At 36.0% G+C, this 144179-nt stretch overlaps 2 protein-coding genes across 2 annotated transcripts; one reads left to right on the forward strand and one right to left on the reverse strand.

Annotated features, from left to right (window-relative positions):
* The first annotated feature begins 24413 nt into the window (after positions 1–24413).
* Positions 24414–90145, forward strand: klf12b (Kruppel like factor 12b). The gene is made up of 6 exons (XM_056465447.1): positions 24414–24678; positions 60572–60654; positions 67744–68245; positions 75697–75832; positions 86942–87099; positions 89532–90145. The coding sequence occupies exons 2-6, from the start codon at positions 60589–60591 to the stop codon at positions 89711–89713; spliced, it is 1044 nt and encodes a 347-aa protein (XP_056321422.1). The 5' UTR covers positions 24414–24678; positions 60572–60588; the 3' UTR covers positions 89714–90145.
* A 15494-nt stretch (positions 90146–105639) lies between these two features.
* On the reverse strand, positions 105640–114768 carry klf5b (Kruppel like factor 5b). Its single transcript, XM_056465449.1, has 4 exons — positions 114543–114768; positions 112574–113381; positions 111307–111366; positions 105640–108282 (listed from the first exon to the last, which is right to left on the reverse strand). The coding sequence occupies exons 2-4, from the start codon at positions 113367–113369 to the stop codon at positions 108104–108106; spliced, it is 1035 nt and encodes a 344-aa protein (XP_056321424.1). The 5' UTR covers positions 113370–113381; positions 114543–114768; the 3' UTR covers positions 105640–108103.
* Between the last annotated feature and the right edge of the window lie 29411 nt (positions 114769–144179).

The following is a 144179-nucleotide window of genomic DNA, read 5'->3' on the forward strand; positions in this document are numbered from 1 at the left end:
ATGCTTTAATAGGAGATTAACTCTCTATTTATGTATAATTAACTGTCGATCTGGGACCTTCAGCCAGGACAGACTACTGTGTATAGTTTTAGGTACATGACACATTTTTTTTTAAATGTAAATTGTTTTTTAAGAACATTTTTGTTGAATAAAACTACTAGCCACAGTGGCTGGTGATCAACAAAGTTAATGTCAAGCCCTGGTTATATACTTGTGACCATCTCTGATGACTTATGGTTGATTTTGGATTTTTCGGTTTGCTATATTTTTTCAAACCGAAAAAAAATTTTGTCTAAAATTTTATCTAAAAATCTAAAAAGTTACAGTTCTAGCAACAGAAATCTAAAAATCTACAGAACAAATAATAATAATAATAATTCCTTTCATTTTATATATCGCTTTTCTGGACACTCAAAGCGCTTTACACATTTTTTTGGGGGAGGGGGAATCTCCTCATCCACCTGGATGACGCGACGGCAGCCATATTGCACCAGACCGCACACCACACACCAGCTGATTGGTGGAAAGGAGACAGAGTGAAGAAGCCAATTATGACATGGGGATGGTTAAGAGGCCATGATGGTTAGTTGGCCAGGATGCCTGGGTTAAACCCCTACTATTTTTTTTTTTTAAGGACATCCTGGAATTTTTACGACCACAGAGAGTCAGGACCTCGGTTTAACATCTCATCCGAAAGACGGCACTCACTGAGCAGTAAAGAGTGCCCATCAATATACTAGGGTGCTAGGACCCACACAGACTGCAGGTGGAGAGCTCCCTGCTGGTCTCACTAACACCACTTCTGGCAGCAACCTCGGTTTTCCATGTGGTCTCCCATACAGGTACTGACCGGACGCAGCCCTGCTTAGCTTCTGCTTAGAGATCTAGCATCCGGCAAATTTTTCCTTTATTGTTTTATAGCAAAATCTGTGAATTTCATTTTTTAAAGAACGCTACAGGGCGGTATGACTCTGTTCCTTTTCGCGCTTACCAGCTGACCGCTTACCTCTGGCTGTTACCTGTTCTCACCATGTACGTCGGTGGAGGTTGGTTGCAGAGGAGATGACCATGACATCTGGTGAAGAACGATTCCAGACAGTGGGTAAGACAAAAACAGAATCCAAAAAATAAAATAAACAAGTAAATAACAGGGTGTGAATGAGGTAAAACATGGTAAAAATCAGACGAGGGCCTTTTTTCTTCTGAATTGCTTTTTAAGTTTGTTGGTTGGGTTTAGGGAAGTGGGTGGGCGGGTCAGTTTATGCTTTTAAAAATAGTATAAGTTGGGGTTTGGGAAGGGGAAGGGTGGGTCAGTCGATCACTCAGTCAGCCAGTTGACAGCGTCCTCTGGTGGATTTACGAGGGAACAGCAGGTACGAATGGCACTCGCGAGAGAAATATAAAATCTAAAAAAGCATAAACAGCGGCCTTTCAGGCATTCGCAAAAACAAAAACTGCAAAAAAGAAAAAAAAGCTATTGGGTCGTATTTGACGGCCTCCAGAAATGTATATTGTATAATGTATATTGCGTTTTCAGAATGAGCCTGGGTTGATTATAGCATGTCATTCTCAGACAATCTATGACAAGTACTGATTCAGTATGCTCAGCTGATGAAATCAAGCATCAACACACAACAAACAACAATAAAGGAAAAACATTTATCTGAATGGAGATGTTGGCAATGAAATTGCAGGCAGGGCAACTGAAAATCAAAACTACTTACCATGGCAATCAAACGTATATATAAAATAATTGAGGTCTTTTCACAGATATTAAAGGTCTTAACACTGGCGATGAAAAATGTGTTCAGGGCTGATACCGACTACTGCTGTGCAGTTTTTTTCCTACTCCACCTGGTTGCCTGCAGTCCTATATCTCACCGATCTCTCAGCGGACCGCCAGGGCCCCAGGCACAATCATTACACTTCCAAGATGCATCGGTGCCCCTTTGCCAGGATGCCCCCCCACCCCCTCTGATGATAGTATTTACTTCCGAGGACATTACGCGTTCCTATTCAAGGACAATAGAGAGCGCTGAGGATGTTTTAGCTTACATTAATGCATGTAGCAATACAGTACCCTCCCAATCATACTAACATTAGCATGTAAATGGATCCATTAATTGCCCTAAAAATGTTATTCAGGGAGCTAGGTGGCATTTTTAATGAAGGAGTCTTTTATATCAAAGTTTGTGCATGCTTTTAAAATGGCCTCAGCATTTGGAGAGTTCAGATGTTAGATGAAAAAGCGATGCACGATGTTTGACTAGGAAAGTAGCTCTTCAGGGGAACTTTTAATGTGAATGAATGAATCACGGCAAAATAGCACATTAGGAAAGAGCGGCATTACTAGACACAATGGACTGTGCTTGAGAGCGCAGTGTGACTCAACCTCTAGACTGCGTCCTTGTCTGCATCTATGGTTCCAGTGTGTGCTAATCTAACACACACTATGCAATCACACTCTCTGAAAGTTCATTACTACAAACCCATTAGGTTCAATATCTAGACCCTCATTCCCTATATCCCTCTGAAAGGGATTGTGCATGCTGGACTGCACAGAGCATCAGGCACAAGGCGTAGACCACATGCAGAAGACTGGAACTCAAAGGTAATGAACCTTTTGACTGCCCCAGCGCTATAGTTGCAGGCAAACTAATTGGCAGAGAGCAGCAGGGCATTCATTTTGAACACACTGCTGGGTAAATGTAGTGCAATCGGCTGTGAAGGGTAAATCAATGCCCTACAACGACAGAACCCATGCAAGGTCTAACAAGGACCTTATATTGATTACGAGAGCCACACCTTGAGTGTTTGGAACAAATGGTCTACCTACAGTGTGAGAGCAACACATACAGAACAGTAGAGGGAATCTGATGCATTGGTGCTCATGAGTTCGAAAATAGCTTGCAGAAACATGGTTTCTGTAATGCAGAAAACATTGACAGAATCACAGAATCCAGTCATGAAAATGGAATTAGCTGCAAAAAGGAGAATGACACACAACGTGACAAACTTTAGACAAGCAAATCAAAATAACCTTGACTGAAAATTAAATAAAAAAATCTTTAGTGGTAAATGAAGTCTGCACAATCATTTAACTCTAAATTAATATTTGTCGAAGCAAATAAATTCCATCATGTCAATTAATGGGTCATTTTTGAATTCTAATATTTATTTTAATATAAAATAAACTGATTTAATAACAGACTGACTAATTAATTACTCTCTGACTCATTTCAAATCATGTCGAGCTTTGTTGTCATTCCGCTACATGTGTGGACATACAGAAGAACAAAATGTCGTGTCTCACAGGACAACGATACTACATAAACAATCATATATACAAACACAACACTGGACATAAGAGCTATTTAAAAAAAAACTTTGCATAACTAACATACTAGACTATAAGACATGTTATACAAGTACTTTCTGTAATGTTAGCTTAATTGTTCACCAAATATTGTTTTTTTACCTGCTTTGTTTGTTGGATGGAGATGGATAATTCTCTTTAAAGAGATAGAGAATTTTTTTTTTTTTTCATTGTGATCATTGTGGGACTTGTGGAGCTGCACATCCATGGATTTTCTCTTCAGTGTTTGGACTTCAGGCAGGGAAAATTAAACCACACTGAACTGGACTGACACAGTTTAAATTTAGTAGAACTTCTATGTTAAGCATTGACACAATCTACATTGTAAAAGCACTATTTAAATAAACATGAATTGAATTGATAATAAGGGCAAATGGCTGATAAATTCTTGTCTAACTAGATAATTTTTCAGTAAACAGTGCTAATTATTTCTTCGCAACCAAGCCATTAATCGTAATTTCTGCCATTTGCTTAAAATAGAACTAGCAAAGCTTCATTCAAAAATAAACACTGAGTCGGTTCTTTTTAATGAATCGCGTATGGAATCAATTCAATCAATTGACTCAATTGGCGAATTGTTTTAAATGTCAAATACAGACGGCACGCCATTGTTTGAATGAATTCTCTGGGTAAAACGTTTTACACTCAAATAACGTTGCTAGAAATGTTGGAAAACTAGATATTTACTTAAAAACAGCTGAATCCAGACAATTTTCTATCGTTCGTAAACGAAAGCGAAGCTCTTTGTATTTTAAACACCTGCGCACGCGGTCTGTCGACGACTCCGTGATGATGGTAAATACATTTTTTAAAACACTTTCACAACAAAAAAGAAAATCGTGTTTTTGGTCGTGTTTTAAATCGTGAATTTGAGTAGGTTACAGTGTATTAATATAGAGCAATTCAGTGATATAATATCTCTACTTCGTCATACGTTTAGAGTTGATAAGAATTCATTCAGTTCGACAAAGCTTCTGTTCAAAAATGCAGTAAGTTATCTGTAATGTTGTAGTAAGATTACAATTTTTTATTACTTTCTTAATAAATGTACTTTAGAATTGTAATTTATTTCAAAATTACAGCATCAATATCCACAACATTACTATTAAAATTTTGTACCAATTTTGTGCATTTATGCAAATTTTCCCCCAGCAAATCAGCATATTAGAAATATTTCTCAACGAATCACACATCTTTGAATCTTCCTGGTGTTATAGATGTAGATTAGACCTTTTGGTGCTGAACAAATTTCTCTGATTATGCTAATTGCTGTACATATTTTATGTGTGGGTGTTTGTCTTGTCTAGGGTGCCAAGTGTGGCAGGACCACCCAGTGGTGCCCAGGAGGGATCTTACAGTTTATCATTCTTTCTTTCATTCCGTAAGTTCAAAGTATCCTTTTTCCTTTTATAAAATGCCCCAAAATTGTTGCAAAATGGTGAAAATGATTGGTGGTCGAGTTTTGAGAGTGTATGAATGAGCACTCGCTCTGTTTCTGCCATCTGCCTCTCAGTTCGTACTCCACCCGGTGTGTCCCCATGGGAGATGTGTGGTGAATAAGTTATTCAATTAAAGGTGCATTATTGGGTCGGCCACATCAGTGTGCCGACTTGATGATGTTGTGATTACCCCGGTCTGCATTCCTTTGCCCCACCACAGTGTGTGTGTGTGTTAAGAGAGGGAAGACACGGGCGAGAGAGAAAGTATGAGATAGAGGGAGAGTTAGTGAAGAAATAGGGGGAGGGAGAGAGAGACATGGATAGAGTGAAATGGAGGTCTATCAGAAATGCCTGACTGGTTTCAAATGAACCTCCTAACCACCTCGGTCCCTGGCCACATTCAGCCACTCAGATTGAAGGTGGGGGCCGGCAGCAGTTTGCTACCACTTTATCAGACAGTAATATTCCTGCCTTTCCCTATCCAAAACGCATTCAGTTTTGAGAGGTACTTTGGATCATTGTCGCCGAAGATTTCTTGACAGTTCTGAGTGTGACATGTCACTCCTGAAACGTTTTATTTTTTAGATTTGTCTGTGACATTTGTTTTTTTGCGCTGCCATTTGGATCAGCAGTGTCACATCTGAGTAACCCAGGGGAAAGTTTTATTGCTCCGAGGGGTTCCTCTTTAAGGGCTCGGGAGACTTAATCGGGCTCTTAACCGGGCTCGGTTTGTCAGTTTTGCCTCGGATGTTTCTGAGACTAAAATAGACACAAATGTATGTGTTTTTGTAGATATCACACCTCATATATGTTCATATTTTGTTTTTCAAAGGTTTTGATAACAAATGATCTTGTTACTTTGAATTCTGAGTGACATCTAGATGAAATATTCAGAGATTACTTTTTCAGAATAAGCAGCGCAAAAGCAGAAGACTTAATTCACACCCCATTTAATTTCCTTTCTCACTAGAGGAATCAATTACATTAAACAGATCTTATGTGAGTTATTTCCTGTGAGTTTGCAATGTCTGGTTAATTTAGTAGTGGAGAATTTGTGTTAAAGGGGCTATAAAGGAAGCATTTTCATGCATTAATTGCTTTTTGTTGCCAACGATTGAACAGATTGTAGCAAACATAACATAAACAAACATAAAAAAGACCCTTCATGACATTCTGTGTTGTCTATGAAAGCCTGTTGACTGGTTTTTATGTAAAGGATGTTTGTGATGAGAAAATCAAAAGAATGTGACGTTTACAAGTTTTTATTTTATTTGATGACACATGCAACAAATGCTTCCAGTGTATAATCTTCAGGATAAGGCAGAAAATGCATTATTCTTTAAGGGCATGCAAAGCAAGGGTGTATTCATACTAAACTCCCACATAACCAGATACTGTCTTATTAGCTGCGTCACAAATGGCTCACTATAGACTATGCACTTCTGCAGTATGTACTTCAACACTTACACATTCAACAGCATAGGATATGTATGTAGTGTCGTCCCAAATGGAACACTAATGTTTTTTTACTGAGCAGAAATTAAAACTGTTTTCCTGATGACATTTGACAATTGCCAAATTAGTGAAATAAATGACCAAACTACCAAATAATACCTGCCATGAGTATAACCACATTCACCAGCGGGAGGCGGTATAATCACTCTCGTAGGAGAATTGTGCTTTCACAATCCAAAATAAGTAAAGTAATCCAACATCAGTGCCCAAAAGCTCTACCCCTTCCGCTATGTGAGCAAAGCAGGGGCCGCTGAGTGCGTGAAGTGTCCAACATTACACACTTTATTTTAACGGTTGAAAAAGTGCATCATCCAAGTATTTAAAGTGCGCTTAGTCTTTTCTCAGTGTGAATGCACTACTTACACTATTTATACTACAAAATGCCGTAGAATAGTGCATAAGTATGCGATTTGGGACCCACCTACAGACTCATTTTCATTATGTCATCTGTTAAAATGAAGCTGTTGAATTGCAAAACCTATGAAAACATATCCATATAAGTATGCTCAGATGCTATCTTAACTGCTGCTTTTTTCACTGCTGTAATTTTTGTTATTAGAGTGGTTTTGTTGAAAGAAAAATGTGCATCATGTAATTATCTAAAAAATACCTCAGTCAAATATTTTGAATAAACTTTTTTACTGTAAATTTAATGGGTGATTTTGTCACATGCACAAGTTTAAAAACAAGTTTAAGGTTTGTCATCATTGTCACTCATAACATGTGTTTATGTAATTAGTTATTGAGAGATCTCAGTTTTATGTATGTTATATTAATGTTATATATTTCATTTTAGATGTCTTTTTAATGAAACTAAAACTGTCACAAATGAAACAATAGTTTACATACAGACTTAGTATTGTCACAATCACCAGCGATCTAGTCCATACAGATCGCTGGAGAACTACAAATCTGCCACCAAAAGAACTACAAATCTTGTCATGCACCACACACTCTCACCTGTTCCTGTTTCACTTTAATTACAAACACACACACGCACACACAGCCAGAGGATTGTTATGAACTGATCACATGGATTTTAAAAGCTGCACAGACCTACACACCAGTTGCTGAGTCTTGTTAACTGTTTTGTGACATCATGACGCATTTTTCTTTTCCTTTGCCTTGCCGTGTTTGACGCTTTGTTCTGTTTGTTTACATTGCTTGCTGCCTTTACTGACCGTTCGCCTGTTAATTGACCACGACTCTGGATTCCCTGTATCTATCTGTTTGACCGTTGCCTGCCAGACCATTCTCATAATAAAGCTGAATTTGAATCCTTAACTTCATTGTCAGCGCCTTCACATTACAAGTATAAAGCTGTGTAATTAATGTTAACACAATATGTCCTATTTGGCCCTTTAAAGGGTTATGAAAACATGTCCCATGCCTATGTAGAATAAGATCATACTGTATAAATAGTAATAAACAGCCAACATATTATTAGTAGCAGGTAATAAGCAAGTTGTTAATAGTGGGACTTGACACTGAAACTAAAGTACCGAAAACGTGTGTTATGTGTGTGTTAAACAGGCCCAGTTATCATAATATAGTAGTTTTATTGATCAGAGATCGTTCTGTCAGGGCTCAGGCAATCTCAATTATGCTAATATTAACTACTAGCAATTATTATTGTTAATATTATTAGTTTTAACTTTCATTTCTCAACTTCTCTTCTCATGATTCTCCAAACATTGCTTCAAAAGCAGAATGTTGTCACAAATGGGACAGTTTTTTATGTGATTATAGATAATTTTGAATCCTCAGATGTATAATTGTAGACTTGATTTTAGTTATTTTCTCTCTATTGATTCTCATTGCTAACTTAGAAATAATTTGGTCATTTAAAGAAATCCTATTTGACAGTTCTTTTTTTTCTTAAGGCATTGCAGAGTCAGACTTGAAGTTACAAGCATCTCATCTGTGTTAGAAATGATTCAGGAGGACATCAGAATCAGGGAAGTGACCACTAGTTTTTTTTCTGTTCAGAGGGGTGAGGATACAGTCAAAGCACCACATGCCCAGGTGACAGCGAGGACATGAGGCTGGACTTTCTCTGTTCGTATAAGCGTGTCAAGAAGCTTCAGAGGGTTACAGCATGCTCCTGCCAGGAAAGGCTGGCTCTGGTTCCCACCGCCAGTCCCCAGATGCCCACAGCGAAGAGGGCAGGGTGCCTCATCTGCTGTGCAGAGAATACAAATAGGTCAGTCAGTGTTGTAGAGGAGGGGCGGCCCTGGTCAGGAAACCCTGCCAGATGAATTCCTCCATCAGACTTGATGGTGAGGGCCATCTGCTGCAAATGTGGGGGAAGTCAAGCACGAGTTTGGGCGATGTCTCCTGTTAGCCTATCACACAGGAAAAGGAGGGGGCCGGGTGGGTGGTAGTGAGAAACAAGAGTAAAGGATCTTGTGTGTAAGGTGCACACAAGTCACTCAAAAAATTGCCAGAGCTCCTCCTATCACTAGAACTGCTAGGAAGACATGCTGAGATCTTACACACATGCAAACTAAATAATAGGCAATTTGGATCAAATGTTCACAGGCTTTTCAGAAATGTGTGAATAATTGAGGTATACACACTCCCAACCATGCTGAAATATAATATAACTTGGAGGTGGGTGAAATGGGGTAGAATGATGTCATGGCTTGCAAGTGATCAAGTGTTTTTAGGCTTGTGAAGCTAATTCGTATGTAACCTGATGAAACAAATTGCTTGTTTTTCATTTTACTAGTATGAATTTATTGTGAATTGTGTGAACTTGTGTGATTGCTTTTACTCCAACACGAGGTCTGCTGGCTTAAGATCAGTAGACAATGTAAAAAATGTGCACTTCCTCTGAGATGCCCAGGGGCGGACTGGCCGTCTGGCAATTCTGGCAAATGCCAGAAGGGCCGGAGCAGTTTTAAAATGTGGGCCGGTCAGGTTTTTTTTTTTTTTTTTTTTTTTTTTTTTTAATATGTATTGTTTTTGCATGCTGGCAGCTTTTATCTCTTGCAAGATGTGAATATAATGCTGCTGTTGATGACAACAATAATAATAATAATAATAATGATGATTGATAATTATAATAATGATACATGTTAAGCATTTGGACCAATCGGCGACGGCCGGCCGGTCTCGAGATGGGCCGACCCAATCAGAGGCTGTGGATTACGCTCATGTAATCAAAATCTGTCAAGATGGTCAAACAGTAAATGCAACACAACGCAAGCTAACGTTAATGTCAAAATATGGACCGTAAAAAAAGGCAAGGTCAGAGAGAGCAAGAAAAGGGCTCTAAAATCAGATGCTGCCAAATGCATAAAATTAACCGAAATATTCGCGAGAGGAGGTGTAAATGCATCGGAGGACAGTAGCGCGGTAGAGGAGGTAAGAAGGGAACAGAAAATAAAGCAGGTCACACATCGGATGCGCCGCAACACGGCGAGCACATGACAGTTGAAAGTATGGCACATCAGACGCGCATATTCACATGACAGCTGCCGACTTGTGTACCTTAGAAACTTTTGTTTAGAAATTAGAATTCTGAAATGCATAGCGTGGCGCGGCGCGACGCTGTGCGTCGCCGAGCAGCGCTTCTGGTGTGTGACTGACCCCCTTAATTATACTAAAATATAAATAATAATTAATTAATTTGAATGTCATTCACGCTACTTCTGACAGTTTTTGACAGTAACCTACACTGTGATTAACAGTTAACTCAGCGTGGAACTCCCATACATTTTAAAATATCATTATAAGCAGATAACGTGGAATTTAGGGTATACACAGAACAGCTATAGCTATAGTACTGTAGGAATTTGTTGTCAACTCTAAATACATAGCTAGTCTTTAAAGTAAAACATTAAATACATGCATATGTCACAGTATGTAGGTGGAACATAGACTTCTTTTACAGGCAATATTGTAGTATATCTATGCAATAGTCAGACATTGGCTGGCTTATGTTCTTCCTTTCCTGACTCCTGTGTTCATCTATTCAAACTAGAATGTTTCTGGACCCAGTGGCAGTGCAGATAGCCTGACTGCTGCAGCAGAGTCAAGTGTCATGGAGATAGGAATACAGCCGTAAGAGAAACACACCCTGACACAAATGCTGACAGTTTCTTAATACTGTGTACAGAAAACTGATATAGAAACCACAAACCAGTTAGGGGTTGTCAGTGGGGGCTAGTTCACCACAGATGTCTGGTCAGTCAGAGGCAACGAGCTGCAATCAATCCAGAATTCTTTATTCTTTTTCCACAAAGTTTCCAACAAGTACTGAGCATGCAAGTGCTAAACATCACTTCGGAGTATCCATGTAGGTTGGTGTGTGTGTGTGTGGTCCCGAAACAAATAAGAATAAACTGTCTGATTGCTAGAAACACTTCAAAATAAAAGCTCATGTAAGCCTTTTTAAGACTGTGGCTAATTAACGATAAATTAACCCCTATGATAGGAGTAGCCTGTGAATGTGTGTCACACACACACAAATGGAGATGCAGCACTAGCAACACTTCAGCATACTTTATATCAAAAAAAGCTATATATCATTAAGGATTAAAAATGTACAAATCTGCTAGTACACACAAATATTTCTGCTTTTTTGTTATATATTGTATTGCCTTTTGTGCTACTGTTATTACTTAAGTGTAATAAAGTTTTTTACAGATGCTAGGACACATTTCTCTATATAGGACACTTTTGCAAAACTCTTGACACAGTGAGCACAACAGAAGTCTATGTGGGCTGAACTAGGGATCAATTCTCATTGTTTTGGCACAAAATGCATTTAATGATTACATCTCTCAAATTTCATCAATTCTTTTCTCACTCAGACACAACAACTGACAAAATTCTTTGGACATACAGGACATTTTGCACATGCTGCGTGCTGCGTGTCCATTTGTGTGTAAAGCTCTGTGTGTGTGTGTGTGTGTGTGTGTGTGTGTGTGTGTGTGTGTGCGTGAGACACATTCAAAGGTTACTTCTATCATATAATAGCAGACAAACATTTTTTTATTAAGTTTTTACTGTATGTATACATTTTTTATAAAGAGGTTGTTTTTGTTCCAGTCACATACATTTAAATGTTTTAATATCTATTACATTTGGCACTGCGTATATTATTTCACCATCTGTACACTAATATAATGTGTGGATGTGCGTGTCCATGGGTGGGGCTGTGTCGGTGTGGTAATGTGGGCTGGTGTGGCTACAGTGCCAGGGCTGAATTTTTGTCCCAGTCCGCCCCTGGAGATGCCATACTTTTTGTAGCAGATTCGTCACTTGTTATTGGGTTTTGCCATGTCTGGTTACATTCCAAAGCAGAAATTAAATATTGTCAGAAAGTTAAAATGAATATTTTTGAGAGTTTGGGTAACTTTCAGACCTTTTGCTTTGTTCTAAAACTTGGAGTTACAGACTATTTAACCTAAAGCTATACATTGTTGCAAAAAAATCTACTTTAAAAAATATAAGCCAAGTTTTTATCAATTTTCTTATTGTATTTATGTTGGTTTCTTATTTTCATTATGGGTCACAGTTAATTTAAAGGTCCTAATTACAGAGGTCCTATTCTTCTCAATCATCAGCAATTATACACTCTAGGACAGTAATAAATGCATTGGCTTCGACAGATTAATTTGAGCCGAAGTCTGATGATAAAAAAAATTCAGCTGAACCTCCATCACAATCGTGACTTGAGCTGGGCATTTCTCGGTGTAACTTTAGATAATAATAGGCAATTACACACCCTTCTGTTGAGCTTATACATGACATGGCCATCTAGCACATACAATATACTGCAAGTAAGTGATTGCAGTTTCAGTGATTATGAGATTTTGTGACGGTGCATAATTTACACTTGAATATTTCTTTGTCTCAGAAAAGCAGTATTCAGCAGTTTTGTCTCAGAAAAGCATGCTTCTTCTCCAACTGAAATGTTTGATGACAGGTCAAACTAGTTGTTGTTTGCAGACTGCCAATTAAGAACATAATGCAGATTTGTTATGGAGCTACCCAGTGTGCAAATTATACATTGATTAGGGCCTCAACGGTTTTGGTAGTAGTTTGATAATACATGCTTCAGTGAATCAAATTTATTAATGTGGTTAAATTACATCTAATTTATTATTAAAATGTATATGTTTTCAGTGTTTTGAGAGATATTTAGTGACTGTTTTAGAGGTTAATGTAGGTCAAACTATACAATGTGTGTATTTTTTCTTTTTTTTAAGGCTATATGCAGATATAGACACTTATTTTACAAGAAGCGTGTTTTGTGAATAATTAAGATGTCTATCAGTGCTCTAGAACTGCCAGTGTCAGACTGTTGAATGAAATTTTTCCTAGCATTGATTGGCGCATTATGCATTCACAATAGTATAAACCGTTATAAGGGGGATCAAATGTATATTCAAATTATACATTTTTAATTATTAGTATTTAAGGGCTGACTCCCCCATACATCTTGTTTTGATGTCCTATAAGGGGATCAAGCGTTAATAAGGGGGGTCAATTCCCCCCAAAACCCCCTGTAATTCGCACCCTGGATCTACCTAGATTAGATATGGAAGTAAAACTTATATTGCTTACAAAAGGTGGCAGCAATTTAGAATTCATACTTTCAAAACATCGTCCCTGCATTTTTTTTCGACCTGTTCCATTTACAAAAAAGCTTACACACTCTTACGTTACACACTCTGTGCATAATTGGGGCACTTTCTTGTTTTTTTATTTATTGAAAAAGTGACCATTACGTCAATAACCCCAAATAACCTTGTATGTCAGATAAACTGAACACTTTTGCTAAGAAATGGTTCTTAAAGTGTACTATAACATAAACTAACTGTTCTTGCGTGAAGAGGAAGTCTTACGTCCAGTTTTGGAGCTCACCTCTGGAAATTCCTGATATGACAAATTGTGTTTAATCAGATGTAAAAATAGAAATGGTTTGGTTGTGATGTAATCTAATTGTTATATATATTTCCAGCAATTCACCCCTCTCTTGGCTGCATGCACCTCTTTTGAGTGTTTGATTTACATTGGCAGTAAATCAAATCCCACTCCTGATTAAGTTCAGAAAAATCCAACTAAAAATAAGCAGCTTTGAGTGACTTACCCTGGTCAGTATCATAAAGTCAAAACAGCCTTCACCAATTTGAGACATTCCAGAGTTTTACAGTGATATCGGTTTTCCTGTTTTACACCAGCGCTGAGTTAAAGACACAAAAAGCTGATGAAAATACAGGAAATAGACTCAGTCAGAGTTGAGGGTTTTGTGGTTTGTGGAATTGTAACCTTTGCCAAAATGTAAATATACATGATCTGGATTATAAGGTTTGGCTCATTCAGTATACAAGACATTTTCTAAAAATCAGAAATGCTGCAAGTGTGCATTCAGAGCAGTCAATCTACCCTGATTGTAAACATGTAGTGTTTGAGTAAATAGCACTCTTGTTTATTGATTTGAGGTGTTTGCTGAAAGATTGCCTGCACTTCCTGATAAAGTTAGATGTTTGCATTCCCAAACAACTCTTTTCTGAAAAGATTGCCATTCCCTCATGCTAATGCAGAATGCTTTTGCACATAATTGTCCTGAACTCTTCTGACAAATGCATTTCTTGTAATTTCTCTTCCAATTTCCCACTTGCAACATAAATTAATCATATTACAATTGAACGAGCTGTCTATTTAATATGCTCGTTTTTTTCCCTCCATTTCACCGTTGCTTTGCAACACATCCGTCTCTATGATTATTTCAACTGGTGCCAGCAAATGACTGTGACCTCTTTAATTTGGCCTGTGATGAGGGCCCCTCCAATTCTCCACAGTCCCCTTTTAAAGCACAAAAAAAGTAGAGAGTGAAAGCAATGTTGTTGCCATGGCTACCTGCTGGCAGCCTCCTCCGTGTACCGAAAGCCCCCACAATGAACAGCACTGGCTGTTCCCAACCCTGAGCCTGGGTGGGAGGGGTGGAGCTGCTTGGAAACAAGGGGAGGTCTCTCTTCTACTAAACCAAGGCTGCTGGCTGGGGTAAGAGCAACAAAAGGTTCAACACAAACCCAGTGCTCTCCCTTGTGTCCGTGTGGTTGGGTGATGGGCGCGCTCTGGATACAGTATTTGGCTGTTCAGATGATGCCAGGGGTCGTTATTGGACTTTATGATAGTTTGATTAGCACTGCATTTATACTCAACTCTGCTTAAACTGCCCAATGAAACTAATTATTTAGTTCGCGAACAGAAGAGACAGTCCAGACCGTTCACACCGTCAATGCGTTCACACACATACATACACAGCATCCAGGCGGATGCGTGCGTGCTCGCTCGCTCAGGAACGATATTGTTTGACTGTCCGCTCCCGTTCAAATGACACCAAAGTTACCGACCGCTACCGTGCTTTATTCGAAAATTTATTCCCGCGCCACAAGAAATCTGGTCGGGAATGCAGGCCTCTAATATAGAAACCCCATCAATATACTGGGGCGTTAGGACCCTCACAGACTGCATGTTGAGCGCCCCCTGCTGATCTCTCTAACACCATTTACAGCAGCAACCTTGCTTTCCCATGTGATCTCCCATCCAAGTCCATGTCGCACAGACAGCACTTCACATAGGAGATTACAGTGCTCAGCATATATAAGTACACCCCTCACAAATCTCTCTTTTAAATTCATATTTTTTTAATAGGAAGCTATACAATATTATATTTGTGCATATACATTACAAATCTTATCTAACAAAGCTTATCTAACAAAATAACTTGCAAAAAGGGTCCAAAAACTAGTACACCCAAATGTATATGTTATAGAAAAATATTAAATTTAAATTAAAAAAAGAGGAAAAATCAAGAGAAGCAAAAAATTAAAAAACTTTGTTGAAATTTTGTAGGTTGTAATTTTTTTTGCAATATTTTGCTTGAATTTAATTGTATTATCTTTCAGTTTCTACATATGTTTGATGACTAAAATATTATTTTAATAGATATATCTGTTTAATAAATCTGTTTTGTTTAAAGGCCACATTTCTTAATTTTTTTAAACATTATTTTAATTAATTAAATTTTCTTCCAAAACCTAATCAATAGCCATGCTATCCACTGCATTTATAAACAGCTGTCTTCTAAGGCAGCATCTTAACTGCCACGTGACTAATTTGGCATGCTGTGTGGCAACCATACAGTACTTGTCGCACAGACAGAACTTCACACAGGTGACAAATATCAAAGTTGATTTTAATAGTTTCAGGTTTTATAGTTATCTCAGCTTATATTTTGATACTCTAAAAATACATAACATGCCTAAATTAGGTAAAAAAAAAAATAAACTACATTTGGTCAAATGGATCCACTGTATTGACTAATGACCTTATTAGCTTGCAAAATTTTGCCCGTGTTACCTCACATTTAGTGTTGACTGTAATAAAACTATATTTTTGCCACATTTTTCTCATTCTTGGAATATTTTTTTTAATGAGTCATTTGGTGAGCATTACTTGTGAGGCATAATTCCACTACCTACCTTCAGCAAAAAGTTCTTGCATTGGAAGACTTACAGTAATACCTTTTAAAAGTTCTTCGGTAGACTATTCCACCAAGTTTGGGACTTTATCTCAAACCGTATCTCAAAATTAACCACCATATGTTTCATGTGCAGTTCCCTAAAAGCACAGAGAAATAACTGTATATTATTAATTAATGAAGTTGCGAAGTTGTACCAAGCCCACTGCAATGCTCAGGTGGCTAGCGGTTTGCTGGGGGTTAAATGTCAGCCCCGCCTATGCTAAGTCAGACCCTGTGAAGGAAAACGATCCAGGTAATAGATCTGAGCACAGATCACATAATACCCAGCCTGCTCTCGCTTTTCACAACTGTCTTTTACAAAGCTCCATTTCTCCAGTAGTGTTTTTGTACCCATGTTGGCAGTTTAGTAGATGCAGATGCAGTTGCTATTGGACACGGAGGAGGTCGTGGTGGTGTTTCGGCAGCCGCCCCCGCTCCTGCCTCTGCCTCTGCTACTGCCCCGAAGTGTTGCACTGACCTTGGCCACAGCACATAGATGCAAACCCAATTCAGACCCTGCAGCCACACCAGCCAGAGCCCCTTCTAAACAGCCAGGGTCTGTGCAGGTGGAAGCACACACATAAAAACACACACTGCCTACTGAAGAGCCCTGGCCCCCGAGGATGAACATGTCATGTGCTTCTGAACTCCACACTGAAGAACATTTACTGGAATAATACACTTGTTAGGCAGGAAAAGACTGCTTGGTTCAGCACAGACTTCACACAGATTATTTTTGTGTTTTTGCACTAGTTAGGAAATAAAACCATTGACCTTAAGTCCATGATCCCATTTTTATGGTCCATATGATACTTTTTGGTGGGATTTTTGTGAACTGGTGCATTTTTCAAAACAAAACCGTTTAAAAAAGTAGACAAAGTCTGTGGTATTTGATGCTAGAGTGGTTGCCAGGTCATTGCTTTGCATTTGCTATAGTGTTTCAGTGGTTGCTAAGGTGTTTTTAGTGGTTGCTAACTATATAAAGTGAGAACAAGACATACCTGTCTTTACATATCTGTAATTTTTTTTTGTCCCTAGATTTTGTTTTGTTTATAGTGTCAGTAAACTGTACCGTAGTAAACATTTAAAGTGGCTCAAAAAAGTTGTTCAAAGTTCTCCTAAGACAAGAACATTTGAAACATAATGTAATGTGTGTATTTATATAGCACATTTATCGTGTATGGCCATACCATATGCCCAGAGCAATTCACAATCATGGGGGGTCTCTCCACACCACCACCAGTGTGCAACATCCACCTAGCTGATATGACGGCAGCCACAGGACAACAGGCCATGATGGTTAAGAGCCGAGAGAGTATTTGGCTAGGACACTGGGGTTACACCCCTACTCTTTACTGTTTTTAGTGCCATCATGGTTTAAAGAACATCATGGTTTAAAGGTCCCATCAAATTATAGTTATAGTTTTTATATGTTAGTATCAGTATGTTAGTTTTACGGACATATATGTGACAAAACAGTGACAATTTTAATTTACAAGATATAAACCAGATATAAGCATGTAAAGCTTGCAGTTTGTAACTTCTGCCTAATTGATCAACATGATCTTATATTCAAATTTCTCATCAAATATTGACCAATGAAATGCTCTTTAGTATTTGACAAGTAACGTTCCTTAAAAAATGCTCTTTTTTTTATTTGATGCACTTGAGCTCAACCCTCACACGCAGAGCTTTGATAAAATAAAACACTACTGGCTGTTTTATAAAGGGGAAAAGCTACTCTATTCCCCACCTTCTCTTCGTGTTTCAGTTGAGATTACATCAAACATCGAATAAAAAATGCACATTTCAAAGCACTTCACGCAACTTTTAATGTAATGGACTTTACATTGAAATGTAATCATTTGCACTATTCTTAAGCTACAGAATGCTGTTATAACAATGGTGCAAAAAGCATGACAATAGCAGTGGATTTGGAGTCTACGGCTTGGATGGTTTTAATATAATACAATGTATAATGACCTTTTCATCATAAGAATTTCTTTTTTTAAAATTAGCTTTTAGACTTGGGTGCTGAGCCTACCTCAGTGTAATCTGACTTCTTATCAAGGTGTAATCTTATTTCACTTTGAATCTTGGTTATTGATTTCAGAATATCTAGCCTTTCATTAAGTATGCCAAAACAAAATATGTTGTCATAGTGACAGTTTTCAAACACCTTCAAAGGATGCGCACGTAATGTCATTATGATATTAAAGTTTCAGACCAATTTGACAGCCAAATGGTGTGAAGTGGTTCCTTTTTTGTTTTCTGCCTAACACGCAGAGCAGGCTCACAGACAGCGGTAAGTTACCCAGCAGGGGTGCATTTATTGCACAGCGACCAGGTTGCTCCTGCAGCCAGGTAATCTGTGTGGATAATGCACCATCAACACATTTCCTAGTTTCTACTCTCTGCCTTAGACTAGACCAATATACTTAATACTTTGTTTATTAATAGCCTCACCGCTGCCTTTGTCAAAAACTAGTTCCTCACAGTAGAGCAAGGGGGTAATTGTTTTGTTTTAAGCTGGAGGGGAATAGCTTATTTATTTATTAATAATTTTATCATCTGAATGGTTTTAGCGTGGGGGAAAAGGCTAAATGTTTGATGTGAAAATGCTGCAATTAGTGTAAAGAATACCATTGCATTTCTAATATTTGTTTCTGGAAAACACACACACTCACACATACAAAATAATTTTATAGCAGTCGGCATTAAATAATTAGAGCATTGTAAATTGGTTGCATGTGTTCATCCAGTCAGTGACACTGTCGACAATACAGTGTGAAATGTTAGCAAATGATTAACCAATGTTAAATGTTAACCTTAGTTAAATTATGAGCAGTTTAAAGCAAGGTAATCCAGCATTGTTTAGTTTCGATTAAACTAAGGATATGTGACCCACACTTTGAAAACCCAGCTGAGTCTTTTTTTTTGTCATTCACAGTTTTTGACATAAATCATTCTGCATAATGTAAAGAATAATCTGTAAAATATAACATTTATATTTTTAATTTTGACTGGCTCAGTCCATGTCAAATATTTGATTCATTTCAGGCATAGAAAATCATCTTTTTGAGAAATACAAATTTAAGAAGAGCTTATATAAAAGCCCCTTTAAGGCAAGTCATTTCACTCGGCGGCCATCTTTGAAACGCCTCTTGGGCAGTTTGCTCAGGCATTCTGTCTGAATGGGAAAACATCAAATTCTCCAAAAATGCTTGCCAAGCTTATGATTGAATTTCATATTAGGAATCACCAATAAAATTCAACAACAACTGTCTCATTAGTTTCATTTTTAAACCTCCAAATCACACAAAATCTGCAGAAACTCACGTCTGGTCCGAGCCTCTCCCCCAGAGTATCGTCAGTCTATAGCAATCGATGATTGGCTCCTGGACTAGTAGCTGGGGCTTTATTCACCATATTGACAGTTACACTTTTCCCCATTTAAAAAGATACGAGTGACTTGTCTTGTGTATTCTATAGTCTTTGCTCATTTTTAAAACTACAATAAATCTGAACCATAATTATCCTGACAATGTGCCACATATCAAAAGCTGGGATTGTCCCTTTTTCAATGACATATGATGCCTTTATGGAAAAATTAAAGTTAAAGTTTTGTAAAACAGGTCTGATATTATGATGTGATGGTCCAAAAAGTGGCGACGCGGTGTTGTAGTGCGCATCGCTGTTGCCTAGCAGCAAGAAGGTGGCTGGTTCGAGCCTCGGCTGGGTCAGTTGGCATTTTTGTTTGGAGTTTACATGTTCTCCCCATGTTCGTGTGGGTTTCCACTGGGTACTCTGGTTTCCAGAGACCATGAGTCTTGCTCGTCATCCTCCAAAATATAATCAGCTGTTACGTCATAATTTAAACAGAGATTTAAATCACATTAGCTATTAAACAATCCGCTTTCTGTTCCTTATGTTTCATAACTGCTTACCTGTCAAACAGGGAATTTATCAATTCAGTATGCTATATGACCAAATTATTTTGTGATGTGTCAGCCATAAAATGAACTTAAAATGAGTGGGATACCTTGACACTTGTTGTTGTTTAAAACAAAATGAACTGTTCTTGACATTATGTCTTATCAAAACAATTAAACAAACAACCAACACTACAAGACGTAGTGTTGATAAATTATTAATTTCAACATTTATCATGTTATAAAAGTGAATAGTACTCTCAAAATCTTGATATTCTATCATTTACTGCAGCAAACAGAAATTATGTATTTTTTGTAATTTTTATGGCTTTAAAACTTTGACGTTTTTTTTTTTCTCGGAAAAAGATTGTGACTTTAGCTGTGGTTTCACAAAGGTGGTCACACACTGTATGTTTACAAGCAAGTTGTGTAGTAACAAGCAGTTTGGATAGTCTGTGAAACATCTCTTTCTGTGTTTCACACGAGAGAAGGTCATCTCTTTCAAATGAACATGTCTTTTTCAGTGGTGAAATATATTAGAATTGCTGGAGGGATGACAGTCACATCTATACTTTGGACAATGCTGGCGGAACCAAAATCTTTGTTAGCGTGTAATTTATGGTCGATGTGTAAATGTGTGTGGATGTTGGCCTACGTGGGCTTGGTTAATCTTATCACTTTACAGCAACTGTTTGCCTGCTGTGTAGTTAACCGTGGTAAACACGGACATTGGAGCCCACCTAATCGCCTTGGGTTTTCTCAGTGCCACAGCTGTAATCAAGGGTGTTCACTCTTTTTTTTCTGTCTTTCTTTCTGCCTCCTCTTTGCAGGGGAGCTAAGATGGGGCCATGTTCCCTGGCAGAAATCCATACACGGCTCACCCTCCCACTGGAACGCCTGATTCCAGTTCAGCCCTTTACAAGACATGCCAGGACCCTTTGTGTGCCAGGCTGGGCTGGGTGTGCGGGCAGAGCAGGACCGCTTCCTCGAGATGTCATTATTGTTGGGGAAATTGCTACTCTTGTCAGAGGCTGCAGCTGGGAGGTATAGCATTTCATAAAGATGCATCAGAGCTGCGTTTCAATGCCCATTTCATCAGACACAGTGATAAAAGTCTTTGTTTTCTCCTGAGTAATCCACCGGGATGATCAGATTTGATTGCATAATTATTTAGAAGTTTGTATGATGAAAATGGGATCTGTTTTGCAGAGATCAATCTTTCATAATTCATTCTAAGTATAAGAACTTCAAGCACATTTAGTTTATTTGATGTGCGGTACGTTTTTGTTAAAAATTAATTGGTTTAGGTAACGAAGTTAGGGATGCTCTCAAAAATCTTTGAAAGGATTATTTCAGTGGACTTTGTCTTCTGCTCAATATATGTTCACTCACGACCAAGTATAAATAGTGTAAACATTGTTTTTTGCTCAGTGTTCAAATGTGAATAATCATGTAATATCATGCATCATAATCATAATAAGTCTTTTCAGATGACTTGGATTAAATGGTTTGGTTTATGTGGGTTTATTTTTGATCTCTTTGCAACTGTTCTAAAGCATCATAGTTTCTGCTGAATAGACTTTCAGTGAATGAATAAAAATTCCTCAGATTTAATCAAAAGTATCCTCATTTGTGTTCCTTAGATGAACAAATTATTAGGAGCCAAGTTAATTGATGACAGAATGTTCATTTTTTGTCATTTAATTGTCCCAAATTCAAGTTTCCATTGCGTAAAATGAATTTCAAATACTCAGTGCTTGATTTTCTTGAAACATTACAAAACATATATAACAAAATTGCTTTATTAAAGAAAATTTTCAAAGGAAATTAGGTAAGGGCTAACATATTCTTCAAAGCCTAATCAACCCCATTAGCGTGTGTTTGTGTGCTTGGAACACAGTCTATCAGAGATGCAAATTAGCTCTGTTTCCTATACATTAATTAGGATTCCCGGAAGAGCGAATCTGCATCTTGAAACCATAGCTGCCTCTTCAACAGACCACTGTCAAGCCTTCGCAATTTGTTCCCATACGTGTGCTTAGATGAACGGAAATAAATAGCTTCTGCTGAATTTCAGTAGAGATGAGTCTTTAGTCTAAAGTATGTAAGTCTGGCGACTAAGTGAAATTAAGAGCTGTTTATATTATGTAACTTGTAACATAGACTTGAAATCACATCTTTCAAGAATTTAAAAAAATATACATTTTAATTGTCAAGTATCTTAAAACTGACTATTAGTCCTAAATTCTGAGGGGTTTTCAAAATTTGTTGATGAAGATGATAATGATCATAATCATAATACTTGTTGTTGCGATTTTTTAAATTATTATTATTATTATTATTATAACCTTTATTTTACCAGGACACATTAAGATTAAAAATCTCTTTTACAAGAGCATCCTGGCTAAGATTAGGCAGTATACAAGTCACATGGGTCTGAAAGACAACAAATGAACATGACAGTTAACATGAATCACACAAAAAAACAAACCATTCAAAACATCTACAAGCCTGTGTTTCAATTTCTCAATCAGTTCTACTCTTTTTAAAAGCATTTAGTGAAATCAATTCTTTAAACTGCAACTTTGTAGATTATTTCATGCAAAAGGTGCTGCGTATTTAAAAATGTTTTCCATCTCTGTCCGCACTTTAGGAACAGACGGTAAATAAATATCTTGTGACCGAAGACCATAGCTAAGGACAGGTGTTTTGCAAATGTAATTCAGGATATATGATGGGAGCAAACCCAATATAGATTTGTAAACAAAGATATGCCAGTGCTTGAGCCTACGAATGGACAAAGCAGACCAACCTATCTTAGTATACAACACACAATGATGAGTAAGGGATTTAGAATTAGTTATAAATCTTAGTGCACCATGGTAAACAGTATCCAATGTATGCAGACTCTGAGATGAAGCATGCATATAGATAACATTACCGTAGTCCAATATTGAGATGTTGCATCAACCAGCTTCTTTTTAGCATCACAGGAAACGCAGTTTTAAATTATAAAATAGAAGCCTAAAATCACTTCATTTTTTCACCAATTGCTGAATGGGAGAACTAAAAGAAAGTGTATCATCAATTAAAATTCCAAGATATTTGTAATGGGCCACCAATTCAATCTGCACCCTTTATTAATAACAAAAATAAAGGTAAGAAGTCTACAGGATCAAGTGTTGCTGTTGGAAATATTATTGTTATTAATAATATCAACAACAATAATAGCATAAACCCATTTTTTAGTCCTACACATACAAAATGTTTAAAAAATATTATTATTATTATTATTATTATTATTATTATTATTATTATTTATTTTTTTTTTTTAACTGACCATATTTTGACTATTTTAAATAATGAAAGTCATTTAAAGAATGACCACAAATAATGGTTTACACTACACAGCATTGTTGGTTTACATAATCCTGTTGTACTACTACATTTGATTTTGGTTTTATAAAAAAAAGACCATTTTTAAATTAGAATCTGAAATATATTATCGCATACTTTAAAAAAATAAAGATGATTTAGTATTCAAAAATGTTTTATTTTGATTCTTTTTTTTATTTTTATAAATTGGTCATACATATTTTCAGATTTTTCATAGTATATGTATTAATTCTGGTACTTTTACCATAAACCGTCATATCAACCATTTGGTAGAGGTTAATATTTTAGAAATAAAGGAATGTGTTAAATAAAAAAAAATGCATTGAGTGTGTTAACTAGCGACATTAGGAAATGCAATCCAAAATTTTTCTTTCTTGATACGGCAGTTAAAGGGTGATCATCGTCATCATCATCATCATCATCGGGCTGGGCAATTAATTGAAAAGTAATCGAAATTGTTCTATAATTGATTACATTTTTCCAGGTCAATTTTTTTATTACTTTTCCTACCGCGTATAGAGTCATGTGACCCCGCTCTGATAAGGCTGATTTATACTTCTGCATCGAATGAATACTCGAGTATGGTCCTGCACAGCCTTTGCGAGCTCGAATACCAACGCACCTGTCAAAAAATGTAACTACACATTGCACGTTTGCACTACATTGATGATGATTGTAAGCTGAGCCAGAGATGCCTTGAGGCGGCATATTTTCTACAATAAATAATCATAGATAGTACATGTTTCTTTCAATTATCTTTTTCAAATCTCTCACTTGTAATATGTGAACATTTTTACTGTACAAAACTTGTCAGTGAACTATAATCGAGGTGAAATTTTCAATTAATCGAGATTTTGATTTTAGACAAAATCACCCAGCGCTACATCATCATCATCATCATAATCATCATCAATTACATAATAAAATAATGAATACAAAATAATTTTTAATGATTTTATATAATATTTTAAGTTTAAGTGCTTTTAATTGTGTAACTAAATGTATATAAAGTAGGGCACTTTTTGTGAGGGAATCTCTCTCTGTCTTTCTCTCTCTCTCTTTCTCTCTTTTTCTCTCTCTCTCTCTCTCTCTCTCTCTCTCTCTCTCTTCCCCTTTAAACGGGGAGGTACTCTAGCTCTCTCCGCTGCCTGGGCTCAGAGACATGTCGGAAACCTCCCACGAGGGGCCCCGTGTAATTCGATGCATGCTGTTAAAGCTTAGAGTATATTGTCTTCTCTTGCTTATGAAGCCTCCACCCACCGGCCCACCCTACATTTAGCGGATCATGTGACCGTGGTAAGTCATTTGCAAGTACAACAGTTCTCTGTGAGCTCCCATTCATTTCCTGAGAACTGCCCTGAGCAGCTGAGAGGAGCAGAGAGGGGAGGGAGTCACAGAGAGAGAGAGAGAGAGAGAGACAGACAGAGAGGACTGTATAAGGAAGACAGTTTCTGTCGCTCTGCAGCTTCTGGTCAGGTCTGTGTATATTTTATTCCCCTTCGCTGTTCTTCTTTGAATGCTTCTGTCTCGCTTGTTTGTCTGTTCTCCGTACATCTTGTTCAGCTGTCACTGTTGTGTTATGCCAAATGACAAGTCTGATGCAGCCTTCAGAACAGTGCAGGTGACCAAAGATACAGTGTGATCTAACAATCATGATGTCATTTTTTTTTTCTTCTTCACATGTTGTCCTTTCAGTTTGAAACGTACTGTAAGTGCTACACACTCAGTAAAGTGGTCTGAAGTGAGTTCAAACTGTGCATAGGGTTTGATTAAGCTGTTTAGAGAAAAGAAAAAACATCCAGCTGGTTTTCTGGGTTAAATATTGACACACTGTCAGAAAAGTGTGTGCGAGGGAAAGGAGCAAGAGGAGGAGGAGGAGGTCTCTGAGTGGCCACTGTTCCGCTGTCGAAAAAGTTTGATCCTGTTGGTTCGTAGTGCATGCATGCATGAGCGTAAGTGAGTGAGAGAGTGTGTGTGTGTTTGAGTTTGCTGATGGCACGTGTATCTCCGATGCGATGACAGGCTTCCCGGTGAGTGGAGTTACTGTGGTGACAAACTGGGGTAGGAATCAGAGACTGGAGTGCTGGAGGACGGACAGCGAGGGGGCGGGAGGCGAGCGCTTGTATGTGCGCGCCGGGGTGTTGCATGGGTGGTGTCGTGGATGTCATCTGCTCCTCAAGGAACAGTCATTGGTATTGATGGCTGGCTGTCAGTGACGGGCTCCTGGCTTGGTGTGCTGCGTCTGTGGGCTGGCCCGTGGCTGTTCTTTTCAATTACGCCAGACCTGGACACAGCTGACAGCGAAGGCATTCGAGTGGTGTGGAGGTCGATGTGCATTTGTGTGTGTGTGTGTATGGGGGGATCAGTGGGTGGAGGTAGGATCCTATGTGTGCTTGAATGTGTGTGTTTGTGTACTTTGGTATGGTAACTGTGTCCTAATGTGTGTGTGATTCTACACAGTGCTAATGTTGGTCACTCATCCTTAAACTGTGAGGCAGCCACTGCTGCTCAAGGCTATTCTGCCAGAGAGATGAGGTTATTTAATGCTCTTGCTGCGGTTAAGACCCTTGCTACAGGACACATTAAGTATATGTGTGTGTCTCAGATAAAACACTAGTAAATGATACTATTGCTGCTGATGCTATAGGTCAGGCTAGCCACAAATGCTCTGTAAGCAACTCATTTTTATGGCGAAAGATTTGAATGATGCCTCAGATTGTGCGGCTTGTTGTGGAGAGTTGTGCTTAGTGATCAGATTTATAGTGTTTACCTGGCAGAGCAATAGAATGGGTGCAAAAGCTTTAGGTTAACAGTGATCGAGGGGTCCTTTGAAGGAGAGTGTTTTTTACTTGTGTGTCTTGGGTCAGTAAGTAACCACCTAGCAACCACCTATAACCTCTTAGCAACTGCATAGCAACATGCTACAAGCCACTCAGAACATCCTTAGCAACCGCAGCCAAAGCCCTGGCAACCACCCAGAACATCACAGCCTTGTGGCGGTGAGGTTTTTTATTCTTTGCACAGACAGGCAGCACTGAAGACAATCAGATTGACCAATTTTTTATTTTAACATGTCCAAAATTCACGTCTAACAAGTTGTTTTTGCAACTTTTTCATATTTAGGGCATCTATTTTAGATGTAATCAGTTTAATTGATGAAAAGGGTATTTTAAATGTGCTGTATGTAAGTTTTTGACTCTTCTAAGGCATAAAAATACCATAAAATGCTTGCAGATGTTTAAGAAACATGCCAAGTGAACACTCTTGTTTATCAGAAAAACAATGCTGAAGTCACATATTCTGCTTTGAAAATGTCTATCTTTGTTTTGGTTCTTTTAACCTGCCCAATGCCAGTTTAACCAATTATATTTCAGCACTCCGGGTTGCCTTGGTGGAAAACTGTGTATTTCATTCATTCATTTAGAAAGGCTCTCAAAGCATACGCCCATGAACTAAATGCGACCTCTGGTGGACAGCAGCAGACTCTGAAATGAGACACAGATTCAGAGTTCCACATGAGGTGGCTATTAATTAGCAAATGATATAAATATTATGAGCGTTAACATCAGGTGAGCAGGTTACATTGTAACCCCGTGTCCTAACAACACGCTACGTGTGGAGATTTGCAGTGAAAAGCAATTTTCACTGTTTGCACCAAACACAGCACAACATAAATTAAAATACAGCCATTCAGAAGCACAGAATATGCCCTCACAAAATGGTAAGGTTTATAATCATATTAAACCTCTTTACATTATTAAATGTACATGCTGAATCCCTCATATGTGTTGGCTTGCACTGAGTCACAGTTCTAAAGTTCAATTTCAAACGGTTTATTTTATTTTCAAGATCTGAGGTGAACTATCTGCTGCTGTTTTCAGTAGTATAGCAATAAATGTCATGTAAAATGGCAATCAAACTCACATTGATATTATTTAACATTGAATAAAGCAAATGAGGTGTACCTGACGTGGTCATTGTCAGTTTATCCTGTTGTTCAGCTGCAAGAAATTATGCGGTTAGAACAAAAACTTCTTTTAATATGTAAAATATTCCTCTATTGGATGTTGTTGCTTTAAATTAGAACATGATTTAAATCACCCTTAGGCTTGATCGTCAGACTCGCTCCTCAATATGGCAACCTGCACTTGCATTTGTTTCGATCCTGGAATGTAATACCTAGTTCAACCACTGGGTGTCAAACTTACATACTGCACTTTTAAAGTGATTGTTTTCACACAAATTCTGCTATCATTTACTCATCCTGTTTCTAACCTGTTAGAGTTTCTTTCTGTTGAACACAAATTAAGATATTTGGAAGAATGTTGGAAACTGATGATGATTTTTTTTTCCTACTATGGATATCGATTCCTACTGGTTTTTAGTATTCTTCAAAATGTGTTTATCAGAAAAAAGAAATTTGTAAAAACTTGAGAGAGTAAAAAGTAGAATTGATTATTGCAATACAAATCATTTGTATAGTGCTCAGCATATATAAGTACACCCCTCACAAATCTCTCTTTTAAATTCATATATTTTTACGAAGCTATGTAATATTATATTGGTGTATATACATTAGATTAGTCAGCTCCGAAGCCAAATCTGGAGTTTATCTAACAAAATAACTTACACTAATGGTCCAAAAACTGGTAAACCCAAATTTATGTTATAGAAAAATATTAAATACAACTTTAAAAAAGAGGAAAAATCGAGAGAAGTAAAAAAATGTTTAAATTTAGTTGGAATTTTGTAGGTTGTAATTTTTTTTGCAATATTTTGCTTGAATTTTTATTGTAGTATCTTTCAATTTCTAAATATGGCACCATTGCCTATATTCACTGAGAAATGGATAAAAATATTCATTTTTAAAATGGGGTGTACTCAATTATGCGGAGCACTGTATGTCTTACTTTTTCAGCAAATCAGCTTATTAGAATGATTTCTGAAGGATCATGCAACAGATTTTAACAATCAAATAAATCATTTGATCGGATATGAGTCATCCTCCTTACTGTATGTAGCCTACTGTACATATACTGTGTATCTCCATCCAAGCATGTTGGACACGCTCTGATAAAAACCCAGCCTTTAATTTGATTCATTGACTTTGTGAAGTATATTTGTTAGACTCTATGGCCCCTATCAGAAGAGCACTGGAGGATTTTATCCCTGGCACCGAGATAGCAATCAGCCAGATAGAGAGCTCAATAATAGGACCCAATAATCAGAGGACAGCGTATCTGCTTATCACCTCTGCTTTACGCTGTGCCAAAGAATTCCATTAAAACTCTCTCTCTCCGGCCACACGAGTGGACCCTGCTGGCCATTGCGGATCAGCGATTAAAGGTTAGCGCCCTTCTGCTCGGAGACGCTTCACACAGGTGGGCCAAAGATAGTGAATTATTGATGCATCTCGTCTGAGACTGGACACCTTGCTGAAGGGATTATCTGGGAAATCCTCACAAGATCTCCAGCGCAGGATGTGTACTGCGAATGAGTCCCAAACGGACCCCATCTGTCTCAGACTCGGCCCAGGGGGACTCAGGAATGCCCCTGTGGTCTGCATAGCTGTTGGGCCCCAGCTGATCAAATGTTCAGCTTTGCCCTCAATCTTTACTTTTAGAGATGAACTGATCAACCGGCCAGAAAATATATACACATATATATATGAAAAAAAAAACAATTTATTTATTTACTTATTTTTAATTCAGCTGATCTATGAGGTGGAAATGTATAAAAACTGCAATATTTTTATACTACGGAGTGTGTAAACAGTATTTACCACAGCATTTACAAAGGCCAGAGATATGCATTTACAGATGCACAGATATAGTGTACTGTACTGTCAGCTCAAGCACCACACAGAAATGGCTGAGAAAAACTTCTATACAAAAAATATATATTCTTCATTAACCTTAATATGTTTTATTTTTATACTGTATTTTCTGAGACTTTTTGACGGGGTTAGACTGTTTGGGCATTGTTTGGCCGGTTTTCATTAGAGCTCATTTGTCGGTGATCGCTCTGAGATTTATGTGTATTAAAAAGTTAGAAAAAATTCACAGGAGCATTAATTTTATTACATTTTACATTATTTATTTTAGCTGAATTCATATAATGTTCATTTAAACTGTGGACACCTCTATTTAAAGCTAGACTAAGAATGTATTCACTATACATGGGCTTTATTCAGTATACTTGTTCATCCCTTTATTTTATCTAATGCATGAATTATTGTTGTACTTAATTTGAAAACCCCACCTTAATATTGGAAATAATATCTGATATGCTAAATTGGTGGGTAGTATGTTTCATTAAAGTATCTACAAAGGTCGGTGAAGTCTAGATCGGATACGTGGTCGGCCGGAAGTGCGGTATTCACATCAATATCGCATTTTTTTATGACACTGTATAACAATAATTAATATTTTTACAGTACTGTGATGGTTGGGTTTAGGGTTGGGGTGGGGGTAGGCAATATAAAATACAATTTATTGGGAAATTTAATAGATAGCATAAATAATATTCTGTACAACTACGGTTTTTACATTACTAAGACGGTTGGGTTTAGGGATGGGTGCAGACGTTAATAAAATACATTCATTCATTTTCATTTCAGCTTAGTCCCTTTTATAATCTGTGGTCGCCACAGCAGAATGGACCGTCAACTTATCCAGCACGTTTTACGCAGCGGATGCCCTTCCAGCTGCAACCCATCACCAGGAAAAATCTATACACACTCACTCACACTACACTTAATTTTAGCATACCCAATTCACCTGTACCACATGTCTTTGGACTTGTGGGGGAAACCGGAGCACCCGGAGGAAACCCATTCCAACACGGGGAGAACATGCAAACTCCACACAGAAATACCAACTGACCCAGCTGAGGTTAGAACCAGTGACCTTCTTGCTGTGAGGCGAACATGCTACCCACTGTGCCACCGCGTCCCCCTTTAATAAAATATGTTAAATGGGAAATTTAAGAAATAATATTAATAATTCTCCTTAACTTCTGGCTGCAACCATATCTGATCTTGCAACAACCACAAAGGTCATCCATTGTCCAGATGGTATTTTTTCCTGCGTAATGCATAATAAATTCCCTGTGAAATCAAAACAACATTTTTCAGATTTAGTATGTCAGTCTTAAGGATATCTATTAACTAGTGCATGTGCTGACAAAATTCGCATTAGAGGAAATAAACGTCCAAAGATTGCAGTTTGTCACTTCGGCCTAAATGATTAACTGTTTTGTTGACCTCACCTCATACTTCAGTTTCTCATCAAACCTTCTGACCAATCAAACGCTGTCAAAATCTGACTTTATTTGTCCCGCCCCCTTTAATACGCTATTGCTACATGTGCTTGAGCTCAACTCTCACTGGCAGACCTGTGATAAAACCAAAACACTATTGGCTGGTCTTCTAAAAGGGGAAGAAGCTACTCTATTTTCCGCCCCATCTTCATGTTTCATTTTACACCATTGATGTTGTAATGTAATTAAAATATATTCAGTTAAATAGACTTCAGCATTCTTTTGATTGTTCAAGGGTAAAACAAGATGAAAAGCCGTTTACATGCACGCGCTCGTCAGGATTAGCAGGCTAGCGCAGAAATTCCATTGAATATACTGGGGTAAAATAAATGTTCATATTTTGAGGACATGGCGCGGAAAAATGTAATTTAATGCAATGCTTCTTCTGAGAACATTCTGAGAACTACTTTATATTGTATATCAATCAGGCAGTGGAGATCTTAGATTTAAAAAAAAAAAAGAAATCAGACCTTAAATGCTCCTTCCACATACTTCTGCATCTACCCTATTAGATCACACATCGAACAAAAATGCGCATTTCAAATCACATCATGGGAACTTTAGCACCACATTTGCTTTGTTTACCGCACCAAGCAGGTAAACAGTTATTCTTGCTGTTCATTAAGCAACTGAAATTTTCATTTTCATTCAGCCTGTGCACTGTTTGTACCATAAAACAATCTGTGTTAAAATTTGGCCAATTTAATTGTAAAAAAATGTGCATTTCAAATCTGAATTTGTAATGAAAAGCAAGGTCGGCGCATCACTACTTGCTCTAGTGACAAACAGCTAAAGAGCAAAGCGCATTCAGTGTAGACATGTTGAGTTAATGTTGGGTCTGTCGCTGGGCCTGTCCGATGACACGGAGAGCATGGCGTTTTAATGATACCCTTCACTGCACCGATGGGTCCAGGTGTGTTTTCTGCTGGATCTAAACTGTAGAATTCTTGTTGTGTGCACTGCATAGTCTACTTGGAAAAACTATGAAAAACAATTTGTCATTCCTTGTCGGATCATGACATACAATATGTGTTCGCGCCGAGGCTGGCTGCTTTATGCATGTCAGTGAGTAAACTGAAGCATGTGACAGAGACAGGGGGTGTCCTTCCATTGATTAATGACTCAGAATTGTTTGCCAACTCAGAAAGTAATATCGTGATTGTTTTGGTAATACAAGAGGGATATGGATGACTTTTGCTTATCTATCTATCTATCTATCCATCTATCCATCCATCCATCTGTCCGTCCGTCCCTCCATCTATCCATCCACCCATCCTAACCTTTTCCATCTCATCCATCCATCCATCCATCCATCCATCCATCAATCCTATATTTCACATCTATCTACAGCCATTTTTCAATTAATGTAAGTTTCTAAGATTTTTTTTATAATTTAATTTATTTATTGTTCATTAATTAATTAATTAATTATTTTGTAATTTTATTTTGAATTAAATAATTTATTTAAAATTTTTAGTTTTTTATATTTATTTAGTTTTTTTTTATAAAATTTCTATTTTATTTTATTTTAATTTTATTTAATTTTTTTTGTTTTATTTTTCATTTAATTTAATTTTATTATATTTAATTTTAATTAATTTAATTTGATTTTATTTTCATAAAAATAAGTAGTTACATAATTTTAGTATAATTACATAGTTTTATTTGTAATATAATTAAAATTTATTTAAATTTTATTTAATTTTTACTTATTTTTTATTTAATTTAATTTTTACTTTAATTTTATTTAATTTTATTTATTTTCTTTTAGAAATATTTTATTTTAATATATTTTTAATTTAATTTAATTTTATTTTAATTTTTTTATTACATTTAATTTTTAATAAAAATAAAGTTACATAATTTTATTTTATTTATGTTAAAATAAAATATGTTTCTAAAAAAGCAAAGATGATCACTCTCATTCATGATCACTCTCAGTGATGTCTATGTGTAGCATCCAGACACAAAAGCAAACCGAGAGCAAAGCATAGGTGAAAGAAGGGCTTGTGGCTACAGAAACTACACGAGTCTAATGATCCCTCTCTTCCTTCTCATTTCAACATTTCGCTAAGCTGACAAAATGTTCCAGTGCTTGTTCTCTGGTGTGTTCAACCCTTGACCCTTGTGTCCAGCCCTGGTTTGTTTACTGAAGCTGTGTGTGGTGAAGGAGGGGGTGATTGTTCAACACTCTGACACAAAAGCAAGACGTGGAATTCGACATCTACAAACACACAAATCATTCACAACAACTGACACCATATCAGTGACTCCAGATAAACCGTACCCTGTTGTAGAGCATTCAGAACATCTGTAGTGATGCATTTACACAGTACTCCATGTTAGATTTTTTTTAGTAATTAGACATGGTGTGGCTCTGGCTGATGGTGAGAGAAATGAAGACGACCAGACCTGCGCTGTATTCTTATCTATGTGCTGTTCTCTCCCTGTCGTCATGACAACAGCGTTAGCACACCTAACTGCCGTCCCTTAACCTGAGATGACTTTGGGGAACTTAAGGCAAGACACTGCTGGTTAATGTGGTAAAAAAAGAGAAAGACAATAAGTTGATGCTGTAATTATCACTGTATTTCCCCTGTTCATTGATTTTATTATAAGAATTGCAAACAAATCTTATATATTTAGTTATTTTTATGTAATTAAATATATATTTATATAAATATATATTATAGGAAAAATTCATTCATTCTTTAATTTTCCTTCGGCTTAGTCCCTTTATTCATCGGGGGTCGCCACAGCGGAATGAACCGCCTATTTATCTTATTCAATTCACCTGTACTGGATGTCTTTGGACTGTGGGGGAAACCGGAGCACCTGGAGGAAACCCATGCGACCACCGGGAAAATATGCAAACTGAAAAGAAATGCCAGGGCCTGACCCAGCGACTTTCTTGCTGTGAGGTGACAGTGCTAACCACTGAGCCACCGTGTTGCTCGATCGCCTCACAGCAAGAAGGTTGCTGGTTCGAGCCCTGGCTGGGTCAGTAGGCATTTCTGTGTTGAGTTTTCATGTTCTCCCCATGTTGGGTTTTCTACGGGTGCTCCGGTTTCCCCCACAGTCCAAAGACATGCGCTATAGGTGAATTGAATAAACTAAATTAGTCGTAGTGTATGTATGTGAATGTGAGAGTGTGTGGGTGTTTCCCAGTACTGGGTTGCGGCTGGAAGGGCATCCGCTGCATAAAAGCATATGCTGGATAAGTTGGTGGTTCATTTCACTGTGGCGACCCCTTATGTGTAATATATAAACAGGCATTATCTCATTAAATACTGTATGCACACAAAATCCTGAATATTGGATGAAGTCCAGGTTTAAAGTTCTCGTTCCATTTATTTATTTTTTTGACACATTAGTGTTTTTAGAGAGTGATAGAGTTTTTACAGAGGGGATTTTCAAGATCTCATGTTATCATTCCATAATTAAATAATAATACAAAATAAATAAAAATAAAACAAAAAATAAATAAATAATTAAAAATATATATATTAAAAAAATAATAATAATAAATAAATATATATATATATATATATATATATATATATATATATATATATATATATATATATACATATATATATATATATATATATATATATATATATATATATACACAATTTAATTCATTAAAGAAAAACAAAAATAAAATAAATTTAAAAAATAATAACTACAACAAAAATCTACTTCAAACATTTGTAGAATAAAATGATGTGTATAATTAGTCAAATTATGTTACATATGAATGTATGAACATGATACCTTTGCAAAAACAATCAGAACACAGATATAACAACCTCAAGATTTATAGCATTGAATGTGCAAAAAAAACGCATTTTGAGAAAACTGCATTAAAAAATATGGATTGTTGAAATCTATAGACTCAAACTGATGTAGCGTGACAAAAGCGACACTTGAAAGTGTATTTCGGATGCTCTCTTTACATTAGACTAAAAAAAAATCGTAAAAATTTACAGGTGCATGAAAAAATGTTTTTGCATGGAGTTCTTCACCTTAATGGAAAAAGTATACTGTACATACAATATAATCCCCCCAGGCACAACATTATGTCCAGGATTTGTTCTGGCTTGTCTGTTTTTTCAGGAAACTCTTGGTAGGATGTTCTGAGATGTGCATGAACTTTGTTAGCAGTTATAGGTCTGGCGATCGGGGGGTTGAGAAATTATGCAAACAACATATGGAGTCAATTACTGTCCAAAGGAAAAGCACAGCATGCATGGCTCAGCTTTGAGAGACTCGAAAGTAAGTCCATGTCATGTAGTATAACTTCCTTCTGGAGACTGGAAACTCATATCTGGCACCTAATGCTTTAGATTAGTAGAAGAAGTGGTAGAGCAAACTGAAAAGCAGATGCTGCATGAGTATAATCCCAGCTGCTTATTTTATAAAGTAAGCATGTGGTTGCTGAATATCATATATTTTTTATTATTTTAGATTTTTTTTGGTTTTTATTGAATTGTGTTTTTTATGTATGCTAAGAAAAAAATGTAATTTGAATTGTATTATTTTTTTAATCTATTTTATTTTATTGTTTTTAATTTTATTTTATTGTTTTTTTTATTCAATATCTATTTTTATTTTTATTGCATTTTATTTGTAAGAAAATGTTAAGTCTGATGGTTTTTTTATTTGTAATGTTATATTTTTATTGACTTATTTTCAAATTTTTTGTGTTTTATTTACCTTATTTTATTTTATTTTGTCCAATGTACTCTTAAATGTTTTTATTTCATTTTTTATGTTATTGAAAAAAGTGAATACTTAAAAAACATTTTTCTAAAATAGTTTTTATTGTATTTATGTGTACATTGAGAATTTATTTTATTTTATTTCTGTTTTTTAGTTTACTTTTTAACAATAATTAGGAAAAATAAGAAAAAATATTTAATTCTGAATTGTTTTATTTTTTCCCTAACACTTTTTTTAGCCATATTTTATTTTGTTGTTTTTATATTTAATGTACATTGAGTGTACAATTTTTTTCATATTATTTTTTAGAGCAATGCATTTTTATTTGATTTTATTTGTGCTTTTAACAAAAATTAAGAACAATAAGAACATTATTTAATTCTGAGTTCATTTACTTCAGGCACTTCAGGCCATTGTTTTTATTTTGTTATTTTTACTTGTTTTTACTCGTTTTGAAACTTTATTTACGATTTTTCAATAATTAGTTTTTCAGAACAACCCCTTCCCCAACAATTTAACCCTTTACAGATGAAGGAATAAATAAATAAAAAACAATGATAATGTAATCAATTAAAAATAAAATAAGAAAAATAATAAATAAATAAAAATACTGCCACCATAAATACTTTTCAGGGGATACATTACATTAGTACATCATGTTACATTGTAGTTACTTCAGATTACACTGGTTATTGGTTAATTAACCTCTAAATGTACATACCATATCTAAATATGTTGTAATACTTTTCCACCTCTGGAAAAATATCTGTCTTCATTTGTAGTCATGCAGTCATTTTTTCCATTACATAGACCTGTTTAAGTCTCTGAATCCACTGTAAGAGAAACTCATTAAGATATGTACATACTTCAAAAACAAATTTTGCACATTAAGGACATTTTACATTGAATATATCTTTCAATTATTGTAATATTTAAGTTCTTTATCAGTCTGTTAATGCTTAGACTCCTGGCACCTATATCTGGATATTAGTAGAAAAGATTAAAAAGTAAACCAAAAAGGAGACATTGCAGCAGTATGACCACAAAACCAGCTGCTTATTCTATTAAGCGAAGCTATGGGTGCCGGAATGGGTCAAATTTCAAGTTAAAAATACCCTCATGAGGACTTCCTGTATTACTTAATGTTCAAGTGTGCTGAACTCTTAGTTGTTATTTGACTCAGTGTGGCAGTCACAGCGGTTATAGATTTGCAGAGAAAACCGAGCATGTGAGATGACTGTGCCTTGCCTCGTGTGTGTTGTTGATAGTGTGTGTTCTTGTTTGGCACAAATGCCATTGCTCAATCAGAGAGTGTGTGGGAGGGTCTACAAGAGGATGTGAGCTGTGTAAATATGCACGTTCTCAAATGCTAAATCTACTGTAGATTTTGATCTGTGTCCATCCACATTTAATCTATTTGGGTTCTGTTTACACCTGATATTAAGATGCATTTTCATTGTTCCAACCACAAGTGGATGATGTTAAATAAAGATGTAGATGATATCTGTGAGGCCAACTTTCGATCACATCTGGAGGTGGTTGAAAAGGCTTGTGTTTGTATTGCTGTTGTGGTGTACATGGTCATGTGATTGAATGCATTTGAACAGCTCCAAAAGTAAGTAAATACATAACTATTGGCCTTTTGCATTCACAAAAAAAAATAATAATTTAACTAATTTTTATTCTCTTAGTTATTAAAAATCAAAATTACTGATCCCTTGCATAAAATGCATAATTTTATTATCTTTTTTTTTACTAAAATGTTTAAGCAGTCATACGTAAATGTACAGTCATAAATTATTAGCCCTCCTCTGAATTATTGAAGACCAAGTGGTGTTGAAACTTGGCATGAAATAGAAGTTAAGATTGTTCTTTTTTCCTCTATTGTGATCTACATCTGATTGAAATGATTTCTAAAATGAGAAAAAAAAGTCCTTTGGGAACCAATTGGATTGTTGGAAAATAGGCATGGCTGACAAAATGGAGGAAAATTTGAATGCCAGATTTTTTTAAGGTCAGTATTATTAGCCCCCTTAAGAAATGTATGTTTTTGATTGACTACAGAACAACACACTGTTTTCCAGTGACTTGTCTTAACTTAGGCCCAATCCCAATTCTACCCTTTAGCCCTTCCTCTTACCCCACCCCTCTTTTTGTGCGTTCACGTGAAGGGGTAGGGGTGTCCCAGATCTCTTTAGCTTGAAGGTGTAGGGCTAAGGGGAAGGGCTAGATACCCCTTCAAAAAGTGATTTTCAGGACCACACAAGTAAATTATAATGTACTGCAGGGGCGTCGCTAGACCCCATTTACTGGGGCACGTGCCCCAGTATAAATCGCCAGTGCCCCAGAAAATGCTTTGAGATACGACTTACTTTATATGCAAGTGTATTAAGAGTTGTATTCCCAGAATAAAGACGTTATTCTTTATGTACAACCAAACCAACTCTGATGAAAGCAATGCAGTTTAATCAAAGAACAAACTGAGCATGTGCGCAGAAAAAAAAAAACCTGCGCCGCCGCGCGCATCACGTGTGGAGGGGTGAAAGATATTCCTTATTAGAAATTAGTTATTAAAACTATTATGTTTAATATAATAAAATGTGTAGATAAAATGTTTTTAAAGCATATGTTTTTAAAAGAATTTAAGTTCCACAGGAGGAATAATAATTTTGCCTTCAACTGTATATGTAACTGTTTAAACAGTACATGCTGTACTCATTTGGAAATTAATGAGAAGCAAACTTATTACATACTCATACTATTACATTATTTCACTGCTTAAATATTTACACAGTAGATTTAACATTCAAATGCTCACCACAAAACGGTCATTGCTAGATCGGATATGGTTGTGGCCGGAAGTTAACAGGAATTATTTATATTATTTATTCATAAACTGATTATAAACTAGTTTTTTTTTCTGTTGAATACAAAAGAAATTTACAAGAACTTCTGTTAAGCTGCTTTGACACAATCTACATTGTAAAAGCGCTATAGAAATAGAGATGAATTGAATTGAACATTTTTAAGAGAGCTGGAAACCTGTAACCACAGTCGTCCGTAATAGGAAAAACAAACACTATGGAAGTCAACAGGTACAGGTTTAAAACTTTCTTCAAAATGTCATCTTTTTGGTTCAACAAATAAATAAAATCAAATAAACAAGTAAGGGGAGTGTAAATGATGACAGAATATTAATTTTTGGGTGAACAATCTCTTTAACACCAGATGTAAACTGGGACTAAGATTCTGTATGAGATTCATTCGCAAACTAGCAAGTAAGTTGTTGTTTTTGTAGCCGGTTTTGTTTAAGTGTCGGGGGAGGGGGGCTTGTGCATTGAAAGACTGCAGAGAGGCATCTTAAAGAAGCTTCTCAGCATTAAGGCTGGAGGATTCGTCCAGCCCCGCAAGACATGAGGAGTGGGTTATTGTACTGATGATAAAACACTCCAGCACCTCCACCCACACACCTCCATCCACCTCCGCAAACACACTTCACACACTGAACGCGTTGTATAACCTGCACCGCTATACATAGCACTTCTCTTATGTCCATGTGATGTGACAGCAGAATGACATGCCGTGAATGAAATGCCCGTAGACAATCCCTTTAAACGGCATGGATGGCAGTTGTGTAACTGCAAGTGGCATTTAAGTGTGCCGTTGAATTGCTATTATTTACAGAAAATCACCAGCCAGATTTTTCTGAAGAGAATGGGAGTGGCACTAATCTGTGCTGAGCTAAAGGCGGATGCTAACCTGTGCCGTTGCTAAGGTCAGCTAGTTTTGTTGATCTTTTTATTTTTAATTTTTATTTTTTGTCAGTCACTTTGGATGAAACACTTTTATAATAAACCTTTAAACTGGACAAAACTATAATGGTTGGCAGAATAATTTTTCATTGTTATGAGTAGCTTACAGTATATATTCGTTGCTGTGTGCTAACCATGCTAACCATACATACAGTAATTTCATAATAGCTAAAAGCTATATGTAAGTGTAGACCATAGACTGTAAAAGATATGGATATAGTATCCGTGACGTCACCCATAGGTTTCTGAAGAGCACAAATGAAGCTACAAGTAGTCATGGCTAACCGTCACTATTTTGTTCGCACACCGTTGCACCGACCGGGGGTAACCAAACAAGGGCAAAGAGGCAAAGCGTTTGTGGTGCTACAGATGCCTGCAAGAATTTTGCTTAGACAGGCTTTTCTTTGGGAGAAACACTTAATATTTCATTACCTGCGACTCATTTGTGTTCTTACCACATGCGCTTGGTTGTATACTATATCAATCAAGTCTTTAGTCTTTTAAAACACTGTTGTACCACATTGAGCCACTAAACATTGTTCTTATGATGTTTTCTACAAGAGAAAAACGCAAATTACTTCCAAATACTTAATAATATAGTCTGTGTTAGTAAATGCAAGGCTATTTATGAACTCCAGGCATAACATTGTATGACAACGTTTCAGATGACTGTTCTAGAGCCTACAGCTAATCAATCTGTCAGATTCTGGAGTGCATTACAGGTCTAAAGAAAGTTATAAATGATCATTTATCTTAGTAAAACAAATACATTTATAGATATGGTTTATAAGTAAGTAAGAATTTCACTCACCTGGGAAATGGACGCCATTTGAATGGTTTGTGAGCACAATTAGGTGCACATCATGTCATGTTATCTGATAATTGTAGAAAATAATTTCAAAAGGCTACTGACTGTGTAAAGCCATATAACACAAAACAAAAATACTATGTATATGCCGAGCTCAGTTGCTCATCAGCCGGAATCAGCTGAGGCCTAGCTGTCTCTCAAGTGACCATGCCCTTAATTACGCAGGCTTAATAAAACGAAATGGATGAGTTATAACAAAATTCACCCCCCTCACATTTGTCATTAAGCGTAATAGTAGCTATATACACCAAAACCATATTTTGTACCAGGCAGTAAACATGTTTTTTCAGCTGTAAAATTGGCCAATTTTGCATTGCAGTCAGTGAACATTTGGAGTTCATTGAAGCTAGACCCCCAAAGTCGAGTCAAGGAATTACAGTTTCAGTTACTTCATATTGGCTTCACAAGGGAGACTGTAAACTATGGCTAATTTGGTTTTGAATCGTCTTTAGTGTGCGTTTTTCATCTTATAATTATCTTGTTGTTTATAACAATACCAACAGTTTGCTAGAAATGTCCCTGTTTTGATTTCAGAAGTCTAGTCACCTTACAACACCACAATAATGCTAAGTTGTGCTGTTGCTAAGGTGAACATGTTTTGTTTATTATTTGGATGTCACTTTGGATAGAAGTATGGGCTTAATGCATAATTGTAATAGTGCAGTGCTATTTAGTTGCTAGGATGTTTTGTATAGGTTACTAAATGTGAGCAATAAAAGTAATGCAAATGATCAAATAAGTAACTGATGACGGCTGGTCAAGCACTCCTTCCATTTACAGTGCTATTTAAATGTTATAAGTTATTGTAATTTTTTTATTTTATTTAGATTTATTTTTATATTTTGTATGGATTTTAAAGTTTTGGTGTTTTGTTTTTGTCATTTGTATTATAATTTTATAAAATTATAATTTTATTATTTTAATTTTGTGTACATTTAACTTTATTTTATTTATAATTATTTTCAGATGAATCAAATTGCTAAATATTTCTTTTTTATTTTATTTATATTGCTAAATTGCTAAATATTTATTATTTATTTTATTTATATATTTTTTAAATATTTAATATATATATATTTTAAAACTGTGCTAATTTCAAACTTTTCTGTTTCCAAATGAAGACTATGAGTTTAGATGGGTGACTCACACTCTACTGCTCTGAGTATAGAGGTGGATATTTGCCCTAAGCATCTGACAGTGCACAGCTCGAGTGTGAAACAGTGTTGTTGTTTGCTCATCTGTGTGTGATGTTTTCTTTGGAAAGAACTTTACCTTTCCAGCAAACAGAGCAGCCCTGCGGTCCACAGCTGGTAGGAGCACAGATGGCCCCTAAAAGTTAGCTTTGGACACCTTTAAATGGATTTACTTGAACACAGAGGACAGCTGTGAATGTAGGTTTTTCTTTTTTTTTCTTGCTACCTGTCAATCAAATCACAAGCAGTTGTGTTCTGGTGAAAAACAGGATATGCGTCACTAATCAGGAAAGTTACTTTTTATTATTGATGCTTAGGGAAAGAATGGGTGCTTTGTTCAGAGAGTCTCACTGTGTATCCTCTAAAACAGTGGATTTTTTTTCAATGTCATTGGTGACATTGCTGATATTCAAGAAGATTGTCAATGTATCGGTCAGTTGTCAGTCAGGGACTGATTACAATGGGTTGGGTTCATTAAAAGTGGATTAATGACATGTGAATCAATGTGACTTTACCACAACATGACAGCTCATTAGTCAGAATGAGTTGTCAAAAGGAAAGTAAAATTGTTTTGTTTTTTCCCTTTTGTGGTTACCATCAGATTAACTCAGAAAGTGTATTGTAGGGTAACCACCATATATTCTTATAGTTTTTATTTTTCTAATGCATGGGCCCTTGTTTTGGTGCTGTGTCTAGGCTTTAGCTGCCCTTATTGATTGACACAGTTTTTAATTTCCTCATTTGTTTACTACCTTAAATATTTTTTGTATTATAAAGAAACTAATAGGTATGTAAAAACAGAAGTTACTATTGTAAACGAGCTCTTTAAAATGAATTAACATATTCAGTTGATTTTATTAGATTAGAATGTCTTCTCAAAATTCATACCGTAATTCCAGAGTTCGTCTGCGCTCTAATAAATATATATTTATTTATTTTGTCATTTGAGGTGTCTTGGTTGCTATTTGGGATCATTTATTTTGACTATTGTTTTATATTGACTTATGCAATGTATGGAAATACAATTTTGGAGATATTATGGCATATTGCTCCTTGTGTTTGTGTAAAAATAATACAGCGTATTTGGTGTTTTCCTGTTTTCTATAAAACCAAAATGCAATACGAAAATTAAGAATGTAACAATTCACCTGACTTGATTTGATGATTCACGATTCTAATCTCACAGTTCATGATTTAGTCACAATTTTTTTACAAAATTAATTGAAACAAATTTAGGGTGAAGAGCCCTCTCATTTTTTTCTTAAATGCTGCACATTTTTTGCCAAATAATATATTTTTATCTACCATAACTGAATTGCTATTTTAAAAACAAATAACCCCCCCCCCCTCAAAAAAAAAAGACAATAATACAAACTAAAGAAGAGTCATTAATATAAACAAACTAAAACTGGGACCGTGCTGGGATTTTGCTATGAAAACACTCATGCACCGTGTGATCTCCATAGCCCTCGTCAGAGCAAGCAGAGCTGCAAATGATCTGGTCCACGTGGTATGGCTTATTAATTTTTTTTTTATTTATTTATTTTTTGCGTATAGATATCTGTGACAGTAGTTTATCACTGTGCTGACGGTTTATGTGCATCATATTCGTTGTTCTGTTAGTGTAAGTAAACCCCTGTTTGCAGTATTTGCACATTGTTAGTATTTTGTCTAGCGCACTTAACCGGTGTCAATTTATTCTGCTGCCCCACCTCTTGCTCGCCACTGATGTGCAGGTGAAGCGAGTCTGCGCCTGTAAACACAGCGCCTTCACTTTTAAAAAAAAGTATCGCAATTCTTTCAAAATTTCTACCGATTTGATTTGTCTCATTGATTTTCAACCCACTCACGGTGAGTCGTTACATCCCTAACGAGAATGTACGGCGACAAAGGAGGACACAGTGCATTTCACTTTTACATTTTATCGCATAAAATTTCTTATTCCTCTGGATTGATTTTAAAAATTCTTTAAAACATTTAGTATGTTGTGAGTACATAAGTCATAAAATATAAAACAGTTATAGTTTTTTTGTTACTTTAATTTTTTTTTTTAGATATTGTGCCTATATCTTTATTTAAACAACCGTACATTCACTAGAAATGTCCTGAATTTCATTTCAGAAATCTTGTCACCTTACAATACAGTAACTGCAGACATCCAATATGACACACTCGAGCCGACGCAGGGAAAGAGAGCGAGAGCTGTGAGGCATTGCTGGTCAGAGACAGTTCATTAGCTTGCTTTTCTGAATTGGAGATGAGGTTGGATTCTCAGTTCTTGTGCAAACCGAGGGCTTGGAGGGAGAAAACATGGAGCAGGAGCAGCATATCAGCACATGCACATTCCTTATTGATCCAGCGCAGATCATCAGCATTTAAGTCCAGCTCTCTCAGGCTAAATCCCCGAGCGGTGACCACACAGCCCATTCCATACCTCTCGGAGCAATTGAGGTTTTTGTGTCAGGTCTATTTTAAAGCACGGGCCACTGAGACCACTGCACTTTAAACACAAGGGGGAAGGGAAGAGGTGTGCTGGAAGTGGATGGGGTTGAACCTTTCTTTTGAAGGCTACAGTTTCAGATTAGAAGCAGAGGAATTGGTAAAACAAAAAAGAAAGCTTGGTTATCAAGCTTTTATAATGATATTGTTAATAATTAAAATGTTTAATATATTGTAAAAAATATATATGTGAAAGTCTTGCTCTAAACCATCATGGCATATTTTAAATTAAATTAAATTAAATTAAATTAAATTAAATTAAATTAAATTAAATTAAATTAAATTAAATTAAATTAAATTAAATTAAATTAAATTAAATTAAATTAAATTACATTTTTTTTTATTTTGTTTTATTTTATTTTATTTTATTTTATTTTATTTTATTTTATTTTATTTTATTTTATTTTATTTTATTTTATTTTATTTTATTTTATTCAGACTTCAGAGTAATCAAGTCTTGAGTAATTTTGTGTTGCCAACAAAATCACTGCAACTGTATTATTAAATTTCCGCTTTATTACTGTTTGTTTAAACAGTAATTAGGGCATATATTGACACAATATGTATTGTTTTTTCTTCAATTCTTTTTATTTTCATTTATTAATTTATTTGCATATATTTTAAACTAAGTATTGCATAATTCATGATGCCAGTAAGATCTTTGCAGATAAGTTATGAGTATTCAGAAGAGCAAAGCTGTTTTAACTGTACTGTGACACTTTGGTGAGACAGATGCACAGTAGCAAGAGTTTGTATGGGGGAGAAGTGTTGGAAAATTATGTGAAATTTCTCAGAGGTCATAGACAAATTTGGCAGGGGAAATGAAGCTCAGGAAGCCAGACAGGTTTACGAGAAGCTACAAAACCACGTGAATGAAAAAACCCCCACAATGCTTTAGCTGTGAAGAAGTCCTTTTTAAAAACCTGCCTGTCACTCCACATCCTGAAACTTCTAACAAAATAACAAAGCTCTGAATAATGTGTTAAGCATGTGTTTAGTGATACTGAGCCCTTTAATTCTGTTCACACACAGAGACCATTTTAGCTGAAAATACAGATATTATGTAAAAATTCTTAAAACATGAGTGTTTTCTGTTGCATTACCGTACCTCCCACAGCAGGGTTCCATTCAACAATAATTTTGGATATTTTGTGGTTTAAAAAAAAACATTTGGAGAAACTTTTTTCCTTGAATACCCTGTGCTTTAAGAAAATCTGCAATAATATAAGTCAGCTTGAATAATCTACTGAGAATTCACTTTTTGGTGTCTTCAGTTTTCTTTATTTAGCTTTGCTGATAAATTTAGTAGTATAGTGTATGTTTTTGAGAGGATAGTATGCTGATTTACTTACTGCTTTGACATGACTACTGAAACTCATACCTGACTTGGGAATAACACCAAGATTCTTGACCTTATTTTTTGTTGTTTGACCCCTAGAGCCAAAGTGCGCATTAAATTATGTTCTGCTAATCCTACCCAAAACCTAAAACTCAATCTCTACCTTGCTAACGATTAATAAATGGCTAATTAGTAGTTTATTAGGCTTGTAGTGTTAGTTAATGGTTTGCTACCATTAACTAACCAACTAAGTGTTACCAACGTGTTTTGGAAAAAAATATTTAAATGTTTAGTACTACCTTGTAGTCATAAACTGAGAAACAGACTCAACAAATTCAACGATTACAATGAAACGGTACTTATTTCTGCCAACCCGACTTTTCAATCCAGATGGAAGGGGCAACCATTACTGCATCCAAAATAGTAAAAAGCCTTGGAGTAACGATTGATGACCAACTAAACTTCTCTGACCATCGATCTTGCAGATTCGCACTCTATAACATCAGAAAGATCCGACCCTTCCTATCTGAACATGCAGCTCAACTCATTGTTCAGAATGCAGCAGCACGAGTGGTCTTTGATGAACCCAAAAGAGCACATGTCACTCCGCTACTCACCCATTTGCACTGGCTGCCAGTTGCTGCTCGCATCAAATTCAAAGCTCTGATGTTTGCTTATAAAGCGACCTCTGGCTTTGCTCCTTCGTATCTGCTCTCACTTCTGCAGATTTATGTGCCCTCCAGAAAGTTGCGTTCTGTGAATGAACGCCGCCTCGTGGTTCCATCCCTAAGAGGGAAGAAATCACTTTCCCGAACTCTCGCATTCAATCTGCCCAGTTGGTGGAATGAACTCCCTAATTACATCAGAACGGCAGAGTCACTTGCTGTCTTCAAGAAACGACTAAAAACTCAACTATTTAGTCTCCACTTTCCTTCCTAATCTGTAACTGCCTCTCTGGCTATACCACTAACTGTTCTCTCTCTCTCTCTCAAAAAAAAAAAAAAAAACATTACTATTGCTTTTGCTTCTTAGACTTTACACACCTGACACTTGTCTATAGCACTTATTCACTGCTGCTCTTATAGTTGTGTAAATTGCTTCTTTGTCCTCATTTGTAAGTCGCTTTGGATAAAAGCGTCTGCTAAATTAATAAATGTAAATGTATATTTTAATGTTACTCTCAAACCTGTTGATGTAAATTACTTTAATGGTAGGTGTCTATATTTTCATTGCTACAAACTTTTATTTTATTTTAAATAAGATCTGAGGCAGATTTTATGTAGAATAACTAAACTAGAAATGGCCTCAAACTTTGAGATTTTAAGTTTAACAGTGTCCAGACATTTATGCAGCATACGATTAGTACAGACCAGGGCAGTATTTCATGAGCTGAGCTGTTTAATCTTCATTGGACCACTGACACAGGATCTCCCTGTGCAGAAATAGCAGGAGCCCAAGGGCAATTTGCTGGACTACGGGTGCTTCCGTCAGCCTGTGTTTTGGAAAGTTGGCCTAGTGTTTACAAGAGCCTCGGCGTTCTATTAAAGCTCAGTCACTTCCTATCAGGTGTGTGAGGCCTAGTGAAGGGGTGGAATTGATGTACAGTATGGAGTCCTTTTACAGCTGGCATCTTGGACGGGCACCAGCTTTTTGACTCTACGGATGGGTTTTAAGGCTCGCATGCTTTTTTCCCCCTCCTCCTTTGGATTATATTCTATGCATCACAATTGCATTGACATGGATCTAAAACTGGCATCCGAGAGTAGTTCATTCTCTTGTGACCTGATTTTTTTTATTTGTTTAGAAGAGTTTATCTGGTCATGTCTTTCAGCGATTCTTCTGTTCATCTCTGAGTCAGACTACATTTGTCACACTCAGAAAAATAAAGTGAGCTACAAGACAGCAAATCTGCTTGGTCGGGGGCTCGAGTGAATGACAGGCATTGTTGTGTGGCTGTTTTTAGCCAGAGGAAAATGGCAAAGTGGGCTCCCTGAGGTGAAGCGCTACCGTCTGGATGCGCAGGGCGGAGAACACACACTCGCATTACTTATCCACAAACTCGGCTGGTACTGAAGCAGCACGTCTCTCAGGAGCTCGAATCAAAAAAGAGGTCTCAAAAGCGGCCAAAGTCATAGGGCAGACTTGCCTGCCAAGAAAAAACTCGCCTTATGAAATGGAAAGTCTGAAGTCATTCACAATATGCCAGAAAATATTAATCAAAGAAATACAGTTCATACTGGAGTTCGGGGAGCACTGGGGTTAGAATTCATGATAACTACGAGGAAGAGGAGATGTGGATTTGAGCGTCATTTCATGTTTTCTGATGTTTTCTGAAATTTATTCGCTGTTCAGTCTATGGAAGGGTGAAAGTTAATGCATTTTTCAATTTTCACTTACCTGTTTTTATGTGAATTTTGGAGATGCGCACAAAAAACTGTTAGAAACACCAAGATGCAAATGTATGAGCATAACTTAGTAGGATAAACTTTTTATTTGATAAGAGAAGATGCTTTATTCGCACATCTTTTATGAAATATTCCAGGTGTTGCACATAAATTTAATTTGGACATCTTTGGATGGATACATAGCAAGTGACCCTTTTAATCACCAGAGATCAGCGATATATAGATGCCATGACAAGTTTAAGCTGTTTTAGCAGTGTTATTTTTAACAAGCAACTAGGACAGATTGGTAAAGAATGCATAAGGAGTGCTATTGTTTGATTATTGAATAATTAGGTGTTGACGAATCAGTTGCCTCTTTAGATATTTCATAAAAATGTTCTAAGATATAGGCGTAGAATTGGGAAGATCATTCTACCAGGATGGAACGTTAAAGGTGAAAGGTCTTGCAATTGATTTTGTGCACCTTTGGTATGGTATCATAAAGAGATGTTCGGTCGCAGAGCGGAGAGTCCCGCAAGGCAGATAGGCCTGAAGTAGTAGGTTCAAGTAAAGGGGTGCAGATCCATTGGTTGTTTGTTAGGTGACAGTGCCTTGATTTTTTTTCATGCATTTAAAGTGTAACAAACTTAGGTTATCACTAACTCCTCCTCCTTCAGGATAAGGAGGTCCAATGTCCAGCATGACAGTAAATGGAAAAGGCAGGATTTAGCCTGTATGTTTTCTGCTGGGAATGACAGAATGCTGACTCGACATTTTCGCTGTTTATAGGGGCTCCAAAGAGGGAAGTGAGCGTGAGCTGAACTCTCGCAGACATCGTCTGTCAGCGTTGAGGAAGCCTGAATCTCATTGCATCATGAGAACTTTCTGTAAATGTAAATACATTTTTGATTACAGTGGTTACAGGAATTTTATAAAGAGCACAACAACTGTATTACTTAAACTGCATAAATGTAAGACAAATTGGGTTTGTCCATGCAGAATAAAGATGGACAGTGTTCAGGACATCACTTCACATACAGGCAGTCATTTTGCAGTCTTTTTGATAGCAACGGCAGTTCAGAAATTGGCCATTAATATTTCCAAAGTGTTAGTTTTTCGCAACTCAAAAGGCAAGGTAATCTATTAACAAGAGCTCAGCGGGGAGCAGCTCTCAATAGCTCTTCTCCTCAGTGTGGAGTCTGATGTTACGTAAAATGCTGTTCTTTTGCTCTGGTTGAGCCTGAGAGGCTCTTTTGGCATGTTTGAGTTCAGTGTTCTTGTCTGGCTCTTGGCTGTGCTCCAGTGCTTAAATCCCTACCTCCCTTCCCAACCACCTCCCCCTCCTCCTCTTCTCATCCCCATCCGCTTTTCCCCCTTCGGCCCGTGGCAGCAGGACCAGCCTCTGTGCCACAGATGCCCGCAGTTGCTCAGGGCTCTCAACATGGGAACAAAGCATTGGCAGGACCAAGGGAACCCGTCTGTTAGTGTGCTGCTCCTCCAGTGCAAAAATCTAAAATTTCAGAAATGAAACGCCTCCGAGCAGTTGCAAAATCCTTCTGCTTCTTTTTATTTTCTCATCTTCTCATATTCCAAATTGTGTCTTGTTGTTTTGAAATGTCTTGGTGTTTTTGGAAGATTTTATAATACAGTATCTTTTATATTGGTTGTATATATTCTATGTGTATACATTTTTCTTAATAGTGAATGGTAGTGTTATTGTTATTAGGCAAACTTTTTTTATTGATTGACAGTGGTGCCCCCATAAAATTTTCTTAGGGGTGGCCAGATGAGGCCACACCAAATCTTGGAGTGGTACACAAAAAATTGTTTTTTTAATTAATTTAATAAATTACGTTTAAAATATTGCAATTTATTCAGCAAGTACATGTGCAAATCAAATAAAAATCTATATTTAGTTTAAAAACATTTTTCAGGTCAGTTATTTTTCGCATACTTTTATTGTGCAGCATACAGTTTATGCCATGTCTAAAATTTATGAAGATTAATTAATTAATTAATAAAGCACAAATGAACAAACTGAACAAAAGGCAATACCATATACACACACTCACTATACTGACCTTAATAATATCATATAATAATAAACCTAATAATTCCTTTTTGAGCCACAATATTGTTAATGCAGCTTCTTCTATTAATATGCCTTTTTGCAAAATGCATCCACAAAAACATTGCGATTTTTGGCCCTTTTAAAGGGCACCTAGGTTAGCCCTTTTTTCAGATTTAATATAAGTGTTTTGCATCTCCAGAATGTGTCTGTAAAGTTTCAGCTCAAAACACCCATCAGATTTTTCATTATACCTTTTACAAGATTCTATTTTATACATTTTTGCACTAGGGGGCTGTTTTGTCATACTGAGCCTTTAAGGCTAGTCCTCCCCACCTACCGTTTCTACGTGCCTTTCTGCGTGCCTTAATCTCCTCCCTGAGCTGCGTCAGACAACAGACAGACTTAAAGGAAGCAGATCTCACGTAGCGTTTTTGAGAAATACTACAGTAAGAACTTTACCAAAGAGTATTTGTTGTGCAGTTGCATCGATGAGTCACACACAATAGTTACAAAGTTCACACGCGCGCACACACCCCGTGCAAAGACACACACACACACACACACAAACAGAGCGCCCGTTTAGCTTTGCACTTTTTTTGCACACGCAAATGTGACAGGATACAGGTTAATCTCCACTGCTGTATGGATATCTGTTATGTTAATGTACAAAATAAACCTGATTTAACGTCCACAAACCGAGACTGAAGCGTCTTCCTGTATAATTGTTCTGAGACGCGGCTGTGCTGATGAAGTAAAGCGAAACTAAATCGCTGTAATTCATTACACACATGCTCTGTTTTAAAACATTTTAATCTTGTGAAACTCACTCTTGATCACATTTGATGATGATTGATGATCCTAGCAAACTGAACACACCTTTTATTCCCGGTTGCTTTGCGCACGTCTGGTCTTGTTGATATGATTATACACGTGACTATCGGGACATGTTAATACATGCAGCTGTCAATCAATTCGGTGGGCGGGGGGACCGCACTTCTACGTCAAGTTGCGGTCGATCTGAAATACGCTCCAATTGGTCCACCGTTTTTTAAAATTGTCCACCATGTTGTTAAATTGAAAAAAAAGGACTGGGTGTGTTTATATCACCCCAATATGATGGTCTATACACTATATCTACACATATGTCTGTCCAAAAGCTTAAAAAGTAGATTTTTCACTATAGGTGCCCTTTAAGCCAACCAGAAAAATTTGAGGTGCTAAATAAACTAGATTCTGTAAAGCTAATTTCAAAATGCTTTTTTTGGATTTGTGGTTTCCAATCGGATAAAACACAATTTTTAATTTCAAAAATAATAATTTCTTAATAAAAATTTATAATGCTAAACAAATTATAAGAACTTTACCCTTTTTTTTTTTTTTTAAAGAACGTAACGCGAACTTGAAACACAAAAAACAGAAATTCAGTAAAGTCAGCTTATGTGCGCTAGTTGAATGTCAGCGGTTCATCCCAGGGGTGCAGCCAGAATAACATAAAAGTCAAACAACTATTTAGCGCATGCTTACAAAGTGAATTATAGTAATATTGCCGTTGTATAATAGCATGCATATAATATGTAGTAATCAGCAAAAGTGAACGTTCTGTAGAAAAGCGAAAACATTAAACAGTGCAAACCAAAATATTGTGAAGTTACGCAAGTACATTTAGATGAGGCAGCGCAGTGGCGCAGTTGGTAGCGCTGTCACCTCACAGCAAGAAGGCTGCTGGTTTGAGTCTAGGCTGGGTCAGTTGGCATTTTTGTGTGGAGTTTGCGCGTTCTCTCCGTGTTTGCGTGGGTTTCTTCCTGGTTCCTTCGGTTTCCCCCAAAGTCTAAAGGTATGCACCATAGGTGAATTGGGTAAGCTAAATTGTCTGCAGTGTATGTGTGTGAATGGGAGTGTATGTGTGTTTCCAGGTGATGGGTCGCAGCTGGAAGGGCATCCGCTGCGTAAAACGTGCTGGATAAGTTAACGGTTCATTCCACTGTGGCGACCCTCGATTAATAAAGGGACTAAGCTGAAAAGAAAATGAATCAATGAACATTTAAATGAATAAAATCAACAGCAAAATCAGATTGAGCTGGCCACAGGGGTGCCCTTGTTGATTGATTTATTGCTAATGAAAATAAAAGATCAATAATACACAAAAAATAGAATAAAATTACATAAAAAAAGAAAGGAAATATAGAATTATATAGTAGTCATCAATGAAAGTAAAGCAAAACTTTTCATCCAAGTTGTCCTAAAAGTAACCCAAACACTAATTCTTGTCAATTTTGAGCAACTTATTTTGATCCACTTTAAATATTGACTACTGTAGATCTAGAACTTTATAGAATTGTTTTTTTAAAAATCTAAACTTACAAAAGCAAATAGCAACATTCTTAAAATATTTATGATCAAAGTGATAATACAAAAAGCTAATTCAAGATAATAATGCGATTAGTGTTTTAAAATACTAAAACAGCCCTTGGATATTCAGCTCTGTTGTTTTTGCATTTAGATTACCGTTTATTGTATATAATAATTTAATCATAAAAACACTCTAATCTTGTTTGCCAAATATTCTCAAGAAGCAAATCAAGTTTCATACTCTATATATTTGTGATGCATAAATTAACTTCAAACAATTAAGGTGATTTTTTTTTTCCCCAGATATTATTATTTATATATTTTTAATTATTTCAAAAACTCTAATATTAATTTTATTGACAAAATAATTGGCCAAAATTTAAATCTCAATGTTTACTGATTTTATGCCACTCGACAGGTTTAGATTACTCTTTAAGTACCTCCAAACCACTTAAATAGCGGTTCCTCCTGTGCTCTGTAACGCCCCTCACATCAATGCCACACCAGGCTTGGCGTTGCACAATGAAGTTTGCAACCGGCTCCAGGAGGGTAACTTGAATGCTCTTTAAATCTTTGTGTAGCAAGGTCAGCGTGGGGTCCGGGAAGGTCAGCCTTTTCCACCCAGGCCTGTCACCTCATATTGATCCGCTCGTCATTCGTCTGCGATTACGCCCCCCCCCTGCGCCGTACCTCTATCGGCACCCACGTCCTTCAGGGGAATTCTACAGCTATAGCTGGGCATGGGAGTGCCAGCCATTCTCCTCCCCTGTACAACCCCCCCCCCCCCCCCCCCCCCCCATCCTTAGCCGGAATCAAATCCCAGGCGGGCCCCCTCCCTGTTGCCCCGTTTCCAGTTGAATTGCCCTCATTCTTCTCGGGGAGCCTCTCAGGGGACGACTCCAGCCGTGCATGGCAATGAGATGCCTGAGCACTCTGCGACTGCACCTCCCCTGCTCATAACGCTCACACCTGGGATCACTATTTCATTCAGTGTCTCGGTGAAATGGAAAGGTGATCTTAATCTCTCTCGTGCTCAATTGCTCTTTTTCCATTTCTTCAGATTGTTAAAGGGATAGTTCACCCAAAAATAAACATTCTGTCATTGTTTTTTAACCCTCATGTCTTTACAAACCCTTATGACATTCTTTTTTATGGAGAACACAGATGGTTTTAAAAAAGTGTGTTGGGCATGCAATAAATATCAATGTGGTCCAAAGTTTTTTTTTTAATTTATTGTATGGATAAGAGGAATTGAAAAGGGTTTAATATCAGAACGTATTTATTGAAGTGTTTGTTTCCGTTTTTTTTAGTTCACACAGAGAATGTCAGTTGGGTCCAAAGTTGTTTTCATTTATTGTATGGATAAAAGAGTACACCATTTCAGAATTTAAGATTCACAGAAATGCATACTAAAGCCAGGTCAAGGCAAACAAACACACCCATTGGTCAGGTTTAGTTTTAAAGCGTTAGTTCATCCCGGAGTAAAAATTCTGCCATGTACTCACTCTCATGTCCTTTCCAAACCCATGAGGCTTTCGTTTATCTTTAGGTCACAAATGAAGTTATTTTTGAATAAAATCAGACAGATTTCTGTTCTACTGGTGAAAGCAAATTAACCCAAAAGTTGACTCTTTGAAACATAAAGAGATCAAAAATAAATTCATTTTAACTGAGAGATTTAAAGAGATATTTCACCCAAAAATAACGTTTGATTTAGTTTCTTCTGTTGAACGCAAAAATATATATATTTGAAAAAAAAAAAAACAAAAAAAAAACTTGAAACCTGCAACCATTGGCTTTTATATAGATGTCAGTGGTTACAGTTTTTCAGATTTCTTTAAAATGTTAATGTCTTCAACAGAAGAAACAAACGTTTACAGGTTTATAGCCACTTGAGTTAAAAAAAAATGGGGTGTATTAATCCTTTAAGTTAAATTATTCAAAAAAGCCACAATTACTTTAAATGATCGTTTAAAACTAAAAGATTTAATTTGAAATGTCTCACATAAAGGTTGATCAGCAAATAGTGTTTACAGCAGTGGTGCTCAACCCCGTTCCTGGAGATCGACCTTCCTGCAAAGTTCAGCTCCAACCCTGATCAAACACACCTGAAACAGTTAATTAAGACCTGAACAGCACTTGATAATTACAGGCAGGTGTGTTTGATATGGGTTGCAACTGAAATCTGCAGGAAGGTCGATCTCCAGGAACAGGGTTGGTCACCCCTGGTTTATAGCATTTGAATTTGGGTACAGAAGCTCAACCATGCTTCCTTGATGTAAGACAACCAATAGGACCTATCATTTTATGTCTCACTGCACTTTTGAGCTTCTGCTAGAACCATTTCTTTCATGCAGCAAGCAGGTGTGGTTAAGCTTCTGTGTTTTTTTTTTATGTTAAAAAAAGCCAAAATTGACATTAAACAGCTGATAACCCTACAAAAATGTTAAAACATGGAAACTAAAATCAAGTTTGTCTAATCAAACATTGTGTCTGATGAAGGGTGATTAAATGAGGACAAAAAATAGCCTAACATTTGCCCCATCTTGACTTCTAAATTGGGATATTTTGGTGTATACATGTTGATAACTATAGGTGGACCTTAGAGAACAATACAAAATATAAAAAGCAGTTCATGATCCCATTAAAAATACACTTTGTGTGCCAAAAAAGAAAGAAATTTATTAAAACTTTACTTTGATGATCCGTTTGTTGACTTTAAGTTACATTGCATGTACATGCCATCTAATTCTCATTGGATTATACAGTAAGCAGACTGTTAGGGTGGGGTTAGGATTGGGGTTAGTGTAAGTTGACATGTACTTGCAAAGTTTCTTATAGTCAGATAAATGTCTGTTTAGCAACAGTATCAACAGATATTACGCAAACAGCCTACTAATACTCAAATGGACAATCAAAATAAAGTGTTGCCTGAAAGTCTTATGGGTTTAAATCAATGTGAGTAAATAAAAACACAAATATCGTTTTGCAGCACACCAGCTTTTTAAAACGAAACTTAGCTTGCATAAGAAGATGAATTGTCCATAAACAATATCATATAACTCTTAATGTGAAAATTCCTTTTCTAAGCTCTCCAGGGGTAATACACTGACAGTACATTTGATTAGATAAATCACACTGATCTGGCCAAGAGCATTTACGCTGTTTAGAGGAGGAGGAAGATGGATCTAGAATTAGTCATCGTTACTCTTGCCTCTTGTATCACATTGGCCCTGTTAAATACAGTTGGCAATACACCGTCCTCCATCACAAGCTCTTGATTAAGCGTTAATCAATTGGTGCTAAGATAGACAAATTGTGCCTAAATGTTAACCTCATGGCGCTGTACTCAATTATGCTAATAATCGGTTCATTTGATGGTTAATGAAACAACTGAGACCTTGCTCTTGGTATTGATTTCCCATTTGGAACTCTCTTAAGGGACAAGGTTAGTTAGGCAAGAGGTTGGCTCATTTATCTGATCTAATGATCAATGTCTCTGAGTGATATGCTTACACAATACACACCATCGCGATGACAGTTTCTTGGACGGAAAAACAGCGAGTGACCTGGTCAACTGTTAAACCTCATGTGTCAATCCAAAAGGACAATAAAGCTCTAAGCTCCAACTTGAGTTGCCATGGTAACATTATCTCAGCCCACCACTACCTGGAGCCATTGGGCATCATGATCCCAATATCAATCCAATGCACACAGATTAGCTTGGAAACACACTTCGGCAATGACAAGAGGGTTAGGGTTATAATTCAGGCAGATTCTTTGTAGAACATGTTTTCTGTTTAAATGTGCATGACTGAGAATATTTTAGTTGGTTGAAATGCATTTAAACTGTGCGACTGCTAATGCTAACATGGATTCTGTTTCAACTGTGGCGTTGATTAATAATGAATGTTCATTGATAGTCTTTTATTTAATTAGTTTGCATTAGTTTAGACTAGATGACATGTTTTTATTCTAATGTTACGCTGCAAGATATTAACAGAGGAAGTGTTGAAAATAGTTATGCAATAGTGTGTCTAAAATGACCTTGTCTGAGTTGAAAGAGCTTCAGATAAGTAAATTGAGTTTCATTCTATATTCTAGCCCTAAATTTGAGTGGAAATAATAATTCAGTTTTTAGAATCTATTTTAATATTAATTCATGTTTTTATTTAGGGTATCAGTGGGATCTTAAAAAGTCTTAAAATGTCTTACATTTCAAAAACTAAATTTTAGGCCTTAAAAAGTCTTAAATTCAATGAAATTTTGTCTTGTAGGTATTTAAATAATTGTAAACCGGTCTTAATTTTCCTATGTCCATGTAAAGCTATCCAACACGCATCCAATTACCAACAATCTCTATAGAACTTTTATTCATTCATTCATTCATTCATTTTCTTTTGGGTATAGTCCCTTTATTAATCTTGGGTCGCAGAATGAACACAGCAGAACGAACAGCCAACTTAGCAACCCCATCACTGGGAAACACCCATACACTCTCATTCACACTCATAGGCTACGGCCAATTTAGTTTACCCAATTTACCTATAGTGCATGTCTTTGGGCTAGTAGGGGAAACCAGAGCACCCGGAGGAAACCCACGCCAACATGCAAACTCCACACAGAAATGCCAACTGACCCAGCCAGGGCTCGAAATAGCGACCTTCTTAGTGTAAGGCCAACAAAAGCGTATTAATAACTCTATTTACAATATGGTTTAATTATCATCTTTATAATCATATTTGTTTTAAAAGTCTCTGTGTATTTATAGTCCATATATGGTGAGGACACCAACCTGGACTAGTTTATTATAGTTTTATTATAGCAGCGGATGCCCTTCCTGGGACCCAACACTGGGAAATTCATACACTCTTGCGTTCACACACATACACTATGGCCAATTTAGCTTATTCAATTCACCCATACCACATGTCTTTGGACTGTGGGGAAAAATAACAAAAGTATATCTCTTGAAAATCTTAGGTACTAATATACACCTTTGAGGTATCAATATGGACCGTTACACACGTGTTCACACCAAAACACACGTTAGGCAAGGCAAGGCACGTTTATGTACAGTATATAGCACATTTCATACACATTGGCAATTCAAAGTGCTTTACATAAGCATGAATAAAAGAGACAAGCATAAGAAAATAAAAACAAATAATAGAAATGATTAAAAACAGATTAAAATGTGTTAAAACAGGTTATAAAAGAATGAAAAAGAAAAGAAACACGTTACATAAGTACAAATATGAACATTTTGAAAAGGTACCACCCCAGTGACCATTCTCGTACTTTTACTTCTGGGAGTGTAGGGTTTGCTTGTTTTGACAATTTATTTAAAAATCTGGCTAAGAAATAACAAATTATAATATAATATAAAAAGTCCTGTGTAAGTTTGAAATTTCATTCATTATAGTCTTAAAAATGTCTTAAAGTCTTAAATTTCAAATGTGAAACTTGCAGACTCTGTTATTGTCAAATAATCCTTCATGAATTACATTGTATTATAATATTTAGTAAATACAAAGTAAAGCTTTTATAAGAAATAGAAATATCCAGTAAAAGCAATAAACGTCTCTAACTTTTAATGAATCTAATGCATCTATGCTTAGGATTAATTTCATTCTGTCAAAAACAAATTATTTAGCCATAAGTGGATGATGTGATGTTATACATGTTTTTGAATGTTAAGCTTGGTTATAGTTTGGCTAGTTACACTGTAATTGTTGTCTATAAAATGCACATGCTGTATTATTAGTACTTAATAATGTAACTTGAACAATTTAACTTAACTTGAATTTCTGACTTAGAGATGATTCGCAAAACACAATGTCTACGAACAAAACAATAACTAGCAAATGCGAGCAATTCTATATAAGCATAACGAAGTGGACTCATCCAGAGGAGACTATATAATATTGTCTAATCTTCACTAAAATGGGTTCAGCCCCAGTGCTGAGTCGAGATCTGGGCTGATTTCGTTCTGCCGATGCCAGGAGTGAAGCGTAATAGAGATGTTTAAAGCGTATCTGCTTTGCTTGCATTCCATCATGCACTGCTGCTAAAATAATAAGTGCATGGGTTACTTCAGGACACCTCCCTCTGAGCCACCATCACAATGTTGTCATTGGCTCTTTCTTGAGGTTCCCTCGTAACAACTCTGAAAGCCACACTGACCATGTTTGCAGTCTTTGTGACAGACTCTTCTGCGATCCGTACATATCAAAGTAAACCACTCTGACAGGCAGAGACGTATGTTCACTCTTTTCTATCCTCAAGACAAGTCACCTATCTGTTTGTTTGTGTGCAAACTCATGCCTTCCAACAGGCCAGAGCCAAACAAACATGAGGAAACATGAATATTGCATTTCCCAAGATGCTCATGTGTCTATTACTGTGCCTTTATGGTGTTAAACATGGTAAATTGAGTAGACGGGGGAGAGAAACCGTCTCAGTGGGAGTTCTGGAGCGTCTCATCTCCCCATCATGCACTGCTCTAAGAGCTATATTAACTTGTAATCAGATTCCACCAGTTCATTAAAGCTGTCTACTTGTGCATCCCTTAGATGTTAAGGGAGGTGGCCACTTTTTCATGTGTGTGAGAGCCTGGCAGAGCAATGCCCGCTGTAACAAGGCTGTAGTCTTTGTTCCGAGACTCAGGCGCCTGAGGGGAGTTTGCACAAAAGATGTGGATTCTGTTAGAAAGTCTTGTCGTTTGTGTGGATATACAAGAAGAGAAATGTCAAGAGACTCCGTTAGCAGTGACAGCCTTGATTGTGTGCATGCATTTAGATGGATGGATTGTGTGTGTGTGTTTGTGTGAATGTGTGTGTGCATGTGAGCGCACGTTTGCTTGCGCAGCTTCAACATAAAGACATGCATCAGGTCGACTAGGTGATGCTGGGGACATTAATGTGTTTTTGTTGAACGAATCACTGAAACCACATTTGAAGGTGGTCTGTGATGGAATTTGACTTATGGAATGGTGCAGGAATGAACCCAGAAGATTTGTTTTTTTTTGGTTTTCACCAGATATTCGTTTGGGTAATTTAGTTTAGTTTATGAGAAAAATTTAATGGTAACACTTTGTTTTGATGGTCTATTTGAGTATTAGTAGACTGTCTGCTTAATATCTGCAGATACTGCTCCTTCAATAGACATTTAACTGACTATAAGAAACTTTGCAAGTACATGCCAAATTACACTAACCCTAACCCTAACCCCAACCAAGCAGTCTACTTATAATCTAATGACAGTTAGTTGGCATGAAGATGCAATGTAACTTAAATTCAACAAACGGACCATAAAAATAAAGTGTGACCAATTAAATATATGGTAAACAAAATTTGACAGTACTACTAATGTTTTTCCCTGCAACATAAGTTCATTCATTAATTTTCCTTTGGCTTAAGGCTGATTTATTCTTCTGCATCGAGTGATCGGCGTGACCCACGGCACCTGCCTTGCACGTAGTCATGCATTTATAGTTCTGCGTGCTGTTTGTGTTGCTCTGCAATAACACTTCCAAAACGTTAGCTGCCAGTGAGGTTTTTATGTTACATTGTGTCGAGTTTCTTTGTGGGTATTTTGTTATTTCTAAACGCAACAAATAGCTAAAACTCATTCCTTCAGTGGCAGGAACCAGTCGACGTGCAACAACTTTAATCATAAAGGTAAACAAAGAAAAACAAATGGCAAACAAATGTTACCATCTGGAGCTCCTTCATGGGACTCGACACTTGTAAACACTCACTCCAACGGCCTCACGGCTCTCAACGCCGCCCACGCTCATTACCTTTACTAAGCCGACCAATCACAGAGCTTGCGCTATGTGTCGTTGTGACGTGTAGCTATATGTTTTGAGAGGTAAGCATCAGCGTCTGCGTCAGCCATGGCAAGGGCTATGCGACTGCACGAAGGCTGCGCCGATGCATGTGCTTGACCCAGAAGTTTAAATCAGTCATTAGTCCCTTTATTCATAAGGGGTCACCACAGTGGAATGAACCACCCACAAAATAAATTAAATAAACTTATTTAGAAAATGTGATTATTATTATTATTATTTTTTTAAATGTTGTCTCTATCTTGATAGAGACAACATTTGGTATCATTGTATCATTGGTATCATTTGTAATCCTTTGGGGATTCTTTTTTCCTCATAAATCTAAATTATCACATATTTCATTTCTTTTCTAAATATAATTTCAAAAATTGCATTTACTAATTATAATTATTAGAATACAGTACAAGAAATGTAGTCTTCATCTACTATAAGAAAAAAGTGAAGACAATTGTAAGTGAAGAAATTGTGAGACAAAATATACAGGTACCTTTTTTTTACCTTTATTAATTTTTTATACAGTGGTAGAAACAAGCATCTGCAGGGGTATTTTGTTTAACAAAAAGCCAATTAAGAGAAAAATCTGCTTTTCTTCACTCAAATTCCTTTTAATTGGGATTTATTCACACACATGCACAAAACGTGATACTGAAACATATCCTCAGTTTGGACAATATTCTGTGATATGTGTTGCTCATTCTTTATAGCACTTTAGGTGCTCGATTTAAAATATAACTCGAAAAACAACCCAGATGTGTTTGTTTATACTCTGTTGTAAACCTGAACAGTTTACTAACTGCATACCATCATGACATCATTGCCTGTTGCATTGTTGTAGGCTACAGTATTGTTCAGAGCATTCTTTTGCTAAGTCAGACTCAATCACAGGGAAAAAGGTGAGAGGAGTCACACGCAGCGGCTTTCTCATGCCTTTCTCTTTTTCTCTCTCTCGCCTTACAGACGCCATCAATAACAGGATGTTAATGCTAGACGGAATGCCTGCAGTCCGAGTCAAAGCAGAACCTCTGGAATCTGAGAGAGGGGTAAGAGAACAGTTGTTTTTCATACAAACTTCCCATCCGCACTGTACCACCCTCCACTCCTTTTAGCCCTCACACGCCCACCTCCTCGCTGTGATGCCCCTAATTACACCCAGACCCGTGGATGTGGAGTGGCCCTGATGTGGAGAGCCACAGCTGGAGCAGGAATGCTCTCAGGGCCTGCAGTCGGGGCCACTGCAGCCAGGGCAGCCATTTTGGCAGGGCCTATACACAGATGCTGTAGAGAGAGTCATTAGAGAGTCATTATTTCTTCATATGCTACTTCCTTAAGTCCACATGTTGTGTTCATGATCATCCCAAACAGAGTACTGGCCAAATAAAAGCTGTATTAGGGGTTTTCAAACTGAGATCCAAGACCCCCCAGGAGCTCACAAGAAAGTTCTAGGAGGTCTTATTGTTTTGTCTTGTTTAACGAAATTAATAATGTTTTAATAAAAAAAGTATGTGTTGAGTTGATTTAAAGTGAATACTTTATCTGCCATTGAGTAAACAACTCCAGTGAGTGTTCAGTTAATAATTCACTGATTCAAATGATCTGCTCAGAGCAAGTCTTTAGTTAGCAATTCACAGATTCTAATGAACCAGTGAGAACAAGTGTCCAGTTAATGATTTATTGATTCAAATGTTCCATTAAGGTGAGTTTTTACTTATTGATTCGGTCAGAGAGAGTCTCCAGTTGATAAATCACAGATTCAAATCTTTGAGTCTGAGCAAGTCTCCAGTTAGTGATTCACAGATTCTAATGAACCAGTCAGAACATGTATTCAATTAATGATTTATTGATACAAATGTTCTATTTAGAGCGAGTCTTCAATGATTTATTTAGTCAGATAGAGTCTCCAGTTGATAACTCAAAGATTCAAACATTTAAGTTGGAGCAAGTCTTCATTTAGCAATTCACAGATTCTAATGAATCAGTCAGAACAAGTATCCAGGCAATGATTCTTTGATTAAAATGTTACATTAAGAGTGAGTTTTCACTGATTGATTTGACCAGAGAAAATCTCCAACTGGTAACTCACAGATTCAAATGTTTGTGTCCAAGCAAATCTCCAGTTAGCAATATGCAGAGTCTACACGGCAAAAAATTATTTTCTTTCTTAGATTTTTTTTGTCTTGTTTCCAGTCCAAATATCTAAAAAATCTTAAATCAAAAAGCCTTTTCTAGACAAGCAAAACATATTGTCTTGTTTTAAGAAATAATATGCCAAAATGATATGAGTTTTTCCTCAAAACAAGCGAAATAATCTGCCAATGGGATGAGAAAAATAATCTTATGTCAAAAGGAAAAACAAGATTATTTTGCTTACCCCATTGGCAGATTATTTTACTTGTTTTAAGGAAAAACTCACTTGGTATATAATAATATTGGTATATTATTTCTGAAAACAAGACATTATGTTTTGCTTGCTGCTATAAGGATGTTTAGATATTTTGGACCAGAAACAAGACAAAAAATCTGAGTAAGAAAAGCATTTTTTTTGCAGTATAATGAACCAGTCAGAACAAGTATCCAGTTAATGATTTTTTGAATCAAATATTTCGTTCAGAGTGAGTCTTCACTCATTGATTCGACCAGAGAGAGTCTCCAGCTGATAATCTTGGAGTCAGAACAAGTCTCTAGGAAACCATTCACAGATTCCCTAAATTCCCTGAACTCAATATGAGCCAAAAATGGGAGAACAACAGTTTGGATTATATGGCTTCTGTTTTAATGTTGCATTTTTATAAGCAGACATCAGTCAGTAGTTTTGTCAGTAGTTTTTGTTCCAAAAAGAGTTTTGTTTACTTTTACCCAAAGTAAACTTGAAAAGAAATGTTTCTATTTTACTTGAGCCATCAATTCCAAAAGGCACTGTTCACTGAGCTGCTCCACATCAAACGCACAGTTAATATGAAAAGCACAAACGCAGAAATGGATAGATGCACTGTTTTCTTGGAGAGAGAACTTGTGAATAGTTGTGTCTGACAGCCAACAACACACCCTCGTTGTGTTCTACTTCACAAGCCAGCATAGCAACACCTTGTTTCCTTCCTGCGAAAGGCTGGTAGACGTATTCATCCATATGTGCAGAAATGCTGCCAAGCACCAGGAAGTGTGCAACCTACACAATGACTCTTTGAAGTGCATCTCATCACTCAAACATGGTCGTCGTTCTGGTGGCCACTTGCCAAGACCTTGCTGAGAGTGCTTTGCCCCAGTTAATGCCCTCACCTGCTTAACTGAGATCTCATGTAGGACCACCGAATAAAAGTGAAAGTCATCAGTAAAGAGCCAAGGTGGAAAGTACGGAGGAGCAAGCAGTTGAGGTTGAAAACATTTCTACAGAAACTCGTATTTAAAACAGGAACAGGAATCTGCATATAAAAGCCACCTTTTCCTCACATCAAAACCTTAAACATTTTTTGATTCCATATGAAAAGGAGGTCATGAGGTCATGTGTGCTACATTACATTCATCATAATTTGCTTTTTTTTTTCTATTTACATTTCACATGATGGCCTGTTTACACCTAGAAAATAATTCTATCACTAAATACTAAAGCCGCCTTTCCACTGCACACGACAAGGGACAGACCGGAAGTCATTCATTTCCAATGGAGAGTAGTCCGGGAGCTGCATGGAGTTCCGATCATCTCCGTATGCGGGAAACTCAGATCTAATTTGAGCTGCGGATCTGTTGAAATATTTGAACTCCTGCAACTAGACCGTATGCGACTGGCTGACCAGATGTGATGTATTCCAGCGTTGTCCAAACAGGTCTGTGCTCGCAAAATGAGAAATGCTAGTTTTTTACATTATTTTTGAATCAGAAAAAAGTCTATATTAAAAAAAATTCTATTTATTAACGAGTAATAAAAAATTTACGTTGTCTCCACATTCCCTCCAAAATTTAGCGGTCTATGCGTTTCTAGTATTGCATTCATTCAACCATGGTGAACACACGGAGAATAAAGGCTCTTACTTTTGAACTCCTTTATTTCGAATACTGCGTAAACAGCTTCTCTCCCATAGTGCAAGACAAAACAGAAAATTCTGTGCGACAGCCACAAGGGGACGTATTCCGACATCTGTGTGGAGCTCCGATCATCTTCGTATGCAGAAAATTTACAGGCAATGTAAGCTGCGGATCCGTTGAAATATTTGAACTCCTGCGACTAGACTGTGTGTGACCGGCTGACGGAATGTGATGTATTCCAGTGTTGTCCAAGCAGGTCCATGCACGCGAGATGCGAAATACTAGTTTGTTTTTGTTATTTTTAAATCAGTCAAAGTCTACATTAAAAAAAACTATTCTTTTTATAAACGAGTAATAAAAAATATTATTTTTTTACGTTGTCTTCACATTCCCTCCAAAATTTTTAGTGGTCTATGAGTTTCTAGTATTGGATTCATTCAACCATGGTGAACGCACGGAAAATAAAGGCTCTTGATTTTGATCTCCTTTAATTCGGACACTGCAAGAACAGCTTTTCTCTCATGGTGCACGACAATACTGAAAATTCTGTGTGACAGCCACAAGGGGGCGTATTCCGACAGTCGTGTCCAAATGTCGTGTGCAGTAGAAAGGCGGCTTAAGTAGATGCTAAATGCGCATGTGAACAGTTTCTAGACTGTTTTGCGTATGTCCATTTTCTTCCATTTCCAGGTCAGAAATGCATTAAATCAGATTGCTTTCATTGTGTAACCGCTCGTGGTCAAATGCATTCAAGCTGCCACAAAAGACCACCTACTCTCCACCTACTGACCTAACACTTGACATGCATGTGTTTAGAAAAAGCAGACCAAAGCAAGGTATTCATACTTGGTTTATATTCTGAATAAGCATGAGCTCCTCACGGGTATAGTTCTTGATTATTTGCTGGTTTTATTTTCTGCTTTCGAACTGAATAAAAACAGTAAAACAATTCAGAGCTCTTTGACTAGTGTAAAGAGAGGAGATGAGGTCTATTTGAGAAGGATGTTCGTCTCAATGGGGCCGCAAAGGCCTGAGGCTACAGCGGCCGCAGGCACAGATCCACACAATGTCCTATATACACACAAACAAAAAAATATAAATCCTCTTAAGCATACCCTGAAGGGAACATCACAGAATTCAATAGAACCAGAGCGAGAGTTCACTACAGACAAACACTGTTTCATATGGCCTTTTTAAGCAGGAAATAAATAGAGGTTGCATCGCTGTTCAAAAGGATTTTCTCAAGGAAATGACCGGTTTGTCTTTTTTCTATAGGAGCACAAAGCATCTCTTAGGTATTACCGAGGCAGGTTTTTCAATTAGATAGTGAGTCTGTTAAGCATGATGCTGATTGGTCATTAGATGCACCACCCTTCTCTTTCATACAACCCTCATTAGCAGGTTGCTGATTGCATGCTATGCTAATAGAAATTCACTCACTGGGTTTGATTGCTCCTCTGTTTTTGCAGCTGTGCAGTTAATTTTGAGACTGAAATACTAAAAATGGCTCAAATCTGACCATGTCTTGCATTTATTGAATAATAATAATAATAATAATAATAATAATAATAATAATAATAATAATAATAATAATAATAAAAAATTGTGACTAATAAAAGTTTTATATAAACTAAAGAATAGAAAACAAATTGTGTTTCACTCAAGGGTTTTAGGGTCATTTGAGTTGCCATCAGGGTGATAGTAAATTAAAAAAAGAAGCATGGCTAAGCAAGTGCTGAACCCATGAAATTGAACAAAGAGGACATGTTTGATGTGTTTCTTTTAGGGCTGGGCGATATTGCAAAAACAAAAATTAGCACAATATCATGTTTCATCTCATTCGATATCAATAGTTAATGAATATTTTTAACAATACATTTAGGAATATTAGGATTTTTTGTTATTTAACCACTTTATTTTAATTTACCAACATTACAAGGCAAATAGTTTTAAGAGTCAAAAACAAAGATATTTAAACAAAATATCTCATCTCTTCATAATAATACAAAAGTGTTTAAAAAGAGTCTCTTAAACTTGATGAATAAAATGTTACCAAGTGTGTGCAATGGTAAAGTGTAAATAATGAACAATCAAAGCAAACTTAAGTGTGAATAATAATGATACAGTAAACCTCGAACTCTGTCAACAACACACATTACGATAATCAAATCTGAACCTTTGAGAAAGGGACCAACCATCATTATTCAAAAACATATTGCAACATTAGGGCAATGCAGTGTCGCAGTGGGTAGTGCTGTCACCTCACAGCAAGAAGGTTGCTGGTTTGAGCCTTGGCTGGGTCAGTTGGCGTTTCTGTGTGGAGTTTGCATGTTCTTCCTACGTTCGCGTGGGTTTCCTCCATGTGCTCCGGTTTCCCCCACAGTCCAAAGACATGCGCTATAGGTGAATTGGGTAAATTGTCCATAGTGCATGTGTATACAGGTAAATTGGGTAGGCTAAATTGTCCTTAGTGTATGTATGTGAATGAGTGTGTGTGTGGATGTTTCCCAGAAATGGGTTGCAGCTGGAAGGGCATCCATTGCGTAAAACATGTTCTGGATAAGTTGGCAGTTCATTCCGCTGTGGCGACCCCGGATTAATAAAGGGACTAAGCTGAAAAGAAAATGAATTAATGAATATTGCAACATTACAAATGGTGATGTTGAATGACTACATTACATTATATGCTTAAAAAACTTTCAGATGGGGAGCTAGTGGCTGAGATGCACAAGAAAAGAAACCAAAAAGCCACTCTGGTGACATCCTTACATCCTTTTTATTTATTTATCTCCTCACAGCTGCTATATGGCACTCAAACTTAAACTGTAAGCTTATTAGCATTCCTATGAGGTGCGCGCTCAGCAGCCACATTTGGTGTTCGGTCAATATCAATACCGATTTTTATCGCCCAGCCCTAGTTACTTTATTTGTTACCAGTTTTATGTATTTGTTTAGAAATGTAGTTTTTTTTATTTAACTTTGCATATTTTAATTGATATTTAGATATATAATACATATGTATACTTCATGTATATTATGTAACACACACTTTTAACACATTTACTCATTGTCCAGCAATGCTTTAAATAAATAAATAAATACATAAATGTAGCCTTTTTAATTTATTTATAAATGCTAAAGCAGCACGCTTTCAAAAGCAAAAAGTAATCCTTTTCAGCTGTCCCACAACTGACTTTTCAGTTTATTTGCCAACCTTTTAATCCCATGACAGCCCCACCGGTCAATAGAGTAGAGCTTTTTCACAATTTCATTGTGCTTCTCTTTTAGCCCAACAACTCCTGAAAGAGACTAATCACCATTGTTGTCAGTACTGTCACACTTTGCAGAAATGGCTCTTTTTGTTCTGAAAATACTGTTCTTTTCTCTGCCCAGTCGAATCTGTATTGTAACCATGACCTTTAGGTCATGTGTCCTGACCTGTGACAATGCCCTCTGAACCCTGGATGACCCAACCAGTTTTTTAACAGCTCATGTCAGCAAATTTAATAGCCTGACATTTGTTTGTTTTGGATTCAAATGCAGTTTTATTGTACCACATACTGCTGATTCATGGGCCGGTAACGCTCAGGCTGACTCCACGTGTCCTGAGTAAAAATAGTATGAGCTCAAGGGGGAGAAACTGTAATTTGCACAGGCCCACTCAGGCTGCATAAAGAAAAGTGAGTCTATAAACAAAGTCAAGCCGTGATTCTGCAGCAGACCGTTTATCACATCTGCCGTCGGAATTCGAGAACTTTTCCCCTCTGTTAAATGAGCTGCTCTGTCATGATTAGCCGCCTGCTCAAGAGCGATCATTTCACTGCACATGCTTACGGCAGAGCTTTGTCTGCTAGTGCTTTATTTACATGTTTTTTGGGAGACAAATATGGAGAGCTGACAGATCCTGTCTAAACAATGATGTTGTTTTTGTTGATATACTTCGTCCATGTTCTGGACTTTACAAAAAGAAGGTCCAGAAGACAAAGTGCGACAGTTGATTTATGAACACACAACTTGTTTGAACTGGATCTAAAGCTAAAATGATTCATGTCTACTAATTCAGTTTTAATCAATCTAATTACCACTTTTATTTGTGCGTTTGTTCCTTACAGTCACCCAAAGTGCACGGCTATCCAGATATGGAGGCAGTGCCGCTTCTGCTCAGCAAAGTGAAAGCAGAACCTCCAGAAGACCTGCTTTCATCTGATCAATTCCAGACCCAAACGGAGCCTGTGGACCTGTCCATCAACAAGACACGGACGTCATCTCCTTCATCCAACACCTCACCTGTTACCTCAGCCTTCTCTCCATCCTCTTCTTCATCATCGTCATCCTCACCTTCCGTCATCGCCTCGGTATCCTCTGGAATGCCCTCTGTGTTGACACCCGGGTCCTTGGTGGGCTCTTCTCATGGAGTTAGGGGCCAGCAGTTTTTGCACATCATCCACCCCGTCCCCCCTTCAAGCCCCAGTAAACTGCCCAGCCAGGTGCACCGTATCCCTGTGGTGGTGCAGTCTCTGCCCCTCATGTACACCACAGCCGTACGTTCCCCATCCACCCTTAGCTCTACCATCATGTTACCTCTCCTGGATGAGGCCAGGTGCCAGGATAAAGGTGAGTTCAGTTGATGCTTTAATGAAACAGGTTGAGAGTTTGTATCTGAGAATTGCTTACTTGATCACTCTCGTGCCCCTGGGTGAAGCGCTGCCTCGAGGGGAATGCTGAAATCTGATGAAATTGGGATTGCGGGGGGAAATACATAGCTGGAATGAGGGAAAAAAATGAATGCTGATTAAAAGCATCTGTTTCGTTCATGTTTGTTTTTGGAAAAGACTAGCCACAGACAACAGCATCTCTCTCTGCCCTTTCTTCAGGGAAAAAGCACAGCAGAATTCATAATGACATGCAGATATGGGGTTGATTGTCCTCAGCTGCCTGTGCACTTCCTGCTGTTAGGGAGTATGTGCTGTGTGTCGTCTTTCTGAAGTGCAGGTCACAAAGTAAAAGCCTAATTCCAACTCTTTAAGCAATGGAGGGCAGATTTGATCTGTGTATTGTTTAATGTGGTGCTTGACCTGTAAATGCTGATTTTTACTTCTGCATCAAGCACACGCATATGGTCCGGTGCAGCCTTTGCGTGGTCGCATATCCCTCGCCGTGGCTGACGGCGATACTGACGCAAACCTCTCAAAAAATGTAACTACACATTGCAACAATATGTAGTGCAAGCTTTGTAATTGCTTGGCTTGTTATCAGTGACAAGCATGGGTGGTGCTGAGTGGCGCTAGCCCGATGGGGCAAGTGTTTACAAGTGTGGTGTCCTGTGGAGGAGCTCCAGATGGAAACTTTTGTTTTGTGTTTACCTTATGAATAAAGTTGCTGCACGTCTGCCATTGCTGTACATAAAAACCTACTGCCAGCCAGCGTTTCGCAAGTGTCATTGCAGAGCAACACAAACAGCACGCAGAAGTATAAATGCACGACTACGGGCAAGGCAGGCGCCGTCAGTCATGCCGATCATTCAACAGCCTTAGTTTGACCGTTTTCTGACATTTATTATTTCATGTCATTTTTACCATAGGCAAGTGAATCGTAAAGTCTACAATAACCGCAAAACGAGCATCTCAAATTGTCATTTGGCAAACAACGTTGTCTAAAGAAATTGCCACGTGTGAATAATCTGTTAGATGGTAACCAAGGAATTGAAACTTCAAGTCACTGTAAACACAACCTCATTGTTTTGGTAGACCAAAATTACATTCGACAAGCAACAAAAAAAAAAAAAAACGTTACTTTGTTCGACGTCAGTGGCTGGAATTTGTTTTATTATTTTATTGTGATGATTTAATTTTGAAAACAAGTGTTCTTGTGCACCATTTGACATTTGCTGGAAAATGGTAATAAACTAAATACATTTACTAGTGAGTAGGGCTGCACGGTTTTGGAAAAATTTGACATTGCAATATTTTTTTTCTCTGCAAATATATATTGTGATAGAAATGCAATTTAACCTGGTGAATTATAGCTCTATTTAGAAAGTCATTAATTTAGATTGATTGGGAGGATTTTGTAGGGGAGTAAAATATAAATAAATACATTTTATGTCATTTATTATATACATATGATAAACAAACTACAACCATAAACACAACTGAGGGGTCATGTTAGGGGACAAAAATAGTGCTTTATGGTTTTCTGGAAAGAGTCTAACAGTAATTGGGTGCAGAAATTAAGTAATCAAATGTAAAATAACATTGCATAGGGTTCATCATATAAATTAATTAATAAATTAATCTTTATTAAACTTCTTTTTGCACTATTGGATGCTTTAAAGTCTCCTCACAGTAACAGGCCTTAAAAAGAAACACATGCGGATGATAAACATTCACTCTATTATGGTTAAATTCTGCAGTTTCTCCACAAATCTCATGTCTTGACCTGTGGTTTCTGGTCAATTGCATATCTTGTGACTATTGCGAACAGACACATTGTGATATCGATGCTCAAATGATAAATTGTAGCGAGATTGTAAAAACGTCTGCTATTTTCAAAATGTCCACATAGCTAAAGGCCTCTAAAGTTGAAGAAACTACCATATATACCATAAAAATGTTTATAAATTTTATGATAACATCTGATATAAGTATTTGAAAAAAAAGTCACATTGTCTGGTGAAGTAGAATTTATCACCCTATAACTACAGCTTACTGCTTTTTTTAACAAACAGGGGTGCGTTTCTGAAAACCGTTAGCCAACTAAGTTCGCAAGTTCCGTTGTTACAAACTAAGTTTGTTGATTTGGCATTTTCTAAATCTATCGTTCCATTGAACATTCACAAACTGTGTCGCAAACTGTGTCGCAAACTGTGTCGCAAACTTCTACGCTTGCAACTACACCTCTATAGCTGTAGTTGGAAGCATAGTTCCTGGTTATGTGCTATTCCCAGTTATCCCCCCTATGCCCTATTCCTTTCCAACTTTTTATTAATAATACTTATTATTATTATTATTATTACTGTTATTATTATTATTATTATTATTATTATTATTATTATTATTATTATTATTAAGTAGGATTTCTTAAATTTCTTAATAAATGGCCGAGTTATGTCGTTGTTTGGGAAACACACTCCAGAATAGTGAAATTGGTTTGTTCAAACACAGAGTCAGAGTTGTTGCCTAAAATCCAGGGTCATGCAGACAGGCCTCAGCCCTTCACTGCATGCTCTAATCAGAAGCACACATCTTGCTCTGTGCCTTCCCAAACTCTGGAGACGACCTCACCGACGGCACTCTGGGACTGCTGTTTAGGGCTGGTTTCCTGTAGGGTGAGTTTTAACACTATGGCTCCGAGCCATGATGCTCTGGGTGTAGCTGTCAAATGGTGTTCGGCTGGAGCGGAGGGCACAAGAGAGCTGTTTGTTGCTCAACCTCTTGTTTATCTGGGAAAGGGTGTCTGTCCCAAATGATTGGGCAGGGCTAGGCATCCTGCGAGCTGGAAGAGGGATTTAAACACTGGGTGTCTCGGTCAGCTTCAGGGGAGGAACAAGAGGAAAAACAAGGTTTGCATAATGGGGTGGGGTGGATTTTGAAGATGGGTGGCACCGCGAGCAGTCAGGCACATAGAAACATGGACTCCACCCAAAAACCTCTGGAGCAACACAGAGGAAATGGGGTCAGATTTGGGTGGGGCGATGATGATGATGATGATGATGATAGCGAGACTGATATTTAGATTCTACCACTATTTTGAGGAACATGTATGCACCTTATGTTCTGAAGTGCACAGACCTGCAGTGTTCTAGTAAATGTGCATGAATGGATGTTTTCGTCATTGCCGGTGGCAGCTGGAAACACAATGGACAGCACACTTTCACTTGCATACCCACGTACAGGTTGGCAGGGGGAGGTGGGAAGGGGTGTGCCCTTCTCCACAGCTCTGTCTCCGGCTGAGTTTCCATGGAAACAAGCTACGGCTGGAAACAACAGGAGAAAGAAATCATGGGGTTTGCTTCTCCACCTCTTATGAACTCCGCTTTTGTCATTGCCTTTATATGGACATTTTTAAGGAATATCCAGGCATGCTGTGTGCTGGAGGTAGATTGAATGGATTATGGTGGAAAGATTCAGCCAAGGCAGGCTCTTTCATTTGTGCTCACTTTTGAGGGTGTCTTTCCATGCTGTATAATATATCCAAGTTCTTTTTGTGTTCCTAATTTTGTTTCACATCTTTTATTTCAAGTAAATATGAAATTAAAAAGTGCTTAATAACTGAGAAAATCTCGCTATTGCAGATGCATTCAATAACAATTTAATTAATAAATGGAATGGCAACAAGAGTAAAGCTATTAACTGTTTTAATAATAAATATAATGTGATGTAAAATATAATGTTATAAGGGCTGGGCATCTTTGGTTATTTACCCAGCCTTAAATAATAGAAATAAAAAAAGAATAATAAGTGCATTAAAATAATTGTGGCGATTACACAAAGTACACAAATATGACCCTAAATCTGTTTGAACATTGACCTTGTGTGTCACAATAATTCAGGAAATGATAGAAGATACAGTTGAAGTCAGAATTATTAGCCCCCCCCCTGAATTATTAGCCCTCCTGTTAATTTTTTCCCCAATTTCTGTTTAACAAAGAGAAGAGTTTTTCAACACTTTCCTAAACATAATAGTTTTAATAACTCATTTTTAATAACTGATTTATTTTATCTTTGCCATGATGACAGTAAATAATATTTGACTAGATATTTTTCAAGACACTTCTATACAGCTTAAAGTGACATTTAAAGGCATAACTATGTTGTGGTGGTCTGTTGTCATCGGATTGGATGTACTGCATTTATTTGGTAATTATTAAAAAGAAAACAGTAATATTTGATGCGTAAATCAATTTTGCTGCTCAAATGAAATTTGGAAACAGTGACTTTTTTTAACATTTTTATTTGTAAAATCGATATTTTAACAACATATGTGTGATATGATTTATTGGATGCATTGGGATCACAAAAAATTACAAAAGCCTGCACTTATTGTAAAAACATTCATTCATTCATTTTCTTTTGGTGTAGTCCCTTTATTAATCTGGTGTCGCCACAGCTAAATGAACTGCCAACTTATTCAGCATATGTTTTAAGCAGCGGATACCCCTCCAGCTGCAACCTATCACAGGGAAACATCCATACACACTCATTCACACACATGCACTATGGACAATTTACCCAATTCACCTATAGCGCATGTCTTTGGAAACCCACGTCAACACGGGGAGAACAATGCAAACTCAACACAGAAATGCCAACTGACCCAGTTGAGGCTCGAACCAGTGACCTTCTTGCTGTGAGACGATCGTGCTACTCACTGTGACGCCTTGATCTATTGTTTTTTTTTTTTAAACAATCAGTCACACTAAATAACCACTGACAATCCACAACCCTAATTTTAAGTTGTACTCTACCTGAGACCAAATAGTTGGCATCTTAAGTGTTTCCATCATTCATACAGAAATTCATAAATTGGCAGCATAACAATGTCTAGAGACAAAGGGCGAGTGGCAGCACAGTGTGTCCGCTTTTAGATGCTCCCCGGGCGTCTGATCGCCTGTGCTGGTGACAGGCCCGCAGGACACTCTGCCCTGGGCTGATTGGGAGACAGCCTGGACACCTCTGATCTGGGATCAGCTCTGACAGACTGCTGAGAGAGCAGCGAATTAAAGCGCAGCCCTGCAGCCTGGGCAAACCCAGATTAACAGAGCCTGCTTTCGCTGTCTCTGGCCAATGATATACAGTACAGTAATCAGAGACTGAAAACAGGACATACAGCAAGACATGCTCAGACAAAGAATCAGTGTTTGACAATACAGACAATATTTTTATCTAAAAAAAATTATGTAAGGGCGACACGGTGGCTTAGTGGTTAGCCCTGTCGCCTCACAGCAAGAAGGTTGCTGGTTCGAGCCCCGGCGGGGTCAGTTGGCATTTCTGTGTGGATTTTGCATGTTCTCGCGGGTTTCCTCTGTGTGTTCCAGTTTCCCCACAGTCCAAAAACATGCGCTATAGGTAAATTGTATAAAATAAATTTTCTGTAGTGTATGTGTGTGTGTATGGATGTTTTCCAGTACTGGGTTGCTGGTGGAAGAGCATCCGCTGTGTAAAACATATGCTCGATAAGTTGGCAGTTCATTCCACTGTGGCGACCCCTGATGACTAAAGGGACTAAGCAGGAGGAAAAAGAATGGATGAAAATGTATGTAAATCTTTAGGTCATTTACAATACAACATTGTAACATTTACAACAAACGTTTATATATATATATATATATATATATATATATATATATATATATATATATATATATATATATATATGTGTTTGTGTGTATATGTATGTATGTATTTATTGTATTTATTTATTTAGTTAGTTCTACAAAGTGTCCATTAATTGTCAAATATGTTCTTTTTGGGTTTCGTTTTACCATTTTACACCAGCGTTTCCTAGCAGTAATTGGTAAATAACAATATAAAACTATTACAAATTGCTTACAAGCTTCCACATATTTCATTTAGTACTAAACACTTTTAAGTAAAACATAGCTTAAATCTAAGTGTTCAAAAAAATAGCAAAATCTAATTCAAATTTATAAAATGTAATTATTAAAATAAGACAAAATATGAAATAAAAGCTAATGATAATAAATACTATTAATAATGTAAAATTCATAACATCAATAATAATTAAGTATCTTAATACCATTATCACTATTGATAATACAAATAACAAATGAATTAAATAAAAAAAATAAGCTAACGTCAGTTACCAACATTTTTAATACACACCTTTTAACTGTGGACTTTCAGTAAATATACTAATGTATAATTCCCACCACCTAATAAGTCTGAAATTCTGAAATTTTCTTCTAAAATGAGTCTTATGATAGAAAAATTGAGTAGCAAAAGGAGTCATGGAAAAAAAAATAATTTGAGAAGAGAATTTCAGATGACTCTTTTGCATCCTATTTATATACAGTTGAACTCAGAATTATTAGCCCCCCTGAATTATTAGCCCCCTTATTTTTTTCCCAAATTTCTGGTTAATGGGGAGAAGATTTTTTTCAACACATTTCTAAACATAATAGTTTTAATAACTCATTTCTAATAACTGATTTATTTTATCTTTGTTATGATGACAGTAAATAATATTTGACTAGATGTTTTTCAAGACACTTCTATACAGCTTAAAGTGACATTTAAAGGCTTAACTAGGTTAATTAGGTTAACTAGGCAGGTTAGGGTAATTAGGCAAGTTATTGTATACCGATGGTTTGTTCTGTAGACCAGTGTTTCCCAACCCTGTTCCTGGAGGCACACCAACAGTACATACAGTATTTGGATGTCTCCCTTTTCTGACCCATTAACTTCAGGTGTTGGAGTCTCTTCTGATGTTATAATAAGTTGATTCAGGTGTGTTTGACTAGGGAGAGGTTGAAAATGTGTTCTGTTGGTGTGCCTTCAGGAACAGGGTTGGGAAACACTGCTGTAGACTATCGAAAAAAATATATAGCTTAAAGGGGCTAATAATATTGACCTTAAAATGATAAAAACAACTGCATTTGTTCTTGCTGAAATAAAAGAAATAAAACTTTCTCCAGAAGAAAAAATATTATCAGACAAATGAATGAAATCAGACAAAAAGAAAATGAAAAAAAAAAAAATTCAAATGGGACTAATAGTTCTGACTTTAACTGTATATGTTTTTTAAGTTTGTATTTGGGCATTTGAAATGTATCAAATATTAATACGAAATGCATGATAATGCTTCCAAGATAGATGTTGTGACTTAAATATAATGAAAAAAATATGAAATCTGCTAATAGTAAATCGACCCCAGGCACATGGAAGTGCCAGAAGTTGAAGAAACACCCTGAAATGTTTCTGTAATTTCTGCTCGTGGTCGTGTGGCATATTGTGAGCTTTTGAATGGGTCTGAGTGGCCTTAGGCAGTTCGCATATTACAGCCATATAACTAACCTCCTCCTCTGTTGTTTTCCCCCGCGGCAGCACAAACAGACCCCAATGGCCTGTCGCCAAGACAAATCAAAAGTGACAGTGATGATGACGACCTGCCAAACGTGACCTTGGACAGTGTTAATGAAACAGGATCCACGGCGCTGTCTATAGCACGAGCAGTACAGGAGTGAGTACTCTATAAACATACACTGACTACACACTATAACATATGCACACTGACAATCTGCTGAGACATACTGTAATTCTGCACTGAGCTAGAGTTGACATCAGCACGTTGTATTTGTATTTTTGGTGTGTGATTTTGAAGTTGTGTTTCTCATTTTATTTGATTTCAGCCTCTGTTTGTCAAATATGATATTCAAAGGGCTTGCTATTTAAGCAAATATTTAGTTTTTTTTATTAAAGTTAATGCTTTGGTAATTTGGTTGGGATTAACAATAAGTCTACAGTATTGATTGATTTTTGTGTTTTAATTAATTTAATTGAGCTATTTTAGTTTTTTTTTGGTTTGTTTTTTATCTGTTTCTTTAAAAAATTTAGTTTTATAAAAAAAATCTATAAAAATTACACTTAAAAATTTTCTTGTCAGAGACAAGCTGAAATAAAAGTAAACGTGAGATTATAGAAATATCTAAAATAATATCTAAATAATATAATACTATTATCACTGTTACTTTTAGATAATTGTTGCTATTATTATAATTATTATTTTAAATTAGTAAAAAACATGGCTATTGTTTTAAGTATTGTTTATACTAGTTTTAGATTCAACTAAATACAAATCTAAAAGACAAATATTTCCTTTACGTCTAACTAAAATGAAATTTATTTTATTTAAAAATCTGTCTATACTTTTAATTAATTATTATTTTTTCTTTTAATTTAGATCATTTAATTTAATGATTAATTGAAATAAATTTGCAAATATAAATATAATTTACTCTCAAAATGATAATTCTGTCATCATTTGCACAGCTTTATGATGGTCCCAATCCTGCTTGACTTCTTTCTTGTGAAAGACACTCTACAAACTGTAAAGCCTTTCATGTACATCATTCTTTTTAAAATAACATCTGACCCTGTATTTATTTAATATTTGATACAGTTCAAATGCTGTAGTTCTGGTTTCCCATTCTTGGCGCCACAGCTCCACGTGTGTTCACTCAGATGAGGTAGTCGTCTCTTTAAAGACAGTGACATGATCAAAACCAGAAGACTCTCAAGCCTGCAGGCCATTAAAAAAAATCGAGTTTTCCATGAACCAGTCCCCCTACCAGCACCCTGTCGTCCGCCTTTTATTTAGGCAAATGGTTTGGAAAGTATTCCAGGATTCCTCTGTATGTCACAGCTCCTGCGCTCTCAACACATAAACGTTTCCCTTTGCTCCGAATGTGTTACAGACGAGGACTTTGGCCCCCCGTGTATTGGAATGCCCCCTAAAAAACTGTTGAACCAGGTTTACAGGAATGGTGTTATTGGGAGATCTGCTGCTTCTAGCTGTTTGGAGAGACAGAGGAAAAGCCCATGTGTGCAGCTGTGTTCATTCTAGCATGTGAAATAAGATAACATTGTGGGCAGCGTCGCCACAAGAATAACAGCGATAGCACAGCGGACTCAATGGACGAGAACAAATAAGCGTTTATCACATCAAAGACGTGTTTGATGAAGAATATTGTTGTTTAATTGGGTCAGTGTTTTTTGCGCAGCAATCGGACTGGAAATTTTTGAAAGGCCAGGCAATAAAATGCAGTCTACGTTCGAGCTGCGCCAATTTGGATGAAATTGTTAGTTGTTATTTGTTTTGTTTTTGCTTAAAAAAAGGATTCTCCTGCGTAATTCTGAATAGACAACAAAAAAGTACTTGACAGGGTTAACTCGAGTTAAGGAATTTCTAAAATATCATGAACTTTTAGAAGGTTCCAGACAATGAAAGTGGAGTATAAGGAATATTGTTTGTCTCTTTATTTTTTTCCATTAGTTAAAATCTAAATAAATAATAATAATAATAATTACTATTTAGTTATTTAATATGGGAGAGAGAACATTTCTCAGTCAAGCAAACAGTAAGTTTAAAACTTACTAAATTATCCATTGTTGTTCTAATAGTGTCTATGAACATCATGCAAAATTATATTCAAGTTAAAACTGTTTTAATATTTTGCAAAGCGCAGCAGCGGCTTTCTTCCATTAACTAGAAGTCATGGATATTCAGCTCTTTAGTCAGGGAAAGTCAGGAAATTTGATTTAAAGTAGGAACCATGACTAGGCTCAGACTAAATTTAGTTGCAATAATTAAAAAAAATATATATAATATTTAAAAATATATATATTTTTTAAATCTCTGGTTTAAAACTCACTCATAAAGACTTTACATATTTCGTTACTTTATAAAACAGCATTTTTGAAAATCTCCTGAACAAATTATTTATTCATCCATTTTCTTTTCGGTTTAGTCCCTTTATTAATCTGGGGTCACCACAGCAGAATGACAGTGGGGGAAACCGGAGCACTCGGAGGAAACCCATGCGAACACAGGGAGAACATGTAAACTACACACACAAATGCCAACTGACCCAGCCGAGGCTCAAACCCACCGGCCTTCTTGCTGTAAGGTGGTCGTGCTACCCACTGCGCCACCGTGACGCTCCTGAACAAATTATTCATTGACAATTCTGACAAAAGGTAGCGTGATTTACTAGAAGTTCAGACAAAACTTTATTTGCTGCAATATTCTTTAAAATAAAATCATTATATTGTTTTAATCAATAATTTTTACAACAATTTGAACGAGTGATTCGATAACTCACTCATAAATACTTGACAAAACACCTTTTTCGAAGAAGCTCTCATGATGCTACACAAGAGAATTCATGAATGGGAGTGAGGCAACCCAACTTACGCGATGTGTTAATGACAAATGGTGAATTCCATTCATGCTACTCACATTTATACTATATAGAACATATTTTTCTAACGGTCATGTATTAAATTCAAGTATACTACTTACGTAACTAGTAAGTGATTTTGGATGCAGCCTACGGAAGTTAATGAGTCCCAGCTACCAGCATTTTTCCAAAATAACTTCATTTATGTTCAACAGAAGAAACTTTATATTAAGTGTCCTTTACTGATATGTACTTTTAATTAATAATTTAATTAATAATTTAATAATTTTTTATGATGTACTTATTGTGTAAATACATGCATTTACTGTGTACTTGTGCTTGAGTAAATACCCGTATGTATTTAACTTCTGTAACTACATTTGTAAGAAGGTTGCTGGTTCGAGCATCGGCTGGGTCAGTTGGCGTTTCTGTGTGGAGTTTGCATGTTCTCCCTGCGTTCGTGTGTGTTTTCTCCAGGTGCTCCAGTTTCACCCACAGTCCAAAGACATGTGGTACAGGTGAATTGGGTAGGCTAAATTGTCCGTAGTGTATGAGTGTTAATGAGTGTGTATGAATGTTTCCCAGAGATGGGTTGCAGGTGGAAGGGCATCCGCTGCATAAAAACATATGCTGGATAAGTTGGCGGTTCATTCTGCTGTGGCGACCCCACATTAATAAAGGGACTAAGCCAAAAAGAAAATGAATGAATGAACTACATTTGTAAATACACTGTTGACCATCCCTTACACCTTAACCCACCCTTAAACCTATCCATACCACCAAACCTGTCCATAACCCTACCTCTATCCCAACTCAAGAACACCACAAGTGTTCTCAAATACATGATGAACACAGTAAGGACATTGTATTTATTTTTTGATGCAAGTGCATAGTAGTTAAGGACACTTAATATAAAGTGGGACCCCAAAACTCAAACAGGTTAGGAACAAGTGAGGGGTGAGTAAATAAGGACAGAATTTTCATTTTTAGGTGAACTATACCTTTAATATACAGCTGTGATCATCAAAAACATGAGAGCCCATTAGCGTTTTTGGCAGGCATGACAAGGTCTCATGGGACTAAAATAACCCCCCTCGGCTCATACGCCTGTCAGAGGCCGGTCACGGCCGACCCAAAATGACTCAGTCTCCACTTTAAAACCGTTCTCACCAGCGGATGACCAAATTTAGGAGAGAGCAACTGCCAGCTCTGCACTTCATTTAAATATCCACGTGTGTGCTGTAGCACAACACAGCTCTCTGAGTGAGAGGACATATGCTGATGTGTGCTGATATCTGCCTTTAAGCTGCTGATGTCAGTTTCAGACCAAAGGGAGATTTAATATTTTTATTTCAAATATTTCATCAATTATTTTCCAGACTACGTCACACGTTCAAGTCACACGTTCAAAATTTAATTGTTGAGAGATTTTTTCCCCCTTGTACTTTCAGTCAGAAATAATATAAATTTGGCAACTGGTAGCACTAAATGAATCAAATATAGAAAATAATGCCTTAATGCCTCTCATTCAACAACTAAATTTTACTGCTTGACGGTATTCAAAAAGGCATAAAATATGGGGCATTAACAATAAACAGTTTCTATCATAAATGTCAAGACCAGATGGTTTAAAGTAAAACAAACTATCTGCTTGTGGTAAATATATCATGTTAATAGTTATAAACAGCATGAAAATTAAACTGATTTGATTCAATGTCATAATCTATATTTCATACTGCTAATGATAATATAGCGATTCCTCGATTATGCATAAAAACCTTGAATTAACATTGTCAAAATAGTTATTTTAAAAAATCATAAATTTATTGTACACATTAAAATATTTTAAATAAAAAATATTTGTTATATTATATATTTTTATAATGTTATCAATACACATTTTAAAATATTTATTCATTTATAATAATGGCATTTATTTTATTTTATATTTTATTTTATTTTATTTTATTTTATTTTATTTTATTTTATTTTATTTTATTTTATTTTATTTTATTTTATTTTATTTTATTTTATTTTATTTTATTTTATTTTATTTTATTTTACACCGTATCTGCACCTACAGTAATCTAACCCACTCTATCCGCTTCTCTGTACTTGTTCTCTGCTGTTGCTCTCCTCAGCCTGCTTTCTCTCTGTGGGATTTTCAGATGAGTTGCAGGTCTTGTTGTGACAAATGTTTAGCCTATCAGAGAACACCCAGAGCAGAAAGCGTACTGCACTGGTCACTCTGAAGGAAGAGAAGAGACAAAAACAGAGCTCAATTCAGCCTGATTTAAACAATTCCGCATACAGAAGACTTTATATGTCCCACCGCCTCAACACAGAAACAAAGACACAAAAACAGAGGCAGGATGGCAGAGGGTGCATATATACAGTTGAAGTCAGAATTATTAGCCCCCCTGAATTATTAGCTACCCTGTTTATTTTTTTCCCCAGTTTCTGTTTAATGGGGAGAAGATTTTCAACACATTTCTAATCATAATAGCTTTAATAACTCATTTATAATAACTGATTTTTTTTATCTTTGCCATGATGTCAGTAAATAATATTTTACTAGATATTTTTCAAGATACTTCTATACAGCTTAAAGTGACATTTAAAGGCTTAGCTAGGTTAATTATGTGATTTATTGTATATTATCTGCCCCCCTACTTTAACTTAAATGAAGTTCACAGTACTCATATAGATTAGTTGTTTTTTAACTCAAATGGTTTGTAGCAATCGGTTTCCTCAAATGGTTTGAGTTGCCTTAACGTATTGGATTTTACAGTACTTAGCTGGTTTGATTTCATTTATCGGGTTTTACTGTGCTCAAATCGTTTACTCAAATGGATTAAGTTCACAGTACTCATTAGGATTAGTTTTTGAACTTAAATGATTTGTTGCAATCGGTTTCCTCAAATGGTTTAAGTTACATTAAACTATTGGGTTTTACAGTGTGGAACAACTTAATTGTTTTATGTTCAATACACTTAAATTTGTAAAAGTGATTGCGCAAATTTAATGGATTTGTGTTGGGACAACACAACCCAGAATTTTTTACAGAGTACAAGTCTGTTGTTGTAGCACCAAATCATGTAGTCATCACTCTTTAGCTGATTTTGATATCTTATTAAACCAACCCAAACTTTTGGTGAAATGCTAGGAAACCATGATTGTTTTTTTTAATTAACTGTTTTTTTTTTTGTTTTGTTTTTTACTTTTTCATATTTTAGATTTTCTTTCTCAATTTTTCTTTTCTGTTATGAATTTACAAATTTTGGACTGAATGTGCATACCAACATTCATACGTTTTGATGTTTGTGGGTCAATTTGACCCATTAAAAAACAGTTGCATAGAACCTTAAAAATATGCATTTGTAGGTATTTTTGATGCTTTCATTCACATTTTTGCATTTAGAAGATGCTTTTTTATCCTAAGTAATTTGATGGCATACGTTTTTATTCATCATTTTTGTTCATGCACATATTAATATAGCTGGAAATTAAATGTCGTTGGGTTATTTTTTTTATTAATAATTTAAAACGTATTTTCTATTGTATTTCCAATGTATCCATCGTAATTATAGCTATATATAAAGAGATATTGATATGGTATAGATCAGGGGTGCCCAAACTTGGTCCTGGAAGGCTTTGTCCTGTAAGTGTTACAATTTCAAGACAGGCATTTTTTAGGCAAGTTGGAGCTAAACTCTGCAGGACACCGGCCCTCTAGGACAGAGTTTGGGCACTCCTGTTAAAGATGGAAAGAATTATAAATTAGGAGACATCTAGTACACTACGCATCTAGAAACAAATAAAAGAGGAATCTACTATTACATTAAACGGAATAAGCATCTTTACCTGTCAGGTCATTCTGTATTTTCAAGTCATTTTCCACAAGGCTGACTACTGTATCAGTATTTATGTCAGTGGCGTCCCCTCTGAAATATATCAGACAGTAAACATCCTGTGAGAGTTTCCCTCTGAAAATCTTTCCACTGTAAATCCTGTCACTCCCCTTGTGCTCCTTCACTCCCTCTGAGCTTCTCTTACCAGCATCAGCCAGTTTCATCTCACCACCAACTTTCAGTCTCACACAAACTTGCTCTCACTAGTTTGTAATTTCTCTGAGTGAAAAAACAAAAAACAAAACAAAAAAAGAAACACAACCTGCTTGGCTCATTGCCTCTTTCTCGCCTTCACTTTGTCTCCTCGTCTCAATTTCACTTCTCCCCTCTTGGGTCTCTCTTTCTCTCTCTCTCTCTCTCTCTCTCTCTCTCTCTCTCTCTCTCTCTCTCTCTCTCTCTCTCTCTCTTTCTCTCTCTCTCTCTCTCTCTCTCTCTCTCTCTCTCTCTCTCTCTCTCTCTCTGTCTCAGTGCATTTGCTCAAGCCAGCAAGAGACGCTGCATTCGAAAGCTGCAAAATGCTCCCTTCGAAGGATGCATACCTAAGAAGAAGATAATATATCCCTCGCTGCCTTTGAACAGTTTCTGGAAGGTTTTCAAATTTCCAAATCAAAATTTTAGGCCTTAGAAGTGTCTTGCTCTTGGTCTAAAATAATTTTAAACTGGTCTAAATTTCCAATGTATAACAGTACCTCTAATAGGACTTCTGCTTTGCGTCTAAGGGCCCTATTAGGAATGACACAAGTGTTTTCTGCTAGTTTCAGCCTGACGCAGGTATCAATTTAATATTCTGTGCCACGTTGTTTAACTGACAAATGCATTTGCACCCATTTATGTGCAGGTCTGAAAAGGAGGTGTGTTCAGGTGCATTGTTGGCATGTTACTATTTTAAAGCACCTGAAATAGACGTCATGACGTCATAAAAGCTGGTCTAAAGTCATTAATGGCACACCTATTTGCAGAAATGACAAATGAAAATAGGGAATGTGCCATGGTGTGACTGCATCTCATTCTTAAATGGAGAGGGAGATGAGACTCTGATGCATGTATAATGCAAGTTACACCCAAAACACACCAGTAACTCATTAAGAGAATAATGACGACCCTTTTAGACTATGCGCTGGACATGCCAACTGTTTTTCCCATCCTTAAAATACTTACATTTTGGATTCGGACATGGCCTAAGTGCACTTGTACTGTGCGCTGTAGACCATGTGATTAGATTGTTAAAATAAAGCCCATAGTATTTTTTTAGTAAAGTGTTAAATTTTTAACAAATAATTAAATTATCAAGTGATTTTGTGGCTGCATTCCTTTTCTATGTTTTTTTTTAATGTTGCGATTAGCAGTAAAAAGAAATTAAATCAAAATGAAAAAGTCTTAAGTTCTTAAAGTCTTAAAATTGACTGTGAGACTTGCAGGAATGCTGTTTTTGTCCCACATTCCTAATCATTGCAACCCTGACAGTTAAGCTAAAAATTAAACTTAACTTCTGAAAGCTGCTCTCTGTGGTCATACTGTGTTTAAAACATTTCAGGTTTTGACCAACTAAAAGGTCAATAACTAGAAGTTACACTATTGTAGAGTTGTAGTAATTTAACATTCCCTTACTTATCACTAAGGCCAGACAGAATCGGCGTTTTTTGCAATTTCTGCACAGAATTTTGTAAAGAATCTGCGGAAATCAAAACAAATAATACCTTTTTAACTTTTTTGTTTAATGTTTGCAATGCAAATACAATTAGATCCACGTACTTGGTGAACAAAGCAAGTCTCTCATATAAAATATCTACTAAAAGACAGAAAATATTACTTTACAAACTGTATTGTAAATAAATCATTTGAACATTTTATATTAGTTAATTATATCTCTAAAATTAATTTCAAAACTGAATAAATATAAATCTACACACGTTTACACAAGTAAATAAATAGACTCAATGATGAGTGAAAAATGTGCACGCGCAGATTTCGTGTGGACCTACTTATCACCAAAGCTCTATTTAGATTTCAAGAATAAACCATCATGCTGCACCATAAATCAGTTTCAGGAGTCTTCGTGTGCACAAACACTGTCTGCAAAGTCACAGCAAGGCAACAAGTCAGCAGCTTAAGCTTTTGGCTGCAGCCAGAGAGCGTTTAGACTCATTTCTGACACATTGGCTCATTTCCGCTCAGCCTTCGCTTGGCAGCTCACCAACACCAACAGGTGACCCAGGAGCAGGGAGAGGCGACAGGAAGAGGAGTCACTTCACTGGAGGGGTTTAGTCTGGCTCTGCCCCCCTCGGCCCGCTATAACAGTCCCGCCCAGTCCATGCCAATCAGCAGAGCAGGGGACATGAGCTCTTATTACCTTAGAAGGGAAGGCCAGCAAGGACAATGCAATGCAATTAGGCTCTCTTCTGTCTCTACCTTTGGAGGAAATGAAATAAAATGACTCCCTTTCTCTTTGAAACACAGCATGTCCTCACACTTACGTGGCTCTCTGCTCTTCTCCAACAGTTCAGTGAGCTCATTGGTTGATTTCGTGTACAAATCCTCTCAATGAGAGCCAGATTTACAGTCTGAAAGCAGGCCCACCGTCTGGAATGGCAGTAATTCATTTTTTCCCCCTCAACAGTCACAACAGATAGCGTGTTAATACTATGCAGTTTTGTTCTGTTAATTCATTATATTGTGTAATGTTAATCATGTAGAGGTATTCACTAACAGTGCACTAACTATTTTCAAACTAACAAGCAACAAATGTCACGTCGCTGTAAGAACTTGTTTGGAGAGAGAGAAAAAAAGAAGTGATGTTTTTGGACTGTGAGTGTTTGTGTTGAACCATAATGATACATCAGGCCTACAGCACCATCTAGTGATACTTTAGGAAGGGCACATAGCAATATGGGAAAGAATAGAAATATTGTTTAAAATAAAAAACATAACTTACAAATTCTGTTAACTAAACTAAATAATTGATTAATAAAGGTATACAAATGTAAACTGTAAAAGTATAATAAATAAAATATCAAAATATGGTTAAATAATGTTCCAAAGACCATTTCAATGTGATGACGTCATTGGCCCATGAAAATTTCCCGCTTGTTGTCAAATTATTTCTGTACCAAGAGGCAATTTAATGATAACCTTACTAAAACACCTGCCATATGATTATTTACCATTATTTGGACTTTTTTGGATTCTCAGAAGCTATAGAAATTAAAAATCTAAAAAAGAACATATGTTAGGAATATTGTTATTGTTTACATCCCTCAAAAGGGTTTATAGTCATTCAACATAACTGATATATTTATGGATGCCTATTTATGCTGCCCTGTATTTATTAAATATTATTCTGCCCTATATTTATTAAAATATATGAAAGAATAAGTCATTAAACTATGTGAAAAATTCAACCGTAAAATGAAACAGAAGACTTCAGTGTACAGTGTTTATTAAAAAAAACTATTTACTGACAAATGTTTAAAATAAAGATAAATGAAAATAACATTAATCTGAAGACATGCAATACTGTTCAAATATGTTTTAAGAAATCTACATTTTTATTAAGCAGTAAAGCATTGAGCTCATCAACAGTGACAGTAAAGACATTCCTCTTCTAAAAAGATATATTAATTTCAACAGTGATCACTGGACACTGAAGCCTGGAGTAATGACACTAAAAATCCAGCTTTGCCTATTAGGAAAAGATTAAACATATAATTCATTAAAATAACAACAAATATATGTTATTTTTCACTTTATTATTACTTTTTTATTGCCTTAAATTACATCTGCCTTACGGATGAGACGTTAAACTGATGTCCTGACTCTCTGTGGTTGATAAAAATTCCAGAATGTCCTTCGAAAAAATTGTAGAGGTTTAAACCCGGCATTCTGCCCAAATTTGCCCACTGATTTGCCCACAAATTTGCTCTCTGGCCATCATGGCCTCCTAACCATCCCCTTATTATAATTCATCACACTGGCTCTCCACCCATCAGCTGGTGTGTGATGTGCGGTCTGGCGCAATATGGCTGCCGTCACGTCATCCAAGTGGATGCTGCACACTGGTGGTGGATAAGGAGATTCCCCCAAAAAATCTGTAAAGCCACTTGAGTGTCTAGAAAAGAGCTATATAAATGTAAGGAATTTATTATTATTATTATTATTATTATTATTATTATTATTATTAAATAAAGAATGCAAAGTAACATTCACAGCTCAAGTGAAATATGATTTCTTTTGCTTTCGCACATATATTGCACTGCTGCTGCTGAAAACAGCAGCTTGAAACATTGCAAGTCAAAAAATTAACCTGTAATAGTGAGGGTTTGAAACACGTGGTCTAAATATTTACTTCAAAATGTTGTGGTCATACAGTCATCTTCCACACGGTGGCAGCAGTTAGCTTGTTTACATGCTGATGTGTCAAATCATTTGTTATGATGCTGAATAAAGTTAGTTGGCTACTTAAAGTGCATCTTTCTGTCTCAGTTCCATGTCACCATTCAGTATTGAGAGCATTCGACGACCACCTCCACCTGAATCTCCAGACTCAAAGAAGAGACGCATCCATCGCTGCGACTTTGCAGGCTGTAATAAAGTTTATACCAAGAGCTCCCATTTAAAGGCACACCGGAGGACACACACAGGTTAGTTGGCAGTCAAATTCAGTCTGTGTATAGTAGTTTCAGCCATTTCATTCAGTTTAAGGTGTCTTGATTCTAAGGTTGTGCAATAATATTGGGAAAAAACTTTTAGTATTGTTTGAGATGTTTTCAGTATCTACAATGAAGCAATATTTGGCTTATCATGGATAAATAACCGTCACTCTAAATTTCAAATACCTGTACCTTGCTGGAAGTTTCTGCCTTAATGAGTGAATGATTAAACCCTTTATTAAAATTAATAGTTAGTTGGCGCAATAGCCCAGTGTGGGGCTATGCGATTTGGGGAAAATGTAATTGCAATTTTTTTTTTGACAGATATTGTGATTTGATTTGTGATTTAATTTTGTAGTCAAGTCGTGGCAACAATTCTGCGACAGCTCTTAAAAATGACCTGTTTTTGTTCTGTGTCTGTGATTTTGAAATCAAAATATTCCCATAATACCAATGCTGTTTTTCTATGATATTAATTCATCTATTAATGCTTCTGAAGCGGCAGACGCCACCATCCCACTTGTCCGCGTTTTCCTGTTTGTGTTTTTTTTTTTTTATTGTGGCCGTTCCACATTGTTCAGTTGTGCTAGTCTGATTTGGCAGAATGAAAGAAAGCTTGCTCAGTTGGCTAGTAAGACTGTCACACACACACACACACACACACACACACACACAAAGCAATCATGCATTTGCTCTGGGTGGGGGAAATTAAATAATATATATAAATTTCATATCACAGCCTCTTGCGATTTAACTAATGACAACATTTCAAATTGCGAATTGAAAATTTGATTTTGATTAATCGCACAGCCCTAGCCCAGTGGTTAGTGCGCTGACATATGGTGTGGCAGGGCTCTGAGCATCCTGAGTTTAATTCCCGGCTCGGGACCTTTCCCAATCCTAACCCCCTCTCTCTCTCACTTCACTTTCTGTCAATCTACTGTCCTGTCAAATAAAGACAAACATGCCAAAAAATAAATCTTAAAAATAAATAAATAATAATAATAGTTAAAAACTTGACTGGCATTCTTCAGATTTTGGTGTCCTTTAGTAAATTTACCAAGTCTGAATAAATAAAGTATTATATCATTAAAAAATATTTTCAAAACACAAAAATAGTAATATTTTTTAAATATTCTAGGCTGGAAACGACAACAAAAAAGTAGGAAAATAAATGCAATTTACAGTTTAATGCTTTTTGACTCTAGAGAAGTGTTATTTTGTAATGTTTTTTATATTTGCGTAATTGATTTATCACAGTTTACACAGTTAAAATCACAATTATGATATCACAGACAATAAACATGCTCGTAGCCAGCCTGGTGAAAGGGGTGTTTTTTTTTTCTCAAAATGTGGACCTTTCTAGAGTTATACGCCTCATTTTCTATTTAATGAGAAATTTTATGAGATTTAAATACTGCATTTAGTGACATTTTAAGCACTATTGATTCGCTTGTCGGATGGTCATCATAATCACACTTTTTGATGTACCAAAATATTTCCTAAAGATTTTAAATAAAGAAATGTGAATAAACATATTTTTAAAACTCAAATTTATCATTCATTCATTCATTTTCTTTTCGGCGTAGTCCCTTTACTAATCAGGGGTCGCCACAGTGGAAAGAACTGCCAACTTATCCAGCATATGTTTGACGCAGTGGATGCCCTTCCATCTGCAACCCATCATTAGGAAACACCCATCATTAGAAAAAAATCAATCTGTTAAAGTTTTAAACAATAAAAAAAACTAGCCTATTGTCATTTATTAGCAAATAAACCAGTCAGCACATTCAACTTTCCTTAGTCAGATTTTTGCCTTTTGAATAATAAAAATTAAAACCTAATAATAATAAAAGAGTCATGATACTCATTGACTTATGAAAAATAATTGTTTGCACTGGCCAAAACTGATTAGCTAAAGTCACACCTATGTGACGGTCAACAGAGAATTCGGCTTGGTCTTAAAGCCTTTTTCAATATGTTTATTTTTTCACAATTTCTGATGGTGTAGCAGTCAAAATAGGACAAATGAATGTTATGGACAAATTCTGGACCTTTGTCATCGAGGGGTGGGTCTTTCAAACCACCTGAAGCCCCCCGGCTACGGGCCTGATAAATATCGCACACCCCTAATTGTTTCAAATGAAAGGGGTAGTTAACCCAAAAATGAGAAATCTGTCATCATTCACGCTCCCTTCACTTTCTCATAACCTGCTTGAGATTTATTTTCCTCTGTTGGACACACAAGATGATATTTTGAAGAAAGCTGGAAACCTGTAACCATTGACTTCCATAGTATTAGTTTTTCATAATATGTAAGTCAATAGAAGTCAATCCCTTTAACCAATCCTGATTGATTTTATATTACTTTATGATTGACTTTATTTGCTAAATTCTGAAATGTGATCCATTTTCTCCACCAGGTGAGAAGCCATACAAGTGCACCTGGGACGGCTGCACATGGAAGTTCGCCCGCTCGGACGAGTTAACACGGCATTACCGCAAACACACTGGGGTCAAACCCTTTAAGTGCGGAGACTGCGACCGAAGCTTCTCTCGCTCAGACCATCTGGCCCTGCACCGCCGGAGACACATGCTGGTCTGAACACACACACATACACGCATGCATACACACACACAGGAGAGCTGGATCTCCCCCAATACTGTTCAGCTGGGCTGGACACACAAATGGCTATCCCTGCTCCTCATAAACATCCAGAGAGGATAAAAGAGCAAGCAGAAGACGGAGGATTATAATGCTTTCCCCACAATTGCAGAGCTAAACAGGGTCCATTCAGGAAGAGACGAGGCTCAGCTACGCATTTTGGAGTCCAGGATGTTGATCGTTTCATTTGTGTTCAAAGGAATATTTCACTCGGGCAAACGCTTTCTTTCCTGATTTATCTTTTTCTTTCCGAATCATACTTTCGTTCTGTTTAAACATGGCTGCTTCTTACTCAACATTTACAATGTGAAGAAATGCAGCGTGGAACGGCTTCGTGGAACGGTTTGCTTGCACATCTTTTTTTTTTTTTCTTAAATATTTACCTTTTTTGTGGAACATCAAGAGCCGGACACATCTGAGGAAGATGAAGTTGTTCTTCTGATGACAGAGACTTTTGATTCCAGAGATTGCCGTTTACAGGTCAACACACCAGCGAATGAGATTACACAACAACCAACCTATCGAAATTTTCTTTTAGGGTCTTCTGTTTTTTCCAGCTGTTGATTTTAAACTGATTGATTTTGATAAACGGACAAAACAATAGGCTTTTGCTGTCTACTCTCCACATTTGTCTTCATTTCATTGCACCAACTCAGTAATTGAGGGCTTTTCACACTTCGCTTAAACCTGGGTTGTCTGTCACCTGTCTAACAATGAATTTAACCTTGGATAAAGGACTGTTGTTTCGCATTCATAGCATTTAAGATGTGAGATATCTCTGCTCCAGAGTTAATAATGGGAGAAGGCAACCTTTTCAAAGGCTTTGAATGTTTCACCAGTTCAGAGCACTTGAAAACCACAAAGTTTACATAAAACATGTGTTGTTTTAGCAATTTACAGATCTTATTTTGATTTGCTCAACGGGCTAATAAGAAACCAAATACTACTCCTTATTTTAATTATACAAAATTCTCAAAATGACTACAAATGTATTAAAACCAATCCAATTTTAAGGATAAACCATAGATATATAGTATATTGGGTATAAACCACAACCATATTGAAATTTTGACACAATCATGACAAAATGGTTTTGTTTACTGAAATGACTTCGGCAGTTACTGAAATGACTGTTAATGTATGTCATAATTACTGTAATCTTAAGATAAAAGCATGATTTTCTATTCGGAGCAGTTCATATCCTCATACTTACATAAAAAAACAAGCAACGCCTAAATTAATCAGCAGCTTCCAATGAAATTTTTTGGAACAGATTGGAACATTTCCAATTTCATACGCATGATTTGCGAACAATACAATGTTTTTGAAGCTGTGAGGCTGAAGTTGTCTTTCAGAAGGCCAATCAGTAGGATTAGCGCCCCTTTTGGGCTGTTAATCTGGCATTGCGGTGCCTGAATTGAATAAAATAGAATATTTCAACTAGATTAGTAGTATAAAAAATCATTTCCGTTTTTTAAATGAGGATAATGTGCAGATCCACAAAATCATATGTAAACTTTATATGTCTAATCAATGTAAATATGCCATGATGTAAAACCACAGTTTGGGATTGTACAGTGTGAAACATAAGTATTTGATGGAAAAACCTTGAGTGAATAAGTTGTATGAAATGTATGATATCCTGAATTTGGGATAACCTTGGTTTAACTATCAAAGTATGAAAAGCCCTTTAAATGAGTATTTTTTGGAGGATGAGGGTTTGCTCAGAGCAGTAAATTGAGTCAGAAGAGCAATATATACGCCTGCTGATCTGGTCTGGCTCTCATCCTTAAACAGTATCAACCTACATCAGTTGGCTTTAAAACATGGACAAGACCTTGGATTTCTCTCAGCGCCGCTTTGTTTTGTGTAATCCAGATACCTCTTCTATTTATAGTGGTTTTCTAGCTGCCACATTTTGAAGGTGTTAGTCTCTTTGTAGAGTACGCTGGAGAAATCTGTTGAATGTCCTCTTGTTTCTTTTCTTTTGTGAGATTGCTTTTGAACTATGAAGCCTTGGCGCCATTTATGGTCAGTAAAAAAGCACTGCTTTTTAGATTTTTTTTTCGTATTTACTAAGTACTGTGTTAATGCATCAGGCGAAGTCTTTGCAAACATCCATTTGCTAATTATTCCCATCACACTTCAATTAGCTTGTGCATTAGGTAACAATGAACTAACAGTGCACACTGCTGACATGTAAGACCGGGGTCTGTAAGAATTTATAATGATTTAAAAAAAAAAAAGTCTCTTAAATGAACTATAACCAAAAAACAAGCCATAAAAATGATATCAACTTTGTATGGCTTAATATTTTGACTTATAGGCATATAATTGTAGTCATAACTTTGATTATGACTTTAAATTGATGAATTGAAATTTCTAATCAACAATTTGGAGAACAAATACAACATTTATTTGAAATACAAATCTTCTATAATACAAATTTCCCTACTTTCGCTTGTAATCAATTTAATACATGCTGTAATAAAGTGTTAATGTATTCCTTTTTAATCTTATTGGAAAACCTTTGAATGGCATTTATAAATCAATGTAATTGGTAAAACATAATTGTATTGTTTTTATGATACATCATTTATAATACAGTATTCAGAACAAACCATGTTTATACAACTTGATGGCAAATGTAGGCTATTAGTGATTCCAGAAATGCACATTAACCCAGATTATTAAGTGCTGTTAAAGAATTGTTCACTGTTAACTAATGCATTAATAATACGTATTGTCAAGTAGGCATGGGCCGGTATATGATTCTGATGGTATGATAACCTTGGATTAAAATATAACGGTTTCATGTTATTGTGATTACTGCTCTGAAATATATTCTTTTTTAATATCTGGGTAAAAAACTAAAACTTTCCCCCCTTTGAACACAATATATTTTATTTTGAGAAACATTTAAAAAATTTTGGAGCAGTAAACATGTCAGGCTAAATAATTCAAATGAATCATTGACTTCTGCTGCCTTCATTAGTTTCAAAAACACTGATATCTTTACCATTTAAAATGACATCTTTGGATCTTATTTCTGCTGGAGATACTGTTGTCCTAAAAACAAAATAAAAAAATCTTACATATACCAAAGGAATGGTATAGCAGAACATTTTGGCGGTTTTAAAAACGTGACTTCCAAACTGCGATATACCTTGAAAACGTTTATCGTCCCATGCCTATTGTCAAATGTTACCAATGTTTATTTTTCCACACTATAGAATCAAACCAATTGAACAATCTCTAAAGTCACCAGTAGAGGGCAGACATTGAACTGAATCTTAGAGGTATCTCTGATAAGTCCTTTAAAAACAACAACAACAAAAAAAAAACCTTTATAAGCATTATAATGTTGGAAATGATGATGGAAAGTGACTTACTGAGCCATATTTGGTCAATTTTTAGTTAAGAAATTACATTCATCTGTCTACATTTCTGTAGTTTCTTAACCTAAACACACAGACACACACTACACTAACCAAGATACCATAAAGAAGCAATACACCACACTTTTGTGAATACAACTTTTTATTATTATTTTACATACTGTACCCAGAAATATCCACTGTAAGCTCCATGATGTGCCGCTGAGCTTTTCGGCTCTCTTTCTTAAAGGAGAGCTGTCATAAGCCGTCAAAGGTCCTGTGATCCATATGCACTTTTAAGTGGCCACAGAAAGCCATTTAATCGCTTCTTAGATACTGCTAGAAATGACATTGACTTTGGGCGCACACTGGTGATCAAACACGCTGACTAAATCTACAATCAATCACGGTCGCTGAGGCATGTAGGGACTTTTGGTCACCAATAATAGGAAAGTGAAGTCAAAAATGCTGTGAAAGGAAACATTGTGTCAATAGAAACATTCTTTACTTGGTAACCGTTTGTCCGTTAGAGATGAGCAATTCATTTCTAGCATTTTATTATTTTTGTTTGTTTGTTTGTTTGTTGGTTTTGAAGTATTACGATGTTCCACCATGTTTGCGTATTTGTGTACACACGTGTGTATTCTGTTGTATATGGGCTTGAACATAACATGCACCTTGTTTTTATGAAGTATGGAAGTAATTATTTTAAGATAGACGTGACATTAATCACCAATGTATCTTATCATCATATTCTGTATTTTGAAGCGTGTCTGTAATGTGGGGCACTTCATCCGCTTATGGCTATTTTCTGTACAAACAAAAAAAAATACTTTTAAAGATGTTGTAATATATGTGAAAGTGAAAAGATATCGCTCTGTTTTACAGGCTGTAAATACCTATTAAAATAGGGCTTTTTTAAAACTATGAGGGATTATCTTTATACGTAATATGCAGATTTTTTCAGAGACGTTCATTTAGCTAATATAATCAGAAAAAAGAGAACAGTAGGTAGATGAGATAGTTCATCCAAAAATCTGTCATCGTTTACTTAACCTTCATGTTGTTCTAAACGCTAGGATTTTCTGCTTTGGGACAAGAAGATATTCAGAATTAGTTTGGACCTCATGGAATTAAAACAAATGAAGACAAGATTAAGCTTGGAATTACTCATGAATGAGTAAACGATGACAAAATATTCCAAAAGAGTTTGAAAATATTTGACATTTTGGCAGATTAGATGCTAATTCCTATGAATCTGTACAATCCCATTTATACGTTTTCACACAATCTGCTCATGCCCAAGTTATGGTACAAAGTATACCTCAGTATTTCCACCTGCAATGGTCTGCACACTGTCCTTGTGACTAAGGCTATGTTATTACCTCCATGTTTTTGTGTTGTTTCAAAACCAGATCGAAACACAAACTGGGTGTAATATATATTCCACACCTATATGTGGCACTGCAAACAAACACAGACAACCGTGGGATACTCTAAAATCAAAGAAGAATGCAGTGAGCATGCTCATGACTGAATACAGCAATCTCAAACTCAATTCCTGGAGGGCCACAGCTCTGCACAGTTAAGCTCCAACCACCTTCAACTCACACCTGCTTAATAGTCTCTAGTAGACTTGAACACCTTGAGTAGATGGATCAGCTGTGTTTGATTAGGGCTGGAGCAAAACTGTGCAGAGCTGAGGCTCTTCAGGAATCGAGTTTGAGACCTATGGAATACAGACATAAACACAAGAAGATAATGGCAAACGCACACACATATCTAAAAATACCTGATGCATGAAACTGTTAATGCATCTTTACTGGTCTTGTAGTTGATACAGGATTACCTAGTTTTGTTCAAATAGTGCTAATAAACTTAGCAGCACCTGTAGCACAAACACAGCTTGGTAACCTGTCATTGTTGTTACAGTACATGCAGGGTTCTTCTTCTAAATACGTAGTAAAGAGAAATCATTGTTTACAAAAAGCTGCGTTTTGCCTATCCGCACAACCATGTGCCCACTTCCCTATAATTATGATGTGTTTTTTTTATAATGACTTAAAAATGTGAATAAACTTTTTAAAATCAATCAATAATACCACATTTTTGACATTGAACATTTTCCATTGAAACTACTCTACATCTAATGAAACGCAAGTTCCCAAAACAGTATTCAAGTATCGAGCTTTTTTGTTTCTAAAACATAGTTTTTAATGTTATCTCAATAAGATTTCAGTTCTTTAAAGGGGCTGGAAGTTGAATTCAGAAACAAGCATTTTATTAGTGACACCGGTGGTCATAAAGTAAACTGCAGCCTTCAGCTTGTGCTCATTTTCGCAAAATTTTGACATTTTGTCAACAAATTGGCTAGTTTGTACGAATTCATACAAGTTTAGTCTACAAAAATGTACCATTTTTAAAAGGAGGCGTGGCAATAAACTCCACCCCTAAACCTAATCGACATTGGGCGATGAGCAAACTGTAGTAAAATATAAGAAAAAGATCTAATTCATATGAATATGCCACTAAATCAAAAAGTTACAATTGTCCATGAGATAACGTTGGTTTTTAACATAAATTCAGACTTTAGACTATAAAATTGACAAAAAGTCAAGACAACAAATATTTTTATGTTGCTTTAACCTATTTTAATAAGTTAATCAGGTTTAAACAAAAAAATGAAGTTATACAAAGTTTAACTTAATATTTTTAGTCAGTTTGATTGATGTAATTTGATTTGAACTAAAAAGTTAAGGCAGCAAGACTTTTTTTTTTCTTTTTACAGTTTAGACAAGATAAGAGGTTGGGATATCTTTTATCTTTATCTTTTTTCAGGATGTTTTTGTTTGTTTCATTACAAGTTTTTAATGCAAGTGAGTTTAGTCAATGAAAATGTATGATTTTTAAAAGAAGGCATGGCACCAAACCCCTCCCCTAAACCCAATTATTGTTGGGCAATGAACTAATCGTACTAAAATGCACGAATAAGATCGAATTCAAACGAATTTGTCACTAAATCAAAACGTTATGATTTACCGTAAAACAGCATTGGTTTTTAACATAAATTTAGACTTTAGACAACTTAAGAGGTCAGGGGATATCTTGTTTTTTTTTTCAATACGTTTTTCATGCAAAAACAATTACCATATGTAAATGCTAACATGTAGCCTCTTTAAAACAAAGTAATGGGTTGTTAATTCTCAATTTTTCCTTACTTACCCTTCTTGCATGGGGTGTCGTTTAGAGATTGTCTGCTCTGTAACCCATTATCCAAAAAGTATGTTTCAGGGCACTGAAAACATGGATGATATTAAACTTTTGTGGAGTCACCTAAATCTGTTGCTGTTTTGCGATTTGTGGGCCTGGACCACAAAACCAATCATAAGGGTCAATTTTGGGAAATTTAAATGTTTACAGTATTTGAAAGCTGAATTAATAAGCTTTCCATTGACTTACTGTTTGTTAGGATAGTATAATATTTGAAAGAGACACAACCATATGCAACCATGTAGTTCCCCCCAAAAACCATGTGCCCACCTCCCCCGGTCTTCTCTGACTCGCTTTTCACCACTCCATACTCCCTTCCCCCCACCCGCTCTTCATCTTTAACTTAGCCCCCCCAACATGTCAATGCTAGAATCGCCCCTGGACACAACTATTTATATCATAAAATAAAATTCCCAATTTTGACCCAAAAAATCATTTTGGCTATTCATAAAAACATACCCTTGCAACATAAGTGTTTCAGGCTCACATTTTGTTCTTTACTCTTTGACCACATTTATAGTAGACATGTTCAATTTCAGAATTATAAAAACGGGCCTGTTCACAAACTGTGCAGACAATCCTGATGGCGCAAATTGCAAAATCAGGGCAGTGCATGGACAGTCACAAAAACACTCAGCTCAAGTACTTCATTTGTGGTTCAGACTTTTTTCGTGTCAGTTACAATAGTGTGTCTTTAGAGACATAAAATATTGTCTTGTGGTCAAGCAAAAATATCACATTACATGTTTCTCAACCATTTATCGTTGACCATCTTGTATCATTGCCAAAGCTTTTCTCCTTTATTTCAGAAGCTCACCTATAGCAGCACAATCTCTCTCTCTCGTCCACTCTTTATTGTTATCATAAATGAGGTTGTATGGATTCATTTTAATTAGCCTCTCTTTTGCTACGGTGTAGATATGTTATGTTTTCCTATCGGGTTGGAACTGTCATTTTTGACTGAACTATCCATGCAAGCGCACTTGTTGGACCGGTTTTGACTCTCGTTTGCAACCGGTTTGCAGTTTTTATGAATAATGAAATGAAATGTTCCGCTCATCACAGTATTCAGGCAGCGCTGCCTCATTTTTAATAATTATCATTTTGTATTGACTCAAAAATGTGAATAAACAAAAACAATTAAATGAAACGCAAGTTCCCAAAACAGTATTCAAGTATCGAGCTTTATTGTTTCTAAAACATAGTTATTAATATTATCCCAATAAGATTTCAGTTCATTAAAGGGGCTGTAAGTGGAATTCAGAAATAAACGTTTTATTAAATTTTCGATAATTTTATATTTTGTCAGCAAAGTGGCTAATTCCTATGAATTCATACCAGTTCAGTCATACGAAAATATACGACTTCTAAAAGGAGGTGTGGCTCCAAACCCCACCCCTAAACCCAATCATCATTGGGCGATGAGCAAACTGTAGTAAAATACGAATAAGATCTAATTCATACGAATTTGCCACTAAATCAGTAACAATTTGCCGTGAGATAACATTGGTTTTTAACATAAATTCAGACTTTACACTAAAAAAATGAATAACAAAATGTCAAGACAACAAATATTGTTATGTTGCTTTAACTTATTTTAATAAGTTATTCAGGTTTCAACAAAAAAATCAAGTTATACAAAGTTTAACTTAATATTTTTAGTCAGCTTGATTGATGTAATTTGATTGAACTAAAATATTTAAGGCAGCAAGACTTTTTTTTTTAGTTTAGACAACCTAAAAGGTCAAGCGATATCTTGATTCTTGATATCTTGTTTGTTGCATTTCAAGTTTTTAATGCAAGAGCAATTAATACATGTAAATTCTAACATACAGCCCCTTTAAAAACAAAGTAATGGGTTGTTATATTCAATTTTGCATTACTTTCCCTCCCGTTTGGCATTCTTACTATTTTTGTGGCATAATTTTGTAAAGGCAAACAGGGTCAAAGTTATGCAATAATGACGAGTGCCTAGTATTATTAAGAATCGCACGTACAGGAAGTTACGTTTTCCCTGGTTTAGTCCCACAAAGATCTGTTCCTTGAAATGCACTGAGCCTTATGAACCATTACGAAAGCATTCTGAAGCTGTAAATATCCCGGTCGGTGTTTGTTGAACATTCTTTATGTGTCTCCTATGGAAGCTGCATAAGATTTATATGGTATTACTCTCCATGAAAGGACACATTTGCTTAATAAACAGGACTTTAGTTTACCTCTGACTTCCTAAAGTCACGTGAACGACTTCTCATGCGTCCCCAGTTATGGAAATATTCTGAATGTTAAGACACCGGTGGTATGGTGTAATTCCTCCGCGAACAGCATTTCCCCCCAACCCTCAAGTCTCTGTAAAATATTGTTTATGTATTTACTTTACTTTCTTTGGAATCAAGTATTTACTCGATGGCCTTTGTTTCTTGTTTTGCTGATATTCTGTAATTATCTTTCTTGTATTTATGTATAGTGTGTGTATTGTAAATATATTCAGAGCTTTTGTTTTTTTTCCTTCAGTTTTACTGTAAAGTTGTGAAATATTTTACCCTGCTACACTTCAATGGGTTTCCCTTCTCGTTGGATCCTATTGGAGGATTATGTCACGTCCCGATCATTTCAGAGGTTCAAAGTGTTTCAGCTTTATTTTGCTTCTCCAGAAGTTGTCGAAGTATTCTGTGCTTTTTTGCTATTCTCTGTGTTTTTCTTTCTTTCTTTTTTCCAGAAGATTGAGCTGTGAATTGAAATTGAGGTTACACATTATACTTGTTTGATAATCTAATCGGAGGCATGGAAGTTAATAAACTTGCATTTTGTATGGAACACATCGGCAAAAACGTGTGTATTTACATTTACTTTAACATATTTAAATTAACTTTTTTATACTTTAACATATGTAATTAATTTGACTATAATTAGAGCTATGACAGAGCTAGAGACCATAGCTAAGTGTTTTTAGTAAATATTAATTTAATTTCATTCTGTAAAGTGCTTATATTTCTTTCAAATTCAAAATAAAAATGTAATTTATTTATTTTTTTTGCATAAAATAACAAAAAATTGCTATGTTTTATGACTTTGTTATTCACTCCGGACCAAGGGCAACAAGTGATTCATTTTCTGCCGTTTATGGGTCCTTTTCACACCACACTGATTGCTTTGGTCCGAACCAGTTGAAAAGAACCAAAATGCAGTCATGTGACCAAATCCACGTCACTCATTGGTATTTCCTAAACTGCTTTTTGATTGGTCAGAATTAACGTGCGGGAAATGCCAATGGAACTCCTGCAAGTAAACAAACCGGCAGACACAAAATGTCGCTTTTTACTATGGAGGGACGACTGCGCTGGCTGATTGTATCCCTGATCATAGTATATTATATAGTTTATATACAGCACTTCAGACAAAGTATACATTTCCAGAATGAAGTGCGGCTGTGGCTGGAAAACAATGTTTTAATGCATCGTTACGGCACAAGCGCATCCCAAGTCACTTCAGGAGGAATGAATATAGCTAAACTGCGACAACGTCATCTTCCGAAAATATTACCAACAATTCATCAGGTAACGTTTTACCCTCTCTCTCTGTTTAAAATGGTAGGTAAAGCGCTGTCAACACATATTACAAAACAATGCACAAAGCATTGCACTACGGCAGCTGGATTAGTCCAAAAAGGCGCAGCACCTTTTGCGGGTGGGTCTGTTCTAGTTTGGGTCTTGTTCTCACCACAAAGGAACCGCTCCAGGGTTTGTTTGAAAGCGTACCGAGACCACCTCTTCAAGGTGGTTAAACTTAAGATTGTAGACTTGGATCAGTCGGATTATTACTCATTGCGGATGAGGGACCAGCCCAATCAATCATATCACATGCTTCTCTCGAAATTTGTTTGCAAAACTTCACTTATGCAAACAGTAGTCTCAATAAGAAATGTATGTTAAAAATGTGGTATGATTGAATGATTTTAGAAATAATTTGGAATAAGTTTTTATCCAAATAAAAATTGAAATTTATCAAAAGTAAAATTACAGCATAATTATATTTCAAATTTATTTAAAGAAATATTTTTAAACACCATGTCAGCATATAACAGAATATAATATAATATAATTAGGACTTCTGAAGAATTATGTGTGATTGAAGATTGAAAATTTCACTTTTCCAGCTTTACCTCACAGCAAGATGGTCACTGGTTCGAGCCCCGGCTGGGTCAGTTGGCATTTCTGTGTGGAGTTTGCATGTTCTCCCCGTGTTGGCGTGGGTTTCCTCTGGCTGCTCCGGTTTCCCCCATAGTCCAAAGACATGCACTATAGGTGAATTGAATAAACTAAATTGGCCATAGTGTATGTGTGAAAGTGTGTGTATGGGTGTTACCCAGTGTTGGGTTGCAGCTGGAAGGGCATCTGCAGTGTAAAACATATGCTAAGTTGCTAAGATTCATTCCACTGTGGCGACCCCTGATTAACAAAAAGGACTAAGCCAAAAAAAAGAAAATCAATGAATGAATATTACAGGTAAAAACAGCTCTTTAAAAGTTTTGATTATAAAAAGTTAAAAAACTCCCACCAGCCCCAAACGTCTGTAATGTTTTTACCGACACGATATGAGGGCACAGAATTCTACAGAAAGCTTTTAGTCAGATGAACAAAGTATAAATTTGTGTTGCGTGAAACATTTCCATTGATTTTGTTTTCATACCAGAGTGATTTTGTGGGAATAACTTTCCCTTAAGGGGATAAGCAACATCACAGTGATCCTATAAGTGCTTTCAGTAAATGGCATTCACTAAAGAGGATCACAGCTGAGCTACTGTTTGATCCATACTCTCATCTGCAAAGATCATCTAAATGTCAGGTCAAATAGTGAATTAAACTATTGTTCCTTTCCATGAAAGAAAATAAATGAGTTCCCTATTGACATAAGGCATTTCAAAGAAACATGAAGGCAATGGCTTCACGATAACAATCTTCCTCAGAGACAAAGCAGTTGGGCTAATGTTTTTTTTAACATTTATTACATAACGTAAAGATCCTTAAAGGTATAGCTGGCATTCCCTAATAATCAAATAGCAGTCTGTTTGGTCAGTCAAGGCTACAGTACATCCTGAGGTGCACTAATGTCTGTGTGCTAACTTAGCATGCTAAGTTTTGCTAAAGTGCCAACAGAGATGAAGTGTAAACTGAAAGCTAGACAATATCAACCTCAGAAGTGGTTAAGTCTCGTATTTTACTTGAAGCTTGTACATTAATTGACTAAATTGCATAGTTCAGCTTATTCCTGTCCAAAGACTTGTTAGCATTCAGTACTCATGAAGGTACAGTATAGTATAATTGCACATTTATTTTGGTAGGTTAAGTCCAGAATCTGTTGCTTGTGTTAGAGCTGATCCTGAAAATACTGTAAAACACCTGAAATGTGTTTGCTTGACCTATCATAGCTAGCATGCTAACATTTGCTTAAATGAGCCGACACCGATTAGCTGGGCTATAAAAGTCTCAACAATAGTGACCTTATATTTTACTTGAAAATTGTACTAGAATTTGGTAAAATAAATAATAATTAATCCTACATCATCTGAGCATACAAGGCAGATTATAATCTGTGATATTTGTAGTTAATTTAGTGGACTTATTGACAAAATATTGCATAATTCTACTCATTCCTGTCCAAAGACTTGTTAGCATATAGCCTGCAGTACTCATGAAGGTACAGTATCTGCACATTTATTTTGGGAGGTAAAGTTCAGAATATGTCGTTTATGTTAGAGCTGATTCTGAAAATAATACACTCGAAAATGTGTTTGCTACAGACCTATCATAGCTAGCATGCTAACTTTTGCTCAAATGAGCCCACACAGATTAGCTAGGCTATAAAAGTCTTAACAAAAGTGACCTTATATTTTACTTGAAAGTTGTACTTGGTAAAGTAAATAGTAAATAATCATACATCGTCTTTTCTGAGCATACAAGGCAGAGTAACTGTGATATCTGTAGTTAATTTAGTGGATTTATTGACAAAATATTGCATAATTCTACTCATTACTGTCAAAATACTTGTTAGCATAGCCTACAGTGTACTGCACTCATGAAGGTACAGTAAATCTGCACATTTATTTTGGGAGGTAAAGTTTAGAATATGTTGTTTATGTTAGAGCTGATTCTGAAAATAATACACCCGAAATGTGTTTGCTATAGACCTATCATAGCTAGCATGCTAACTTTTGCTTAAATAAGCCCACACAGATTAGCTAGGCTATAGCAGATTCAACAATAGTGACCTTCTATTTTACTTGAAAATTGTAGTAGTATTTGGTAAAGTAAATAGTAAATAATCCTACATCATCTGACCATACAAGGCAGAGTAACTGTGATATCTGTAGTTAATTTGATGGACATTTTGGGTTATTTGTTGTTTGTTCTTATGTGGGGCTGATTCTAGATGATAGCGTCTGTTATGTCCTGAGACTTAGCATAAATACACAAATTAACCTTGGTTTTATTATACAGTAGTACATTTTTGTGAGGTAATTACTATTTGTATTGACATACTAATTGTATTAACAGTCTTTAGCTTCAAACATGGTTTAGCTAAGGCTAATTTAGCACAACCATTGAGGTTTGAGTTTACCATGGTTTAACAATTACAATGTACAACAACTAAATAAAAACGTTTCTTTAATTAATAAAACGGCTACGGATAGTGTCAATATACAGACTGTAAAAAAATTAAATGATCGATTAGTCCTGACAGCACATATTTTAGGTCATTGTAACTTATCAAAACTAAGTTAATCATGTTCTAACTTAATTTTTAAGTTACTCCAGTTGTTTTCACTGAGTTTAACATAATATAAGTTCAATGGACTCATAAGGCTAATTCATTCAGCTTAAAAATTTAAGGCAACAAGGATTTCTTTTTACAGTGCAGTAGTATCTACAAATAAGCCAGGAAAGAAAAAACACTGAATTGAAATCTTCAGTGATGACTGCTTATATAAGAAATGATTCAGAAAAATAACATCATACCGCCGAAAATAATTCATTATGAAAACGTCAGGTTATTTCCATGACTGAAGCCTTTCTGCTGTTATCCAGTGATTTGTATACAAGCGAGATAATTATAGTATCAATTTAATTGGGTGTTACCACTCAACACTTGCAACCCGGCGACTTAAAATCTGACAGCCCGCATTATCAACTGCAACCACACCTCCATTTATTCACCTAATCACATGTGAGCCAGGACGACGGGACACTCCAGTCTAACCCGACAGACTGCGACTTTAAAGATTTGCCTCCATATTAAGTCTAATAACCGTAATAGTGTACGCATTTAACATTAACTGTACTCATCTAAGTGCTGCAAATTAGAGTGATTACTGGGTGTGTTTAACATTTTAATCTTATGCAGTCTGAACCTTTTAATTACAGCAATTAGACTTTTTCTCTTTCGGTTTTGGTCACAAAATGAAGAACTTCTAGTTGCAAATCTTGGACAGAGCCATGTGTTCTTCCTCTGTTTTTTTAATCATACAGCTACAGAAAAAAATAAGAGATTGCTCAAGAAATTCTCATTTTCTCAAGATTTACTGAATTTATTAGATATGGGTTTGAGCAAAATGTAATGTATATATAATTTAACATTTGGAAAAATTGTATCTGTCCAAGTGTTATAGAAGAAAACAATTATTAGCATTTTACTCTAAAACCCACACCTAATAAGTGAGTATAAATATCTAAAATATTTCTTATTCTATAAAGGTCTGATAACATTTCTTCCAATACATACATACATACATATATATATATATATATATATATATATATATATATATATATATATATATATATATATATATATATATATATATATATATATATTTATTTATTTATTTATTTATTTATTTATTTAGAGCTTCTTTTTTTTCAGAAAATGACATTTGTACGGTGGCCGAGAGAGTTTAATGCGCTGCAAAACACATTACGAAAACACATGCAATAACAAAAAACACCAGCAAATTAAGAAACGATCTTCATTGGTTTGACTGAACGTTTCTTTAGTTGTTTGTGTTGTAACAAAATGCAGCGCGTTTCTTTAGTTGTTTGTGTTGTAACAAAATGCAGCGCGTTTCTTTAGTTGTTTGTGTTGTAACAAAATGCAGCGCGTTTCTTTAGTTGTTTGTGTTGTAACAAAATGCAGCGCGTTTCTTTAGTTGTTTGCGTTGTGACAAAATGCAGCGCGTTTCTTTAGTTGTTTGTGTTGTAACAAAATGCAGCACGTTTCTTTAGTTGTTTGCGTTGTGACAAAATGCAGCGCGTTTCTTTAGTTGTTTGTGTTGTAACAAAATGCAGCGCGTTTCTTTAGTTGTTTGTGTTGTAACAAAATGCAGCGCGTTTCTTTAGTTGTTTGCGTTGTGACAAAATGCAGCGCGTTTCTTTAGTTGTTTGTGTTGTAACAAAATGCAGCACGTTTCTTTAGTTGTTTGCGTTGTGACAAAATGCAGCGCGTTTCTTTAGTTGTTTGCGTTGTGACAAAATGCAGCGCGTTTCTTTAGTTGTTTGTGTTGTAACAAAATGCAGCGCGTTTCTTTAGTTGTTTGTGTTGTAACAAAATGCAGCGCGTTTCTTTAGTTGTTTGTGTTGTAACAAAATGCAGCGCGTTTCTTTAGTTGTTTGTGTTGTAACAAAATGCAGCGCGTTTCTTTAGTTGTTTGCGTTGTGACAAAATGCAGCACGTTTCTCGTTTCTTCAGTTGTTTGCGTTGTGATAAAATGCAGCACATTTCTTCAGTTGTTTGCATTGTGACAAAATGCAGCGCGTTTCTTCAGTTGTTTGCATTGTGACAAAATGCAGCACGTTTCTCGTTTCTTCAGTTGTTTGTGTTGTGAGAATTTGCAACACGTGTGCTGTGAAATTGATGATGATCGTTTCTTAATTCGCTGGTGTTTTTTGTACTGTAATTGCATGTGCTTTCTTAAATTACAGCATATTAAGCTCTCTCGACCACCGTACAATTGGCCAGAATAGCAAATATTGCTATTCCATATTGATATATTGACTCTTTTGTTTAAACAGGAATATACTCCTGTCTGAAAACATTTTTTGTTATTTTAAGCAAAAATAATTTAAATGCTAACATTTTTATTTGAAATTCAGAAGAAATGTCATCAGTAGTTTGCAAAATAAAGCATTCAGACACACTGCTATGAAATGTAAATTCTGAGAATCTTACAAATGTCAAGTCAAGATTTGTCTCTTTATTTTTTCATATAGCTGTATAAACACTGTGAGTCCTCATATTACATTACCTCAGATAAAAAAAAGACCAAACAAACAAACAAACAAAAAAAAAACCTCCATATGCTCCCCAATCTATTTTACTTCCATTTCAGGAACAACACCAGCTTGTCATCAGTAACGAGTCCCTTCTGTTATGCATTTGCAATCTCTGAAAAATAAGGCGGAAAACATTTTTATTACTGTAATGGAAAATAAGAGGTTTTATGAGGCCACACATACAGATGTAACACACACCATAAGCCAAACCAACTAATGTAAACAATCAGCTGCCACATTGTTCCACATAATGCAGCCATTTAGAGCACTATTAGTTTGAACAAAGATTTCTAAAACCACTTCCCAGTAACCCGGTGCACATTTCATGTAAGCATCGAGTTACATTTGATAAAAAATAAGAAATAAAATGTGCAAAATAAATACACGTCATATTTACTGTACATTTAAAGCTATCATTTATCCCAAACAAATGCATAGTAAGAAAAAAATAAACAACTATGGAAGTAACCGATATCTGAACTCTCCTCTTTCCAGGAAAAAAATACAGCATTTGTACCACTTATTGCATTTCAGTAAAGCACAAGAATTAACAATCAATCATTAGATTGTGCTCGTTTAAAACATGTTGCTTCCGCAAAGCGAATCCTCTTCGAAATATATCGTAGTTTGGACTTGATCCAACTCTTTGGTGTTATGAAGCTACATTTAATTTTCTAATTACCCGCCAGCTCCTGCACCAATTTCTGAATTGCTGTTTCTTATCAAGTGCTGCTTTTAAGAGACCTTAAAACATTGTGACTCAGCATTCGTGGATTACATTCTCATGACTGCTCTGCAAATTGGTTCTACAACCAACTCTACAGCTCTTTTTTTAATATATTATTTACCTTGTGATATACGATATATATTCTGGGTTCAGTGCAATTTAAAGGGATAGCTCAGCTTAAAATTAGTTTCTTTCTTCTGTTAAACACAAAGGAAGATGAAGGTATGTTGAAGAATGCTGGAAAGTAGCAGCCATTAGCTAAGTTTCCATCCACCTAATTTTGACATGCGTATAAAAAATATATGCGTATAACTGAGTATGATAAACTTTTTATTCAATAAGAAAAGATGCGCATAAACTACGATGGAAACACTTTTACCGAACAAAGTATGCACATTTAAAAATCATGTGATTTTGTTGTAAGAGATCAAGTGATGATCAAAACGTGTGTGGATGGACAAACCAGCAGGCTGAGCACATTGTAAAACATCTGAACTGTTGTTTTGGTCATTCTAAAACGCCTTCGCCGTTTCAGTATTAGTGTTATTATATTATTAATTACCTCCAGAATCAAGAGCGTCTGTGCTCATGCCTTCAACTGACACCGCGCGTTCAATGCGTGTCGGCATTGTCTTCTGAAGCGCAAGTCATTTAGTAAATAAAGAAAAGATTTGCTCATTTAATCAGGAAGTGGCGATTTTGTTCTCTTTGACTTATTGGATGGAAACGGTGATTTATTTGCACGGCTTTTAATGCGATATTCCAGCTTTGCGCTTAAAGTTCATTCACATTTTTGGATGGAAACAGAACTATTGACTTCTATATTATTTTTTTTTTTGTATGCCAATAGCTGCTGGATTCTGACATTCTACACAATATTTTGTTTTGTGTTCAACTGTACAAATAAATTTTCAAGGGTTTAGAACCACTTTAACGTGAGTGAATAGTGCGGTAATAGTTTTTTTCGAGGGCTGAACTACCTTTTCAAGCTCAGCTGACAGAACTTGAGGTGTTCTGTTAATTACCACAACATTTTCTAAAAAAGAGCTCAAGTTCATTAAAAATCAAGTTTATTTGTTCTTTAACTGAGCTAAAATTGTCAAATTTTCTTCACTGTAATACTTTAATAGGGCATTTTTTCTCCAACGCAATCAAGTGTTTGATTTTGTGTGCTCCATCCAGCACTGCAATCTTGTGGTATTCAACATTACACCACAAATGATGTCAATTAAGCTAAACTTGTATTAAACCCAGAATGTTCCTTTACAGTTAACTAAAACTGCTCACACGATCTTAATTTTTTTTTACATTTTTATGTGGCACCTCAATTCTACAAGGTAAAAAAGGCACGTTAAAAGTAGTCCTAAATAATGGCCTCAAAATATGCAGACAAATGAAGAAACAAACAAACATGTCAAAAGAATGTCCCATATGGCCATCGAGCCAAGTTCTCATCAATTAGCTGGTTTTTATGACCACAGGAGCCGTACCGACGGCAGGGTTTGGTCCTGTTGTACCTGATGAACTGCCAAAACCCGAGATTAACCAACACACCCAAATCCTAATTAGTATCATCAACAGAGGTCCTGATTGCCCTCCCGCAGCACCGTCAGAACAACGAGAGCGGGCGCCTCTAGTTCTGGTGTCTTTTCATGTGGAGGGCCAGGTGGTCCGATCGGGAGAAGCAACGGCTACATACGGAGCACTGGAAAGGTTTGGCCCCCGTGTGCTTCCTGAAGTGGCGCGTTAGCTCGTCGGAGCGGGCGAAGCGCCAGTCGCACCCCTCCCATGAGCACTTGTATGGCTTTTCGCCTGTAATGAAACACAGGCCAATATAGTGTGAGTGGAGAACACCGTCACAATTAGGATACAACAGAAAGAAAAAGGTCTTTCTATCGAATTATCTATCACGTTGTCCATCACTGTCATGATGCACAACCATTTTAGACCAAATATCTCTTCTGAGGCATTGCTTTTAAAGGAATAGTTTCAACCAAAACTGAACATTCAGTCATCATTTACTCATCATTCACTTGTCACAAACCTGTTTGAGTTTCTTTCTTCTGTTAAAAAGTGCTGAAAACCTGTAACCATTGACTTCCATGATATTTGTTTTTCCTACTATGGAAGTCAATGGCTACATAACATCCCAGCAGACACACAATGTCATAAGACGTTAATATTAGGTTTGATTTACAGTGCATTCGGAAAGCGCTTCACTTTTTCCATGTTTTTTGTTACAGCCTTATTCCAAAATGGATTAAATTCATTTATTTCCTCAAGATTCTACACACAATAGCCCATAATGACAATGTGAAAAAAGATTTTTTGAAATTGTTGCAAATTTATTAAAAATAAAAAACCTGAAAAATTACATGTACGCAAGTATTCATAGCCTTTGCTTAATACTTTGTTGATGCACCTTTGGCAGCAATTACAGCCTCAAGTCTTTTTGAATTTGATGCCACAAGCATGGCACATCTGTCTTTCCTCTTTGCAGTAACTTTCAAACTCCATCAGTTTGGATGGGAAGCGATGGTGTACAGCCATTTTGTGATCTCTCCAGAGATGTTCAATAGGATTACGGTCTGGGCTCTGGCCACTCAAGGACATTCACAGAGTTGTTGTAAAGCCACTCCATTGATATTTTGGTGGTGTGCTTTGGGTCATTGTCCTGCTAGAAGATGAACCGTCACCCCAGTCTGAGGTCAAGAGCACTCTAAAGCAGGCTTTCATTCAGGATGTCTCTGTACATTGCTGCATTCATCTTTTCCTCTATCCTGACTAGTCTGAAAAACATCCCCACAGCATGATGCTGCCACCACCATACTTCACTATAGGGATGGTTTTAGCCTGGTGATGAGCGGTGCCTGATTTTCTCCAAACGTACTGCCTGCCAATCACTCCAAAGAGTTCAATTTTAGTCACATCAGACCAGAGAATATTGCTTCTCATGGTCTGAGAGTCCTTCAGATGCCAAATTCCAGGCAGGGAGTGGCTTCTGTCTGGCCACTCTACCATACAGGCTTGATTGGTGCATTGCTGCACAGATGGTTGTCCTTCTGTAAGGCTCTCCACAGGAGAACGCTGGAGCTCAGACAGAGTGACCATCGGGTTATTGATCACCTCCATGACTAAGGCCCTTCTCCCCCGATCACTCAGCTTAGTTGGCCGGCCAGCTCTAGGAAGAGTCCTGGTGGTTCCAAACATCTTCCACTTACGGATGATGGAGGCCACTGTGCTCATTGGAACTTTCGGAGCAGCAGAAATTTTTCTGTAACCTTCCCCAGCCTTGTGCCTCAAGATAATCCCGTCTCGAAGGTCTACAGACAATTCCTCTGTCTTCATGCTTGGTTTGTGCTTTGACATGCACTGTAAACCCTGGGACCTTATATACAGGTGTATGCCTTTTTACATCATATCCAATCAACTGAATTTACCACAGGTGAACTCCAATTAAGCTGCTGAAACATCTCAAGAATGATCAGTGGAAACAATGTACCTGAGTTCAATTTAGAGCATCACTGCAAAGGCTGTGAATACTTCTGTACATGTGATTTTTTTTTTTTTTTTTTTTTTTTTTTTTTTTTAGGTTTACTTTTAATAAATTTGTAACAATTTCAACAAATATTTTTTCACATTGTCATTATGGGGTATTGTGTGTAGAATTTTGAGGAAATAAACTAATTTAATCCATTTTGGAATAAGGCTGCAACATAAAAAAATTTGGAAAAAGTTAAGCGATATGAATACTTTCTGGGTTCACTGTAGGTCACCTTCACTAAGGACAAAGTTATTTTGATGCCCCATAACAACATGAAATGACGTTGATATTTTGTTGATTTTAGGTTGTGTTGGAAAGTGACCAAAATCCAACGTTAAGCCAACATCTTAAACCAACGTCATATTGATGTCAAGTACTGACATTTATTCGTCAGGTATGGCAACCAAAATCCAATGTCTGATAAGACGTCATAGTGGTAACGTCCACACAACGTTAAGCTGTAACATCATTAGACGTTGATATTTTGTTGTTTTTAGGTTGCGTTGGAAAGTACCCAAAATTCAACATCTGTCTGACATTAGACATTGATGTCGGCCTGACATTGGGTTTTGACGTCAACCCGATTTTCATTTTTCAAACAAAATGCAACATCACACGACGTTAGGGTACAGTGTCAATCTGACATCATGTTGATGTCCTGTGCCTGCTGGGATTTTTCAAAATAACTTGTTTTGTGTTGAACAGAAAAAGAAACTCATAAATGTTTGAAACCATTCGAGGGTGAGTAAATACTGAGCACATTTTAATTTTGGGGTGAACTATCCCTATAATGAATCATTTAAAAAGAATCACAAGAAACCATTTGATTCACTGAATGAACTCGCCACTATTCACCTTTCAGTGATGGAGTATTTAAAACAAAAAATAGCTCTAATTTATGGAATATTAGATGTTTTTACAGAAGAAATGCTTTTTGCAGATCTCTTCAGTTGGCAAAAATCAGTCTTTGGTTGTGATTAGTATATATATTTTTAAGAAAACACCAATTGAAACTGCTCAGTTTTAAACTACTGTTTTTCTTGTGTCAGAGTGGAACATTCCTTGCATAATTTACAGCATTAAGAGAAAATCTGAGGACAAGCTGGACATTATGACTGTAATATGCCTAAAGGACTCAAAATCTAATTGAGAGCGTGTGAATCAGAATTCTTTTATCTCCAACATACTTGTTTTATATTGTGTTGTACAGTTACCTTGAATGACAGAAATAACACACTGAAAACTGTGTGAACAGCTCTCTGGTCTCCATGATATTGCTTATCAAGTCTTACCTGTGTGAGTGCGTAAGTGGGCTTTCAAATGTGAGGACTTGGTGTAGACCTTCTTGCATCCTGATACAGAATAACAGAATACAACAAGTGTTAGCAAATACAGTAACGGAAACTTTAACATTAAAGCTTATATCTATTAAATACACACAATAGGAATGGTTGAATAGTTAAAATATTGAATAGAAATAATAAATGAACAATTAAAAAATTTGTCCCCTTGGTCCAAACCTGTATGATTGTATTTCTTCATACTTTAAAGAACGTCTGTGATTGTCAATAAAATGAAAGTCAATGAAAAAGTTATTTTGTATTTACCATAAGAAAGAAAATCATACAGGTTTAAAACATCATGCGAGTGAGTAAACAATGGCAGAAATGTCATTTATTTGGGGTGAACTGTTCCTTTAACATTCTGGCCAGCTCTGACTTGTCCAGCAGGCTCATATTTAGTGTCTATGGGTTTCGCATTGTGTCCTAAGCTTCTTAGTCAGTCAACGTCCAACCTAGAGACCGGTAATTGCCAAATGTTTAGTCATGTCAGTCCACAGCATCTATTCAGCAATGTTGAATCATCTGAATAGCCATTTAAGCCTGCACTGTGTCATTTGGACTTTGTGTAAAAAGCGGCGTCTTTCCTTCCGACACAATGATATCAAACAAAGTGTATACTAGGGGTGTCCAATCCTGTTTCTGGAATGCCTGCTGACTTTAGCCCAAACCAGCTAAATTACACTTGCCTAGAAGTTCCAGATAAGCTTATTAAAGTGGTTCTAATAGGGATGTATGATATAAAGGCTGCTAAATATGATAAATTATGGATTATTTTCACCAGTTGATCCACTTCATATGGCCATACAGGTTTTGACTGGTGCATTGCATCACACATTGCACAGAGAACATGCACACTTCAGTATAGATTTTGCTGAAGGAGAGACAAAATGTCAAACAGTAGGGAAGATCTTTACAAAAATGGGTATCAGAATTTTGCGAAGAGAAAATAAGTGTTATGGTTTGATTAAAATGAAATAAAATTTCTAGTTCACTGCATTTGCCTGCCTTTTTATTTTGTAATTACTCTCAGAATAATCAAGATTTGTTGTTATCCCTCTATATATCTATACCTCTAAATATGATCTTCTAACATTATCTGTCAAAATGTCCATATTGGTGCACCCCTAAATGGTAGACCTCAGCGGTGCCCAAATCTGTTCCCAGATGCTTACTGTAGTCACATACTAAAGAGTCTAGATGCTAAATGTAGTTTCACCTGGCACATCACAGTGATGTATCCTCCTTTTGTCCAGATCGGGATTGCTCCTGCGGTTGTACTGGGCAGGCACCTGTTGTGTTTGGACAGAAAGTGCTGGTCCAGGGGTAAGACATGCCATTTTTGATGCCATGCTAGCAGCATATGACGGAGGTGGCGATAAGTTCTGTATGAGTTCTTTCCTCCTGTCTGGACTGCCTGGTTCTGAGTTGGGTGGGGAGGGTGGTAGATAGGCCGCCCTCTTCTGAGGATGCGAACCAAACTGGGCAGATAGAGAATATCCATTGCTGGCCATATTACAAATTGATCTCTCTGTGCCATGACTGGGTGCTGGGTGAATGCTGTTATACGTTGACATGGGAGAGCACGTGGCATTGTGGGAATCTGTGCAAGAGTGCCCTCCAGGCACATTGGGCTCCAGATCTGAATTCAACAGCTGATACAGTGGAACGTCTGGGAATTCGAGGGATGGCGTCTCATGCTTGATGTAAACATTACAACCTGTTTCCGGAGCTGGAGTGTAGAGGTTTGTGTATTCTTGATGGGTCATGGTGGGCGCAATGGAGCCATGGCAGCTGGAGTAGTTGAATGATGAATGTATGGGTTCAGTCTTTATCTGCGGCCCCGCAGACCTCACGGTTCTACACATGCCGGTTCGTAGGTAGGTGACGTCAGGTAAGAAAACATTCATGTTTATGCTATATGGTGTGCCTTGGTCCATAGTCAAAGAATTGTCTTGACAATACTTCTTATGGTCTGACAATGCATGAAACTGAGGTGGCAGGTATCCATCCATATCTCGGCAGATCTAAGGAACAGAAAAACTGTTTTAACAAGCCTTAATCACCTATAATCATTGGAAATGTAGAATAAAGCAAAGTTTAGCTGGTTAGCATGGTCCTATTAGATCAGAGGTTTCCAAACCCTGGAGGGCAAGTGTCCTGCAGGTTCTAGGTCCAGCTTGCCTCAACACACCTGCAAGGATGTTTCTAGAAAGCTTAGTAAGAGCTTGATTAGCTAGCCCAGGTGTGTCTGATAAGGGTTGGAACTAAACTTTGCAGGACACTGGCCCTCCAGGACTGAGTTTGGGCACCCCTGTAATAGATGGTAGCTCATTTAATATAAATCTTACAGAATTCCACCAAAATTAAAGTTAGAAAAATCATTATAGTTTTACTGTTCATACATTCTTTCATGCAAAGTGTTCAGATGAAAGTTTTTGTGTTCTGATGGTGTCATCAGTATTGCCATGATGCTTTCTGGTCATTAGTCAGGTGCTGTTTACAGCTGAATGGCTCAAAACATGGCATATTTCCAGCCAAGAAACTGCTATTGACACATGAATGCTAATGTACACGTTTCTCTACTGAATACATGTATAGCTTTTTCGTAGAAATCCTTTAAGCTTCCTAGTAAACAATGCAGAATTCTTGAGACTTACAAAACAAGTTCAGAGAAATGCATGTTTAACCTGACAGATTTTTGTCCATTATGTTCACACATGTACAGTAAATCCACACTCTCAAATTCAAACTTGTTCAAATTCCTGTCATTTTTAGGGCAACAAGTCAGCTTGTTTGCATCTCTAAATACTCAGGCTTGTTGCTACCTTACACCGAAGAAGGAACCCCAATACAAGCTCTCTCTCCCCCTCTCTCTCTTTCTCTGCCATCCATAAACTAGGAAATACTCCATCTGAATTTAGAGCCTACAGCTGCTCTGCTGTTATGGAGTTTTCAGATTAAGGTCAGTGCAGAGTTCAGCACAATTCATCCAGCATGCTCATACACATATACAGTATAACGCACCAGAGAACACCATTTGAAAACATTTCTGTAAAATGTAAGCTGTGCAGCCGATCACATTACAGTGCGTTTTAGATCAAAGGCATAAATAACACACGCGTTTCGGAAAGCATGGCACCCAGCACTGTTTACCAATGTAACATGCGATTACAGATTGACTCTACCAGAATGTGATGCTTTGATGGAGTGTCATTAAATCCACTGTAATCGTCTCTCTCTCTCTCAATGCCTCGCTCAGATCTTAGAGGTGTTTTATTCTAGTCGTGGATCCTGCTCAACAAAGCGTTGCCCATAACCGCATGTCCTCCGCTGAAATCAACTGGACATCACGTCATTCAATATGCCGCAAATAAGCACAACACGACAGACAGCCAGAGATGTCAAGCGCTTTACGCGTTTGACAAGACAAATTACGCAACTGCCTCGTTTCAATGCCTCAAAACGGGGCGGGGCTTTATCATCATGCATTTAATAATTCATCCAAACAGGTTTTCAGGATCTCTAATAGTCCTGTTAAAGAAAACAATCCTGCAAAACGTGAAATCATTTATGCATGTAATAACACTGGCTGCTGGATGACAGAACTTTACCACGGTGACTTTACGCGCTGCTAACTGAAATAAAACAGTAAGTGCATTATTAAAATGTTTGTTATGAGGTAACCTACTTGATGTTAATTAAATGTGGATCCTTCAACAATTTTGGACAATAAAAAAACAAGAGTTTCAAACATACAAACACCACATATCATCATAACATACATGTCACCTAGCCGAAATAATACAGTAATTATGAAGAAAAATATAAACTGCCTGTTAATCAAAGGTAGCGAAATATAAGACAGATCCAGACACGTGAAATCAATAAACAAGTTATAAAAATAAACTTGCCACAATTAACATAACTGAGAACAGTACTTATAAATTATTTATTATTATTATTTTTTAGATAGATAGATACAACAATTAGAATAGCAACAACAATTTATAATACTTTGTTTTATTATTGTATTTATTAATTTATTTTATTATATGATTTTATGAGACGATGCAGTGGCGCAGTAGGTAGTGCTGTCGCCTCACAGCAACAAGGTCGCTGGTTCGAGCCTAGGCTGGGTCAGTTGGCGTTTCTGTGTGGAGTTTGCACGTTCTCGCTGCGTTTGCGCGAGTTTCCTCCGGGTGCTCCGGTTTCCCCACACAGTCCAAAGACATGCGGTACAGGTGAATTGGGTAGGCTAAAATTGTCCGTAGTGTATGAGTGTGTATGGATGTTTCCCAGAGATGGGTTGCAGCTGGAAGGGCATCCGCTGCGTAAAACGTGTGCTGGATAAGTTGGCAGTTCATTCCGCTGTGGCGACTCCGGATTGAAAAAGGGACTAAGCCGAAAAGAAAATGAATGAATGAATGATTTTATGATTTATTAATTTATTATTATCATTATTAGGCTATCTATCTATCTATCTATCTATCTATCTATCTATCTATCTATCTATCTATCTATCTATCTATCTATCTATCTGTCTGTCTGTCTGTCTGTCTGTCTGTCTGTCTGTCTGTCTGTCTGTCTGTCTGTCTGTCTGACAATAGCAACAATTATAACAAGTAATAATACATTACTTTGTTTTAATATTTTATTGTTTATTTGTTTTATATTTTTTATGATTTATTATTCATTCATTGATTTTCTTTTCGGCTTTTCCCCTTTATAAATCTCTCTGTCTGTCTGTCTGTCTGTCTGCCTGTCTGTCTGTCATATACAATAGCATAATTATAATAGTAACAACAATTCACACTAATTTACTTTGTTTTATTACTTCATTATAGTTTAATCAGTACATAATGACTTGTTGCATATATATGTCTGTGAAAACATTAGGTCATTCATACTAATCACTTAAAACAGAATATTGTCTCTAAAAATATTAAAACAAATCTATATAAATATCCAATATACACGAATGAATTTACTTAAAATATGTCCCTATTATAGGCAAATTCAGAGCGCCAATAATAACAATAACAATATCTATAATTAGAATATAGTATAATCTAACCAAAACATATTTCACTATTGTTAAATATTACTTTCTGTTTTAATAATGATTTTTTTTGACGTAAATGTGTAATCTAAAATGATTATAATATGCTGTTTAAATAAAGTGAGACTTAATGTATAAAATTAGTTTAGATGAACTAAAATGTTTCATTTAAATTAATAGCCTTCTAAATAACAACACTTAAAGGTAATCAAACCAGATAAGCCACGAAACCAAAACTATTCATTTGTACTTGACTGATGAGATCCTTAATCCCTGTGAATACAGTATGGAATTCCAGAGAATGGGTTAATTCACATTTATGCCCCCCACCCTCTCTCTTTCTGTGTCTCTCTCCCTTGGGCCATATGTGCTGGTATGCAAAACTGCTTGACTGCACTGCAGCTGCCTGTGTGGATTGCGTGTTCTATGCCAACATGCAAGGAGAAGTGTTGAAGTAGGCTAAGTTGCTGCCAGGGACAAATATCAGGAATGTTTTGATTAAAATAGCACGCGATCATAAATGATCACTCGGAATGCCGGCGTATTCTTCAAAGGCTGATTTGAGGGCAAATTTGATGAAAATGTACAGCAGTTGAACCAATTCATTAAAAAAAACTGGGATACTCTAAAAATGTCATACTGCAAATTTACAGTTACAAGAAGCTAAAAGTTTGCATGGTTGAATGATTGTGGCAAGATGGTACTAGTTCAATAGAAATGAACTTTAATCCTATCCATCAAAATGTCAGTGATTATTAAAAATGTGCCAGGAGTTTCATTTTACTGTAAAAGAAAATCAATGTCTCACATACAGGGAAACCTACAGAACAGTATGTGTTAGCATGACAAATGAATCGTGATGTTGAAATAAAGGCCGTTCCCATCATTCATATAGGAACATGCATTGTCCTGCTTAACAGAGGCATTTGAAAACCAAACACAGGTATATTAGAAAAACAAAGACACACACGTTGGACAGGTTTAGAGATTTGTTCTGGGGCTGGACAAACCACTGAAACTGGAACAATGTGATGGACTTCTGATGTTTTCTGTACATTTCACCTTTACATTTGCAGAATCGGTCAATCAATACTTCTGTGAAAAGATAGAGCACACAGAAATGGAAACACTGTCATCATTTACTCATTCTCATACACTACCTGACAAAAGTCTTGTTGCCTATTCAAGTTTTAGGAACAACAAATAATAACTTGACTTCTAGTTGATCATTTGGTATCCGAAGTGGCTTATATGAAAGGCAAAGTCCTCTAGATTACGCTTATTTTACCGAAATAAAATATGATCATGCCTTGATTTCTTAATTATTTAATTAGCACAGTAAGGTCTGACTTTGCTTAGACAAAAATCTTGTCATTTAACACAGAAATAATGTACAGTATAGAATATAAAGTCATGGTGCAGTGGGAAAAGAATTAATATTGTTTATGACTTAATTGAGCTTGAAGGACTGCATCCATGCATCTGTGCAATGACTCAAATAACTTATTAATAAAGTCATCTGGAATGACAAAGAAAGCATTCTTGCAGGACTCCCAGAGTTCATCAAGATACTTTGGATTCATCTTCAATGCTTCCTCCATCTTACCCCAGACATCCTCAATAATGTTCATGTCTGGTGACTGGGCCGGCCAATCCTGGAGCACCTCGACCTTCTTTGCTTACAGGAAATTTAATGTGGAAGTTGAAGTGTGAGAAGGAGCGCTATCCTGCTGAATAATTTGCCCTCTCCTGTTGTTTGTAATGTAATGGGCAGCACAAATGTTTTGATACCTCAGGCTGTTGATGTTGCCATCCACTCTGCAGATCTCTCGCACGCCCCCAAACTGAATATAACCCCAAATTGTGATTTTTCCTTCACCAAACTTGACTGATTTCTGTGAAAATCTTGAGTCCATGCAAGTTCCAGTAGGTCTTCTGGAGTATTTGTGATGATTGAGATGCAGTTCAACAGATGATTCATCTGAAAAATCTACCTTCTGTCACTTTTCCAGATGATCAACTAAAAGTCAAGTTAGTATTTGTTGTTCTTACAACTGGGATTGATGACAAGACTTTTTTCAGGTGGGATCAATTAAATCCTGTAAGACTTTCTTTCATACATTCATTCATTGATTTTCATTTTATCTTAGTCCCTTTATTAATCACGGGTCGCCACAGTGGAATGAGCCGCCAACTTATCCAGCATATGTTTTACACAGCGGATGCCCTTCCTGCTGCAACCCATCACTGGGAAACATCCATACACACTCATTCACACAAATACACTATGGACAAGTTAGCTTACCCAATTCACCTATACTGTAGCACATGTCTTTGGACTTGTGGGGGAAACCGAAGCACGCGGAGGAAACCCACGCAAACATGGGGAGAACATACAAACTTCCCACCGAAATGCCAACTGACCCAGCTGATGTTCGAACTAGGGACCTTCTTGCTGTTCTTGCTTGTTTTGTTTTAGACCTATATGACCCATTAATTGGTAAAATGATTCTCTGTCAGTAATTTGACTTTGTAAGCAAACACCAGACTTTTATATAAAATCATACTTGTGATTTTGAGAAGCATAAGTAAGTAAGAATAAATCTATTTATTTTACATTTCATTGATTTACTAGCTATAGATTCTGTATATTTGTGACTTACTGTACAGGTCAAAGCTAAATTATTAGCCCTCCTTTGAATTGTAATTATAATTAAATTTTTAAAAAATATATTTCCCATGTTCTACAAGTAAATTGGCCATAGTTAATGAGTGTGTATGGATGTTTCCCAGTACTGGGTTGCCTCTGGTAGGGCATCCGCCGTGTTAAGCATATGCTAAATAAGTTGGCGGTTCATTCCGCTGTGGTGACCCCTGATGAATAAAGGGACTAGGCCAAAGGAAGATGGATGAATGTTTAACAGAGTAAGGAATTTTTCACAGTATGTGCTAATAGATTTAATATTCTTGAGAGAGTCTTATTTATTTTAGAATGGCTGGAATAAAAGCAGTTTTTACATTTTGAAAACAAATTAAGGTCAACATTAATTAGTCCCCTTAAGACATTTCACCCCACCTCCCGCCCCCTGATTGGCTACAGAACAAACCACTGTACCCAATGATTGGCTAATTAGCCTAACTATCCTAGTTAATCTAATTAAAAGCCTTTGAAATGCACTTTAAACTGAATGCTAGTATCTTGCAAAATAACTAGTACTGTGATCAAGGCATCAAGACAAAACAAAATTAGTCATTAGAAATTAGATATTAAAGCTATTATCTTTAAACTATGTTGAAAAAAGTCATTCCTCTTAAACAGTATCTTACATATCTGAAAAATAAATACACTTTGTCTAATAAATTTCCCTTCAACTGTATATGTACACATATTTTGTTGTGCCATGCCAGTGTCTTATTGCCAGATATTAAATTAAGATCCACTGAATCTAGTTATGTATTGAATGCGCATCAAAGCCGGGTATTTTCTGTTGCTCATTAGAGAATTTAAGGATCACAGCAGCCAGGGAGCATCTGTTGATGTTGGCACATATATATCCGCGTATGAATGCAAGTAATTCATGTCGCATGTTATTAAAAACTCTGAATATGCCGACAATTGAATGCCAGGTTTTAAAAAAATGCAAAGCATGTATTTGGAGTGAGCATCTACTGTATATGAACTAATAAGGTGAAACTCACAGGGCTAAAAATAGTTTGCAAATACAGGAATATGAGGGTATGTGCTTATGAATTATTAGTGGTAATGATTTGCTGGTTAAAATAATAGTAAAACATACATATCTATAAACTGTATACACTCACTGGTCACTTTATTAGGTACACCATACTAGTACGGGGTTGGACCCCCTTTTGCCTTCAGAACTGCCTAATCCTTCGTGGGATATATTCAACAAGGTACTGGAAATATTCCTCAGAGATTTTGGTTCATATTGACTTGATAGCATCACACAGTTGCTGCAGACTTGTCGGCTGCACATCTATGATGTAAATCTCCTGTTCCACCACATCCCAATGGTTCTCTATTGGATTGAGTTCTGGTGACTGTGGAGGCCATTTGAGTACAGTGAACTCATTGTCATGTTCAACAAAACAATCTGAGATGATTTGCGTTTTGTGACATGTTGTGTTATCCTGCTGGAAGTAGCCACCAGAAGGTGGGTACACTGTGGTCATAAAGGGATGGACATGGTCAGCAACAATACTCAGGTAGGCTGTGGCGTTGACACAATGCTCAGTTGGTACTAATGGGTTCAAAGTGTGCCAAGAATATATCCCCCACACCATTACACCACCACCACCAGCAGCCTGAACCACTGATACAGGGCAGGATGGATCCATGCTTTCATGTTATTGACACCAAATTCTGACCCTACCATCTAAATTCCGCAGCAGAAATCAAGACCAGGCAACATTTTTCCAATCTTCTATCATCCAATTTTGGTGAGCCTGTGCTAATTGAAGCCTCAGTTTCCTGTTCTTGGCTGACAGGAGTGGCACCCGGTGTGGTCTTCTGCTGCTGTAGCGTGTTGTGTGTTCAGAGTTCTGCTTACCTCGATTGTAACGAGTGGTTATTTGAGTTACTGTTGCCTTTCTAGCAGCTCGAACCAGTCTGTCCATTCTCCTCTGACCTCTGGCATCAACAAGGCATTTGCACCCACAGAACTGGCGCTCACTGGATATTTTCTTTATTTTTTCAGACCATTTTCTGTAAACCATAGGGTTGTGCATAAAAATCCCAGTAGATCAGCAGTTTCTGAAATACTCAGACCAGACCGTCTGGAATCAACAATAATGCCACATTCAAAGTCACTTAAATCACCTTTCCTCCCTGATTCTGATGCTCGGTTTGAACTGCAGTAGATTGTCTTGACTATGTCGACATCCTTAAATGCATTGAATATCTGCCATGTGATTGGCTGATTAGAAATTTGCATTAACGAGCAGTTGGACAGGTGAACCTAATGAAGTGGCTGGTAAGTTTAATGCAAATCAGTTCTATTTTAACTCAACATTCATAATACTGTAAGCAGGTAGGTTTTTGTGTTTTGAAAGCATTTGCATTAAGTGTCAAATCATTTCAGGCACTACAATATACTGTATATTGTCAACGAACAAGAAATGATATTTGATCCTAAAATTCAAAAACAGATTTGTTTCATAGGTTTTCTCAAAACTATTGTATCCATCAGTGTTTTAATTCACATTCTGTCATGTTTTCTAAAAAAGCAGGTTGCAATGTCAAGTGTAAAGTTGTAGTTTCAAGTGGGTGTGGTGCGTCAGGAAGCCCACATTGTTAGTGGGATTATGGGTAGCTTATTGAAAGAGCTATTTAAGATAGTATTTAATGCTTTATGGCACTGAATAGAACCTAATCCTTTTGAGTATGTGTGTGTGTTTATAAGACATGTGAACTCGAGAAACAGACAGGAGAAAATAGAGCGAGTTGTACTGTATGTGTGAATCATTGTGTGTTTGGTTTTAATGGTGTACGTGGGCGACTTTATGATTTCTGATAATGGGAAATGTAGATTTAACAAGTACAAACTGTTAGAAGCAAAAACAGGGCAACACTGACACATCTAGACCTCATTGTTATTAGTTTTGTCTTGTGTTAGGTGTTAAATATTAACAAATGTGGGTTTAAAAGCAATTACTGTACATGTGTGAGAGAAAAAAAATATGTTATTTTATACTGTCAACATGAATGTTGAAAAATGAAAAATCAAAGCTGTTTTTAAAATGGTTATTCTGATGACGACTTAGCAGAAGTATCAAAGAGCTTTTTGCAGTCATCAGAGATTCAGAAATTTATGGCAAGATCTGGTTGCGTGCTAATGAGTAAACAGAGTCAAGCTTAGGCTTTTGATGAGGAGATTTGTATGATCATGTCTAAACACTGTGAACCTGACTTGTTTGGTATATGAAATATTAATCATAAGTTGCAGTCTGAAAAATAATTCCAGAAAACAACATAAAAAGAACAAGTAGTTACCCAATTTTGAGACCATCCCAGACAAAATATCCTTCAAACTCTTAAAAAACATAATTAAAAGTCACTTTGTTAAACTGCAGAGTTAATTTCTTTAACATCAGAAGTTATAATAAGTCCCACAATGCAATTTGAAAGTGTAAATTAACACCTGCAATGTGAATTGCTACAGACCCATTCTGCTAAAATACATATTTACCCAAACCCTTTTTTTTTGCTGCTTTTTCAAATTACTTATTTGAAATGAGCTTAAGCAACACAATTATTAAAACATTTTTCTGGCAACCTAATTGTTTTATGTTCAATCAACTTAAAATTGTAAAAAAAACATTAAGTTAACTTAATCATTTTGCATTGGGACAGTTAACTGTTTACACCGTTTGCAGTGTATTACCCAGTCTTTGTACTGGAATTTACATGACCAATGTTGAATTTCAAACTTGTTCAACTGAATAGTTATATTTTTTAAAGACCAGTTAGAAGTTGATGGAGCAGAGATCAAGGTCCTATACTGCAGTTTGAAATTGTAAAGGATCTCCTGTGATGTGATAATTTCTCCTGGCTATGTGATGCAGGTTCTTCAAACTAACCAGTAACATAACATATTATGGCTCACCAACTAATCTTTGTCAATTTCTCTATCAAAGCGTTGCTGTCATAATTTTCTGGATCTTTGATCTTTTTAAATTCCCCTTGCCTACCTCTAAAAATATAATTATGATGATGTTTAGCTAAATTGTGATAATTTGAAAGTAATAAGAAAAGCAATCATGTTAAAATTATTTTATTTCCCAGTCAGACTATTCATAAAACATTTACACTGAGTTTTGAAAACAGACAAAATGTTCAACAAGTCCATCTATGTTGTATTAAGCTGTGCATAGTGTTATCTGACCTAGATACACTGCAAAAAAAATGCATTTCTTACTTTTTTGTGCTTCTCTTATGTTCTTACTCTTCTGGTCCACATATGTAAAAATTCTTAACTCAAGATGCTTTTTCTAAACAAGCAAAAAATATTGTCTTGTTTTAAAAAAAGAAAGGCATCATAATTAAGGGAGTTTTTCCATAAAACAAGCAAAATAATAACCCAATGGGGTAAGGAAAAATAATTTTATATCAAAGCAAAAACAAGATTTCTTCATACCTAATTGGCAGATTTTTTAGCTTGTCTTAAAGAAAACTCACTTAATTTTGATGTATTATTTCTGAAGATTAGACAATTTTTTTTGCTTGTCTAGAAAAGGCTTCTTGATTTGAGAATTTTCAGATATTTGCACTAGAAACAAGACAAAATTTCTGAGTAAGGAAAACATGTTTTGCTGTGTAGCTGAAAAATCTTGAATAATAAAACCTTACCGACAATATTTACACGTGTACTGTATATTGAACTGTGTGTCTTTAAAAGGGAAAAATGAAGACACAGGTTGTCATGGCAAGAACGTAAACTTATAAACTATTAATTGATTATGTAAAGTGACACTGATCATAAATTAACAATACAGTATGTCTAAAACCAAGAGACTGAGAGATTGAGAGCTTGTAGGAGAACTTTTATTCAACTAAATTTTGTTAGATTTTTGCGGGCAACTTTTGAAATGTGAATTCTTCAATCTGTATTTTTTCCCAAACAGGAAGGAATGTGTGAGACAAGCTAAAACTACCACAAAACTTCATTTAAAATATACTGCTCTACTGTTGTTGCTTTCCCACCAAGATGATGTCACTATAACTAGCAACTACCCACATAACAAAATTTGTCTGGCCCAGATCTGGCCCACATATTCAGCTTTTGCATGGCCCACATGCCGCAGTGAATTACGGTGCGTGATTGGACAAAGTCTGGCTTCCATTTAAGTCTTAACCAAGTTAATAACCCATAACTGGACCAGATACTGTATGTTGGTGTGTCACGACTGCAATGAATTTGATAAACCCATGAACCATTTCGCTTTATGGTCACGCTTTTTCTTAAAGTGACATGATGGGCAGAATTTTTTCTTTACTCAAAAATAATTTAAATGTATTTTAAAAGTGGGTCAAGATAGGCCAAACTTACGTGGCCCATATATGAATTTTTCACAATTGAGCCAAATTCTACATTTAATCTGGCCCACGTGTGCTGTTTTAAAGACAGTGCCACCTTTGCCGAACCCAGGCCATGTTTGGCCCACATGCTGTATAAATGCCAGTGCCGGCTGAATGCCAAATCTGGGCCAGAATTCTTTACTACCTGGGTGACTAGTATCAGAAATCATACTTAGCTCATTCTATGGAGCCACTGCAGGTGGATCCCATTTCTATATGACATTCATTCATTTTCTTTTCGGCTCAGTCCCTTTATTAATCAGGGGTTGCCAGAGTGGGAAGAACCGCCGACTTATCCAGCACATGTTTTACACAGTGGATGCCCTTCCAGCCTCAACCCAACATTGAGAAATACGTACACACTCATTCACACACATACACTACAGCAAATTTAGTTTATTCAATTCCCCTATAGTGCATGTCTTTGGATTGTGGGGGAAACCGGTGCACCGGGAGGAAACCCATGTGAACACGGGGAGAACATGCAAACTCCATACAGAAATGCCAACTGACCCAGCCGGGGCTCGAACCAGTGACCTTCTTGCTATGAGTCGCCTCATGCTACCCACTTCGTCACTGTGTCGCCCCATTTCTACATGTCAAAACATAGAAATTGCTAAATATTTTTAGTGGAATCTCTAGTCATATTTCACAAGTTTCAGCATCCTTTGTTTAATTTTAGATCAAGGAAATCTTGGTTTAATAACAACATTATGGCCATGATGACACTGAATCTTCTGTCAAAAATTAAATTATCAGTGCATAAAAAACATTTACTTTTCACATAGAAAGTTTACACAAAATACCCCGCTTTAAAATAATATAAACATAAGGATTAATATAAAATATTCTACAGTTTAGATGCAATCAATTATTGTGTCAGTCAAAAACGAGTTTATTCAGTGTAATGAAGCATATAGATTATTCTATTGATTTTTTTCTTTATGGCCTCTTTGGCATTAAGGGATTTTTTGCTATTCGCAAAGGCTCGTGCAAACAGATCGTTATTAGGTAAATACGATATCGTTAGTGTTTTAAACTAGCTACGGAAATATTGTTCTATTTCACCCTCACACCGGAAGTGGCTTACAGGTGTTAACTTTCCTCATTAACGTTTGAAACAGAGCCGTCTGACATCCAAAACGCTTGAGACGAATCATAGAAAATAATATAGTAGAAAAATAAATGAACAATAAGAATCAATATGAAAACACACTCGTTCTTCAGCTTTAAGGTCGAAACTCAATGAGAGGTGAGTTAACTTTTTTGTTAAAACGGTCTTGTTTATGCTTTTTACTTTTTGATTTTCTTTGTACAGGTCTTGGATAATATAGCATAGACTTATAATAATTTAGAAAATAACACCAGCAGTTTGGCTTTTTGTGTGTCATTTTTTTTCTTGGTGACATTAAATCTTGAAAATTTGATTTTAGCCATGGCGTTTTTCAGTGAAGGAATCATACTGTAGTTTCAGGCTGCTGCCTCTAGATGGCATTGTTTAGTCGTCAGTCAGACAGTCATCCGATGAATGCAACACGTAATGTTATTAATAACATCATATTCAAATTAAATCACATTTTATTCATTATGTAGTTTTATTGTTATTATTATTATTATTATTATTATTATTATTATTATTATTATTATTATTATTATTGCTGTAGTAGTAAGAGTTGTAGTTGTATGTAGCCTGCTGTATGAGCCAAACTGTACTATTATTGCAGAAGCTCTTTTTATAATGCATAATGTATAAATATATAATGCTATAAGTAATTAATTTGGTTGATACACAGTGAATTCAAGTGTGAGCATTAAAGTAATTCAAACAGCTTCTTTGGATCATACTGTGACATTGTAATAATTTAGTGATTTAAATACATTTATAGAGCTGGAGTGTGCTGTCAGAATGCTATCGAATTTAATTTGCAAATGAGAGAACCAGATCTCTCCAGAGCAGCTCATTAAGGTATGAAAAAAAAGTTTTGATCCAATTATGTTTTCCCCTGTGCGTCACAATCATCCGTGATTGTGTTACAACAGATGACAATACACACTCCGTCGGTTTGTCTTTGTCTCTGCATTTTCTCTGACACACTTTCAATTTCTTCTGATCTTTGCAATCATTTCCCCAATATATTTTTTTTCGGTTGTTGCTTGTTTGTAAGCGAGAAACACAAGTCTAATGTTGCTCTCTGGGGAAAAGTTCAATATAATTTGTTAATTAAATGGATTAATTTAATTACAGCAGCTCCAAAAACATTCATCAATATAATTGTTCCTCGTGCTCCAGTTTAATTAATGTTTAAGTGAAAACAAGTCCGTTTCAAATGTACATAATACTTTACTACATAACCCCCCCTACCTCCCCCTGCCACCTCCACCCCTTGTCGCCTATTCATTTTCCCTCTCTGATCCTCATCGCACAAAAGCCTGTCGGTGTTTGTTTGATTTTCAATGATACAGTGTCGCTGAAACCAAACATTTATTACAGCAATTTAATTTAACCTCTCAACAGGCTTTTACAAGACGACCAGAGGGATAGTATCAGTGAAAGGCACTCAGTGTTCAGTTATTAATCTCCCGCCGCCGTTGGCCCTTTCATAAAGGTAAGTATTATCCAAACTCCAAACATACCACTGCCATTCAAGCTGTCTCGAATTTCATCGCAATGCAGACCAGATAGAGTTCAATTCGTCCGTGCAGGCCAAAATAATAAAAGATAATTTGGGCTAATCTGCCCGAGGAATGTGGAGTGTTTGATGTGGACAGTGGTGGATCTTCAGTTGAAATAATTGCATATCGACTCGGTTGGCTCAGGTACGCTCCTCGGTAGATTACAGGTGTTCTCCTTTCTAGACAACCCGTCCCTTGTTTAAGAAAGAGGCACAGAAAGGATTCATCTGAACGCTGGAATGAACAAAATTATATGGGAAACCATCCAAGGAGCAAGATAGTTAAGAAGTTCTCCATCGAATTTTAGTGTTATTCTAGTCTTGTGAAAAGCACTGGTTTTATTTGCAAGGTACCTGTAGGATATATAAACCCTTTTTATGAGGTACGTGCTTGGAATTTAATGAAATGTGCGAATAGAGTAATAACTCCCCTTTTTATTTCATAATACAGACATATTAAAATTAAATAAGAATTATTTGCAGGTACTGTACATACACTCGTAATTGCACTGTTGTTAATGAAAAGCACAAAGAGAGTATAAATCCCCCATTTCATGGTACAAGCACATTTATTTTTACGTTTACACTATTTATAATTCAAATAAAGCGGGATATTTTGCATTCTGAGCACAAAACAAAAATAAATTCAGAAAGTTAAATTTGGTAATGCTTTAGAGTGCTGTAATTATACAGTAATTATACAGTAATGACTAGATGGAGATTCATGGAGTTTTTAAGATGCTAGCATGTTTCCTGTTAGATGTTGCTTGCATGTGTTAGCATGTTTGGTGGTATAAAGTAATGACTTACAAATTCTCAGATTACAGTAATTGAGTAGTTATTCTCAGGGAACTCAAGAAGATGAAAGAAGTCTACTGTATGATGACTGATATGGCCTTAAACAATAACTAAATGCACTACAGAATGTTACGTTTTTAAATGCATGCTCAAATTGCATGTATTATCAGTTCAGGGCTGCGTTTCCCAAACAACAACAAAGCTCATATCTGAACTATCATAGTACCATCATAGTATATATACATACATACTATACATATATATACATGCATAGAATCATAGTATCTATCATTCGAACCATGTTAGTTATAAAGTCCATTGTTTTCACAAGCTTTGGAGACGTAACGTAAATTCCGCTTTTAAATAATAGGTCATCTATAGCTTTCATCATGAGCCATGGCTGCGTTCAAAATGGCATGAATGTTTTCAGTGCACTGCGAAGGGAACGCAATTGTCAATATGATGACCGATAAAACTGTAAAAAATACTTTTTACACCTAAATTACACCTAAGAGAGATGACTTTAGTTTAAGGTTAAGTTTAAGTTTAAATGTTGCAAGGTTGGAAAGGAATAGGGCATAGGGTGGATAACTAGAAATAGAACACAACCAGGAACTTCTAACTACAGCTGTAGAGGTGTAGTTGGAAACGTACAAGTTTGCCACGCAGTTTGCGAATGTTGGTTGGAACGAAGGATTTGGGAAAAGCCAAATCAGCGAACTATGTTTGTAACTATAGAACTTGCAAAATTAGTTGGCTAACGATGGTTTTCGGAAACACCCCCCCGCACAAGCTCAGTTTTGCGGTAACAACTGCGGGACACTTGTAATTTGTCATTCAGGGTTCAATGTGCATAATAAGCATTAACATATCATTACTGCTATATTTTTGCCCCTTCATTTACACAGATTTTGCTCCGCATATAGACGCATCACCCTGCTTTCTGTTGGATTATTATTGCTGCATATATTAATGTAATGTGTTGTGTTCTCAAATTAAATTAAGCTAATTAATATTCTATCGAGGGCAAATAATTTAACTTACACTTAGAAACACCAAACTTGCTTTGCTGTACTGTATGCTACATTTTTAATTTGGAGGCTATAAGGTGAAATAATTTTCACAGCATAATACTTATTGCTCACTACCTTTGAGTACTTTTAGAAGAGCTACGTTTTATAGGACAGTACTTATTTTGCTTGCACTACATTTTTTTGGCTGTTGCAACACCTCCTCTCCTTGAATCAGTATCACTCTGAGAAGGGTTCAACAAAATCTTTGTGTGGTACTGAATAAACGCTCTTCAAAAACAAATTATAATAAGTTCAAGGTCTTTATTTTACCTACAAGTGCATCATGACTATCATCAGATTGAAAGGTATAAATCCCAACAAACTTAAAACCCAAAACATCAACATAAAGACAGCAACTCAATAGCCTTTGGTAGTCATTCAATTCAAGTAAAATTATCGTATTCTCCCAAAAGTTTTACAAAAATAAGCAATAAAGCAGTCAAGAAATTAACATATAAATCAGAAAATACAGTTACACTGTATTAATAATAAAATAATAAACTGTATTTTTTATATAGTGCCTTTTAAAAGAAACATCTCAAGGCACTGTACAGATATACAGTAAAATGTGCAGAAGTAAGACACAAGGATGAATACAAAAAAAAACTAATAATGAAAAATAATTAAAACACATAAAATAATAGTAATACATCTAAAAATCATATAAAATAAAATAAAATAAAGTCAAAATAAATCAAATAAAAGTCTTAAGAAATGATTTAAAAATACTCAGGGATTCTGCATTGCAAATATCAGAGGGTAAAGAGTTCCACAATTTAGGGTCCAATGAATAGAATGCCCAGTCTCCCATAGATTTTAGCCACGTTGACTGAGCAGTTAAAAGACCAGCATCAGACGAGCATAAAGCACATCTAGGAGTGTATGGGATTAAAAGCTCAGATAAATATTGTTGTGCTAGACCATTCAAGGCGTACGCAAGCATGATAATACTGTACTTTTACTTTTTCAGTGCTCTTTCTGGCACATTCTTTTGTTTAGACAAGCAGCAAGGTTGTGAAAGATTCTTGTAAGTGTGCTAACTATTTTATTTTATTTAAAATACTTTAATTATAGGATTTTTTAAAATAAATTTGCACAAAACAGAAAAACAAACATCCCCAACACTTATTTTTCCTTTGTGGCTTTAACAGAAGAGGCATATACATGTATAGCTAACAGTCAGCAAACATCATGGTTCAAGTCCTCAAGTGCACAGCAAGTGTATCTTTAGGGTGTATACACAACACCAATACAGTAATAACAAATAAATAAAATATGTAAAAAGGAAAATACAGAAATATATATGATATACATAAAAAGTGTGTAATAGCAGGAAGGTTCTGTAGATTTTTATTAAAAGCAAGCCCATTGTGGTTAATGTGAAAGGCGTTACAAGGTTACAGTGAGAGGAAAGAAAAAAGCTAACTTTAAATTTAATTGTTCAAACTTTAACTAATATTATGTTAATATGTTAATTATTATGAATTAACAACCTGTATTTACATCATGGTTAAGATATTAGCTTCTAACTAAGCCTAATTTGTATTGCTATACTTAGTACACATAGCATAACACTGTACAATAAAATGTTAGTGAATGTCCATCTGTCAAGTTGTTTTTGTTCAGTTAGCTATCTTTATCTTCAAGGAATTTCACTCCGCACACTGATACCCACTCAAGAGAGTTTTTCTTGGGAAATGAAGATGATTCATAATTTGAGTGTTGAAACAGTGAGCTAAATTTGTGCGCTTATCACTAACTCATTGTTTCAAAACAATGTATCCACTGTTTGAGCGCTTTGTATATTTAAAGCAATTAAGGAACAGCACAGTGATGCTTTGCTCAAACATACAAAGCTTATCATAACGAGTTTCACGCTGCTACGTGGGTAAATATTTGTAAGCTTCATGGAGGACGTTTTGTAACTGAAAAGCGTCAAATCAAGAGAACATCTGTCCAATTGCTGCATCAAACGAAAAAGATTATAATGTTGTAATGTTCACTGAAGGCTCAGATCATTATGCCTCTATTCAGCTGTGAGATTGGAGGCGAGCGGGAAAAAATCCTCTACAGAACAGATGTTATGTGTGGAAATAGCTTACACTGGCCCCAAAAAGTATTTAGACACTTAAGCCACAAGTAAATTACCAAATCATTTTTTATTCAGCCAAATGGCATCTGCAGACAAATGATTTTCTCGGAACTTACTTTCTCCGACATTTTTGCAAGTACATTTAACCAGCTGTCAGATCTCTCCAACTTTGAGGAAGGTAGTCAACGTAGGCTCATTCTGAAAACATAGACATATATACATTTCTGGAGGTTGCGAATTATGTAGCCAGAGGAACGTATGGCTACATTTCATCTTTAAAATGAACGCTAAGGGGCGCCATTCCTTTTTTCGCTTACCAGCTGACCGCTTACCTCTGTGTGGACGGCTTTTCTGCTGTTACTAGTTTGTCCAGTGGGTCGTCGCGTACGTCTAAAGATTTGAGATGCAGAGAGAAGTTGACCTTGACAATGGGGTTGTAGTCTGGCAAAGAACGGTTCCAGAAAGCAGGTAAGACAAAAACAGAAGCCAAAAAATAAAACAAACAAGTAAATAACGGGGTGAAAATGTGGTAAATTCTGAAAACGTGGCAAAAATCAGGCTTCGCGAAGGCTTTTCTTTTTCTGAATTGCTTTTTTAAACTGTCAGTTGGGTTTAGAAAAGCGGGTGGGCACTGATCAGTTGGTGCTTTTGAAAACACTATCGGTTGGGTTTAGGGTAGGGGGTGGGGGATTAGTCGGTTGGTCAATCAGTCAGTCAGTCGACAGCGGCCTCTGGTGGATTTACTCGAGAAGAGCGGGTACGAATGGCACTCCTTAGAGAAATTTGAGATATCAAAAAGTTTACACAGCAAACACATGTTCTAGCTTTCCAGAAGTGCATATGGAGTATGTAATCAGAATGAGTCTGGGTTGCATGTAGTTCTAATGCAATGAAAGTCATTTGAAGCAGGATTTTTAAATGCACAAAATGTTAAGGTTTGGGCATAATGGTTGTGCAGTGGGTAGCACTGTCACCTCACTAAGAAGGTCGCTGGTTTGAGCCCTGGCTGGGTCAGTAGGTACTTCTGTGTGGAGTTTGCATGTTCTCCCTGTGTTCGCGTGGGTTTCCTCCAGGTGCTCCGGTTTCGCCCACAGTCCAAAGACATGTGGTACAGGTGAATTGAATAAGCTAAATTGGCTATAGTATATGAGTGTAAATGCAAGAGTGTATGGGTTATTCCCAGTGTTGGGTTGCGGCTGGAAGGGTACCAGCTGCGTTATACATATGCTGGATAAGTTGGCGGTTCATTCCACTGTGGCGACCTTTGATGAATACAGGGACTAAGCTGATAAAAAAATGAATGAATGTTTAAATTTTTTATATTTTTATATATTATATGTGATTTTATTGCACAGAATATTCATGGTTTTCTGATAGTTTTTTATTTATTTTTTTGACATAAGAAGTTTTTAGAGAAGTTTTTAAAGAAGTTTTTTTTTAAAGAGTTTTTTTTTTAAGTTTTTTAAAACTGGTTGCTGCAGTGTAGTATTAGAGGCCTTTTTTGAAAGAAAAACATGAAAAACGTAAAAATCTTTACATTAAAAAACTATAATTTAAAAAAGACAAAAACATGGGATACATTTTTTTTTTACATGAACTCTACATGAAAAATTTTTTTTTTAATTTGAATGAAGTAATTAAATTTTTTATAGTTAAAATAAAAATAATATACAAAATAAAATAATTAGTGCATAAAATGATTGAATAAGTTTAAAATGATACAAAATTATTATAATAAATTCACACAAATGAGATATAAATGTATTATAAAAATTTACTTTAAAACAGGTAAATAAATTTAGTACTGTAGTGTGTGCAAAAAATAATGTACCTTAATAAAACCATTTAGGAAACAGTTATGGTTTTTTTTTTTTTTAACAAAACATACATTTTACATTTTAGAATAGTGATCCCTCATATTCAAGGTTATTCATATTTGAAGGTCTAATAAATTAGATTTAGGGGTTTTATTAGGTAAAATAATAGCTTTAATAAAACATTTTACTTTAACATAGCTTTAACATTTTACTTACTGACTATGAGTAGAGCCAGCCTTTACATTTTGTCAGTTTAGTGGCTAGTTCGTACAAATTCGTAAGAGTTCAGTCGTATGAAATTGTATGATTTTAAAAAGGAGGCGTGGTGCCTAACCCCAGCCCTAAACCCAACCGTCATTGGGGGATGAGCAAATCGTAATAAATTGTACGAATTAGATAGTACAAGTTCATACGAATTAGCCACTAAATCAATAAGTTACGAATTACCGTGAGATTGAGTTGGTAGAGCCAGACAGAATCTGCATACTTTTTTGGCTATTTCTGTGGAGAATTTAGTAAAAAATCTGCAGATTTATGCAGAATTATTTTGGGAGTATTATAACTAAAAGCTTAATATATGAAATTAAAAAAATATATATTTTTAAACTTTTGTTTAATGTTTAAAATGTAAATCTAATTAGATGCACTTATTTGGTAAACAAAGCAAGTCTCTCATATAATATATCTACTAAAAGACAATATTACTTCACAAACTATAATGTAAATAAATCAAATGAACATTTTCAAATTAGTCAATAATATAATAAAAACTGAATAAATATAAATGTACACACATTTACACAAGTAAATAAATTCTCAATTTCTGTGCACGCAGATTCCTGTATCCAAACTATAAGTAACATGAACGTAAACCATCGTAAGTCTTCTAACCCTAACCCTACCTAACAGCTACAACTATTACAGTACTATTAAGAAAACTATTTTACATGTTGTTGCAACATTAATCATACTAAACAGAAAATCTAAGGGGAGCCAAAAATAGCATGCAGCCGAATGGCTGTATGAATAAATCTCTGAGCTGAAGTACATAAGAATAACTCATGCCTCTGGAGTCTCCGCATTCCCATCCATTAGCTGATCTGTCCACACCTCCTCCTGTTCATTCATTGGCCAGATTCCTTCAGACAGACTCCTAATCACATGACAAAGCTTGTCTCTATTAGCCTCTGTCCATTTGCCTAGTATTCTTCTTCTTATTGTTGTGCTAATGAATTATTTGACCAACAGTATTATTTACTGTCATGTGAAATGCGCTGGTTAAGCCCTGAAACTGACGTGGGATACTATGATAAAGCTAAGCCTCTTCTGGCTCAAGTCAATAAAATGTGAACAAAGGGGCACCTTCGCCATTAAAAACCATCAGCAGCGGCTTGTGGAAAAACAGAGCTGCCAATCAATGCACCGCTCCTAAGGCATCTGCTTAAGCATGTTGTGCAGTTCTAGTGAAAAAGGGGGGAAATTAATTATCTTTTATTAGAAGCATTGATATAGAGAGCTCTTTAAATAGAGTCAGTGTGTCCTGGGAAATTGCTCAGTGTGATTGTTCTGAATTGAGTGTAATCAGAGATATACTGTACAGTATGACACACTTCTTGGGTGCACTGCACGTTTATATAGTTGGCCACTTAAGTCACATTTAAAAAATATGTGTTGATATGGCAAACTGTTTTAACATGTATACAATATTTATTCTATTCAATTCATGTTTATTATATAGCGGTTCTACAGTGTAGATTATGACAAAGCACAATGTGTATGTATATATACACACACACACACACACACACACACACACACACACACACACACACATACAGTATATATATATATATATATATATATACAGTATATATATATATATATATATATATATATATATATATATATATATATATATATATATATATATATATATATATATATATATATATATATATATATATATATATACACACAGTTGAAGTGAGAATTATTAGCCCCCCCCCCTTTATTTTTTTTAATTTTTTTTTCCTTTTTTAAATATTTCGCAAATGATGTTTAACAGAGCAAGGAAATTTTCACAGTATGTCTGATAATATTCATTCTTCTGGAGAAAGTCTGGAGAAATTTGTTTTATTTCTGCTAGAGTAAAAGCCGTTTTTAATTTTTTATGAACCATTTTAAGGTCAATATTATTAGCCCCTTTAAGCTAATTGTTTTTTTCGACTGTCTATAGAACAAACCATCGTTATACAATAACTTGCCTAATTACCCTAACCTGCCTAGTTAACCTAATTAACCTAGTTAAGCCTTTAAATGTCACTTTAAGCTGTATAGAAGTGTTTTGAAAAATTACTAGTCAAATATAATTAACTGTTATGGCAAAGATAAAATAAATCAGTTCTTAGAAATGAGTTATTAAAACTATTATGTTTAGAAATGTGTTGAAAAAAATCTTCTCTAAGCCAAACAGAAATTGGGGGAAAAAATAAACAGAGCAGCTAATAATTCAGGGGGGCCAATAATTCTGACTTCAACTATATATATATATATATATATATATATATATATATATATATATATATATATATAAAGACAAGGCAAGTTTAGTTATATAGCACATTTCATACACTGTGGCAATTCAAAGTGCTTTACATAAACAGGAATCAAAGAGACAAGTATAAGAAAATAAAACAAATAATAACAGTTTAAAAACAGATTAAAATGTGTTAAAACAAGATATAACACTAACTCTAAATATATGACCAAGTGTTTCCCAGAATCGGGTTTGCATGAGTAATCTCAGGGCTGGCTTGCGGCAGGAAGGTCATCTGCCAGTAAAACATGCAAGTGTAATTGAAGGATCATTAAAGTATGGTGATCTCTGATTAAGAAGGGAATAAGCCAAAATGAATAAGTGTGTGACAAACCATAAACAAAGCAGCACATACAGCACGTACCTAATCATGTTCACAGTAATTCTCTTAAGTAAACAGTGCTCATGCAAATATGTCTAATAATTTTATAATCTGTGTTATTTTTAATAATGACAGACGATTTTTTTTGTGGTCACTCTTGACTTATCGTTTGCTTAGTTTCGTCTCTTCAGTTTTTGTTTTCGCACTCTGATTTGTACACTGTAAAAAATGACTGTAATTTTAGCTGTAGAAAACTTTAAAAATGTAGAGAAAGTAAAAATTGGTAACCTTATTAACAGTACGTTTCCTAAATAGAAACAGTTAATTTCAATGAACAATAAATTGAATTTCCCACTTTTTATGCCATTTTGTTGACTTTAATATGGTACTTTGTAGTTTTTTTCTCATTAATGATGTACATTAGAGTTTTATCTTACATCTAATGTTGATAAATGTTTATTGCATTATTTTAATTTAATGTTTTTAGTAGACATGTAATGAAATAACCTAGTTTATTGTAAAGTTTTTAAAATAATTTTATGGTTTCTACAATTTTTTACTGTAAAGTTCTGGCAACCACAGCTGTCAGTTTTTCCACTGTCAAATTTAAATTGGAAAGATACCTAAAGAAAAAAGGCTAGAATAATGAAAATAATTAAATAAAATGTAATCATTGCAATAGTTAACAAAATATCAAGAGTTGTATTTGAAAACTATATTATTTATGTGTTGTTATTATAATTCACAAAAGTAGGATATTCATGTGTGAACATTTTTAACCTGGCATGGACAGGATATGTTACAGACATACAGTAAGTTAACATTTTCCCAAACGCACAATTTAAACTGTCTGCTGTTCTACTTAAAAATAAAAATCTGTCAAATATGCAGTGAATAAGAACTCATCACAGCCGATTATACATTAGGCAGCATTGTTTTAATTATTATTCCACCATAGGTCAGAAGAACTAAAGGTCCAGAGCAGTAAACTCGCCATGTTTCTTGATCGCTATCCATTTGTTGAGATTTACCTGGAGGCATCTTACATTTCTCATGATAATTGAGAATGCTTTAGTATCAAACAGTACAGAGGTTTCTTCAGAGGTATTAATTAGGATTTTATTTATGCAGATCCCTGAAAAAATTTGCATAACATCTATTCCACAGATGGGTTTATGGGAGTAATGAATGTGCAATGCTGGTAAAACATCTGGTTGATCATAACAATGCTTGTCCTTTAGAAAGAAAAAAATAAGCCACCTATTCATTGGAATGTGAAGGAATATTATTTAACAACGTTATGAACCATAACAGCAGGATCATCATACGAAGTCAAGTATCGGTTTTTCAGGATAAAATTATTTCCAAGTTTTTTTATACAAATGTTTTTCTTAAAAAGACGATATGACCATCCTTATATGTCCTTTTCAAATATTTTTAATTATGATAGAAAACATACTTTTTTTTCCGTGTTTGTACAAAAACAGAATTTAAGATCAGCAAAAAAAGACTCTTATGTATGTAATTTTTTACAAATCATTCTAGGATCTAGTGATAAGGAATAGCAGATAGCGAGGTTTAAAATTCTTGTTTTATTGTGTGACTTTTTTGTTTTAAACTTTACATATTAGATAAATGTTTAGAAATACTGTTAGCAGCCAGGACAAAACTTAATGTCAATAAGAACAGTATAAAAGCTGAAGGGCTTTTGAAGTGGAGATTTTGGACTAAAATATAAAATTGTGAAAAAAAAAATTCCATTAGGCATAGTGGACAAGTACTTTAATACAAGCAAATTAGCCTTTGTTCGGTTTCATTCCCTCATGATTTACAGAAGCCACCAACTAAAATGATATTCAGTTTAATATAGTTTCAGTTTAAAATATGCTTATTTAGAACAATAACCATTTGAATACATATTAAAAGACTCTTTAAGATCTCGTCCCCAATAGACAAATTATTTTTCATTTAAAAATTTCTGATTTTACCTCTATTATTCAAAGATTTTACCCATTTCTCAGGAAGACATTTTTAATCATTTTAAAATGTAATAAAACTTAATTACTATTCGTATACAGTTGAAATGAGAATTATTGAAAGTAAAATTTCTGTTTAACGGAGAAAAGATTTTTATATTAACTCTATATTTAATATTAACTATATTATTTTTATATTAACTATATTAATTTCTAATAACTGATTTATTTTATCTTTGCCATGATGACAGTAAATAATATGTTACTAGTAATATTTCAAGACACTTCTATACAGCTTAAAGAGACATTTAAAGGCTTAACTTGGTTAATTAGGTTAACTAGGCAGGTTAGGGTAATTAGACAAGTTATTGTATAACGATGGTTTGTTCTGTAGACTATCAAACAAAAATATAGCTTAAAGGGGCTAATTTTGACCTTAAAACGGTTCATAAAAAATTAAAAACAGCTTTTACTCTAACCAAAATAAAACAAATAAGACTTTCTCCAGGAGAAAAAATATTATCAGACATGCTGTGAAAATTTCCTTGCTCTGATCGGCTGGATCCACATTATCCAATTCGCAATGCACCAATCAGACGACTCCTAAGCTACTACAAATACCCTGGGTTACGTACCACCACTATCTTCGTTTAGAAGAATCCCCCCATCCACCCCTACTCCTCCTCCTTCCTAGATGGGTGACACGGTGGCCCAGTGCTTAGCACTGTTGCCTCACAGCAAGAATGTCTCTGGTTCTAGGCTTTACCAAACCAGCAGACATTTCTGTGCGGAGTTTGCATTTTCTCCCTGTGCTCACGTGGGTTTCCCCCGGGTTTCCTGGTTTCCTCCCACCGTCCAAAAAAAACATGCAACATAAGTTAATTGACTAATTCAAACCGGCACTATAGACATGCTCCTAGTAAATGGTTATCTCTCAAGAGCAATCACTGACTGTTCATTAGTTATTACAGCGGGGGAGTTCTCGAGATCTACCTGAGCTCAAACTCCCCTCTCGCCTTGCAACGGGAGGGAGCCCCAGGCTCGAGGATCTTATGAGCTCAGGGCTCTCTCCCGGGACAGCATGCCAAACAAGCTTATAATTAATCTTCAGCTAAGTGTGAACTCTTGAAACATCATTTGGGAAATATTTAAAAATGAAAAAAAAAAAAAAAAATTCAAAGGGGGGCTAATAATTCTGACTTCAACTGTTCGTTTTTATAACTTGCATAACTTATCCTTTCATATATTTTAAATATTCAGTACAAATCAGAAAAAGTATGCTGTTTTGACATAAATATGTTACACTGAACAATGAAACAATTGTTTTGACATAAGAGCAATATTAAAATATTTGGTACTAATTTATATAATTTTATAATATATATTATGATATATATATATATGATTTTACCTAACTAAACAATTTTAGGTGGAGGCTTTACCCGCTTTAACATTCTACAGTATCTATGTACTGTACATAAAATCACCAAAAATCCCTAAATCAGGCATATTTTTTTACCCTTGTATGATGTAATTTAATGATGTAAAATAGCATATTCATACAATAAACTTGACTAGTAATGCTGTTGTTTCAAAACTGTTGTTTGTATTCCATTTCTCACTCGAGTGTTTTGCACTTCTGAAAGAAATCCACAATGCAAGCAAACTCACTTCCTTTGGCCCATGTGCCAGTTGGCACACGGAGCCCGAATGCGGACGGTTTCTGGGCATTCAGCAAGATCTCAAACGGGGGGCGCTGTGCTCTCATCCTCCGCTGGCTACAAGGTCACCAGAGTATTGATAAATCACACAGCTGTGATTCCCCTCTGACAGCTCAAACTAACATCAACCTGGATAGGAGAGAACAAAAGACCATCAAGCGGCCCTTTTCTTGACACTTTTATTCAATCACGGCCAGATTGCTTACGACAGCAGCAGCAGCTGTTTTGTCTTCATCTTTCCCCATTTGATAAAGTGTGTCAAGTCATATTTTTTGTAAGTATTTCACGTCACCCCTGCTGCGTGAAAGCGGCTCCCGTTTGGCATATGTATTCCACATGAGGGGATCATCAAATGGGTCAGGGTTTAATGACATCCCTTCCAAGGTCATCAGCCATCTAAAAGGGAAGCTGCCACAAAGCTACAAGCTGAGGGTCAAAGATAAGAGCGCGCGGGGAGATATCGCAGATAAAAACCAGAAAATTAAACAATGAGGCAACGCCGCCACGCTTTGATTGTGTTGTTTGGTGCGATTGTTATTTTGGGTGCACCAATTCACAGAGTGTCGATGTTAACCTTGTCCTCGCAGGATAGAGGTTACTGATAGGACTAACACATTGTTTGTTTTCGAGCTCCCAGGAATGGGATTTCCATTCCCCTCTTCGGGTCCAGTTATAGATTGCATTTGCAGCAGTTGTTTTGTAAGGCCGATGTGTGATCACAATTACAGATGATTGAATGCTTTCTGATGGGGTGAGTGAGAGGTGAAATGACAGCGGGTCAAAGTCTTGTGAGAATATCATATCGGTTCAGGTGGGGAAGCCATTTATATGGAACGTTTCTTACCAGAGGGTGGTGCTGAAAGCTATATTGTTTGGGGAAATGCTCATGCTTCGTTTGGGGATTCGTGTTTGGAGAGACTAATGAAACCAGTATGATTTATTCCTGTGCATTTGGAATTCTGTTTCCAATGGCAAACATCTTCTAATGTTATCTGTGGATGAAAAAAACATCAAGCGGTTTTTGTAGCTTGAATACAAACAGCACTTTTCAAGCCCATAACAACTCTTTGAACACTACAGCGATTAATTGAGTTTAAATGGTCAGACGGGCAATCTGGAAAGCACACACCATTTATCAGGTGCAGACGACTTAACTCTCGAGTTGGACAGAGTCCCAGTTTTATAGTTGACGTTGAATCGCTCCGTTCACTACAAAAACAGATGCACTGTCCATATGCTCACCTCCAGCGACGGAGGATTCAAGCAGCCCATCTTCTTCAGGTTAAGAGATGAATGGCAATCAGTCATTAATCCCCTGGTATCTCCTCTGTTTAAACTCTTGGATTGCTCGCCAGTACTTTTATTTAAATTTTGGTCAGCTCTTTAGCATTTCAAAGATCTCACTGTTTGACTGAATGTGCTGAGTGTGTGTACCTACCATATTTTCGGGACAGATTTGCACCTGTAAAAGCACAAGAAACCTGACGACGTTTTGAAAAACTTCCTTTTGAAGACATCCTCAAAACACGTTTGTACATTCAAACTCATTAAAACCCCTTAAAATCAAATTTAGGAAATTATATATACCTGTAATTCTTTTTAACTTTATATTTATACACAGTATATATACACTATCTAAAAAAAGTCTTGTCGCCTATCAAAGTTTTAGTAACAACAAATAATAGCTTGACTTCTAGTTGATTATTTGGTATCAAAAGTGGTTTATATAAAAGGCTTTTAATGATTTAATTAGGACAGTAAGGTCTGACTTTGCCTAGAAAAAAGTATTGTGACTTAACAGAAATAATGTACAGTATAGAATATAAAGTCATGATTCAGTGGAAAAAGAATTAACATTGTGTACGACTCCCATGAGCTTGAAGGACTGCATCCATACATCTCTGCAATGACTCAAATAACTTATTAATAAAGTCATCTGGAATGGCAAAGAAAGCATTCTTGCAGGACTCCCAGAGTTCATCAAGATTCTTTGAACTCCTCTTTAATGCTTCCTCCTTCATTTTACCCCAGACATGCCCAATAATGTTCATGTCTGGTGACTGGGCTGGCCAATCCTGGAGCACCTTGACCTTCTTTTCTTTCAGTAACTTGGATGTGGAGGCTGAAGAATGAGAAGGAGCGCTATCCTGCTGAAGAATTTGCCCTCTCCTGTGGTTTGTAATGTAATGGGCAGCACAAATGTCTTGATACCTCAGGCTGTTGATGTTGCAATACACTCTGCAGATCTCTCCCACGCCCCTATACTGAATGTTACCCCAAATCATGATTTTTCCTTCACCAAACTTGACTGATTTCTGTGAGAATCTTGAGGTTAATGGTGGTTCCAATAGATCTTCTGCAGTATTTGTGATGATTGGGATGCAGTTCAACAGGTAATTCATCAGATCTCAAATCTACCTTCTGTTACTTTTCCAGATGATCAACTGGAAATCAAGCTATTATTTGTTGCTCTTACAAGTGTGGTTTACGACAAGACTTTTGTCAGGTGGTGTATATATTTTTATTATATAGGCTTGTTCTGCTGTTATATAGCTAGATTAAATTTTATAACCAAATCCTACACTAAGAAAATGTATATTGTTGTTATGTTATTTATACAAGTAGATAATATATTATACTGTATGTATGTCCTTATATATATTTAATTAGAGACAATTTTTAGATAAAACTGGAAATGTCATGAATGGGACAAATATCAAAATGGGTTTTCAAAGCTTCAAAACAATAAAAATTTAATACTGCTTCATTTTTTTCTTGTACTAATGTGTGTTTTTATTTTAATTAATTAATAATTATTTTTTCCAAAGAAATTCCTATTGTTTATGTTTACTGTGGTTTGCAGACACCCACAAAAATGTAATTCATTGTAAAAGGGCCAAGCAATTACACCGAATGATGTTAGAACAATTAGTAACATTTTGACATTTGAAAGTTATTTGAACCATTGAAGTAAACTCTTTACTTGGATTTAAATTGCTTACTTGGAAAGAATGTTTTTAAATTAAATTTGAATCAACAATAAGTGGGATAACTTGACTTATTTACAGAACCATTATTATCCACAGCCATATTAGCCTTCAGCCTAAGACTGTTAAGTTTCTCACTGAAGCTAAGCAGGGCTGAGCCTGACACCTGGATGGAAGACCACATGGGTAAACTACAGTAGGTTGCTGTTGGAAGTGGTGTTAGTGAGACCAGCAGGGGTGCTCAACCTGCGGTCTGTGTGAGTCATGATATAATAAAGTAAAGGGGACACTATACTGTTAGTGAGTGCTGTCTTTCAGATGAGACGTTAAACCGTGGTCATTAAAAATCCCATAGCACTTCTCATGTCCTGGCCAAATTCCCTCCATTGGCCCTTACCAATTGTGGCCTTCCAATCATCCACATCCACCGAATTGGCTTTATCACCAAGTGGATGCTGCACACTGGTGGTTATGTGGTGAGACCCCCCCATACACAATAAATGCGCTATATAAATACACATTGCATAACATTATTTTAATGATTGAACTATTTACTGTTGAAGTAATTTTCATGCCAGTTATACGTTTTCACACTTTATATATGATAACCATCATGTTTACAGCACCATAGCTAAGATAGCTGTGTCAAGATCAAGAAGCATGTTAAGTTCCATGCTTACAGTTATTAAATTGCATTGTATAACCAGGGTGTCTGCAAGGTTTTAAAAATTATTAGAAGTTGATAAATCAATGTAGAGAAGTTTAAGACCCTTAAAAAGTATTAAAAAGTCTCAAATGCTATTTTTCAAGGTGTTTATAGCATTTTTGATTATGCAATGTATGGTTGTATGCTAAAGTTTGCCTGAATTACATCTGCAAATGTCAGGATGCTGTGAAGTTTATGAAAGGAATGAAATCCTATCTAAATTTGACATCATGCTGCTTTGTTTACTGCAGTAACCAATGCAACACCTTTATTTCTTCAGTTCTATAGGCGCCAACCTGCTGAATTAGCTAGATTTAATAGATTTGTATTCAGTACATAAATAATGTTTTAGTTTTGGATTAGTTTCTTACATTAATATTTAGTATATATACTGTAGTTTAAAATCTTGCCAGTGTTTCCGGTTGAAAAGCGGTTATAATGTCTTAAAATGTATGGAAAGAGTCTTAAAAACGGTCTTGAAAGGTATTGAATTTTTGATTCCTTTATATACTCTGATAAAATCCCATAGTTTTTCTCCATTAAGAAATAGATTTTTCTTGATTATTGGGACATTTTCATACATTCCAAGTTTGACTATGAAATGTAAGATTTTTATTTTATTTTTTTTTGCTTTGTCTCCTTTATATGCTTTCTGGGGAAAAAAGAGGGATAATTTTCCACAACTAGTAAAAGTAGGTTCAAAATGTCAGCCAGTTTCTCTGAGCTTACATACTTTTAATTGTTAAAAAAAAGAATTTCCCCCTTAAAACAAGTATGTAAACTATCCTGAATACATGTTGTTGTGTTTTAAGCTTCTCTGGGAATGACAATTAAGGTAAACCACAAACCAGTGGATTAATATTGTAAAGCCATAAAGTCTATGTATCCCTCCAAGTGAGGTGTTA

This window comes from Danio aesculapii, chromosome 9, assembly GCF_903798145.1.
Source record: "Danio aesculapii chromosome 9, fDanAes4.1, whole genome shotgun sequence".
NCBI lineage: Eukaryota > Metazoa > Chordata > Actinopteri > Cypriniformes > Danionidae > Danio > Danio aesculapii.

What these genes read in the sequence shown, in the direction of transcription:
- klf12b (XM_056465447.1), top strand. Translation starts at nt 60,589, where the DNA reads ATGTTAATGCTAGACGGAATGCCTGCAGTCCGAGTCAAAGCAGAACCT. An exon ending in GGCCAGGTGCCAGGATAAAG is followed by an intron (nt 68,246 to 75,696) that starts GTGAGTTCAGTT and finishes CCCCCGCGGCAG; the next exon opens with CACAAACAGACCCCAATGGC. An exon ending in ACACCGGAGGACACACACAG is followed by an intron (nt 87,100 to 89,531) that starts GTTAGTTGGCAG and finishes TTTCTCCACCAG; the next exon opens with GTGAGAAGCCATACAAGTGC.
- klf5b (XM_056465449.1), bottom strand. Translation starts at nt 113,369, where the DNA reads ATGGATGGATACCTGCCACCTCAGTTTCATGCATTGTCAGACCATAAG. An exon ending in ACATCACTGTGATGTGCCAG is followed by an intron (nt 111,367 to 112,573) that starts GTGAAACTACAT and finishes ATTCTGTATCAG; the next exon opens with GATGCAAGAAGGTCTACACC. An exon ending in CCACTTACGCACTCACACAG is followed by an intron (nt 108,283 to 111,306) that starts GTAAGACTTGAT and finishes GTTTCATTACAG; the next exon opens with GCGAAAAGCCATACAAGTGC.